This window comes from Marmota flaviventris, chromosome 16 (assembly GCF_047511675.1).
Source record: "Marmota flaviventris isolate mMarFla1 chromosome 16, mMarFla1.hap1, whole genome shotgun sequence".
Classification (NCBI taxonomy): domain Eukaryota; kingdom Metazoa; phylum Chordata; class Mammalia; order Rodentia; family Sciuridae; genus Marmota; species Marmota flaviventris.
This window is the reverse complement of record NC_092513.1, coordinates 78,305,349-78,436,944: the sequence shown is the minus strand read 5'-3', so window position 1 is coordinate 78,436,944 and position 131,596 is coordinate 78,305,349. Positions and strand designations below refer to the sequence as shown.

At 39.7% G+C, this 131,596-nt stretch overlaps 2 protein-coding genes and 1 pseudogene across 3 annotated transcripts; 1 reads left to right on the top strand and 2 right to left on the bottom strand.

Annotated features, from left to right (window-relative positions):
- Positions 1 to 22,485: 22,485 nt before the first annotated feature.
- Positions 22,486 to 25,251, bottom strand: LOC114079868 (diphosphoinositol polyphosphate phosphohydrolase 2 pseudogene; annotated as a pseudogene).
- Positions 25,252 to 53,274: 28,023 nt separating this feature from the next.
- Sptlc1 (serine palmitoyltransferase long chain base subunit 1) lies at positions 53,275 to 128,336 on the top strand. 2 transcript variants are annotated; one of them, XM_071602577.1, is made up of 15 exons: positions 53,275 to 53,359; positions 56,437 to 56,544; positions 57,439 to 57,533; positions 72,889 to 72,982; positions 73,929 to 74,001; positions 80,619 to 80,751; positions 87,187 to 87,316; positions 90,603 to 90,692; positions 95,659 to 95,766; positions 97,180 to 97,275; positions 97,564 to 97,660; positions 98,926 to 98,980; positions 121,560 to 121,677; positions 124,907 to 124,980; positions 126,999 to 128,336. In XM_071602577.1, exons 1-15 carry the CDS (start codon positions 53,303 to 53,305, stop codon positions 127,186 to 127,188), a joined length of 1,518 nt encoding a protein of 505 aa, XP_071458678.1. In that variant the 5' UTR covers positions 53,275 to 53,302; the 3' UTR covers positions 127,189 to 128,336. The 2 variants fall into 2 exon arrangements, with proteins under 2 accessions (XP_071458678.1, XP_071458677.1); XM_071602576.1 differs by having other exon boundaries at positions 126,967 to 127,155.
- On the bottom strand, positions 105,918 to 116,746 carry Spata31c2 (SPATA31 subfamily C member 2). The gene is made up of 5 exons (XM_071602830.1): positions 116,561 to 116,746; positions 114,287 to 114,352; positions 113,464 to 113,524; positions 109,660 to 113,151; positions 105,918 to 105,979 (listed from the first exon to the last, which is right to left on the bottom strand). The coding sequence occupies exons 1-5, from the start codon at positions 116,744 to 116,746 to the stop codon at positions 105,918 to 105,920; spliced, it is 3,867 nt and encodes a 1,288-aa protein (XP_071458931.1).
- Positions 128,337 to 131,596: the final 3,260 nt, after the last annotated feature.

Here is a 131,596-nt window from a genome sequence, read left to right as displayed (position 1 = left end):
ATATATATATAAAGGCAAATTTAATATCCCTAGAACAGCGAGTCTTTCAAATTAGGAATATGTTACTGTCTTTTAATTCAGAACTTTTTTAATGCCTCTTTTTTAAGATTTTATAATCTTTCTCCCAAAGGTCTTCTAGCGATCATTAGATTTATAAATACTAGATTTTTTAATGTTATTTTAAATGGTGTCTGTTATAAAAGGTTATTATTTAATGTTTCTTGTTGGCATATAGAAATGTATTGGATTTCTGTATATTGACTCAGTATCCAATCACTTTGTTAAATTCTTATTATGTCTAATAAGTTACTGAAAAGGCCCTTCGTCAACCCCCAAATTCATATGTTAAACCTTAAATTCTCAATGTGATGATATTTTGAGATGAGGCCTTTAGGAAGTAAGTAAGTCATGAGACAAGAGACTTCCTATTGGGATTTGTGCCCCTGGAGGAGAGACATGAGACCTTGCTTTCTCTTTCACATGCCAACAATGTGAGCAAGCAGTTGTGAAGGCCGCCATCTTCAAACCAGGAAGAGGGCCCTCACCAGAACCCAACCATGCTGGCACCTGCATCGTAGGATTTCAGCCTCCAGAACACCTATGGCAATTCATCACAGCAACCTAACAGGACAGACATCATCCCTATCATATTGGATTGAAAATCAGAGCAGGCTTTTTTATTTTGTTCATAAACATAAAAAGGAGAATGGTAGATTTCATTGTTTATCATTTAAATCAAATTAAGGCAATTCTTTTCTAACATGGAATGAGGATTTTTCTTTTTTTTTCTGTTGCAAAATGTTATTGAGTTGCATCTGACATTTTCAGACTTTTATTAAAAATATAATTTTTATTTTGGGGCTGGGATTGTGACTCAGAGGTACAGCACTTACCTAGCACATGGGGACACCGGGTTTGAGCCTCAGCACCACATAAAAATAAGTACATAGAATAAAGGTATTGTTTCCATCTACAACTAAAATTTTTTAAACATGATTTTTAATCTGTTAAGTTATGCTGATTCATTTTTTAGTGCCAAACTTTGTGTTATGGGATAAAACCAAACTGAGCATGCTCTATTATTGTATCATAACTTTTTTGTTTGCATGTATGGTTTTGAGAATTGAACCCAAGGCTTCACCGGTGCTAAGCAAGCACTCTATCACAAGCTACAACCCCAGCCTTTTTTTAAATTCTGTTTTTAAAAATTTTTTATTTTAAAACAGAGTCTCACTAACAAAATGCAAAAAACAAACAAACAAAAAAACCGTGTCTTAAACAATGGAAATCTTATATTCTCACGGTTTTGGAGGCAGAAAGTTCAAGTTCAGGGCGCCAGCGTGTTCGAGGTCTGGTGATGGCTGTCATTTTGGCTTTCAGATGGCTGCATCCTCATTACATCTTCACATGTAAAAAAGAGACCCCAGTTCTACCTCCCACAAAACACTAGAATCCGGTTCAGTCTATTTCTTGGCGTCATATAGGAATCATCTTTCCTCCAGTTCCCAGTAACCTGACCATTCTGGTGAGGCTCTGTGTGAGCCTCACAAAATGGTTCTTGGCATCCATATTTCTACCAGCGTTCTGTCCGCGGTGTGTGTTCTCTAAGAAACGTCAGGTGCGCTTTCTCTCCAGCTCTCCTTTTCTTTCTGAGCCCTCAACCGGAATCACCACTGAGGTCCATGAACTACCAATATTCCCAATAGGCATTTTGGCTTATCTAACCTGCACCTCAAAATTCTTCCAGACTCTCCCTGTTACTCACTTCCAAAGCCAGTTAGACACTTTTAGTTATTTGTTACAGTAGCACCCCACTTTTTAGTACCAAAATCTTAGTTTGGATTTTCCAAAGAAACAGAACCTATTGGAATGTGCGTGTGTGTGTGTGTGTGTGTGTGTGTGTGTGTGTGTGTGTGTGAAGAGATTCACTGCAAGGAATTGGCTCACACAGTTATGGAGGCTGAGAAGTTCCAACAGCTACAGTCAGCAAGCTGAAGACTCAGGAGAGATGGTTTCCGGACTGAAAGGCAACGGGCTCCAGACCAGGAAGAGCCATTGTTTCAAGTCCAAAGACAGGAAGAGACAGATGTGCCGGGTCGGGCAGAGAGGCAGGAATCCCTGCCATCCACAGAAGGGTCGACCTTCTGTACTATCCAGGACCCCCCCCCCTTTTTTTATTTTACCTATTCAAATGTTCACCTCATTCAGATACACCAGCATCCTGTGGCCCAGTCAAGTTAACACGTAAGATATTAACCATCACAGGGAGTGTCCCCTCATTTCCTGTTTTCTGGAACATTTTGTCTAAGACTGGACTCATTCCTTCTTGTATGTTTAAAGAAACTGCCTGGGTCTGGGATTAAATCTGTGGGAAGATACTTAACAACAGCCATGATTTCTCCAATGGTTATAGAAATATTCATGTTTTGGACATGGCTCTCATGAATTGAATTTGTTAGGCCCTGTTTTCTAATACCTTGTCCCCAAACTGTTTCACATATCTTGGTATGAGATATTGTCATATTTCAAAATAGCCTGAATTCAGTTTATACTTTGTTATTATCTTTAACTATCTGCCCCAGCTATGATGTTTCCTTTTATCATTCTTAATACTGGTTTTATGTGCCTTTACTTTCTATCCTTTTCTTTAAATGATCTTGCAGTATATTTTTATCATTTTATTTATTTTTTTAAAAGTCAAAAGTATTTTTAATTGCTTTTATTTTTCAAATACATGACAGCGGAAGGCATCACGATTCTTATTACACATACAGAACACAATTTTTCATATCTCTGTATATAAAGTATGTTCACACTAATTCATGTCTTCATACATCTATTAAAGTCAAAAGTATCAAATTCACTGTTTTATTCTACTTTGTCTTACTTTTTCTGCATCATCAATTGCAGCTTTTACGTTACTCCTTTCTGCCTTCCACACTTTGAGATTTAAATTGCTATTGTTTTAGCAACTTCTCAAGATATATGTCTAATTCATAACTTTTCAGGCTTTCTTATTTTCTCTTTTATGTAGATAAAGCTATATTTTTTCTAAATACTGATTTAGCTACATTCAATATGTAGTATTTTTGTTATTATTCAGTTCAGATGTTATCTAATTTCCATTAGAATTTCACCATGGGCTGACAGCTTACTTAAAACATGTATTCATTATGTAAATATAACATTTTTGATGGTTTACTTAAAATGTATTTCTTATTTTACATATAAGAACTTAACATATGGTATAAAATATTTGTTTCTACTTCAGCTCTCTAACCATAGTTAGAGAACATATTTTCCGTGAAACCAATCCCCTGACATTTGTGCAGACTTAGTTTGTGATCCAGCATCATTTTTAAGAATATTTTTGCAGTTTTAGAAAGAAAATGTATTCAGCCTGTGTTATATGTTCTGTCTATATTTTTCCTCTCGGTCAGTCTTCTTAATCATTCCATTCAAATAGTTTTTGTCACTTGCTGAGAAATGTGTCTTTAGATCTTCCTTTATCATTTATGAATTTGTCTAGTTTTGTTGTATTTCAGTCAATTCTCATATATTTTGTCATATTAGTTAGTTCATATATATTTAAAATTAGTATGAATTCTAAGTAAAAGTAACCTTTTATCACAACTGAGTGCATTTCCTTACCTCCAGTAATAATTTTTTGCTTTAAGTTTCATTTGATATTTACATGTCTATATCAGTCTTTGTCAGATAAGGTTTAGTCAATAGGAAAGCATTCTTTCTACTCGCTTATGGCTTACAGGTTTTCTTCACAAATAGAACATCTTACATTTTATTTGTATCTATTCTGATACAATCTTTCATTTTCTTCCCACTTCAGTATTTTTTTTCACTGTCAGTCAGTTTAGTTACTAGTTTATTGAGATTTATTTCTGTCATCACAGGCCCTACCCATACTTGAGGGAAGAGAATTGTGCTCCCTGTTACCTCTCTATTCTCATTTTACCTTTTTAGCTCTCCACTATTTTTAACCAAGTCTCTGTTTTAGGAGATCTCTATTAAAACAACTGGTCGAGTTCATTTTCCTGAATTATGAATCCAAAGACTCATCAACAACAGAATGGATGAAATGGTTATAAAATATCCATAGAATGGAATATTATACTGCAATACAGTCAAACACATTGTTGCTACACATCACAAAAAGCATGAAACTCACAAACTGAACTTTGATGATACAAAAGAACATATGCCATATATCTAAAATTAAATCATATGGTCCATACACAAGCTGTAAAAATATAATGAGAAGAGGGGAAGTCATTGCACAGATCATGCAGGCAGAGTTCCCTTCAGCACAGAGGGGTGGGCTGTCACCTGGAGAGGTCCAGTTCCAAGGTGGTCAGTCATATTTCCTGTGTTTACGTGACTTTTATGGACTTTTATGCACTTTTTAGTCTGTGTGGTTTGTCTCATGATGTCAATATTTTGTTCATTATTTAAATTCTAATACAGATGCTTTAGCATCATATAACCTTTCAGCCCTGATTTACACCCACACCTGATTCCTTCCTGTGTGTTTGTCAGGTCCCCATGCCTCTAACATGGAATGACATGGAAACAGTCATTTGCCAGAGGGAAACTGCTATTTTGAGAACAACAGAGTGATTCCAGAAGTGGCAGTAGAGCACACCCAGAAGGCTTAGCACATACTCACTTCTTTCTGAGCCACTGCATTGCAAGTCGTATTGAAAAGCGCCCGGGAAGACGGGCCTGAGTCCTGCTGCACCCCACCTGGAAGGCAACCACACATGTTTTTGAAGCTTGAAAATGGAAACTGAACCATGTCCATGACTTTTTCAGTCTTAATTCTAGTTTAAAGTTGTTCTCAGACTACATTTTTCAAAGATAAGCCCATTGGTGGCATATACATATTTAAACCCAAATGTTTCTATATATTGACATATATTATTTACATTAAAATCATTTGATTGCATGTCAAATAAAGCAATCACTTTACCAAGTTCATGGTAAACTGTACTGAAAATGCAGAAATAAATTACATCAGTTTTGATGATTTGTTTAACTCCTACATGTCGAATCACTGTTTTTTTCCAATTGTAGGAAAACTAAGTAAGACTTAAAACACTTTTGGAGACTCAAAGGGATTTCAGAAGTATGACATGTGGCTTTTTTCTTTTCTTTCCTCCTTTGTTTTGTTTAGTTTTCTCGTGCTGGGGATGCAACCCAGGGTCACACCTGCCTCACACCCTCAACCACGGAGCCTGTACACCTTTTCTATACTGGTTGTTCCACAATTCTAGTGTGACACACTTTTTTTTGTACCAGGGATTGAACCCAGAGGCACTAAACCACTGAGCCACAACCCCAGTCCTGTTTTGTATTTTATTTAGAGGCAGAGTCTCACTGAATTGCTTAGTGCCTCGCTAAGCTGCTGAGGCTGGCTTTAAACTTACAGTCCTCCTGCCTCAGCCTCCTGAGCTACTGGGATTACAACTATGACACTTCTTAACAGAGTTATTCATGATAAGAACACACAGTCATAAAACAAATATAGTTAATTCTACTTAAAACTTGTATAACATCAAAGTACTATTTACTTAGGCAGGAAAAAGATCAACTCTAAGTTTTGTTTTCCCTCAGAGGAATTTCTTTTAATGCCATACTTTATCATCTAGCAATACTACTAACTTTATATGCATGGTATTCAAATTGACCCTATGACTATAATTTGATTTAAATATTACAGAATTGAAAGGCACACATTTAAGTTCTCTAAGGCCACCCCCTCTTGACACCTTGAGCCATTGACAATGACAGGAGATGAATACTCAGATGTGAATCACTAACATAATCGTTTACTGAGTTAAATAAAGCAGGGTGTCACAGGACACTGCAGAAGTGTGCTAATGCACTGTGGTATTCAAAGAGAAAATCATGATAAGAAGAAAAAAACACTAGGTCTAAAAGTGAACTTCACAAAACACCGTGGTAATAGATAGTCTTTCTCTGTCAGGTTCCTTTTGAAACATGTCAAGCTGTCCATCAAGGTTTTGGACTCAGAGCGGCCCATTCACTGGTGATCCCCAGTAGGCAAAGCTCTAGCCAAGGCTATGTTGTTGGGGCACTCTCCCAGGGGGCCAGGGCTTCCTCAGTGCTACTCATGGACCCTGTCCTGCATTCAGCACTCTCTAGACTACTCTTAAATTAGAGCCTTGTTGGTTGTCATCTTTTCAGGGGCAACTAGAGTGCTTTTTGAGTGTTTCTTCTAACTTCCATGCAAGAGTCAACTCACAGATATTAAAGGGACAGACACTGCTATCCAGGGTTTCCTGAGTTCTCTAGGAGTCTCCCCCGTCCTCCACAATATGCACCAGCCAAGGGAGGGCCACCCCCTCTGATCTAGTCCAGTGTGTGCCATCAAAGCGTGGAATGCAAGTTGAGGGTCACACAAGTGTATAAGAAGTTCTACCAGCTAATTCATTATTAAGAAACAGCCCCAGTTTGAACACGAGCAAACCTCCCATATCTCTACGATGGTTTTGTCTTGTGCTGTGACATGTGGCAGCATTCCAAAACTGGGAAGTGATATGACTGGGATAAATTTGAAAACTTTATCAATGGCAAAAAAATATGTTTCTACAAAATATTTCATGGTATTAAATAAGGATAGTTCCACTCAAAGCAAAATATCTTGCTTTTACTATCATAAAAAGCTCTCCGGATTATTTAAAAGCAAACAAAATGTCTCCTTGAACATTTTATTAAATAAGGACACACACACACACACGAGCCAGCTAGTGAGGGCTATTCCCCCACCTGCCCAAAAGATGCCCATGGAAATGGAATGCCATAGCACCCTGTCTACACAACAACCCGTCCCACACACCCCGCCTTGAGATCTGAGTTCCTCACCCTTTTTCAGACGTTCGATTTCTAACCACAAGTCAGACTGGTATTTCTTCACTTTAGCTTTCCTTTTACTAAAAGAGGCAAAAAGAACAGAAGACATCATTAGGTGCCCAGTGCCTGTGAATAACCTATAATTGGATCCCACAAAACAGGAATGTAGGGCTTTTGTGGTTAGAATCCTCAGCTAAGTTGAATTTCATATCTAAAATGACATTCCAAATAAAGGAGATTGGATAGAATTACCTTGGGTTTTGTTTCACAGGGAACCAAAACCTTGGGCCAATAAGTGAATCTATGCGCCATATTCCATTTGACTCACAGATCTGCTCTGTGTGAACAGACGTGCCCTGAGCATAAGATGAATGGGCATGTTTTTATCTTGAAAGGCCACACAGATGCCATCTGGTAGCTATCCATACTGTACCAACCACATACTGAGAAATGTCTTTCCCACTTCACATTAAATAAAGTGTGTACAGTCTTATAATGGATCATCGGAACACGTAAGCTCTTGGTCTTGCGTAATTCAACATTCTGCAGTGAAGTTGACCCAAGTGTTACTGTCTAACACAGTTAAGTGAATAAGGCTTTAGACACAAAACCTGGCCCTTGGAGTCATATTTCTTTTTCTCTCACTACGTGACTTCAAGAGCACATCTATGTATAAAACTAATGTTATATTTGTATTTTTTACTCTGCTGTGAATTTTACATGTTTTCCCTTTTATCCTCCCATGTCACACCATCTCCCGTCTTCTGATATATCCATTAGCCATGTTTATTGACTACTGGCATAATTATTTTATTAGCACGCACACTGGTAGAATTTAACTGGCCCTACTGTTGTTGTAGGAAGAAAAGGAAATTCGCCACCATCCAGCAAATGGAGTGGGAAGAGGCACCTTTTTAAAAAGACATGCTTGAAGATGTGCAATGTGAATTATAAGCTGAAATTGAAAACATGTTACACCATTAGACTCTACAGAATTTAAAAGGCTCTGAAAAAGAGGTTACAGGATTTTCCTGACTTCATTCCATTTGCATTTCAAATTACATTTGTACACACACAAGAGGATTTGGGGTGCTTCTGACTCAGAGACCTTTTCAGGGAAGAAGGAAGAAACAGTAGAGGTTTGACTCTTGGTGCCTCTGTGTTTGTACTATTCATCATTATCAATACCATTCGGTGGAGATACCAGAATCACAGAAGTTAACACACTGCAAAAGAAGACACGTTAAAAGCATTGAATCAAACACTTTCAAATTATTATGACTGGTCATCTTGAAGATAACATCTGATTTTTCGGAACACCAAACGTCAGGTCATAGGAAGATTGAATGTGTAACCTTGAAGAGGGTGCTTTGTGCTTTGGGAACCACATTAGGCCCGGTTCTACTTACTGGGATGGTGACCCTCATCCCTCCCTAAGCTAGCTTTGTGGCTAGCTTACAAACTGTTGTCTGTTTGTTTGTTTCTGGTTTGTTGAAACAGAGACACACTCTGTTGTCCAGGCTCGTCTCAAACTTGTGTCCTCAAGAGATCCTCTCAACTAGCTGGAACTACGGTCATGCATTACCATGACCAGAAAATCATTGTTTTTTCAAGGTATCCCTTGGCCTTACCAGTGAAATGCCCCCTGAGGTCCCTCTGGGAACTCCTGTCTGCATGATCTCTCTAGGTCCAGAGCCGACTCCAACTGAAGTAAAGCCGATGAATCCAGTTTATCAAATGGTTCCATCTCCCCTAGCATTTTCTACAAGATCATGAAAATAGGTTTTCACTTCCAATTTTATATTAACATTAAAATCTAATTCATGCAAATATTAGGAGATACTCTAGACTATTATTGTTTTGAATAGTAAATAGAAAATTACTTGTTAAAATATATAATTTTTCATGAAGTTTGGAAATGATGTTAGAGACTCATACAAACAATCTCATTGTCGTACTTACCACCACCTTGATAGTTGTCCCTACCTCCCCCAAAGTAGGGCTGACTTCTTAGGGAAAGACGTTTAGTTGGCTGAGAGCCAGAGAAACTGGCATAATTCAGCAACTTCATTGTTAAGATCAGTTCTTCTCATTTCCATTCTGTCAGCCTTCCTGGGCATGACGGACACTCACCTTTCTTCTTGTAATCAAGCTGACATTTCTTAAAGACGCCACTTCTTTGGTTACTACTGAGGTCAAGCCCTGAGCATTTGTTTCATCTTCAGTGCTAGAATACAGAAAGTAAAAGAAATAAAATGCAAATATGGACAAAATCAGACACACCAAGGAAGGATAGAGAAAAGATGCACTATAGAAAATCTGAACATGAAACTACCTAAGGAGCCTTAAAAAATAAGTTACTGCCAATAGAAAGGAGTAAAAACCTAGAGATGTTTGTATTGGCAGAACACTCTTATAAACATCTAGATTGGATTGGCAAAACACTCTTGGAAACCATGAAGAAGCTGGCTAGATTTAAGACTCATTAGGTTGAAACAGACTACTTCCTAGATTCAGATCACAGAGTTGGGAGAAACTATCAGTGTTTTCAAGAGTTAAAAAAAAAGCGGGGGGGGTTTGTTTTTTGTTTTTTTACTTGAGTCAGAAATGTCACTATTCAAATCTTTTCATTCTTAGAGGTTACTTTAGATATCGATGTAAACATTGAAAACCTACACTATGCCCAGATAGAAATAGTTTAGTAATAAGCACTACACACAATGCACATCAGTTATTCATGGAGCCACATTAGGCCCCGTTCCTAGAAGGGTCATCTACTTACTGGGATGGTCACCTTCATCCCTCCCTAGTGAGACCAGAAGCTGGAAAGTAAGAATTCAGGGGTGACAACAAACTGAGCACACTTTTTTGACGTGTGAAGAAAAAGAAGCTTTAGTATATGGAGACCTTTCAGAAAGAATTTCTACAGGTTGCTCTCTAGAACAAAACAAAAGTTGAATTCGAGAAAGGAATGCCCATAGGGGACCCAAGAATAGTGGCAATATAACTCATAACTTATGTGTATAAGTCAAAACTACTCTTAATAAATAATAATAATCTTAAATTAAAATGCCAGATGATGCCAGCATATGGCAGGAGTGAAACTATCAGAGTTTATGATCAAACACAGGTAGAATGCAAGGACCCTACTCTACACTTCTCCACTGGCCATGTCATCTTTTTGAAGGTAGAAATACTTGCATAAAAGTAACTTTTCCTGGTCAAAATTGGTCATTCAGAACACACGCAAATTTTTAAGCATATTCGAAAAGACATGACTGTATAAAAATCAAGACTGCAATTTAAAATATTTTCATGCTAAAACAAAAACTTGCAGTATCTTCTGTCTGTCTCACAAGAGGAAATATGACAGATTCTCATGCAACTGAACTGAATATATTTAGAAAATGTGTTTCTTTGAACCTGATCTGCAGAGACTTTACTGGGTTCAGTTAGGATGGTTTTATGTTACATGTTATTATGGTGGAAGTTTTTGGAACTAAGGCTGTTTCTCAAATATATTTACATGTGATACATGACGTGCAGGGCTTTTAGGAAAACAAAACACCTTCTAGTGTGGGCTTTCCTCTACGTAAATAATGAGAGAAATAAATGGAGTCAAAAGGCTTTCAACATGACAAAAGATAAGATAAACACAAACCAAAATATGTGCAAGGAAGCAACATAGCAGGAAAAATATCACAGGCTATCAAGGTCACATGACCTAGTAACCAATCCAGGCACTACCTCCAAGGAGTGCTCTAGGCCCAGACATGTTAGAAAATGTGTGGAAACTGTGTTTATATATGTATTTGGGCACACACACAGAGGCACACACACAGACACACACACATGTTTTAAGCCTCAGTCAAAACCTTAGAATTGATAATTCAAAAAAGCATACTGAAGAATGTTTTGACATTATAAACTTAAGTTCCTAATTTGTTAATTTCATCATGTAGTTTCAACACTTGCTGCCCGTATTTCTAAACACCATTGTCTATTACAACTTTTAAAAGAGAATAGGAATGTATTTAATAAAGGATATATTCATTTGAAAACAGAAACTCTGAAACCCAGGTATAAGTCTGAGGTTGTTCATTATGTATCTGTAAATCATCCCTGGGCCATCAATGGTAAGCTGGTAGGGAAAGAACCGAGGGCACACACCTTCCTGATGTACTCTGCAGGGGCTGGTAATCAGTCGACCTGCAGAACACAGGTGGTCTCTCCTTGCTCATGGCAGCACAGCAGTCCAAGGCCTTGCCCTTCCAGGGAGACTAAAGGATCTTGGCAGAGGAAGGAGGCCGGACAGTCTAGTTCCTAGTTCTCAACAGTCCCAAAAAGCTGTGAGTGTCAGGCCAACTGCTACTCCCAGGCTGGAAGGTTCCTGCCCCAAGATTCCAGGGACAGATCTGTCCTGAGTGGCAGTTAAATGTGCAGAGTGCAGCCTGGATGGGTACCACCTTGGATGACCTGCCCTGGGGAAAAGAAGAGAGTCCTTCCCTGGGCCACAGGAGGGGATGGGTCCGGGAAGGGTATTTTGGTTTTAGCACTGTGATAATCGTTGCATGAGGCTTTGAGTTATGAACTTTCAGTGTGTGAGGGTGTGTTGGACATAATAGACTAGTGTGTATCTTAAGCAGGAAGTATTATACTCTTTTTCCTATTTTGTTTTGTTGAGATATTTCTCTTTTGTAAACTTTGATTTTAAACATATGACTTCAGACCTTCAGAAAAATACATAAATAGTACAAGAAGCTCTTATATTTTGCACTATTTACTTTCTCTCTCTCTCTCTCTCTCTCTCTCTCTCTCTCTCTCTCTCTCTCTCTCTCTCTCTCCATACATAATACATACATTTTTTTCTGAACGATGTTCATATGCAATACATACTTGTAATATGTGCTTTTTTCTGAATAATTGGAAAACAAGTTGCAGACACCATATCCTATCAGCCCTTAAATATTTGAGAACAAAGACCTCTCCACAGTAAAACCTGGAAAGCAGCTGATACAACACTGCTTACTAAACCATGGTCTGTATTTAAATGTTGGCAATTGTCCCAATGATGTCCTTTATAAGATCCTCCCCTCTTTGGTTCAGGATCTGACTAGGTATCACTTATTGCATTTAGGTAACTCATCTTTTAATCTGAAGATGTTCTTCCGTCTGCCTTTTATGACCTTGAACATTTGGAGAATATAAACAAAATATTTTCTGAGTTCGTTTCATCTTTCCACATGATTAGATTCACATGAAGCCCTTTGGGGGAAGAATGCCATAACCCAATGCTCTGTCCACAACCTAACCTGCTGCCCCGGGGCGTAGTATAGCAATCTGCCCTGCTGTTTAGTTAGAGAGATTCTGAGACTACTTAGACATCCTCTTTTTCACCCACTGCTCATGCTTACTTGAATTGTGTCACTGTTGACTGTTATGGTTTGTATATGAGGCGACCCTAAAAAGCTCATGTGAGAGACAATGCAGGAATGTTCAGAGGTGAAATGATTAGATTATGAGAGCTGCAATCTAATCAGTGGATTCAACCATCACTGGGGTGTGCCTTTGCTGTTGATATTTTGTCCCTCGTGACCCAATCTCTCAATCTCTCAATCTCTCTCCTTCTCTCTCTCTCTCTCTCTCCCCCCCCCCCACTTCCTGGCTGTCATGAGGTGAACAGCCTTCCTGAGTCCTGCCCTTCTGCCATGATGATCCAATTCATTCAGGCTCAGAGCAATGGTGTCAGTTGACCATAGACTGACCTCTGCAATCATGACAAGATCAATTTTCCTCCTCTAAATCGTTCTCATCAGGTATTTTAGTTACAGCAACAAAGAGCTAACAATGATACTTGGGAAATAGGTCTCTCATGCTGTCATTTCTTCTATATTTATTAATTTGCATACTCTAGAGGAAGTTTTTCTTTTCTTTCACTTGTTACTTATTCATTAATTTATATCAGTATGTGAATAGAGGCTCCTGCTCATTTTATTCCTGTGATTGGTGTTTAAGTATCTCCTTTGTTGGTTTGGGATGCTATAAGAAAATAGCAGAAACTGGGCAGCTTAAACAATAGAAACTTATTCCCCACAGTTCTAGAGTCTGTGAGTGCAAGATCAAAGGTGCTGGCCCAGGAGGTCTCCTTCTGAAGTCCCTTCTCTTGGCTTGGAGATGGCTGCCCATATTGCTCAGTGCACAGATGGCTTCTTTGATGTGTGGGATGGAGAGGGAATAAGAGTGAATAAGCATCCTGGTGTCTCATTCTGTAAAGAGGTTAATTCCATCACGAGGTTCTCACCTTGATGACCTCATGTAACCCTAATTCCCTCCCTAGACCCCACTTTCAATACTGTCACATTGGGTGACAGGGCTTCAAACTATGAATTGAGGGTGAACACAAGCTTTTAGTCCATAACCTCTCCTCTGGCACTTCAGGTCCACTCCTGTGTCCTTTTCAAAAGCTCCGGTATTATTCGAGCACTTAACTAGTTTCTGGCATGAGATGTACCAAGTTCATCTTGGCGTTCTGGCATGAGATGTATGAAATTCTTGTCTGTTGTCAGTCCCAGACCTGGAATCAGGCATGCTGCAAGTACCCCTTCCTGTTTCCTTTGTGGGGACTGATGCTTAGAAAACATGCATGGCCTATGTGCTTCTAATATGTGGTGCATTCCAGACCCTCTCAACATAGAAAAATAGTTGTACATACACACACACATACATACACATATACACACATATATACAGTGTATACAAATATATGCAACACACATATGTACACAGTATATATATATGTGTGTGCATGCACATATATACCACATACACAAACACACCATAATATACACATGCATATACACACATCCCCATGCACACACACCCCATATGCAAATACATACATACCACATACACATACAAAACACACAAACCTCTATAAAATTTGAAATCATGCTTCTCGGAATATTGTGTAAATTAACACATCTAGAGAGGATAAAGTGCCTAGAAATCCTTTCAAGCTTCTCTGGCCTGAGAAGAGAGAGGGAAGGAAGAGAGATTGTGTGGAAGGACCTTACACTGCAGTGTGGTTCCAAGGCTGCTGGGGAGGCCTGCCAGCGAGATCCCCAGGTCTCAGGAACAGACAAGCTTTAGCATCTCTGCTGAGCTCAGACACTAGCTGGAAGCAGCCTGTGGGAGCCATGACCCTGGCATAGACACAGTGGTCAAGGTCGGAATGTCACTGGAAAGTTGGAGATGAGAGGTGCATCCTCACGGCCACCACAGACAGTAAAACTGGAACATAAAACACAGTTGGAGTTCACACCTCCATTTACCTTACTAAGACTGCTTAAGGGGTGGGTTTTACTTTCAAAAGAAAAAATAACACTTTACAACACAAATTATACAAGTGAAAAAATAATCAAATGACACCTTTGAAAGGCTTAATGAAAATAATTGCCAACTTCTAAACCCAGGAAATAAAACACACACTGAAAATAAAGGTGGATAAAACTGAGATAATCAAGTCCTGAAGAGAAGAGATTAATCTCAGCTCAGAGTTTTGTAGGTTTCAGCCCCTGTCAGTTGACCTTGTTGCTTTGGGGCCTGTGGGTGAGGTAGCACACCATGCCAGGGAGCATGCGATGGGGCCAGACTGCTCATCTTGTGGCAACCAAGAGAGGAAAGAGAGCAGGCAAGAGACTGGGGAGCCGGGATACACACCTGCCACTCTAGGAACTTGGGAAGCTGTGGCAGGAAGATCACAAGTTCAAGGCCAGCCTCTACACCTTAGCAAGACACTCAGCAACTTAGTTAGACCCTTTCTTAAAATAAAAAGGATGGGTATGTAATTCAGTGGTAAAGTGCCTCTGGGTTCAATCCCCAATACCAAAGAGAGAGAGAGAGAGGAGAGAGAAAGAGAGAGAGGAAGGGGAAGGGAGAGGAAGGGACCCAGGGTCCCACTATTCCCTTCAAGGGCACCCAATGACCTGAAGACCTCCCATTAGGTCCCACCTCTTAAAGACTGCACCTCTCCCAAAAGCATCAAGCTGGGGATCGAGTCTTTAATACATGGGCCTTTGGGAGATATTTAAGAGCCAAACTATGGCACACAGACACACACTAAAAGAAGTACCACATGGGATTTTGGAGTCAGAAGGGAAATGATTATAGGTGGGGATATGGTACTATAGGATTTTCATATATGAATACATGACAAGGGAAACTCCACATCATGTACAACTACTAGAATGGGATCCTCAAGAGGCTGGGGTTAAAATCAGGGGTAGAGTGCTTGACTTGCCTTGCATGCACAAGACCCTGGGTTCAAACCCCAGCACCGCAAAGAAAAAAAAAAAGAGTGGGATCCTAATTAGAGTGAGTTATACTTCATGTATGTATCATATGTCAAAATACGCTCTACTGTCATGCATATGTAAAAAGAACAAATAAAAACAAAACAAAAACACTGACCATTTAAACAGCAGTAATGAGAACTTTAAAATATATGTGTAAATAAAATAAATGACAATACCACAAGTGGCAAAAAGCAGTTTATTGGAGTTAGTGTTTTTTCCCTGTCAATCAATTCTAAAGTTCATATACATTATAAACTTAAATGTGAAGTATAAAATGTAAGGGTTTGGGCTGTGGAAATGTAAACAGTGTCTCCTTGGTGAGCAAACTCTCGGGGAATAATCGGCGTTTTATTTTCACAGCTGGAATATTCTGCAGTTTCTCCCAGGAACCTAGTAAGATAACTAATACACACTCGGTGCCTGGAAAAGTTTCTGTGCAAAGGTGCAGGATGCCTAGCTGCTGTGGTAACGCCCTCCATGAGGAGGCTCTGTGCCAGAGTCTTAGCAGCTTCCGCCTTGACCTCAGACACTCAGCTCCTGGGAATAAAGGCACTCTCTTGTTAGACAACCACCACGTTTCACCAAGTTCCTGCTGCTCCTAAACCTGCCCACATAACAGTAACTTTAAACAATGAGCTTTCTTGAAAGCTACACAAAGCTCCTAATATTGCACATCACAACTTAGTATGTAACAGAGAAATCAGCTGCATAATGTTGCTGACTCAGTAACCTGCCTAATGGCACAAGGAACAATGATGTACTACGGTGCCAGTGACCTCACGTAACCTTTTGATATAAATAAAACCGGGCAGTTTAGACAAGGGGCCATTCTGCCTCTGTACCTTGCTTCTGTTTCCTTTTCTGACGATAAAACAACTAAAAGAAAACTTAAGAAATCATTATGATTGAGTTGATGTAGGTAGTTTCCTCAAAGAGGACATGAAAAGTGTCAACATATAATATTAATTATAATGATAGCATATAATGAGGGGAAGAAGTGATAAATTGAATTACTTTAGGAGATTCCATTCATTAAAAGACACCATTAAGAAGGGCCTCAAATGCAAATCAAAATTGCTGTAAGATATTATCTCACTCTGGTCAGAACGGCAGCTATTATGAAGACAAACAACAATAATTGTTGGCGAGGATGTGGGGAAAAGGCACACTCATACGTTGCTGGTGGGACTGCAAATTGGTGCAGCCAATATGGAAAGCAGTGTGGAGATTCCTTGGGAAACTGGGATTGCTAACCTCCAGCGAAGGGAAATGAGAGTTGGGAGATAACAATATAAGGGAGGCTTTTTTGGTCTTTTGTGCCATGAAAATTTATTATGTATTCTGCCTACTGAATTTTTAAAGGTGAATAATGGACGTTTCCAGTTCTGGTGAGGAGGGACATGCTTAGCTGTCTTTCCCATTGAATGCAGCTCAGATCCTTTGAATGAGGGCAACAGCCTTCTGAGCAGTGTGAAGAGCCCCTGGCATCAGGAAGAAGAAAGGAAGGAAGGAAGAAACAAGAGCTGAAGTAAGAACAATACCCCCTGGCCTAAATTCAAAGGCAGCTTGAAACCTGAAAGGTACAACAGTGGCTAGAATGAATTTCAGTCGAAATGTTCTCCTTTTTTATCCACCTTTCAGAGAGACAGAGAGAAAGAGAGCATGCACAGGAAAAAACTCTGAGAAGACAGAATCAAGAGCCAAGAGTCGGGACCATGAGCCAAGAACAGTTTTTCCTTGAACTTGAAACCTAATTATTGAGTCCCCAGCATTGGCCCAGTGGGTTTCAGAACCACTATGGATCAATGACACCTTTTCTGCCTTCCATGTTTCCCCTTTGTGAACCAAAATGTCTGCAGTTGTCATCCTGTATCTTAGATGACTACTGTATCTAAGGAGTGTTGGGAGCAGGTAACTAATGTCTTTATTTCCACAGGTCTCCACACATGGAGAAGAGGAAATATGCCCCAGGAGCTCTACTCAGTGAATTAAACCCAGGAGCCTCATCTAAGTCACCTAGAATTGATTTGGAGCATAGATTTTAGACTTTGAGATGATACTATAAAAGCTCTGGGGGAAATGTGTTTCTTACATGGGAAGGGTGTGAATCCTTGGGTGGAGAGGTGAACCTCTCAGACCCTGAGGTGACCTCCCCTGTGATTCCAATCTTCTGGTATTAACACCCTGGATTATCCCATTTCCTTGAGTGTGGGTGGGATTTGGGATTTGTATTAAGCCCATAGAATAAGTCAAACATGCTAGAATGTTCCACCTTTGACTACATTACATTGACTACAACTCTATTTGCTAACTGACTAGAACAATAGATTCTCCTTCAGCATTTGATGAAGTCAGTAGCCATTGCACAACAAATAAAAGCACATGACCCCTCACCTAGGATCTGAGGTCAGTCTCTAACCAAATCAGCAACAAGGAAGTGAATTCTGCCAACAACATGACAATGTGGAAGAAGCAGCTTCCCTGGCCTAGCCTCCAGGTGGGAACACAGCCTGACCCACACCATGATGCAGAAGCCCCACTGAAGTTGGGAGCGGACTCCTGACCTGCAAAAACCATGAGAGCATAAATATATGTTCTGTTTTAGGTCCCTTTTTGGTCACTAAGTTTCTGATGATTTGTTATGAAGCAGTAGAAAACTAAATACCAAGATTTAAATACACTAAACAGGGGGAGATATTGGAAAAGAAACAAGGGACAGGCCCTCAAAAAACTATTTAACAATAACAAAAGTTTACTATTCATGCTATTGAAGTCCTAAAGAAAGAAAAGCTTGGGGGTTGGGAAAAAAAGGTGTTTTAAGAAATAATGGCCATCCAGAATAGTCAAAGCAATCCTTAGCAATAAGAGTGAAGCAGGGTGCTGTAGGTTCCTAGTATAGTTTACCAGACCTTAAACTATACTAGGAACCTACAGTAACAAAAATGGCATGGTATTGGCACTAATATGAAGACATGTAGACCAATGGTAGAGAATAGAAGACACAGAGACAACCAACATCAATACAGTTCTCTCATACCAGACAAAGTTGCCAAAAACATGCATTGGAGAAAAGATAGCCTCTTCTGGTGCTGGGAGAACTGGAAGTCCATATGCAACAAAATGAAAATAAACTCCTATCTCTCACCATATGCAAAACTCAGCTCAAAGAGGATCAAGGACCTAGGAATTAGAGCAGAGACCCTGCGTCCAATAGAGGGAAAAATAGGCCCAAAGCTTCATCATGTTGTATTAGGCCTCAACTTCCTTAACAAAGCGCAAGAAATAAAATCAAGAATTAATAAATGGGATGGACTCAAACTAAAACGCTTCTCAGAAAAAGAAACAATCAGTGAGGTGAAGAGCGAGCCTACATTTTGGGAGCAAACTTTTGCCACATGTGTCAGGGTTTTTAGCCCCCTGTCTCTTCCTGACCGGCGGGAAAGCATGCCCCAACCAGGATAAGCCAAGAGAGGTAAAGGTCGACTGGCGGCCCACACCCAGCCCTTCCTCGCTGGAGGACAATCAGACGTGCCAGGGAGAGGAGTAGAAGCAGGATCTTGTTTATTGAGAAAGTACACACAACTTATATACTGCACAGGAGCCAATCAGGATAAAGGTCAGAGGGGTGGAGCGAGTTCACGTGTCCACCCATCCCATGGTCCGTAAGGGAAGGCATGAGCTGTCCACAAGGGCGGAAGAGTCCTGGACCTATCCTGGAGGTGGTCCGCCTTTTCCATCACCACCCACAGCACCGCTTCCTGGCTGATCACCAGGAGCCATCCCAGCCACATGTGTGGCCCCAAGACCAGGAAGCAGGCAGCCATGCCCTACACACATGCACATCAGAGGGAGCACTAATCTCCAGGATATATAAAGAACTCAAAAAACTTAACACCAAAAAAACAAACAACCCAATCAATAAGTGGGCTAAGGAGCTGAACAGACGTTTCTCAGAAGAAGATATACATTTGATCATCAAATATATGAAAAAAATGTTCAACATCTTTAGTAATTAGAGAAATGCAAATCAAAACTATTCTAAGATTTTATTTCATAACCAGTCAGATGGTAGTTATCAAGAATAGAGACAACAATAAATGTTGGGGAGGATGTGGGGTAAAAGACACGCTCACACAATGCTGGTGGGACTGCAAAGTGGTACAACCAATCTGGGAAAGCAGTGTGGAGATTCCTTATAAAACTTGGAATGGAACCACCATTTGACCCAGTTATCCCACTCCTCAGTCTATACCCAAAGGACTTAATATCAGCATACTATAGTAATGCAGACACATCAATGCTTATAGCAGCTCAGTTCATAATACTAAACTATGGAAGCAACCTAGATGCCCTTCAGTAGATGAATAGCTAAATAAACTGTGGTATATATACACAATAGAATATTACTCATCATTAAAAGAGAATAAAATCATGGCATTTTCAGATAAATGGATGGAGTTGGAAAATATCAAGCTAAGTGAAGTAAGCCAATCCAAAAAAACCAAAGGCCAAATCTTCTCTCTTATAAGTGGATGCTGATCCATAATGGGGGGGACATGGGAAAAATGGAGGAGCTGTGATGGGGAAAAGGGGAGGCAGGGATGGGGAGGGGGGTGTGGGGTCAGGAAAAATGGTGGAATGAGATGGACACCGTTACCTTAGGTATATGTAGGACTGCACATATGGTGTGACGCAACAGTGTATTCAACCAGAAAAATGAAAAGTTGTGCTGCAATTGTGTACAATGAATCAAAATGCATTCTGCCGTCACATATACCAAATTAAAATTAATTAATTATATAAAAAATAAAATGCATACGCATTATAAGAAAAAGAAAGAAGGAATGACAGAAAGCTTCCCAACTTCCCAACACTGGCAAAACTCATAAAATTTCAGATCAAAAGAAAATCTAATAGACCCCCCTCAAAAAAATGTTCAAATACATCACAATCTACTGAAAACAAAAGGGAAAGAAAATAGAAAAAATATGCATCCATGATCCAAATGATGACATACGTCTCAATGAAAATCAGAGAGATTAGAAGTCACTGGAATGTTTCATAAATGCCAGAAGAAATGGACCGTCAACATAGAAATCAGTGAGCAGTTAAAATATCCTTCAGAAAGGAAGTCAAAATTATCATATTCTTAGGTGAAAGAAAACTCAAATTCTGTCATCAGCATACCTGTCTTAAAAGAAATGCTGACAAAAACATTTCAGATGGAAGTGAAGTGACATGCAAAGAAAAGTGAGAATTTCAGGAATGAAGAAAGAGCAAAAGAAATAGTAACTGTCTAGGTGAGGATTATAGACATGTTCTCTCCTGAAGTTCCTTAAAATAATGTGACAGTTGAGATTTTTAAAAAATAGCTGGCCTACCTCAAAAAATATTACTCACGTGATTAAAACTCTGTGAATAAAGCTCAAGACACACGAGTAAAACAAGATCACTCAGAATAGCAGAAGTCGTTACATAACACCCACTAATAACATCCAGGTTATTGTCTATTTCTTTATAGTTTAAAATTGAAGTCAGGCATGAACAAGCCTAACACCAGATCACTTTTTCTTGCACTAGAATATAAGCTATTAAATAAAAACTCCAGGATTCTCTTTAGAAATAGCTGGGCAGGATCTAAATATATGTATGTGCAACACCTGGGATATCTACAACACAAGCACCCAACAAGAGCAGAGTTCACATTCCTTTCAAATAGACATAGGACATTCACCAGGAGGGATCATCTCCTCAGTCACAGAACAAGCCCCAACAAACTGAAGAGAATGAAATCACGCAGAGCACGCCCTGTGGTCTTCCCATCCTGCAGTGTTCCTGTTCATGAGCTACTTTCCTCCAGCCCTCCCTGTACCCAGCCCAGCCCCTACTTGTCTTCCTTTCTCGTACGTTTCCCTCAATTCTTTCTCTCCATCGCAGTCCTTTTTCCATTCTTCTGTTTCCTCCTGCCCATTTGCTCATTGATCAAAAATATTATTCAGACAGATATATTGCGTGTTGGTGAGGACGTAGAGAAATGAGAACCCTCATACGATGCTGGGGGGGAACACGATGCAGTGCTGTGGGGGAAATCCAGGTGGTTCCTCCAGGAGTTGAGCACAGAGCGACCTGTGACCCAGCACTTCCACCTAGTCCGAAAGAACTGAAATGGAATGTCTATGTGAGAAGGTTCACAACAGCATTCTTCGTGATAGCCCAGAAGTAGAAACAACCCAAATGTCCAAATGAGGAGGAGTCAAACAAAACTGAGTCATGCAAAGTGCTGATTTATGCTACAACATGCACAGGTTCCAAAACATTATGCTAAGGGAAAGATGCCAGTCACCAAAGGACCACATACTGCATAATTCCATTTACATGAAATGTCCAGAGTAAGAAAGTCAACGAGTGTCAGAGGAGGGAGGCTAAGAAACATGGTGATTCTTTTGGGAAGTTTCTCTAAAATCTATGGTGGTGATGGATGAACAACTCTGAATACACTGAAAGTGTACCCGTGAAAGGAGTGAACCATATGGTCTGTGAATTATATCTCAATAAAGTTGTTTAAAAAATATTTATGGAGCATCTCTCCTGTGTGAGCATTCTTCCAGACAATGAGACACAGCAGTGAACGAAATTAGCAAGTTGCTACGTTCCAGTGGGGCCTGGGTTGGGGGTAAACAATGAACAATATACATGAGCCACCACTACAGTGGCCCAAAATAGCAATGGTTTAAGCAAGAGAGAGGGTTACTCTCTCTCCAGGAAAGAAACACACTAATGGGCAACTGAGACCCAGCCTATTCTGTAGAGCCAACCTCCAGCATCTGTAGGGTTCTGATTCTAGGATCCCTTGAAGGTATCCAAATCCCAGGATGTTCAAGTGCCTTAAATAAAATGGTGTAGAATTTTCACATCACCTATGTAATCCTCTCATATACTTTATTATTTTTTTTGATTGTTTCCATTTTTATTTGATGTTTCCAAATATAAAAAAGTCAAGATTCTTACACCAATTATCTCAAATAAGACCATGCAGAGCAATTCAGTGTTTACAGCAGTCACTTCCCCCTCCGGTTTTTGCTGCTCTTTATACAATAGTGTGATAGACAGGAAATTGGATAGCATGTGCTTGCATGGAAAAATGTCATCTTTACTAAACAACATGCAGGGCAGATTCTACTTTGTCTACAAATCAAATTTACAGTGACTGCTTTTTCATGAGGAACAAGGAACCGAAAAATTAAGTGCCCAATTTTATTCAACTACCCCACAAATAAGCACAATTAACAGCCTCAACACCTTGCAAACTTTGGAGGGTTGAGATGGTAGACATTTTACTGGTTATCTTTAGTAGTGGATTCCACTATTTAACCTGGAAATGTTGGCTTTTCAAGTAAATTTCCTTGGGGCTTTCCTCTAATTTTGCTAGATCAGGTTCCACAAGAACAGTGAAGAAATTTTAAAAGTGAAACTGTAAGGTACTCTGTAGTATTATACACATTTTTGCTAGTTGCATAGGTGAATGACAGATGTTTTGCTAAATGGCACTGAAGAAAATCCTGACGGCACTACTTAGACCAAAATGTTTCTGACCAAAGAAAATTATACAACAATATTTATAGGCTAACTTTTAAGACATGGTTGACATTAATACTGTACATTTTTTACATGTCAAATACATAGTCCAAGAGTTTATAAAATAAGTTCATGCATTATTACCTCTAAGAATATCATGTACAAGATAAACCCCCCAAGTACTCTTGACAGCATTTCAGGTGGAAGCAGTCTTATATACAAAAACAATCCAGTTTGTCTGCTGTGTTAAGTGTATAATTTAAACAAATTTCAGAGATTACTGAGAAAAAAAATCTTAAGTCCATTGGTGATTGATACAAATCTGTGGGATTTAAAATGTTTCCTTTTTTAAAAACACTCAGAATACATAACCTCTGTACAAAGAAAAATATAAAAATTCTGATGATCACATTTGATTATACTACATAATTTAGGATAAAGTGTCACTGGTTAAGTTTTTCTACTTTACTCCTTCCGTTGACAGCATTAATTTGTGAACTATGTTTATATTTGGTTCAGCTGCCTTTAATGGCACAAGATCTCATTTTCAAAACGGCACCAATTTTCCTGAAATATAAGAGCTCTATTTTTAGCAGCAATTATATTTTTAAAGGTTAGCAGTTATATAGAGAGCAAATATTTTAACTATACCTTTTCTACTTTATACTCACCAGTTACAATATTTACAAAAGTGTTTTTTTTTTTCCTCTCCCCTTATTTCTGACCTTGTTGGGGGAAGTGCAGGAGTTTCAATCCAGGTACTTATTTGTTTTAGGTGGGATGCCTGATTTTTAAAGTGAGTATAAAGGGTAAGATGAAATAATTTTTAGTTCAGGTGTGTTTAGTGCCCCAAAAGTTATGACAAATAGTAATTACTGACAACCTAAAAAAGATGAGACATTTGAAGGTGCCTTAACAATCTTAAGCCCACAGCAGCTGAACAGCAAGGTGGCCTTTGTATTTCACTGTGGTGCAGCCATCACTGACTTGGCCCTGAAGGTGAGATTCTAATCCTGTGGTTTTTGGTAAATCTAAATTAAAACTGAAAATGTTTTAAGGGCAATTTACATTGAGGGAAATATGGTTCCAAGATATTCTATGTAAGAGATCAATGACAAAGGGAATTGGCAACTGAGCATGCTAAATAAATTCCGTGAATACTGTCTTCATGATAAGATGTATTTACTACATCATGCATTTTGCTAACAGTATTTCCGTAAAAATCACCAACTCACTATAGAGTAATATTTTGTGTTAAATTACTATTGAATTTTAGGGAAAATAGCCATTTCAGGTTGACAGCAACATAATAATACTAATTATGCAAATTTAGAGAAGAGTTGACAAATTTCCCAAATATCAAATTGAAGTCCTTTGCCCGAACAGTTAAGGACCATACAGAGACAGTCCAAATGTGCAATTTATGATTTTAAATTCTTATCCTATGAAACAAGTTCTGGAATGGATGGATTTCTTTAATACTACGAATATTTTCCATTAATTCCCACCACAGAAAGATTTGTTGACTATATTAATGCTGCAAATGAGAAAACAATTTAGGGGGAACATACCCACAAGTAATTTGATCTGATAAAAGACTGATGCCAAATGGACAGATGAAAACAAAAAAACCCTGAAAAAATGCTGTGGAAAAAAATGACAAAAATAACATGAGGGGGCACAGTTAAGGCATCTAAAAAAAATTCCACATGGCTTTGGCTTATTAAAAATATTTTACACTTTTTTTTAAAAAAAAAGAAGATTTGAAAGCATCTGAAAAACATGCAAATTGTTTGAAATCCCTGCATGGCAAATTCAGACAGTTTGCGAGCATCATTCAGATGTTTGCCAAGGAAAGCGAAGAAGCCTCTCCCCAAGAGATCACACATGGTCGGGGAGGCTCTCCCCAAATTCTCTATCTTACACTAGATGGCAACCTCACAAACAAGGCATACTATCTGGAGGGGAAGGTACTGTGGAATTTCCATTGCTTGGGGAGCAGCGCAGCTGTAGCTTTTGCAGATGCTCTGCATGTACAGGTGCATGACACTGGAGAGCTTTGATCGCATCTTGTACTTTGAACCACTCTCTCTTCTTCCCATGTTAACAGAATCTTCCCAGTCTGCTGATATTTCAGTGACTGTGAGAACATAAACATACGTCCTGCGCTTTCCGTCTTGGTGCTCAAATACACCCCGGAGGCTTCCTGGTTTTCCTTTGACTCCTGCCTCCTCCTAAGCTTCCCTCGGGGCAGCCCCCGGGCTCCTCCTCAGGCCCCATCCCTCCTCCTGGGACCGTGCACGGGTCTGGGTACCGACTGCTACTCAGCAACAGCACCTCGCCCTCCTGCTCGCTCGGGAGCACGGGCCGCCGCCCGCTGCCTGAAGCCCTCGCGGTCGTAGGTCCGCGTCTGCTGGGCCTTGAACTTCATCCTCGAGGCGGGCTCTTGCCGCCGCCCGGCCGGGGAGTGGGGCGAGGGCGAGTCGGTGGCTCGGCAGAAAGGCGGCGGCCGGGGAGCGGCAGCGAGGCCGCTTAGTCCCGGGGCCGACGGCCGCTCCGACGCGCTGCAGGACGCGAGCGCGGGTCACTGGAGCCCGGGTGCCGGGATGGAAGCGCCGCCTCGGCCCCGGCGCCCGCCTTTCTCCACGGAGCCCGCCGCCTCTCGGGCGCTCCTCCTGTCGCCGCCGCCAGGGGGAGGGCGAGGCTCGAGGCTCGAGGCCGGCGCCACGCGCAGACAGTGGCGAGGACTCGCGCGGACAGAGCAGCAGCGCTGCGGCCTCATAGGCTTTCAACAACCTGTGGATTGCTCATGATGTCTAACACGGTGCAAATGCTATGTAAACAGGTATTATACTGCATCGCTTAGGGGACAAGGACAAGAAGAAAGTCTGCACGTGTTCAGCAGGGACGCAACTCGTTAAAATATGTTGGTTCACAGTTGAATCCACGAGTATCCAGCCCACAGATATGGAAGGGAAACTCTATTTTTGTGGTACCAACTTAACTTCCACCCTCAGGTTGCCGTCCCGGCCACCAGGTAGCTACATCATCTGGGGAACATGAACACACTTTATTCGGGTTCTCCAATGAGTCCGTGACTCCAGTGGTTCCATTTTACAAATGAGAAAGTGAAGGACACAGTTCAGAGTCACTCAGAATTCCAGCTCCCAACTAGCTGCTCCATCCATGTGTCCTCCTTGTTCACCATATGTGTCCTGGTCCAGTTCAGCATGTGTAGATGAGTGTCACCTTTTATTCACAGTGGGCTGTAGGTTAAAGGTGCAGAAAGGTACATAGCAGAATGTCTGGAAGCTATGTCATAGCTGTGCTCAGAAGCGGCTTTGGTCCTCCATGTGTGCCAGATTTGCTGTGTTCCCAACAGAATTCTGATTACTGAGTAGGAAGCGCCAGGAATCTGTCTGTCCACTTAGACGATAATTGCACTGGCAGAATCTTTCTCATTAATTATCTTGGATATCTAGAGTTTACTGAAGGCTTGCAACATCTAGGGGAAGGCTTGAATGGTATGACAAATTATTGACTAATTTCATCTCCTAGCATAGTAGCAGCCACCCATCTCCCACCCCCAGCCTCTGGCAGGCAGCTGTGCACACGTTCCTGAAGAAACCTGCACACAGTTTAGGGTAACCAGCATGGGATAAAAAGACTATCCTAAAACTACTAAGGATGTAGTAGCCGCTCTGATTGCTGATGGCTACTTCTAATCACAAAGATGCAGACAAACAGGTGGGTGACATTTGTTGTTGTGCACCCCCCCCCCCAATTTTTTCAAGCCCCCTCACCTGTGACGGAATTTACTTCCTTGAGATTTAAAAGGCCAACACTTTTTTCCTTCCTGAATTTTTTCTCTTTCCTCTTATAGAAGCCAGGCATTTTAAAAAAGTAGAACACTCAAAATGTTATAGTTGAAGCTTCGTCCCAGGGTTTCATAAACTGACTTCCAGACCACTCACGAACAATCGAATCAAGCCTTTATGGAAGCACACGGGTGGCAGCTGACCAGAACATAAAGCTGTTCCCCTGATCAGCCCAGAGCAATTGCAAGGGCACTCCTTATAAGCCTGAAAACCGCAAAAGGGATGTTCAGGGGGTCTAGCCAATGCAAGCCAGCCAGGTTACAGAAGCAGGACAGTGCAGTCAAGCGGAGGGAAGCCTAACCAATCCCAGTTAGCCCAGTCACCCCAGTTACGGAAACAGAGCCCCGTTACCCTAGTTACAGAAACAATGCCCCATTAGGTAGTTCTGTGTTCTTAAAGGTTTCTATAGCAAAAGGAAAAGAACATCTTGCCCCAGTCATGACTCTTCTACTTGGCATGGTTGTTTTACAGGGTGAAGTCATAAAACCAAATGGAGTCACATTTGCTCCTACTATCACAAAAACAACTTCACATAAGGGGAAAAGTATAAAGTGATCACACAGGATCAGAGGAGGCATAGGCTCAGAAAAAGAACCCTAAAAAGACCTCAGCTTTACACCTCAGGTTGATCCTTAGCACGGAGACAGCTGATGACAATCACAGTAACAAAAATAAGGAAACAAAACAGAAAAAGCAAAGCCTCGGGGCAGAGGAGAACCTGAATTCCATAGATATCACATTATTAGAAACAAATGTTTTCAACATCACCACCAACAACAACGAAATCACATGACATACAAGGAACAGGAAAATATGGTTCGTTCAAAGGAAAACTCCCTGAGAAAGACCAGATAGAAGATCTTCTACACAAGACTTTAAAATAACTGTCATAGAGATGTTCAAAGGACTAAAGGAAGACATGGAGGAAATGAAGAAAATTATATATGAACAAACTAAAAACATCAATTAAAAAACTTAAGAGAAACTCTAGCTGTGCAAAGAACAATAACTGACCAAAAAATTCACTGGAGTAATTCAAGACAGATTTGAGCAGGTAGAAGGAAAATTGAAGACAGGACAATTAAAATTATTAGGTCAAAAGAACAGAAATAAAAAATATTGAAGAAAAGTGAACAGAGCCTATGGGACCTGTGGCACAGCATTAAGCAGATCTTCATACACAGTGTGAGTCCAGGAAAGAGCAAAAATAAAAATGGAGAGAGAATGTATTTGAAGAAATAACAAGAACTTCCCAAGTGTAATGAAAGATATGACTATACATATCCAAGAAGATCAGTAAACTCCAAGTAAGATAAATTCAGAGATATCTTATCTACCCCAAAACAAATTATAAATAATCTGTTGAAAATAAAAGAGAAAGAGAATCTTGAAAGCAGCAAAAGAGAAACAAATTGTTACATAACATGGATTCTCAGTAATTAGATTTCTCATCAGAAAATATACTCAAAATACTAATTTTACAAAAAAAAACTATCAATTAAGAGTCCTATATCCAGAAAAAAATGGTCTTTCAAAAATAAGAAAGCAATTAAGATATTTCCAGATAAACAAAAACTGAGGGAATTTATTACTATTTGATCTTCCCTGCAAGAATTACTTAGGGGAGGGATGGATTGTGGCTCAGTGGCAGAGCACTCACCTAGCACGCGCTAGGCCCTGGGTTCGATCCTCAGCACCACATAAAAATAAGTAAATCAAATAAAGGAATTGTGTCCAACTACAACTAAAAAAATAAATATTTTCTTAAAAAGAATTACTTAGGGGAGCTCTGTAGTATAAAATAAAGGATACTAGACAGTAGCTCAGACACATGAAAAAAAAATCTCAGTAAAGGTAAATACTTCATAATTATAGACACTAGTATTATTTTAGCAATAGTTATAACTCCATATTGTTCTCTATATGATTTAAAAGACTAACACTTTAATTTGACTAAAAGTATTATTGTAACATGGATTTATAACTTCACATTTTGTTTTCTACACGTTTTAAAACAATCATTAGTTCCTGTTTTTGGACCCAGAGTAAACATGTGATTTGGTGATATTGATAACTGAAAAGGACAGAGATGGAATTGTAAAGGTGTAGAGTATATGCTATTAAAATTAAATTAGTATAAATTCAAATTAATGGGTTATAAATTTATGGTGTTAAATGTCATCCTCAGGGTAACCACATGCATGAAAAAAAAGTCAAAGTGTAGAAGCATCTGAAGAGTCCTCAACATATAAACAGATACATAAAATGTAGTCTATCCATAATTCAGAGTCTAATTCAGGTCCTGACTGAGGATGACAGAGCCTCTGATCTTGGTCACCATTGCCAGGCCTGCCTTCACTAACCTCTGGAAATACTCTTAAATGGCCTTTCATGTCTCTATTCTTTTGTTTGAACCCCAGAGTTGCTCTTTGCAGAGAGTAGAGCCTTACATTCCCCATTTCAAGAATCAGGAAAACAAAAAGCTAAACATGACAAAATGTGCTGGAAAATGTGCAGTGCCCATCAGCACAACTGGTTGATGGTACCTTGAGTAACATCTTCAAGCCTTTAGCTAGAGCAAGCATTAAGGGAAACTGAGGCAAATCTTTATTAAGAAGAGGACAGATGGGGGGAGGCACAGATGGTCAAGCATCAAGCCGGAGCTGCAGAACAGCATGGCAGCCCTGTTTATGAGCGGGTATGATGTTCCAGCAAACATTTTACAAGGACATTCTTGCCAAGGTCCACAAAGATCCCAGGTAATCGGAAGCATCAGTTCTCATTGCTTCTAAGGGACAGAAGGTTAATTAACTCACCAGATTTGCTCAGCTAGAATCAGGATCTGAACCTACAGGAAACTCAGGAACGCTCATTTACTCTCTACACTCCACTGCCCTGAGTTGGCACACGGGGATAGGTCCATCCTTCTGCATCAGGACCACAATTTCATCCCAGGTAACGTGGCAAGGTAAACAGAGGTCTAGATCCCCGAAGTTCTAAAATCTCGTGTGAGCAGTGATGTAGACAAGAGGAGGTAAGGTAGCTGAGTGCCGTGGTGCATGCCTGTAATCCCAGTGGCTTGGGAGGCTGAGGCAGAAGGATCATGAGTTCAAACCCAGCCTCAGCATCCGTGAGGCACTAAAGCAACCCAGTGAAACCCTGTATCTAAATAAAACACACACACACACACACACACACACGGCTAGGGATGTGTTTCAATGGTTGAGTGCTCTTGAGTTCAATCCCCAGTACCCCCCACTCCTCCAAAAAGAAGAAGTAAGGGAAGAGGAAGAAATGTGTTGCCCAGAGGGTTCCCAACCCAGAATGAAAATGATTAGTACACGTGTCAAGTTGGGCCCCCAGAACAGAAGACTGTCCAGAGATGGACGTTGTCGTAGTCTGTTCAGGCTGCTTTACAAGACTACCATAGACTGGGAAGCTTATGAATAACAGACATTTATTTCTCACAATTTTGGAGACTGGGAAGTCCAAGATCAAGGTGCCGGCAGATCAATGACTAGTGAGAGCTCTCTTCCTCATTCATAAACTGCTGTCTTTTTGTTGTACCCCTACGTGGTGGAAGGGACTGTGGAGCTCTCTAGAGTATATTTTGTAAAGATACAAGTCTGTAGGTCTCCACCCTCCTGACCTCATCGTCTCCAAGAGCCCCACCTTCAAAGCCCGTGATGCTGGGGATTAGGATTCAGTTTATGGATTGAGGAGGGTCACGTTCTATGCATAGTATACATGAAGGATCACATTAGTATGTATGGTAGCCTTAATTAACACTTTCAGCTGTCCATGGGATGACAGAAAGGGCATGGTTTTTATTTTTTCTTAATCCTTTAATTTTAAAAATATTTTAAAATGCGTTTATAAGCAAACACAATATACATAAGTATCTACATCCATAAAACCATAAACCTCAGTTCACAGCATGGCATTTACACCTACCCTATAGTTTATTCTATGTCTTTTCCTAATATGTTTAATATCTATTTTTGGTTATACACGTATCCTCAAAAAGCATACTGTTATCTGTGTGAGTGTTTTATTTACATACATAGCATGTGCTTTAAGACCTTATTCTGATTCTTACCTTGTCATCTAGTGCTTTGCTTTAAAGTTATATCCATGTTGGCAAGTCACATGCTTGTGCATCCAGGTGCATGTGTGCACACACGAGTGTGTGTTGCTTTTAGCAACTCTGCTGTATTCTGTGGTATGTTTAATCTGGGATTCCTAAGAGGGAGCCCTGGGTGCAAGGACATATGAGGAGGTAGGTAGAGGTAGCTCATCTGGGAGATGACCCCTAGAAACGCTAGTAGTGCAAGGAGGAATGGGGCAGGGAGCAAAGGGAGCCGGAAGAGGGCGTGTGATCTAGTTAGTTCCTTCAGTGTCTCTTCTGGTGCCTCCAGCACCAGATAAAGCCCTGGCAGAGAACTGCAGGTGATGGCCCAGAAATGGTACGTACTGGGTGCTTAAGAAGTAAGGAGCACTAACTGCTTCTGCTATAGCATCTACCACGATTGCCAAGAATCCTCGTGTGTGTCCCCTCAGGACTCCAAGTGAGAGGTTTTCCAGGAACACGCCCAGGAGAAGAACTGCCCTTTAGGATCTGAGGGGAAGGCGTGTTGCAGGAAGACTGCTGTACTGCAGAGCAGCCCTATGAGGACTTCCCAGCACAGCGCCTGTTTCACTATCCCCACTACCACCAGAGCTGGACAGTGTCCATTTCTCACCCAGACGATCAGTGCAAGGTATTATCTCATGTTCATATCTAGTAACTATTCAGGTATTTACAGGAGAAAGAAAAAAAAAAACAGATCCTGCCTTCATACAATGCACACCAATAAAAATTGCAAACATATCATGAAAAGCAAAAATATAAAAATTATGAAAACATTTTAAGAAAACAGATTTTTTATTTTAATTAATTAATTTTAATTAGGTATATGTGACAGCAGAATGCATTTTGACTCATGGTACATAATTGCATAATTGCAGCACAACTTTTCATTTCTCTGGTTATACACAATGTAGCGTCACACCACATGTATCTAGGGTAATGGTGTCCATCTCATTCTACCATCTTTCCTAATCCCATGCCCTCTCCCCCACTCTCCCCCCCTGTTCCCCATCAAAGCACTTCCATTTTTCCCATGCTCCGCCATTATGGATCAGCATCCACTTATCAGAGAAAACATTCGGCCTTTGGTTTTGGGGGTTGGCTTTTTCGCTTAGCATGATATTCTCCAATTCCATCCATTTACCTGCAAATACCATAATTTTATTCTCTTTTAATGCTGAGTAATATTCCATTGTGTATATAAACCATAGTTTATTTATCCATTCATCTATTGAAGGGCATCTATGTTGGTTCCACAGGTTAGCTATTGTGAATTGAGCTGCTATAAACATTGATGTGTCTGCATTACTATAGTAGGCTGATTTTAAGTCCTTTGGGTATAGATCAGGGAGTGGAATAGCTAGGTCAAATGGTGGTTCATTCCAAGTTTTCTAAGGAATCTCCATACTGCTGTCCAGATTGGTTGTACCACTTTGCAGTCCCAACAGCAATGTATAAGTGTGCCTTTTCTCCCACATCCTCACCAACACTTATTGTTGTTTGTATTCTTGATAACTGCCATTATGAATAGAGTGAGATGAAATCTTAGGATAGTTTTGATTTGCATTTCTCTAATTACTAGAGACATTGGACATTTAGAAAACCTATTTTTTAATAATGTAACTTTGAAGAAAGATTTTTTTAAATGCATGGCACAAATCCTAAAAGCCAAAACCAAGGAAGACATGAAGATCTAACTACTTAAAAATTTTTATTTCTTGGGAAAAGACGCCAAAACGAAGTTTTTTTTAAAGTTATGCAGTGCAGGAGAAAATGTATGTGGCATATATAAAAAGAGATAAATATACAAGTTATGTAAAATTAAATAAGAAAAAGAATAATTCATTAGCAAAAGAGGCAAAAGCTTTTGACAATGTACCAAAGAAGTTTTATGGAAGGGCATTAAGTAGAAACATGCTCTATTTCATGAGCAATTGGGGGAAAGTTAGGAAATCCACTGGGATGTTTCATTCCTCCGGCATCAGGTGGACAAGGTGCTCAGCGTGTGGGATACAGGCTCATGCAAATCCATCTGGTCTTGGCAAAGGCACGTGGCTCTCCAGTTGCAGACCAAAGCCACATCCACTGAAGATCCAGATACAGCAAGTCTGATCTGGGTTCACATCTCTCCTTGAGAGGTTTGAAGAGTTTAAGATCAAAATCCCTTCACTAATCTACTTCTAGTCTTTTGGACACTTCTCCTGCCCACAGACCAGGACCTCAACTTCTTCAGGGCTGCAAGATGTTTGGAGTGGCATTAGGCAATGGTTCTCAAAAGTGAGGGTCAGAACACCCCCACACCATGGCCATCACTGCCACAGGTGCACTGAAGCCCAGACTGCTGCCCCCCTAACCCTGGCCTCACAGTTTCTGGTCAGTGTGAGATGAGGCTCGAGAATCAGGTGATGCTGACTTAGTGTCTTGTCGGGCCTGTGTGAATGAATGAATGAATGAATGAAGCACTATGTAAAGATAACATGTAAAAACATAAGGGAATGTATTCATGAATGTCAATGTCTTGAAAAAGATCCCAAAGTCCAAACACCAAATTTTAAGTGTAATTGAAGTGTCTGATGGAAAGAGGAGGAAGTGGGTATAGGTATATAGGTTTATAAAAAAGAAGAAGAAAGAGAAAAAGAAGGAGGAGGAGGAGGAGGAGAACTCTATTTTCTTCTATATCCTTAATTATTCCTTGAGTCTTTGGCAAAAATGATGCATACAATAAACACATACATTGCATTCAACAGAAACAGAACTCCATAAGGATGACGTGAACAACATTTAGATCTCACGGTTTTTGTGGTGATTACACTGCTGGTTTTTCTTATTATGGGGTGAGGAAATATGTGAGCATGTTAGGACATTTGTAATTGCCTGATTATTTCCTCAGGATTTTTAGAAGAGGGCTGGAGATATAGCTCAGTTAGTAGAGTGCTTGCCTCACATGCATAAGGCCATGAGTTCAATCCCCAGCACCACAAAAAAGAAAAAAGAGAAGCATTTCTAGAAGGTTTTAGGACTCATGTGTCTGTATGAATGATTTGGATTGGGGAAACCACTCACTCTCCATAGAAACTCAGTTCCAGGATTTAAATCCCTATTTAATCACAGAAATGAAAAGGGAACACAATATCAGGAGGTAAACTTGTAAACGCTGTTACGCAAACGTCTGTTAAGAAATCTAGCGCAGAGAATCCAGCAAAGGAGAAAAATATGCTGTTGAACTTGTCCTGCTCCTTGTGGATCCCAAATGTTTTCATTCCAGAAAACCTGCACTTAGTGCTAATCAAGATGTTTGAGAAGATACGTGACACTCCTACTTGCTTGGCTCCTTCACTTTTTCCCACCCAAACTTAACATCATCTGTATTGTGGACTGACATTACCATATACCTGAACATTAACATATTTGGAAAGGAGAAACAGTGGTGATTAACTACTTCCAATCTGTGAAGTCACTCTGAGAGTTTGAGATTCCAGACATGAAGTATGATAGCATTTCATGTTAAAAATCTAACTGAAGCCAGGTGTGATGGTACATACCTGTAATCCCAGCTACTCAGGAGTGAAGCAGGGGGAATTCCAAGTTTCAGGCCAGCCTGGGAAATTTAGAAAAAAAAAACATATCCCAAAATAAAATAACAAAAGGACTGGGGATGTTGTTCGGTGGTAGAGCATTTGCCCAGCATTCAAGTGAATCTGGGTTTAATCCCTAGCACCCCCTCCCCACCCCCGCCAGCACACATGCACACACACATGCACGCACACACAAAAAAAAAAAAAGAAAAAAAGAAAGAAAAAGAAAAGGAAAAAATGTATTGAGTAACTTCGGTCAGATTCTGGATGAGAAGGGACTTCTGGTCTCCATCTAGAAGGGACTGGACCATGTGTGTAAAATTCCATGTCATTTTGTACTGGGGAGAAGTGCAGAAGGGGGCTAATAAGGACTATGAGCTTACACCTCCATTGCGCTCCCCTGACTCACCCCTGGTCCCATGACCATCAACCTAGCAGTTCACTGTGGTCATCTCCTATGCTGCCCTCTGCGCTTTGCACATTTGATGCCCCCCACCTTGTCTTTCCAGGTAGATTCAACTCATTTCAACCAATCCTGAGTCTCAGCCCCGGAGACCAAGGCTGCTGGGACAGCCACAGAGGTGAGTTAGTGGCAGGGTATCTTAACGAACACCCTGACGATCCCCCTTCCTTCCTGTACTGATCAGAAAGTCAAGGTCAAAAAGGTACAATGACTCACCTGGGGGCACCGAGGAAATAAGCGCCATGCAAGAAACCTGGCCTGATAGATAAATTTCTTAAGTCATATGATCTGCCCAGATTGAGTCAGGAGGATATAGACAACCTAAACAGACCAATATCAATTGAGGAAATAGAAGAAACCATCAAAAGACTACCAACTAAGAAAAGCCCAGGACCGGATGGGTATACAGCAGAGTTTTACAAAACCTTTAAAGAGGAACTAATACCAATACTTTTCAAGCTACTTCGGGAAATAGAAAAAGAGGGAGAACTTCCAAATTCATTCTACGAGGCCAACATCACCCTGATACCTAAACCAGACAAAGACACTTCAAAGAAAGAAAACTACAGACCAATATCTCTAATGAACCTAGATGCAAAAATCCTCAATAAAATTCTGGCCACTCGGATACAAAAACATATCAAAAAAATTGTGCACCATGATCAAGTAGGATTCATCCCTGGGATGCAAGGCTGGTTCAATATACGGAAATCAATAAATGTTATTCACCACATCAATAGACTTAAAAATAAGAACCATATGATCATCTCGATAGATGCAGAAAAAGCATTCAACAAAGTACAGCATCCCTTTATGTTCAAAACTCTAGAAAAACTAGGGATAACAGGAACATACCTCAATATTGTAAAAGCAATCTATGCTAAGCCTCAGGCTAGCATCATTCTGAATGGAGAAAAATTGAAGGCATTCCCTCTAAAATCTGGAACAAGACAGGGATGCCCTCTCTCACCACTTCTGTTCAACATAGTTCTCGAAACACTGGCCAGAGCAATTAGACAGACGAAAGAAATTAAAGGCATCAAAATAGGAAAAGAAGAACTTAAATTATCACTATTTGCAGATGACATGATTCTATACCTAGCAGACCCAAAAGGGTCTACAAAGAAACTATTAGAGCTAATAAATGAATTCAGCAAAGTGGCAGGATATAAAATCAACACGCATAAATCAAAGGCATTCCTGTATATCAGCGACAAATCCTGTGAAATGGAAATGAGGACAACCACTCCATTCACAATATCTTCAAAAAAAATAAAATACTTGGGAATCAACCTAACAAAAGAGGTGAAAGACTTACACAATGAAAACTACAGAACCCTAAAGAGAGAAATAGAAGAAGATCTTAGAAGATGGAAAAATATACCCTGTTCATGGATAGGCAGAACTAACATCATCAAAATGGCGATATTACCAAAAGTTCTCTATAGGTTTAATGCAATGCCAATCAAAATCCCAACGGCATTTCTTGTAGAAATAGAGAAAGCAATCATGAAATTCATATGGAAAAATAAAAGACCCAGAATAGCAAAAACAATGCTAAGCAGGAAGTGTGAATCAGGCGGTATAGCGATACCAGACTTCAAACTATACTACAGAGCAATAGTAACAAAAACAGCATGGTACTGGTACCAAAACAGGCGGGTGGACCAATGGTACAGAATAGAGGACACAGAAACCAATCCACAAAACTACAACTATCTTATATTTGATAAAGGGTCTAAAAGCATGCAATGGAGGAAGGATAGCATCTTCAACAAATGGTTCTGGGAAAACTGGAAATCCATATGCAACAAAATGAAACTGAATCCCTTTCTCTCGCCATGCACAAAAGTTAATTCAAAATGGATCAAGGAGCTTGATATCGAATCAGAGACACGCCGTCTGATAGAAGAAAAAGTTGGCTACGATCTACATACTGTGGGGTCGGGCTCCAAATTCCTCAATAGGACACCCATAGCACAAAAGTTAATAACTAGAATCAACAAATGGGACTTACTCAAACTAAAAAGTTTTTTTCTCAGCAAAAGATACAATAAGAGAGGTAAATAGAGAGCCTACATCCTGGGAACAAATCTTTACTCCTCACACTTCAGATAGAGCCCTAATATCCAGAGTATACAAAGAACTCAAAAAATTAGACAATAAGAGAACAAACAACCCAATCAACAAATGGGCCAAGGACCTGAACAGACACTTCTCAGAGGAGGACATACAATCAATCAACAAGTACATGAAAAAATGCTCACCATCTCTAGCAGTCAGAGAAATGCAAATCAAAACCACCCTAAGATACCATCTCACTCCAGTAAGATTGGCAGCCATTATGAAGTCAAACAACAACAAGTGCTGGCGAGGATGTGGGGAAAAGGGTACACTTGTACATTGCTGGTGGGACTGCAAATTGGTGCAGCCAATTTGGAAAGCAGTATGGAGATTTCTTGGAAAGCTGGGAATGGAGCCACCATTTGACCCAGCTATTCCCCTTCTCGGTCTATTCCCTAAAGTCCTAAAAAGAGCATGCTACAGGGACACTGCTACATCGATGTTCATAGCAGCACAATTCACAATAGCTAGACTGTGGAACCAACCTAGATGCCCTTCAATGGATGAATGGATAAAAAAAATGTGGCATTTATACACAATGGAGTATTACTCTGCATTAAAAAATGACAAAATCATAGAATTTACAGGGAAATGGATGGCATTAGAGCAGATTATGCTAAGTGAAGCTAGCCAATCCCTAAAAAACAAATGCCAAATGTCTTCTTTGATATAAGGAGAGTAACTAAGAACAGAGTAGGGTCGAAGAGCATGAGAAGAAGATTAACATTAAACAGGGATGAGAGGTGGGAGGGAAAGGGAGAGAGAAGGGAAAATGCATGGAAATGGAAGGAGACCCTCAGAGTTATACAAAAGAACATACAAGAGGAAGTGAGGGGAAGGGGAAAAATAATACAAGGGGGACAAACGAATGTCAGTAGAGGGGGCAGAGAGAGAAGAGGGGAGGGGAGGGGAGGGGAGGGGGGATAGTAGAGGATAGGAAAGGCAGCAGAATACAACAGACACTAGTATGGCAATATGTAAATCAATGGATGTGTAACTGATGTGATTCTGCAATCTGTATATGGGGTAAAAATGGGAGCTCATAACCCACTTGAATCAAATTGTGAAATATGATATATCAAGAACTATGTAATGTTTTGAACAGCCAACAATAAAAAATTAAAAAAAAAAAAAAAAAAAGAAACCTGGCCTGTCCCCCAAGGGTTCAGCCATGGAACACGCTTGTTCACTGTGTCAAGGTGAACTGTGCCAAAGTGTGAAACTCCTTCCTTTAAACCTTGTCACTATTGTGGGAGGAAATCGAACTCATAAGCATGTCCCAGATGCCTTTTGTGTTATCACTGGTGGCTGCTGTTCAGGCTAATCACGAACGCTTGCTTCACCCCGGGTGACCCAGATAAAACCATCTGTAGCATGCCTGGTCCTGTCACAGTGGGGGATCTGGTTGGGTCATCAGGAGGGAGTCACTCCCTGAACCAGTTCTGGACTCGCCCTCTGCCGTCCTGGTAAGATCTCCCAGCCCTTCTGTCCCCAATCAGCCTGGAACTTTTCTAACCATGAAAGCAACTCTAAACTATGCTACCTGTTGCTGGGTACTTCCTATGTGTCAAACCTTTTTTATTTTCATGGTTACCCATTCCCTTTGTACAGAGGAGGAAAAAAAACGCAGAGGGATTTATTATTTTAATGTGCAGAGAACTTTAGAAAAAAAGGAGGGGATACTTTTTAAATTTTTTTTCAGTTGTTGATGGACCTTTATTTTATTCATTTATTTCTATGTGGTGCTGGGACTCAAACCCAGTGCCTCAAGCATGTGAGTCATTGGCTGCGCTACTGAGCCACAACACAACCCCTGCAGAGAGCTTTAAGGCTAAGACTTAGCAACAGATCCATCTGCTGGATCCATTTGCACTTCCCTGGCCATCTCTGTTCCGACCTTCTTCTTTCATTGAGTCCCCAGTAAGAGAACCTCACTAAGATTGCTTTGTCCTCCACACCCCCATCGCAGCTGGAACCCAAACTGGATTCAGAGCCCTGAAAGTATACAGGAGGATGCACACAGGGCACATACGATGCCATTTATATAAAGGACTTGATCATGCTCAATTCTCAATAACCACACAGTCTTGGAACTAACCCCCCCCCCCCATAACCAACCACAACTATGCACACACACAAACATATATACCAATGTGTGGTTATATGCAGGTGTGTGCAGATCCGTGAATATATGTGTAATGTATAAATTCCATTCTAATGTAATACCTGGTATGGAGGCCTCTATTGTGCATGAGTGTAAGTCATTCTGAAATGGAAATGCTTGGAGGCATTTGAAAAGCTACTTCCTGCCTATGAAACACAGGTCATTCTTCTCCACCAGTGGAGCAGGGAGAGGGGACAGGTGAGCATCTGAATTTGTGACCACTGATTCCAACACTAAGCACAAATCTGGGAGTGTCAGAAGTTCATCTTCAAGATAATATCTCCTTTTATCTGGCCCTGGGATCTGGTCATTTTAAAGTCAGTGTTCTGTCTGGTATGGCCACGAGTATGCTGAAAATGAAAGTGGACATGTCCTTCTGAAAACAACACATTTCCTTTTAAAATATCCTGTAAGCAGTTTCTCTGATACGTGACTTGTCAGACCTCATGGGACTCTTCACTATCTTTTCCTTCCCTAGGAAATTCACTGTGTTGGAAATCATATTTTGATTACATTTGCTTCCTCTGGAAAAAAAAAATAAAGCAGTGTCAAACTTCAGAAGTGGGTAAAGTTCTATTCTTTCCAGGAGTGGAGTGAAGTTCTCCAGGAACCAGGGTGGACCGGTGCTGGTTCCAGAGACATGGTGGCTGGGTCAGTCCCCTAACTCTAACCCTGCTGCGGTAGCCACCATGCTGAGCGAGAGCTGTTCATCAGGACGGACAGCAAAGCCTGCTCTTCAGAGAGTCATCCTGGAGTCATCAATCTGAGTCACTCCACGGTCACTCAGGGGCCCCTACCCATGTGGCTAAGTGGGCGTCCAAGGGAGGTTAGGCACTGAGACTATTTTCTATATTCTGAATATTTGTCTGATTTGGCCCTTTGGAGATATTCTTTTCCGATGTGCAATAGTAGTGTGAAAGAATGCTGATTTAAAAAACACTGATTTTTTTCATTAAAAACCAAAATAGTCATTGGAAAGATGCCCAGGACTCCTGGTGCTGGCTGCCTCTGTCCCAGGACCCCATAGATCACAGCTGCCCCAGCCCACGCCTTTCTTATCTGCAGAGGACCAGAGAAAACTCTTGTGTGTGACAGGGTTTGTAAAGATAGTTAGTGGGGACAGCATACTGGTTGTTGAGTCTAATTTATCCTTGCTTCTCTGTCCCCCACAGTAGTAACAGTGGGATCCCAGGAAGTATTTCCAAATCCTGCAATAAAAAGCACTATGCTACTGCAAAATAACACAATGTGAATAGAATCATTCTCTGGTACCTGTGGGCACATTGGATCCAGGACACCCCATGAATACCAAATATCTGCAAATGCTCAAGACCCTTATATAAAATGGTGTAATATTTGCTTATAATAAACATGCATTCTCCTGTATAGTTTAAATCATCTCTAGATTACTTATAATATGTGACACAGTGTAAATCCGAAGTAAATAGTTGTTATAGTTTGTTGTTGTATTATGTAGGGAACAATGACAAAAAAAATGTTTATACATTATTTTCTGAGCCATACTTGGCTCAATTCAAAAATGTGGAACCTAAGCGCACACAGGGCCAACCGTATACATGTATGAAACACAGAGACACTTTATAGTTTTCTTTTATAATATAGGTGCTTCTTTGTCACTAACTGGTTGGGTGCCTTCACATAAGTTGTTTTACCCCCTCTGCCTCAGGCCCTGGTTTGTTTCCTGACATATGATTGAACTTGACCTAGGTGGCTTCCCACTGTCCTTCCTGCCCTACAGTCTCAGGAGCTGTGCCTGCTTTGCATGGACTATGTTTGCTTGTCAGCTGAGGTGTCCCAGGGGCCAAACAGAAGAGCAGTTCAAATGTTGCAGGTGCCCATAACCACAGCTCAATTTCACGCAACCCTCATTTCACCCGTAGGTATTGATACCCATTGCATGGATGAGGAAACAGAGGTTTGCAGAAGTTACATAATTTCCCAGAAGTCCTGGAGCTAGTTCAGTGATGGATTCTGGGTTCAGGGCTTTTAGTGGCTGTGCATTGAGATCCTGCTGCAGTGCTAGACATGAAATAATAACTCAAGCAAGCACTTCAACAGGGGCCTGCCAATGTCTTCAGCACTCTACGTGCACTAACTTGCCCCGATCTTACTACAATCTTATCTCCGTTTGGCAATAGAAGAAACTGGGTACAGAAGGATTAAGCAACTTGCCCGGAGTCACAATGATAGTGTGGGTTCAGTAGTCATGTGCAGGAGCAAGATATAACTTACAGCAGCACTTCCATATCTTCCTAATAAAGTATGGAATGATTATTTCCCACATCTATTTGCAGAATAATGGCCCAGAAGTTTGCCCTTTACCAAAGAGATAGCTTCGAAGACCTCCCTAATGACTGTTTTAATTCCCCAAGAATCAAAATCACAGGGTCACTCACCCCTGAGCACTATCAGTTGGGTACATTAATAAAACACATTAGTTTCATAAGCAACCAACTTGGTCCAACTTTAATGGAGGAAGCTCTCCTAATTGTGTTCATTGGGACTTTTTTTCTTCCCTGTAAGTGACATAGTTATCCAAGAACTGAAAATGAACAAAATTCTGTGTCATTATAAACTACTGATTTGTACTATGCTAAAATGTTTATGTTTCATGGAGTCTAAAATGAACTCTCATTTAAGCAAAATATAATTTATTTTTTAAAATTTTTTCTTTAATTTCTTACCAACATGACAATAGTGGAATGCATTGCATTCATAATTATCCATTCACAGCACAATTTTTTGTAACTCTGTATATAAAGTATGTTCACACCAAATTATGCCATTATACATGAGCTGCCCCTTTTTTTGCATTACAATTCTTAATACACCTTTACACCACAATTTATAATATTTCTGTTTGTTTATAAGGTATGTTGACACCAAATTCACATCTTCATACATGTATTTTGTATAATGATGACCCTCTCTTTCCACCATCTTTGCTATTCCCCTTCCCCCCCCCTTTCCCTCCCATCCCCATTCCCTATCTAGAGGTAATCTTCTGAACAGATACTTCTCAGAAGAGGTTATACAATCAATCAACAAATATACGAAAAAATGCTTATCATCTCTAGCAATCAGAGAAATGCAAATCAAAACTACTCTAAAATATCATCTCACTCCAGTAAGAATGGCAGCCATTATGAAGTCAAACAACAACAAGTGTTGGTGAGGATGTGGGGCGGGGGGAAGGTACATTCATACACTGCTGGTGGGACTGCAAATTAGTGCAGCCAATTTGGAAAGCTGTATGAAGATTCCTTGGAAAGCTGGGAATGGAACCACCATTTGACCCAGCTATTCCTCTCTTCGGTCTATACCCAAAGGACCTAAAAACAGCATACTACAGGGACACAGCCACATCAATGTTTATAGCAGCACAATTCACAATAGCTAAACTGTGGAGCCAGCCTAGATGTTCTTCAGTGGATGAATAGATTTAAAAAATGTGGCATTTATACACAATGGAATATTACTCATCACTAAAAAAGAATAAGATCATGGCATTTTCAGGGAAATGGATGACATTAGAGCAGATTATGTTAGGTGAAGTTAGCCAATCCCCCCCAAAAAAATGCCGAATGTTTTCTCTGATATAAGGGGGGGTGACTCAAAGTGTGGTAGGGAGGGAGAGCATAGGAGAAAAAATGTAATTTATTGTTTGAGCAATTTAAGATAAACCTTTTAAACTTTTTAAAATTTAGGATGCAAAATAACTTTTAAAAATGACTTCTGTGTTCACACAACACCATTATAGAGAGAGATGGATGAAATTGAGGAAACGAAGCACAATTCATGTATTCTATAATTATTTGTTATCTACCAGATACTTGAGAATATAATGACAAAAATTTTGCCACAATTCCAATTTCTGGCCCATGGAGAAGGCTAAGGATAATCTCTACGATAGACATTGACATACTTAGGCTTCGTTATGAAACCAAAAAGTGCACAGTCCTAAAACCACCTGAAGCTCAGGAGGCATAGCTCCCTGGGAAAATGGCCTTTGATCTGAGATCTGAAGGTAGGAATTGCGGCTGGGAGAAGACAGCACCCAGCTGTGGAGAATAGCATATGATGGGAGGACAGGAAAGGCTCGTGGTGCCGGAGTCCAGAGCAAAGTGGTAACTAAGAACTGGGCCTTATCTAGTGGTACAGCAGGTCTGGTGGCACATTCAATTCCACCCTTCCTGCCTATTTTATTCAAGCAGTGTGCAGAGACTCCTGGGTCTCAGTGAAGGTTGGTCCAGTCCCCAGACCCAGAAAAGAAGTTAAGATGGGTTGGTTATATCTATTCCCCATTTTTAGTGACCAGTCAAGTTGTGGGCGTGTGACCCAGTTCTGACCAATAGAATGGAAATGGAGCCTGGTGGATATTTCCTGGGAAAAATTAGGTTGACAGACAGAACCTCAGAGCCTTGAAAAGAGAGATTCTTTTTGCTCTGTCTCTCTCTTCCTGGCTGTAATGTGATTACACGACACAGTGGCCATTTGGAATCAATGACAATTCTAATTACACAAAGCAAAATGGAGATAGATATATAAAGAGTCTAGGTTCCCAACATCACTGAGCCACTGAACAAGTTCCACAACTGCCTCTCTCAGGCTTCTTGGTATGTGAGATCATTAGGCTTTTGTGGCTTAGTCAATTTGAACTTTATGACAGAATACCACCGACTAGGTCATTTGTAAGCAGGAATTGATTGGCTCACAGTCCTGGAGACTGGGGAGTCCAATGTCAAGGCACTGGCATGTTTGATGACTCTGGTTCCAAGATGGTGCCTTGAACACTGTGTCCTCTAGAGGGGTGGGAGCACTTCATCTTTATAGGACAGAAGGCAGAACAGAAAAAAGCAAAAGGAGACTGTACTCGCCCATTTACAAGGCATTAATCTCACCCATGAGAGCAGAGACCTCACAGCCTGATGACTCCCACCTTTTAATACTAATACTATGGCAATTAAATTTCAACCTAAATTTTGGAGAGAACAAATATTGAGCCATAGCACCTTAAGTCATTGGTGGTCAAGTATCTTCTTACAGACCAATGCAACCCAAACTAACATGTGTGTGTGCACATACATATATATGCATTTTTGTTATCTATTATTGATAATTAATCATCCCCAAACTTAATGGTAGAAAACAACAATTTAATATTACCTCTCACAGTTCTGTAGGTTGACTAAGCTTAACTGGGTAATTCTCGCTTGAAGTCTTACATGTGGTTCCCGAAAGGCTGGGGCTGCACTGTCTGAAGGCATGACTGGGCTGGATTTCCAGGGTGGAGCACCGACATGGCTGGTGGTTGATGGTAGCTCTTGGTTGGGAGCTCAGCTGGGGTTACCAACCATTGTACCTACACATGGCCCTTTCGTGTGACTTATGAATCTCATAGTGTGGTAGCTGGTTAGAGGGAGTATCCCAAAAATGATCTTACAGGCTCAGACAGATACCCTAAGGTTTTTTATGATCTATCTTTGGAAGGTGGATGGCATCATTTTCATTATATTCTATTGGTCAAAAGCAAATACAGAGCCAACCCAAATTCAAGACATTAATGCCAGGAGGTATGATTCCATGGGAGGGTCACCACTGAAGAGTAGATGTCATACCATGGAAGGGTTTTAAGTGATAGATTCAGGGGGTTGCTGTGTTAAAAGGATTGGAGGAAAACAAAATGCAGGAGACTAGTGAGGTGATTTTGAAGGTCATTGGACTCCCCAGTCTACAGAACTGTGAGCCAATAAACTCTTGTTGGTGAGGGGCTCCCAACACCCCCCCAGTGACAAGTCTCAGTTCCAGAGTGGGGCTTATTATGGTAATTCCTTCCCTCCTTTATACTCATTCAGGAATGGGGCTGACTTGAGCCAATTTGGGCCCATGGGACTTGAGCAATGCTCTATAATCTCTGAGAAAGTTGGGTTTTGCTTTTAAAGAAAAAAACATTTGGAAACCTCAAAGCCAGTTTTTATGGTTACCTGAACATAAGCAGTGGGGACTATTGGTCTTAAAATGACCTTGGTATTGTCTTAAATGGAAGATAATCCTCTGATATATACAGAGCAGATGTCTCAAAAGAACCAGGGTCTTCATTGGCTTTGTTGAGCCACAGGATTGGGGCCATCCAAGAGTAAACTGAATCTCATTTTTTAAAATTTGACACGACTGATTGGAGCAGCAATGAGTACTGTGCACTTAGCAAGACATTAAAGGGGTTATTCAGAAGGACAAGGAGTGGGACAAAGGGAAAAATAAATGAATAGATGAACTACATGTTACTTTTAAACTTATGAATATGAATATCTCAACTTTATACCCCAAAGATTAAAACATGAATGATTAATGCATGAAGGACCCTTAAGGAACATCATCTGAGGAAAAGTTACAGGAAGAGATTCAAGGATGCGAATATAAAGTTACATGTTTAATATACCAGATTTATGGGAGATTTGGGAATTTTCAGCATTAATTTTCTTTGTATAACAAACTGACTTTGAATCCACCCAGAAATCCCTCTGCACCACACAATAAGAGTCTATTCCACTCTTCATACACATAAATCACTCTGAATAGCATTTGACACATTATTAAATATGTTAGTAAAAATATAACAAGATAATGAAGGACATGATTCTGGTTTAATTTTAATTCTTATCCAAGTAGTACACAGGGTGTAACTTAAGAACTCAAACATACAAGGTTTATAAAAACAACAACAGAAATCAGTCCTGGTCTACCTTTTCTTCATCCTAGATTCCCATTTCCAAGGTTCCACCCACTGTTTTTTTGTTATTGTTACTTTTTCTGAAAATTTTCTCAAATTTTTAAAGTGGCATTCTATTTGGCAATTTATGATGTTCTAGTTTTTTCTATTGTTCATTAACATGGCATTAGAGAAGAGAAAGGTATAGGTCTCTTATATTACTTCCCTTACCTGTTTCCCCTCCTCTCGGCTTCTCAATTTAGTTTTAACTCATTTTTTTTTTTTTGGTTATATCCATTCAGAATGTTTGTTGTAAATGACTTTAAAAACTGTTGTTTACTGTGGAGCCAAGTTGCGATGCCCTTCCCTCTCTGTAACAGTTTTCTCTTGAGCTCCTCACCTCCTTTTATTAATTTACTGATGTAGGACCCAGTTGTTCCACTCTTTCCGCCCTCTGGTGCCTTAATCCACTTTTCAGGTCACACTTTAATTGGCCACAACTGTCTTCCCTCCTCTCCTTTCTGTGAGAAAGCAAGCATGGGAGATCCATGTTTAAGAACTTCTTCTGGAACAAACAGTGCTGTTCACCAAATACTTCTGGCTCTGTTTTCCGAGCCAGGGTAACATGATCCTCCCATGACCCTTCCCGAGTAGACGTGGCGTGTCACTTTCATGACAGAGCACTTCATTTCCAGTGTGTCACCCTCCAGAGCATTTCTCTCTAACGTAATGACAGTTAATATTCAGGACAGTGACTATGTTGTAAACTCGGATTATGCAAAAGGAAACAAATTGCAGGATCCAACCTCCCCCACTTACAAAAGTACAAAGGATGTAGGATGAGCATGATATAAACCTTTGTTGTTATAAGCACAGAGATTTGGAGGTTTCTTGTTACTGCAGCATAACCTAACCTACCCGGCTTAACATATACTGTATGTTTTTACTTTTATGATTACTGGATAGTTTCCATAGTGACGGAATCCCCTCTGGAAATCATTTCCTTCACATGTTGGAAACCACTGGCTGCTGCTACTACTGCTGCTTCCTCTTCCTTGTCTTCATTTTTTCCCCCTTCCTCTCCTTCTTCTTCTTTTCTCCCTCTTCCTCCTCCTCCTTTCTTTACACCGTCTGGCTTCCAGAGGTGCTAATGAGAAATGTGATGCTACACACATAAGTATCCTTTTTACATGACCTGTCCTTCATCCTCCCTTTGGAAATCTCTAGAAGCTTTCTTTATTCTCATTATTCTCTGGCTTCATAATGGGATGACTGGTGGTAGAGTTCTTTATAATCACTGTGTAGGTCACTTGATGGAGCCTCTGAATCTAGACGCTCATGTCCTGCTTTGAGAATTTTCTCATATCATTTCTTAGGTCGCTTACTCCCAACCTTTCCCTGTGTGTTCTGTCTCTGGAACTTGCGTATTTAAATCTTGCAGGTCATAAACTGGAAGATTCTCTCATCTTTGTGTCTTTCATTCTTGAGTTAGTGGGTTTTGTTGCTGTGACAAAACACCTGAGAAAATCTACTTAAAAGGAGGAAGATTTATTTTGTCTCATAGTTTCAGAGGTTTCAGTCCATGGTCTGCAGGCTTCAGGACCATGGGCCTATGCTGATGCAAAGCATCATGGTAGAACAAAGCTACCTCATGATGGCCAAAAGAAGAAAAAGAGAGGGGAAGGAGCCAGGGACACAATAGTGTGTCCAGAGCACACACTCCCACACAACCCAGTTCCTCAATTAGACCCCACATCCCATAGTTCCCGCCACCTCCCAATAATGCCATCAAATATGAATGTATCAATGGATGTGAATTTAGAGCCCATGACCCAGTCATTTCCTAAAAGCACCACCTCTGAGCCTTGTTGTGTTGGGGGAAGCCTTCAACACATGATCCCTCAGGGTCATTCCAGATCTAAACCGTAACAGTCCCTCTCTTTAATGTCTTTGAATTTATAAGGCCTTTTTAAAACTTTATCTCATAAGGCTTCTAGGACATTCTTTCTTTTATTTCTGATAACATATTTAATTAAATAACACATTTAATTTTCATATTTCTGATACATTTTTAATTCCCAAGAGCTCTAGATGGTCCTTTATACAGCCCATGTCTCCACCCAGGGTACAATTATCTTCTTTTCCCCCCTGAAACTATAAGTTGTATGTATATATATATATTCTTCTGCTCTCAGGATAAAACTGGTTTGCCAAGTTCCCTTTTTAATGAGCTTTATATTTCAATATAAATTTGTCAATGTATATTAAATTTTATATTTACCAAAAACCATGAGAAAATAGCGAGGAGGGTGCCCATATGCCTTACCCCAGTTTCTCCTAGAATTAACATCTTACATTACTACACCATATTTCTTACAGTTGAGGAGCCAATACTTCCACATTTTTTTATTTTTTATTTTGATGTTGGTCTTTCATTCTAGATGCTTTCCTCAACTCTATGGTGACTCTTAGATGACTATTTGTACTTAAGAGCTAAGAAAATACAGATATATAAAGGAGTTGAATTGTAATACAATCTTTGTAGAGACTAAAGTAAATTGTCACACTAATTCGTAGATGACTCAATCTACATATTCAGTCTTTCTTAGCAGTCAAGAGTCCAAGATGAGAAAAAAAATTAAAATTTAGAATTTTAGAACTTCTTTTTACCCAAATATCTAACCAGAAAGTTATATCTAATGTGATCAACTAGAAATGATACCTGAGAAGTGTAATTAATAGACAAAGCAGAAGACAAGTTTAAAGCAAACGTAAAGAACATACCTAGAAAATAGTACTCTGAGGGAGAACTTCATAGCTCTTCTCTCCTGCACTTAGAGTCAGTCCTCTGTACACTACCAACCTTGTATCTCTGTTCCTAATCTCTTCTCTGAACTTCAGATGCAAACATCCAGCTGCCTTTGGGGTTTCTCCACTGGGGTGTCTGACACTCACTCCTAAACTTGCTCCTCATTTGGACTTCCCGTGATACTAGATTTTCATGCCAGCCACTCAGGGGTGCAACCCAAAGAAGTTCTTGATCTATTTGTTGTCTGACTACCCACTAGAATGTAAGTTTCCGGGAGGACAAGCACTTTGGGGGTAATTTTTGTATCTCCAGTGCCTGTATGAAGTAGGAGCTCTATAAATAATCATTGAATGAATGAATGTAGTGACATTAAATACTAACTCAATGGTCGGAGAGGGTGAATAGGCACCACTAGAAATAAATTAGTGAGCCAGAATATTGACATTAGGAATTCTGCCAAGATGAAATGCAGAAGGTTAAAAAAGGAAAAATTTGAAAAGAATTTATATAAAAGATAAATATAACATATATATATATATTCAGAAAATGGACTTTTTATTGTAATAAAATATATACATATACATATTATAAAATTCACCATTTCAACCTCTTTAAGTGTATAACCTGGTGGAATCAAGTATATTTTCATTTGCCTTTTTGACCATTTTTAGTACTTCAGGAAATGTCTGCTCAAGTCCTTGCTCACTTTTCAGCCGAATGGCTTGTTGTGGTGATGACTGTTACTTTATAGAATTTCTGTATACACAGTGGATGTCTATCTCCATGCACTCTCCATACACTCTGGATATTTATCTTCGTTCACTCCTCTATCCGATTTAAGGCTTTGCCAGTGATTTCTCTCAGAAATAGTTTTTAAAAGAGACAACAAAAATAATAAGGAAATATTCAGAGAAGCACTTGACAACACTGTTCTAGAGCTGAAGAAAGATACAGCCCTTCAGTTGGAAAGACCCTAACTAGTACTCAAGAAGAATAAACTTAAAATGTTTAACTTTGTTACACATAATGCCTATGTACATAAGGTATATTCATAGGTACATGTCATAATGCTTTATACGGTTATATGCACTTAACATTTTTCCATAAATACACTTCATAAACATATCATGAATATATTTATATAATATGTTTTTTCCATAAACACAGTGTCTCTGAAATTTATCCATGTTGATACATGTAAATAGTGGCTAAAATAAATTTGACGTATACTTTTTCATATTATTGTAAAGTTTCAAAGGAACACATCATTCCAACAAAAGGAAGTATAGAGCTATGAACATCAAATAAACTCGAATCCAAGATCAGCACGTGAAATAGTATGAGAGTGTTACTTAATTCTAACAGAAAAAGGAATCATCTGGGGGGATGTCTGAGATAAAATATACAGCATTTGAAGAAAAATAAATAGGGAAACTCAAACCTGATTAAGAACACCGTTCCTCCAAAGGCAGCCTGAAGTGATCCATGAAAATGGTTGGCTATCTACTTGATTCAGAAAAACTCCACTAAAGTATGCCCATCAGGAGTCCAGTGGGGCTGTCCACAAAGGGTTCTGAGCTTTTACTGTACATGTTGATCTTAAGGGGTTTTTAAAAAGTTAGAATGATTTTAATTGTACTTACTTAGATACAGTGAGGTGATGTGATAGATGTACACGATGTGTAATGCCCTGATACAAGGGGCTAGGTGTAGATTCTCTGGTCATTGAGAACACCCAGGTGGACAAAGCACCTGAGACATCCTGGTGATTACAGAATTCATGGTCAGATTAACCCATGCATAAGTTCCCCCACTACCTACAGATGGTCCTCACTGAAGAGGGTAAATCGCCCCTAAACCAGAACAGGAGGCTGCACAGAAGAAAAAGTTATCCACAAAAAACAAACAAACAAAAAAAAACACTGAAGGAACAAGATTCATGGCATGGAATGAATTCAGCACAAAACAAATGCACATGAAAGTTTTTAAAAGAAGAGCACATAACCCAAAATCATCAAGCATGTGAAGAAAACCAACACCAACAAGGAATCTATTGCTTCTGTGAACAGTTAATAAGTCAAATACTTATAAACACTGACCTTAGTATAGTTGGTACTCTGTATCTGTGCATTCAGCCAATCTCAGACCACAAATAACTGGAAAAAAAATTTGCAAAAAAAGTGTTTCCTGTTGCTCTTCTCTAAACAATACAGTATAACAACTATTTATATAGTGTGTTAATCAGTTTTCTGTCACTGTGACAAATATGACAACTAACAAAGAGGAAAGACTTGTTTCAGTCCATGGTCAGTTGGTCCCATTGCCATGGACCTGTGGTGAGGCAGAACATCGTGGTGGGCAGAATCTGGTAGAGAAGAGTTGTTCAGCTCATGGTGGCCAGGAAGCAAAAGAGGGGGGGGGGGTCAAGGACCAGGTATCCCCTTCGAGGACACACCCCCAGGAACCTACTTTCTCCAACTAGGTTCCCCTCCTGAAGTTTCCATCAGTTCATTAGCACCAGCAGCCGGGAGCCAAGCCTTCAACATGGGAAGTTTGGGGTATTCTAGATCCAAACTATAACACATAGCAGTTCCATCATGTTAGACATAAATATAACTAGAGCTAATTTAATGCATGGGGAGGATTGCATAGTTTAAATGCAAAGACCACACCATTTTATATAACAGATTTGAGCCTCTATGGGGGACCTGGAACTAATGTCCCTGTGACACCAAGGGACAATGCATGATTGTATCCTCAAAGGAACAGTGAAGTTGTTCAGATTTCCTACGTCCCACTTTTCTGCAATCAACTCTCATCAACTTGTGGCCCACCCCCACTGCACTGGTCAAGGTCACCAGCGATAGCTATGTTGGACAAGCCTTAGTCACCTTGGGCCTCTCGGCAGCATCCCCTCAGACAGACACTCTGACATTGGAAGCACTCTGGTTTTCCTCTGACCTTCCTGAGGTTCCAATTTTGTCCGTTTTGTCGGCCTTGCCCTGGGTCTTGGGCCTCTAGCTTCTTCTTTCCTTCCTTCCTTCCTTCCCTAGATGATGTCAGGAACCTGTTTACCCGGCTGGGTCCTCAACATCTCTCCCTGCAGTCTATGTGTGGCAAGTTAACATTCAACACTCAGCACCTGATGTGTCCCCCCAAACCTCCTCCTCCTGCTACCTTCCTCATCGGGTCACTGGCAAAACTGTTCTTCGAGTTCTCAGGACACAACCTTGACACCTCTGTCTTCTTCTTCATAAGGTTCAGAGAACTCATCAGAAAATCAGTGTAAGTGCTTCAGGACGCCACCAGTTCTCTTATCGTCCCCTCTGCCTGTGCCCTGATTCAGAACTCTCAGATTACTCAGATGGCATGAGTGCGGTGCTTCAGGGTCCGCTGGCCATGAAGACAGCCCTCACACTCTGGACACACAGGGCTGGTCCTTGCAAGTCTCATTTCTCCTCTTCCCTCCTCTCTTGGCTGGTTCTCAGGCACCCACCCACAGGAGACTGAAAGAGACAGAGGGTGACTGGGAGGCTCATACTCACCACTGCCTTAAGCAAGATCACCAGCAGCAGTTTACTTAATTCGGGGCTGCTCTCCCTCCAGACTGTCCACCATCTGCAAGGCAGTTCAGGAAAATCCCTCCTCTCTGTGTCCTTCAGGTGGAAGACCAGCAAAGGCCTCCTGCTGATGTCAGGTTGCCACATCATTCCTGTATCCCCTGTTGCTCCTGCCATGGCCTTTACAAAAATCTCTCTGCCACCAGTTCTCTGTAGTGCCCACCAATGGATGAGTGGATTAAAGAAAATGTAGTACATATGCAAATGGGAATATGATTCAGCCCTAAAGAAGAATAAAATCCTACCATTTGCCGCAACATGAGCGAACCTGGAAAACGTAGGCTAAGTGAAATAAGCCAGATGCATTAAGACAAGTACTGCATGATCTCATTGGTATGTGCAATTTATAATAACTGATCTCATGGATGTTGAAAGTAAATAATGGTTACCATAGGCTGGAATTGAGGGGAGAAGGGATTTGGGAGGGGTTGGATAATGGGTACAAAGTTAGAGTTAGGAGGAATAAGTTCTCTATACCATAGAGGTGTGATTACTTAACACCAACATATTGTATATTTCATAATAACTAGAAGAGAGGATTTTGAAACTTCTCACCACAAAGAAATGACAAATGATGGATGTGTTAATTTCCCTGATTTGTTCATTATATAACACTTATGGGAAAGAAAATGTCACATTGCACCATCCCCCAAAAAAGATCACTCTGAAATACCATGAGTAAAAATGCTGCAATTGCTACAGTGTAGAGTCCAGAACTGGCTCTCAGGATAAAAGAGACTGCATCATATATTTCAGAAAATCAATGAAAAGGTTATAGTCAATTCATTCATCAATATCTTTGGTGGATAAAATAGTTTATTCATATGATGATTACCCCGCCCCCACCCCTCCCTTTCGCTCCCGCAGGCCTCCTTCGGCTCAGTGCGCAAGCGCCAAGAGGTGCTGGGCGCGAAGACGTCACTAGGCCACGCCGCGCACTATTTGACGTACTGGTGACCCGCCTTCCGGAAGGAAGCTCAGCGGCCGACCATGGCGACCGCCGCCGAGCAGTGGGTCCTGGTGGAGATGGTACAGGCTCTCTACGAGGTGGGCTCCGAGGACCGGGAGGCCCACGCACCCCCGGCCCTGGGGAGGGTGACACGGCGCGTGTGGACTTGCGGTCGGAGGCCTCAGCTGGGCTGACCGGTGCCGGCCGACTCGGCGTTCCTGTGAGAGGACTCCTGGAGTCGCTGTCCCGGCGGCCGAGCGTGGGCTGTGGGCAGGGACCCGCCGCGCCCGGACGGGAGCTTTTGACTTGAGCCGCAGTGGGCCGAGGGAAACGGGGGCCCTGGGAAAGCAGAGTGGGACTAAGGGGAGAACGGAGTTGGCGCAGGCTCCGGGGAAGCGCGGTCGGAGGGGCCTGGGAGAGGAGGCGCCGGAGAAGGGGCAGCGGCCGCTCGGAAAAGCCTGGAGGACCGTGTAGCCCGTTTTCGTCGGGACGGGGAGGCTGGGTTGGAAAAGCAGCTGACGGTTCAGGACTGAGGCATATTAGGTCGTTGTCATCCCATTGTCTGTCTCGAAAGCTTATGTCTCTTAATAGACTTCAGGTAGACAATAAGTTCTTTTTTTATTTTTATTATTTTATTATTTTAATTTTTTTAAATTTTTCTATTGTTGGCTGTTCAGAACATTACATAGTTCTTGACATATCATATTTCACACTTTGATTCAAGTGGGTTATGAACTCCCATTTTACCCGTATACAGATTGCAGAATAAGTTCTTAAAGGGCTGGCGTTTGAGATGCGTGAGACCCTATGAAATACCAGAAGAGCAGCTTTTAGAGAATGTTCGTGTAACAGCTGAACTTTCTGCTGCGTCTCTCTCGGTCTGTTCAGGGCAGTAGTCACTAAGCACATGTAGCTGTAAACATTTCTTGAGGAGGAAAAGAAGTGGCATTTGTGAATTTTATTAATTCACTAGACTAATAGTTTCTCATTTAGAGTGATTTCTTTATGGGATGGAGTCTCTACCTGCTAAATTCTAGTCCTTGAGAAAACTAAAAGGATATTTAGATTTGTTACTGAATAAATTACGTTTAAGGGAGAATCAGCAACTTTTTAAAATTGTCTTGAAGAGACCAGTTCTTGTTGCCAGTTGCTTTGTCCTTTGTAATATTGGGGGAGGCTTGTATGGTATATCTAAAAAGAGAAAGAACTGTGCGTGTGTATAGAGAGTGTATGTAGTTTTAAAATTATTTGTGCATTGACTTCAAAGTTTATATGTGAATTTGCCAGCAGTTTCCCAGTCTCCAATTTCTGGTGTATTCATTTTTAAATTTGTAAATTTTAAATCATTGTCACTCAGTCTAATGCTTGAAAGTAATTTAGCTTACGTTTCTAAATGCCTTTTTTGAAATGATTTTTCCAATAACAACCTGTTGGAGTACAGAACTCCATAACAAACTGACTGAGGATGTAATTAATATCTGGAATCTTCCACAGGAAAGTCAGCCTGGACTGAAAACATACAGTTAAGCAGAAGAACAGAGAGAGATTGTGGCAACTGGTTTCCACATCACTCTATTAGCTTCTCTTGGAGTAGATAGATGGAGGTGATAGAAGGGTTATTAAACTGAAATATTTTGTTAGTCATTTCCTACCAGTAAAAATTTAAATTAACCTGAAGGATCTGATAGTTTATACTGCTGTAAATATTGGGATTCTGTGTCAGATTTTTAAAATTTCATTTTCATTCCTAAAGAGATTTGAAAAGCTGAAGCATTAGAGGTTTTTCATGGGAAGGAGAAATTGTCTACTGTTAGAAATTGGAAAAGGAAATTGATAAGACATTAAGAGAGCTTTGAAAGTAAGTTGTTGTTGATGATGATGTTTTTACCAGAATATCACATACGTTTTTTTCAGATGTAACAGCAATGTTAAAATTGACAAGTTTAATTCTTAACGGCACCAAGTAAACTTAATCATTTAAGTAATTTTTAATTTTTTCCCTCCAAAAACTGAGGGAGCTTTTCTTTTCCACCAACACACACACGTTTCCCAATAGATCTCTTTTTGAAAGATTTTCAATTGATGAGTAAACTTTGAAGATATTTCAGAACTCCTTTCTCCAACTGAAAACTAATCTGGACTATTATATACTGCATAGATTTCTCTGCAGATTCTTTTCTTTAGAACCTAAATGCAAATTTCATGCAGTATAATTTTAACCTACTTACCCCACTGTAAAAACTATCTGTCCTGAAAAATAGGAAGGATGTATCCCATGATCTTCCAGTTAAAAGAATTACTATTTTACCTCAAAGATTATTTTTATCATTTATCAAAGTAATCAACTCATTGTGGGGTATTACTTTTGTCTTTCTGACTCGGAGGCATATGAACTCTAGTGTTCAACTTCTACTTCCAAATTTATAAGTGGATGGAATTATTTGACACAAGTTTGATGTAGGACGATTAACCCTTTACAAACACTTAGAATTTAGGTTAAATCTTTAATGTAGAAAAAGAAACTAAATGATAGGAAGCCTATATACTCAATCCAAACTTTAATATTTTTCCCTCTTTAAATAACAAGTACGTAATTGTTGTGAGGCAGCTATTTGGTTTTTGATAACCACATTTACGGATACATTCATAGGACTGCTTAAAAAGTCCAGGTAAAATGGTTATAGAACTTGAGGTAGTGTCATCTCAGAAAACTCAGTTATATATCAAAATCTATTTTGATATCTGGATGTTTATAAAAAGGCTGAATTTTTAACACTAGTTATACTTTCTGTAACTCAAGCACTCTTCTCTTGCCAAGAACAAGCTGAAGCTTATCCACAAAGGTAATAGTGCTTAATGCTAAACTTTGCTTCTAAGCCCACATTTGGATTGTTTAAGGAACTGATAATGAAGAAACCAGTGTGGTCTTTCTACATTTTTACTAGCTTTAGACTAGAACGCTATAAACTCATTCATCAGCCATCTTCCTTTTATATATTTTTCTTGGCACTCAATTAAGACTGTAGAAGTCTATTTTATGAAAGTAAATTTTAAGAAGAAGTAGATTTAAAGTTCAGGAGAGGCAGTACATTCAGGAATGCTAAATGTTATGTGCAGGCTGTGGAAGTGTATATTTTATTTATTTATTTATTTCACTTTTATGTTTTTCTTCTAGGCCCCTGCTTATCATCTTATTTTGGAAGGAATTCTGATACTCTGGATAATCAGACTTCTTTTCTCTAAAACTTACAAATTACAAGAACGATCTGATCTTACAGTCAAGGTAAGAAATTAAACATGTTTTGTTTTGTGTATGATTGTAATTGCTACATCTCTCTCAAAAGGAATTGTGGTGCCTCAGCTCTACAGGATATGTTAAAATATCTTCTGAAATGTAAGGAAATTAAGACGAATGAAATGTCACCATAGGCAAAATATTGGGAAAGTTTGGGATAAAGTCAGTATTCAAAGTTATATTCCTGTATTTGCTGGGAGAAAGCAGTAGTCTGAAAAACTATATAATAGTTTATATAAAGATTATGAGTTCCTTGAGAAAAGCTAAACTATTTCTGAACCCTGGAAAAAGTTCTCCCTGAGGACTTTACAAAGGACATTTGGAGTTAGAATCCTACCTACCCCCATCTAAAATGGAATCTTGACGTGTTGTGTATGGTAAGGGAGGAAAAAAAAATCCTCATCATAGAAATGAAATTTTCTTAAATATCAGTCATCCATAGAACCTTTAGCTTGTGATAAGGAAGGAGTTAAGGACAAAGTACATAAAACTCAGAAATGATTCTGTTTTCATTCTAGCCACAATAGCTATGTAGGTTATCTCTAATAATGAATTCATTATGAATTTCCATTACAACCTATAGTTTGGTAGGGGAGGGTTTGTTTGTTTTTTGATATTGGTGATTGTACCCAGGGGTATTTAACCATTGAGCCACATCCCTAGCCCTTTTCACTGTTTTATTTGAGGCAGAATCTCACTAAGTTACTAAGGGCCTCACTAAGTTGCTAAGGCTGGTCTTGGACTTACAGTCCTTCTGCCTCAGCCTCCAGAGTCACTAGAATTACAGGTGTGCACCACTGTGCCTGGCTACACCCGTAGTTTAGAGATTGCTGAAGACTGTGTGAAATGACAGTGCTGAGTTGTAACCCTTTTCTCCTGTAGGAAAAGGAAGAATTGATCGAAGAATGGCAACCGGAACCTCTTGTTTCTCCTGTTTCAAAAGACCATCCTGCTCTCAACTATAACATTGTTTCAGGGTAAATTGGTTTTGCTATTTGAAGAACTTGAATTTGGTTTTCTCTGGTTATGTTTGCCAAAGTGCGTACTTTTTCAATAGATTCATCTCTAGGTACCCATAGTTTTCCTTTGTATCATGAGTAGCATCTTTTTCCTATTCCTTTTCTTTTTTTTTAATTATTTTTTGTTCTGATTTGTTATATATGACAGCAGAATCCGTTACAATTTATATTATACATATAGAGCACAAATTTTCATATCTCTGGTTGTATACAAACTATATTCACACCATTCATGTCTTCATACGTGTACTTAGGGTAATGATATCCATCTCATTCCACCATCTTTTCTACTCCCATGCCCCCCCCCCGCCCCCCCCCCGCTTTGCTCTATCTAGAATTTGTCTGCTCCTCCCATGCTCCCTTGCCTTCAACCCCATTATGAATCAGCATCTTTATATCAGAGAAAACATTCAGCATTTGGTTTTTGGGGATTGGCTAACCTCACTTAGCATTATATTCTGCAGTTCTATCCATTTACCTGCAAATGCTGTGATTTTATTTTCTATTAATGCTTAGTAGTATTCCATTGTATATATATACCACATTTTCTTTATCCATTCATCTACTGAAGGGCATCTAGGTTTCACAGTTTAGCTATTGTAAATTGTGCTGCTATAAACATTGATATGGCTATGTCCCTATAATATGCTGTTTTTAATATTCAGTGCCATTCTGACTGGAGTGAGATGAAATCTTAAGATAGTTTTGATTTTCTTAATGCATTAGCTAACACTTAATATTCAGAGCTGAAAGAGTGGTGACAATAGCCTTTGTGTCCTGTACCTCTATTCAAATGTGAGCATGACTTCTCATAACTAGTCATTCATGTCCATAATTAAAATTTTTTTTAATGAGGAAAACTGCAATCTACCATCCTACCTCACTCCAGATTTCTACTTTCTAGAAGGAATCACTTTCTATTTAGCTTTTTTCCCTTGTATTTACCTCTTTTTCCAAGGAACTTGCTTATGCTGTTATTTCATGTTTTGTTTTTTCTTTTATTCCCATGTTGTTATAGCCACTAATTGTGAGAGAGAGAGAATGGCTTTATAAAAACAGATTGCTCCCCAAGCCTGTAGGAGCTCTTTTCCAGCCTTTGTGTGGATGAGAAAAAGGCAGCCTTCCTCTAGCAGGTGCGATAGTCGGCTATGGGCTTTGGCTGTGGTGCGGTTCTCTGGGCGCCCTTAGCAGGACATCTGCTGCTCAGCTAACAGCAGCCACACTCCCCACCTCTCCCTGGCAGAGTTCAGTTATAAAGTGTCCTTCAATTTTTTAATGTTTACAATCTTATGACTACAGTAATATCATTCATTAATTAGGCCAGTGTTATGTGACTGCGTTTTCTTTTTGTACACTCTGTTTTCCCTGGTGTCAGTCATTTTTCTTGCTCATTTGTTTGGTTCTTTGTATTGTCTCTTCAGTTTCCTGTAGGTGTATAGATCTCTGTTCGGAATTTTCACACACATTAGTTATCTCTTGGGTTCATTTCTTTTTTTCTTCCCAGAGTACTCTTACTCTGCTCCAGTCCTGCTTGGTTGTTAAATGCAGCTGCTGCACACAGTGGCCCTGGAATCTCAGGTCACCATTCTCTCAGGACTTACTTTCTTTCTCCTGCATTGTCTATTTGCTCTGTCTTGGTTTTCTCTCTTATATTAGTAGAATATAAATAGATTCCTGGGAAAGATCTATGTAGTATGAACTTTATATATTTTTAAATTGCTTTTTATTTTGACTTTTCACATTGTACTGATTATTTTATCATTTTTTAGTGATTTGTTAAAACACCTCAATTTTTGTGATCCTTAGTATCCATTCTTTTTTAGTATGCAGAATATTATGTACATTGTTTGCAAAAACTACAAGAAAAAAATTGAAGGATTTTTTTGTTGTTGTTTATTGGTAAATTGTGTATTGCTTTTCAATTTTTTTCAGTAACTATATTCAGTACTGACTTGACACAAAAATAAATAAATATTTTATCTTGACTTTATTCCTTTAAATAACAGCTTTATTTTGAAATAACTATGTAACATAAAATTCTTTATATTGAAGTACATAATTAAGTGGTTTGGGAGGATAGTTGGTCTCTTTTGTTTGTTGGTTGTTTGTTTTGGTACTGGGAATTGAACCCAGGGGTACTCTACCATTGAGCTGTATCCTCAGCCCTTCTTTTTTTTTTTTTTTTTTTTTTGCTTTGAGACAGAATCTTTCTAAGTTGCCCATGCTGACCTCAAACTTGTGATCCACCTACCTCAGCCTCCTGGGAGTAGCAGGGATTACCTGGCTCAATTAGGTGGTTTTTGTTTGTTTTTTTAACTTCATTCTTATTTATCTATGTGTGGTGATGAGGATGGGATCCAGGGCCTTGCACATGCAAGGCGAGCGCTCTACTGCTGAGCCATAACTCCAGCCTCTGAATTAGGTGTTTTTAATATATTAAAAGTTGTATAACTTTTAATTATATAATTAATATATTAAGAGTTTTATAACTCTCACCACTTTCTAATTCCAGAACATTTTCATTACTTCCAAAAAAATATCCCAAACCTATTAGCAGTCATGCTCCATTCCTTCCTATTCCTCCCCATATACCCAATCCTGGCAATCATTAATCCACTTGTATTATTTACCTATTCTGGATATTTCATATAAAATAAATCATACAATATGTAACATTTGGTGTCTTGCTCATTTTACTTGTGTTTTCAAGGATCATCCTCTTGTAGCATATATTAGTACTTCATTCATTTTTATGACTAATTACTGTTCTTCATATGAATATATCACTTTATATATTCACCAGTATCGTGCTTTTAGTAGTGTGGCATTTTGACAATGTTAATTCCGCCTATCCAAGAACATGAGATATATCTTTCCATCTTTTAAGGTCTTCAGTTTCTTTAGTGATCTGTAGCTTTCGTTGTAGAGGTCTTTCACCTCTTTTGTTAGAATGATTCCCAAGTATTTTTTTTTTAATGAGGCTATTGTGAATAAGATTGTTTATTCCTAATTTCCCTTTCAGTTGATTCATCTCTGGTGTATAGGAACGCAACTGATTTATGGGTGTTAATTTTGTATCATGTTGTTTGCTGAATTTGTTTAGGAGTTGTCAAAGTTTTCTGGTGGAGTTTTTTGGGTCTTCTAAATATAGGATCTTCTTGTCGGCAAGTAAGGATAGTTTGAGCTCTTGTTTTCGTACTCATATCCCTTTTATTTCATTCTTTTACCTAATTGCTCTGACTAGAGATTTGAAGACTGTTGAATAGAAGTGGTGAAAGAGAACATCCTTGTCTTGTTTCTGTTTTAGAGGGAATGCTTTCCGTTTTCTCTATTTAGAATGATGTTGGCCTTGAGTTTGTCATATATAGTTCTTGCAGTGTTGAGGTATGATCCTTTCATTCCTTTTTTTTTTTCTAGTGTTTTAATCATGAATAGATGCTGTGTTTTCTTAAATACTTTTTCTGCATCTATTGAGATAATTATGTGACTCTTGTCTTTTGAGTCTGTTGATGTGATGAATTTTATTTATTGATTTCTGTATGTTGAACCAACCTTGCATCCAAGGGATGAACCCCACCTGATCATGGTGCATTATTGTTTTAGTATATTTTTGTATGTGAGTTGCAGCTTTTTATTAAGAATTTTTATTTCTGCATTTATCAGGAATATTGGTCTGAAGTTTTCTTTCCATGATGTGTCTTTGTCTGATTTTGGTATCGAGGGTGATACATCTTCATAGAATGAGTTTGGAAGGATTCCCTCTTTTTCAATTTCATGGAGTAATTTGTAGGATTGGTGTTAGTTCTTCTTTTAAAGGTCTGGTAGAACTTGGCTGAGAATCTGTTTGGTCCTGGTCCTTTCTTTGTTGGTGGGCTTTTGATGGTGTCTTCAGTTTCATTACTTGAAATTGATCTGTTTATATGTTCTATGTCCTCCTGATTTAATTTGGGTAGGACATATATCTCTAGGAGTTTATTGATGACTTCAAGATTTTCTATTTTATTGGAATGTAAATTTTCGAAGTAGTGTTGAATTGTTTGTATTTCAGTAGTGTCTGTCGTGATATTTCTTTTTCATCGCGAATTTTAGTAATTTGAGTTTTTTCTCTCTTTCTCTTCATTAGCTTGGCTAAGGGTTTATCAATTTTATTTATTTTTTTCAAAGAACGAACTTTTTGTTTCATTGATTATTTAAATTGTTTTTTGTTTATTTCTATTTCATTGATTTCTGCTCTGATTTTAATTATTTCCTGTCTTTGACTGCTTTTGGTGTTGATTTGTTCTTCTTCTAGGGCTTCGGGGTGTAATATTAGATTATCTATTTGATGACTTTCTGTTCTTTTAATAAATAAGCTCAATGCAATGAACTTTCCTCTTAGAACTAATTTTATAGTATCTTAGAGATTTCGATGTTATGTTGCTGTTCTTATTTACCTCTAAGAATTTTTTTATTTAATCCTTGATTTTAGTCTCCAGGTGTTGAAGTAGCTTCTCTTTTTTATTGTATTATTGATTTCTAATTTCTTTCTATTATGATCTGATAGAATGCAAGGTATTAAGAGTTTCTTTGTGGCCTAAGATATGGTCTGTTTTAGAGAAGGATATTTGTTGCTGTTGAGAAGAAAGTATATTCAGGCATTGATGGATGAAATATTCTGTGTCTTTTAAGTCTAAATGATTAATTGTATTTTTTAGTTCCTATCCTTCTTTAGTTTTTGTATGGAGATTCTATCTGGTGATGAGAGAAGCATGTTAAAATCACCCAGTATTATTCTGTTGTGGTCTGTTTGATTCTTGAAATTGAGAAGGGTTTGTTTGATGTATGTAGGTGCTCCACTGTTTGGGGCAAAAATATGTACAGTTGTTATGTCTTGATATATAATTCCTTAAACAGTATGAAATGACGTTCTTGGTCCATTCTGATTAACTTCTGTTTAAAGATCACTTTCCTGATAATTAGGATAAAAAGCCTTGCTTATTTACATGATGCATGTGTATGATGTTTATCTTAAATTTGTGGATGTCTTTGCCTATGAGCTGAGTCTCTTTGAGACAGCATGTGGTTAGGTCTTGTTTTTAATTCAGTCTGCCAGTCTATCTTTTGATTGATGCGTTTAGACCATTTACAGTCAACGTTATTATTAAGAAATGATTTTTACGCCTGTCATTTTTGTTTATTATCTGTTTTTTGTTTTAATTTTGTAGTTCCTCCCTTTGCTGGTTTTCACTTTTATTTTTCATTTCTTCTGCATGAACTGTTATATTGAATATATTTTGTGCAGGCTTCTAGTTGTGAATTCTTTTGTTTATCATGGAAGGTTTTTATTTCATCATCAATTTTGAAACAGTTTTGCTGGGTATAGTTTTCTTGGTTGACATTCATTTTCTTTTAGAGCTTGGTGTATATTATTCCAAAACTCCTAACTTTGAAGGTCCTGGTGGAGAAATCAACTAAGATCTGGATTGCTTTTCCTCCAAATTTGTCCTGTCATTTTTCTCAGGCACCCTTTACAATTCTATCCTTGTTCTATATGCTAGGTATTTTCATAATATGTGCATCGGTGAGGGTCTATTGTAATTTTGTGTATTTGTAGTTCTGTTAGTCCTGTAAGTATTTGATTTTCCATTTCATTCTTAAGGTTTGGGAAATTTTCTGATATTATTTCAGTGAAAAGATTGTGCATTCCTTTAGTTGGTATCTCTGAGCCTTCATCTATCCTGATAAATCTGAAATTTGGTCTTTTCATGCTTTTCCATATTTTTTGGAAGTTCTGTTCATAGTTTCTTAACATAATTTTCCAGTCAACTTTATTTTCAAGATTTTTTATTTTGTCTTAATTGCCTGAAATTCTTGTCTTCCAAGTGGTCTAGTTTGCTTGTGATGCTTTCCACTGAATTTTTAATTTGGTTTATTGATTCCTGTATTTCAAGAATTTCTGGTTGATTTTTTTCTTTAGAATTTCTATTTCCTTATTGAAATGATCTTTCACTTCTTATATCTTGCTAATTTCACTCCTTTCATTGTCCTTTACCTGGAGGACCAGTTTGATTGTGTACATTCTAAACTCCTCTCTGCCTTTTTTTTTTTTTTTTTTTTAACTCTGGTGTTGATAGATTCTATTATTGAAGTATCTTGGTTTGTTTGGAGTGATTTGTTCCCTTGCTTTTTCATGTAGTTTATGTGTCTACCCATCTAACAGTATGAGTCTGAGGCTGTAGAGTTTCTACCCTTTGGACTTATAGTGTACTTGAAGGTTTCCAGTATTTCACCATTTAGAGGGAGACAAATAATAACAACAACCAATGCAAACAATATACAGTATTAAACCAAATAATTCCTGCTAGACATCTACAATGCTAATTGTCACAATTAACAAAAGTGATGTGATCAGTTATTGCAGACAATAGTGATAATAAGTTTGCAAAAGGGTTTACAATTTTGAATGGTAGACAAGGAGAGAACAGAAGTTATGTAGGATGTGATGATTATGAGGGAAAAAGAAAAAAATATAAGTAAAAAACTAAAGAAGGAGTGAAAGAGAACAATAGAGATTTGCTGTTAGACAAAGAGAAGAAAGAGAATCGAGGGAAACAGGTGAAAAAAATATAAAGTAAAAATTTTTTAAAATTAAAAATAAAAATATTAAAAATAAAACTGAAATATACTAATGAAACATCTAAATACTGATCAATGAAAAATAACTGGCTTCCAAAATGCTAGAAGTGAGGGGTAAAAAATGAATATGTATAGGTCTCCATGAGCCATTCAGGTCACAATTAAACAGAAAAGAAAAAATTTTAAAAATCTTGATCAAAAGTTAAAGAATTGCTTCCTTTGGAGTTCATATATTTCTCACCTTCCCTTCTCAGCCGTGTTAGAGTCTGGAGTGTGATGCCTGCTTCACCCTCAGGGTGGGGTTGCTAGTATGTAAGAGGAAATCCCGTAGATAGAATCCTGGAGGGGGAGTTTAGGCTTAGGAAGTCTCTAGGTTCTTGTTGAGTGGTGATTGATATGAAGATTTTAAATCTGTGTACCACTAGGGCGCTGCAGTTGCTGGTCCACACTGGAAGACTAGACCCGGGGAATCTCCCCTGGGTTCTCCTGGTGCAGTGGAGAAGCTAATTCTTAGGTCCACTCCATCACCTGCAGACTCCACATTTCCTGGTGTCTTCTGTCCCCAAACTCAGTCTCTCACATCCCACCCGTACCCTTTCGAATTCCTGGCCAGGTGCTAGTTTCCACTATCAGTATTCTCCACTGTAAACCCCTCTCCACATTTGATTTTCTTCTGGTCAATTAGGCACACTCTGTGTTGTGCAGTGGGTTTACCAGGCTTGTATTTCGGGCTAAACTCAGGTTTGCCAGGAATCAGCTTTCCCAGCTGCTAAGCTCCGCAACTTCAAAATGGTTCCTTTCCTATCTTCCACAGGCTGCTGGGAGAGAGGTGGTTTCTTTACTGCACAATGATGTTGTTCAGCAGCCTTTTGGTTTAGTCAGACAGTGTATTTGATCTCTGATCTCTCCATACTCAGACACACCTCAGGCATCCTAGAAACGTGGCTTCCTTTATTCCCTTTTCTTTCCATGTTGCTTATGGAGGGACCATTCTGTCTGGTGCCTCCAGCTGTTGCAGCTGTGGTGGCACTGGGGATTTCTTCCTTATTTTATTATATCCAACCTCCTGGGTCCCCAGTCTACTTTGAGTGTCCAGAATTAAAGCCCAGTATAGTCTCCCTTTTTAAAATTCTTTGTCGCCCATCTTTCTGAGAAGTTGCCTATCTGTTTTCCTGGTTTCACACCATGGAGCAGCCAGGAAAGTGTCCTAGCAACTCTCTCTTCTGCCATCTTTTTTTTTAAAGAGAGAGAGAGAGAGAATTTCAATATTTATTTTTTTTTTTAGTTTTCGGCGGACACAACATCTTTGTATGTGGTGCTGAGGATCGAACCCGGGCCGCACGCATGCCAGGGGAGCGCGCTACTGCTTGAGCCACATCCCCAGCCCCTCTTCTGCCATCTTGAAAAGTGGATTAGCCTCATCATATCTTTTACCTATTTTTTTCTGCTAGATTCCCAGTCTTCTTTTAGGTAGCAGAAGTTATACATGCATTTTAGATTTTAATCATTAGTTTTTTGATGTAGTACTCTATTGCATTGATTCTAAGACGTTTTGGGTTTTTTCCCCTATTTTGAGATCTCTGAAGTAGGAATGAATCATCAGTTGCTGAGAGTCATTGATGAGTCATTGTTGGCTAGAGACATTGTGGTTGTCATTGCCTATGTACTGATGAACTTGGTCTTGGCCCTCCCTACTGTCAGTGCTACTATAAAGTCACATGCACTGCTGGTCAGTAAGGCAACATATGACTGGAGAAATAGCCTGACCACACTGAGCAGATGAAGAGAGGATGCTGTGACTAAAACATGGCTTGAATATCAGTTTGTCAGAGTACCTGTTGTCTTTGGACAGTGACAACTTACTTTATAGAAACATGTGATTTGATTGGGGGAAAGATAAAACTGTGAGATTGTTCCAGTAGGAAAATTTTAGCATCAAAACTTGAGAATGAAAGACAATAACAATAATAGGTAGTCCAGGGGTGGTTTAAAAATGCTAAAATACACCTGACAGCACAAGGAGAATATTGCGTGAATACCCAGCATACTGATGATTCAGCAGAAGAGAAAGACAACTGGATAAAGAGGTTTAGGTATATTTTGATGTATCTATTATATTTTCCTTTCCATAAGTATAAAAGCAGTATGACAAAGATCTGTGTCTAAGAATGACTAGTAAACCTTTTTGTTAAATATAAACTAAATAGGTCTACATGACAAAAATATATTCTTTCATTTTAATCGACACTGTTTTTCTTCCATAGTGATAGATAAATTATAATTGATGACCTCTTAGATTCAGTGTAATATAATAAATCACCTGTTACTTTGACTTTGGTATCATGAAAACAAATTCCTAAATTTTGACTTGGTCAAATGCATCCAGTGTGGCATTGTTTTGTTATTTGGAGGCTTATGTACTTAAGAAGTCAATTCCAAAGTCACAAGATATTTTTAAAAAGCTGACAGGATCTTTTTAAAAATATTTTTCACTTTCTTGTACTGGTAGTTTAACTTTGCCCATATAGAGAAATTTATGTGTAACCTAGTAATTTGTGGGGCACCTGCTCTCATTTTCAAGTATTTTTATGTGTGCAATTTCCTGCACTCCATGTTCTTATGTCTCTTTGCCTATCTGCACCAGTGCCAAATCTAGCACTACCAGGGTCTGAAATATTTACTGCTTCTTTGTGTAAAGTACTTTCTTCCCCTTTTCTTTTTGGGCATTACTGGTATTCTATCCAGGGCATTGTACATGCTAGACAAGTACTCTACCGCTGAGCTACAGTCTCAGCCGTTTTTAAATTTTATTTTGAGACAGAATTTCACTAAGGATCTTATGTTTTATTATAAGACAGCATCCTGCCTGGCCTCAAACTTGAAATCCTCCTGCCTCTGGTGGGATTACTGATATGTGCCACCTTCTTCCTTCTGAGTTTAGTTCACTTATCCTTCCATGTAATTTTGAAGTTTGTAGAGATAATAGTTTTGGCCTCATAGTACAGTATGGCCTTTATAAATATGATGAGCAATAAAAAAAATCAAGCATTCTTGTTTTGTTCCTGTTGTTGCAGAATATTTCTCCATTAATTTCCACTTAATATTTATAGATTTGGGGTATATATTATCTTCTCAGTTTGAGAACATACTTTTCTGATCTTAGTTTTCCAAGAATTTTAATTTATAAATAAATGTTGGATTTTATCAAATATCATTTCTGTCTCTATTAAGAGCATTCATAATTTTCTTTATTTCATTATATATCATGTATTTTTTTCAAATTGAATAATGCTTCCTGATATTTAACTTTCTTCTACATCTTTTAGATTCACACTGTTCTTTTTCTGATACAGTTGAACTCACAAAATACACATTTTTAACTTGTTCTAGTACTAATTCACAGTCAGTTTTCCAAAACCTTTAGAGTGGAGAATTCAGAATTATTTAGGTTTTGAAATATAATGAAGTACTTATTCCTTATTAGAGAACCACTTTTTTGTGAAGCCTGGGGCAGCATCCCATGTGAATATTCGCACTCAGTGGAATAAGTAAAAGCAATAAATAGTTCATCATCAGTTTAGGACAGGTTTTAGTGCCAAATGAATTTGTGGCAAACTTTAAAAACTCCTGTATCTGTGTTGAGGGCTATAAATTCCCTTCCAAATACTATTAACCTATACTTTTAATATGTGTTATTCAGATCTAAGTATTTTCTAATTTTCATTCTGATATTTTCCTTTAACCAAAGCATAAATGTTTTCCCTGAACTTTGTTCTTCTCAGTGATTTATAATTTATTGACTATGATCATAACATGTTGTGGATGGTATCCTTTCTGAATGAGACTAGTGCTCTTGTTGAGATTCACTTTTGTCTTTATTGAGAGTTTTTGCAAATGTTAAAGTTATATTGTATGTTACATATACAGATCTTTATCTTGCAGGTTTGAAAGTATGTTGCTAGGTGTCTTAGGGCTCAGTATTTTTTAGTGGTTTTGAATGTTCCTTTTGTCATCTTGTAGCAGCTTTCCTCATTTTTCTAATAATACTTTTTATCTTAAAGTCTGTCTGATAGCACTGTAGCTATACCAGCTTAGTTTTAACAAGTAATTAATAATTTAGTTAATAAATAATTAATAATTATTATTCTCTCTTCTGTTTTCAACTTTACTCTTGTTTATTTTGTACATAATTGGGTTTTAAAAGCCCAATCAGTATCTTCGTCTTTTTTTCAACAGTTTAGTTATAGATGGACACAATAACTTTATTTTGTTTATTTTTATGTGGTGCCAAGAATCAAACCCACTGCCTTACTTGTGCTAGGCAAGTGCTCTACCACTGAGATACAACCCCAGTCCAGTATCTTCATCTTTTAACTGAGGGGTTTGTACACATTTATTGTGATTACTAACTTATTTGTATAATAAATATTAATACTGCTGAAATATGAGATAATTCATAATTTTCCTAGTAAAATTTAAGGTATTTTTTGGCCACTTTGATATGTAAAATTAAATGGATATATAAGAAATAGCCAATCATACATATATTAAATTTCTTCGTACAAATAGTATTATTTGAAAATATTGTAATTCCCCTTACTTCATGCAGTAATCTTATTCTGATTCTTTACAGACACCTTGGATACCATATTTATCATTTTAATCACTTCAAAAATTAATTTTCAAGATGTCATTTTCACATCTTCATTAATACTTGAGATCCATAATTTCTTAAATCTGTGTATTTTGCAGTATTTTACCCAAGTCTCAAATATTTATTCACTGTCACTTCTATACTTGACCCCTGTGGTAAAGTTTTTTGTTGTCTTTTTGTTTTAAAGGTTTATTTACTTGGTTGTGTAGTACTTTCATTATGAAGTCTTATTCCAAGGAATATATAATTTGGGTGGGAATTTATGCTATATTTATGTCAAATTATTTTACCTCTGTCTAAGAGAGAGGCAGAGAGAAGGAAAGAGGGAGGTAGAAAGAAGAAATTTGTTTCTTTTGACTACCTAAAAGTAGAATTGATAGAGATCATTTCTGGCAGTAGTTAGAATTCAGTTCTGCTCCTTATAATAGGAAATTCAAACTTTCCTGGTTTGAATAAAATAGTTGTTAATTTCCCTTTGCCTACAAATGAAGGGAGGGGACAGCTCCACACATACTCAGGGACCCAGGTTCCCATTCTGCTATTGTACTCTTGAGGTGTTATGTGACTTCTATTGATAAGTCACCTAAGACAGGATGGTAAGCAAATACAATGCATTGACTCCCTCTGGCATATATAATTATAAGTCACCAATGAAATTTTTAAAAAATAAAAGTAGTTTTGGACTAGAAACAAGTTAGAGAACAGCTAATCTTGTTATTCTAGTTTAATTTAAAATCCTAAAAAAAAAAATCAAAAAACGGAAAAGAAAAGAAGTCCTTTCTGCTTTGTCAGGTTGGTTAAGGCAGCACTGGCCACACCTAGTTGCAGGAACAACTGGAAAATGCCTCTGCTGTTCCAGGTGGCAGGGTAGACACAAGAGAATACTTGTTAGATTGGCAGCTCTTGATCTCTGCTGCTCGTGTTGCCCAAATAGCTGATGTAATTGCAGGAGTGCCAGGTAATGTTGAGAGACTGAGGGCTCACCTGTGTGGCTCTCTGTTACTGCAGGGATAAAAACTGGAGCAAATGACTTGTAGATTCTGCTTTGAGCATCATCTTTCTTAAATACCATGCTTTTACTGGTTTCATTTCTTTTTCCCCCTTGCATTCTGTCTTCCTGATCTCATTTTCTCAACTTAGTTTTCTTCATTTCTTTCTTAACCCTCATGTTTAACATAATCATTTTCTGTCTAACTTTTAATCAGAATTTCTCATCTTACTGAGCAGGACTGGTTCTTTCTCCACTCTCTACCTCAGTTATTCCCCACTGTCACCCGCTTCAGTTCCCCCAGTTTACACCCTCCTGGATTATTATTTTTGTGAATTACCACTTCTTACCTTTACCTGTTACAGTTTCTTTGCTAATCTGTGAGTATTTATTGCTTTATCTATCCAACTTCTTTGGACTTAAAATGTTTTTTTCCTAAAATATATTCTCTGTTAGATCCTTCAGTAGGGGTTTGTAGAAGATAATCTCATCTCTTACTGAAAAATGTTTTCATTTTACCTTTTTGAGTGACAGAGAGAAATAAGTTCTAGATGGGTATTTTCCCTACAGCCCTTGGAAAATTTCACCATCACATTCTTGTCACTATTTTGGTGAGGCTAATGTCAGTCTAATTGGTGCCCATCTTTTGTTTTTCCTAGTGGCTTTTACAATTGTTCTCTTTATTGGTAGAATTCTGCAGTTTGACTATATGTGTCTTTCTGTAATTTATTCTTACCCTGTTAAGGTTTTTCCTTTTCAGTCTGATTCCAGTCCTAAATGAATTCTGAGAACTTTTTAGCTGTTATCTATTTGAATGTTATCTCTTCCCTTTTCCTTTTCTTCTCCATTGTTTTATTTGGAACATCTGCTAATGTTCTTCTTCTTTTTTTTTTTTTTTTTTAGTTGCCGGTGGACTTTGTTGATTTATTTATATGTAAAACAAACCCAGTTCCTCACGCATGTGAGGCAAGTGCTGTACCACTGAGCCACAACCCAGCCTTGTGCCTAATGTTCTTTTAACCTTTTCTTGGTATCCTTCATGTCCAGTATGTGCAGATTCCTGTTTTTTCATTTCTTTATATTTCTCAGCTCTTTCATTTTCCACAGTGTCTGGGTATTTAATCTGTATCTTAGATTTCTAATTTTATGGACACTTAATTTTTATTTCTGGAAGGTACATATGGTTGTTTTACACATCTATCTGCCTGTCCTTTTGTTCACAGTGCCTCAATCTTTCCTTGTGTTTATGCTTTTGATCCTTAACGCCTCCTTGTTCTGGCACCTCAAGTTCTCAGGTGCTCGTCCCTCTGTACTCTTTTGTCTGTTGACTCTTGCTCATGGGAGGGTTGTGATTGTGATTGGGAAGAGTTTTCTCTTCCTTCCTTTTAAGTCCTCTGAAACCTTGATTGTGAAGGTATCTTTGGTCTGACTTGCTTCTGCAAGGTACCGTGTAGGGTTTTAGCTCCAAGATTCCTGTATCTAGTACCTTGTATGACTTATTCCAGCTAGCCTGCATGGAGGACAGGTAGGAGACTTTAGTTTGCACTGGATGCTGATTTCCTTTCCTTTCGTTCTCCAAGCGCTAGACCAAAATACCAGCCCTACATCATGTCATGCTGCCCCCTGGCAGCTTAGGGGGCTATATAGTCTGGAGCTGTGGATGTACTTACTCTTGATATTTTATATTCTTTTTTGTGTTACAGTTTTTATGGAATGGCTTAAATTCACAGAGCCAACAACCTCTAGTAAGGGTTTGTCTACTCAGGTGTTTTTGTTTGTCTTTTTGTGATGGCCAGCACCTCCACAATCAGGAAAGAGTTGGGGACACTCAGAGAAGGCCCTGATAAGTAGGAAAGTAAATAACACTGGATTTGAAAGAAGCCCTCAAAGGCCCATGGAACAATGGAGATGTTTAGAGAGTATCTTTTGTGGAGCATGCACTTCTATAATCACAGTTACCCTAAGAGAGAGATTCTCCCCCTACTTTAAAGGTGATGACCCTGATCATAGAGTCCAGGTGACATCCTAAGCATCCAGTGCTGTCAGCAGTCATAATGCAGATGGTGTCTATCTACAGTCCATTTTATTTTCACTGAGTCTTCTTGCCTTTGTATGGGTCCGTTTGCTTTTGTGAATTTACTTCAGACTGACTTTTCCTTCTCTGGTTTTCCAGTATTTTGTGTTATTTTTCTCATGAAATTACCAATTCTATTTGAGACTATCCACAGGAGCCACATTTCTCAGTCTTTTCTAGCTTCAGTGCATTTTATAGAGTGACCCAGTTCACGGGCTAATACAGAAACAAAACTGAAATTAGAGTTTGCCGGTACGGTCCTTTCCCTCACCCTGTGCAATGGCTGTGTCTCCTTTGTTCCATTATATTCTTATTGTTTCCTTTAGTCAAAATAGGCTGGTTGTAATGAACATGTCTCACAGTCCGTGAATAAATGGTTCATGACCTGTAGTTTGACCCCATATTTTTTGAAGCATGGCTTATACTTCAGTGTATTCAGGAGAGGGCTTACCAGGGGGTCCTCAAGTACCCATTCTCCCATCTTAGCCATGCTCGGATCAGTTTCCTAATCTGGGGGGAGATGGTAGGATAAGGATGGGGAATCCCTATTATTTTTTTCATGATTTCTTATAGATGATGTTTATTTTTAAACATTAATCATAGCATACTCTGCCTATTCTTGCTTTTGATCTTGATCATTTTATGTTTCCTGCCTATTTGTATAATTCCAGATATTTCTGAGATACTTTATTTAGCTACTTCTTTCTTAAGCAAAGTTTAAAACAAAGATTTGCCATTTGTCCATCTTGGAATTCTAGCTCATTTTTCTTTTTTATTTAAGTAGTACATGGTAAGTTACTCAGAATAGAATTTATGGAAAGGTGTCTAGTTTTTACTTTCCTTTCACTCCTTTAAAAATAAAAGAGAAGATTGGTATGCAAGTAGGGCCGAATGGCTATGCTACTCTGTTGTGCCTACCACTAGGGTAATATGTGACATGAATGTGTATTGAAGCATATCACTTTTTGTCTCTTTTTCCTAGCCCTCCAAGCCACAACATTGTGGTGAATGGGAAAGAATGTGTGAACTTTGCATCCTTTAATTTTCTTGGATTGCTGGATAATCCTAGGGTTAAGGTGAGTAGCACATAATGCTGAAGTGTGCAGAGCTGTGGGTGCCTTAGAACATGCCATATCAGGCTCCTGTTCCCAGATGCCCCAAGACACATATAACATTACTGACTTAAGAAACAGAACATAAAGTAAAAGGTAAGTGTGGACTATCAGAAGGGATGTGTAAGCATTTTCCATTACGCTTTGTCTGACAGACCCATAACCTGGACAAAGGGAAGCAAGAATGTCTAATAGTGCCAGGTGCAGGGCACATGCCTGTATTCCCAGCGGCTTGGAGGCTGAGGCAGGAGGATCACAAGTTCAAAGTCAGCCTCAACAATAGTGAGGCTCTGAGCAACTCAAGTGAGACCCTGTCTCTAAATAAAATATAAAATAAGGTTTGGTATGTGGCTCAGTGGTTGAGTGCCCCTTTGTTCAATCAGCAGTACCAAAAAAAAAAAAAAAGAATGTCTCATAGAGCTTAGTGTGGGTGACAGCGAAGTACCAAGTAAACCAGACTTGAGTTAGTCAGAAAGGTGCTAGGGATTTATTCACGATATTGGGATTGTGAAGTAGCAAACATTTTTCAGGAAAGACTTAGGTCCACAATGTAAAAACTATAAAGGCATTTGGTTAACCAGGTTTTGAGAGTCAAGCTAATATAACTGTTGCATGTTTTAAGTCATACACCTGTCGTTTTCTTACATCCTATTAGAATTGTCTTAGTCCTGGGCTGGGGTTGTGGCTCAGTGGTAGAGCACTTGCCTAGCATGTATGAGGCCCTGGTTTCAATTCTCAGTGTTGCATATAAATAAAAAAAAAAATAAAAAGAATTATCTTAGTTCTAAGAAAGGAAGAGAAGTAGAGGAAGGATAAGGAACTATGTGGGTTAAAGAATAAAAAGCATGAAAATGTTGATTTTTATACTTTTAGATAAATTATTAAAATATAAATTTTTCCTAAAATATAGGCAGCAGCTTTAGCATCTCTTAAGAAGTATGGAGTGGGAACCTGTGGCCCTAGAGGATTTTATGGCACTTTTGGTAAGTTGTTGTGATACTCTTGTTTTTAACACTTCTACTTTTAAGATTGATTTCAGAGCTCATTGAAATATATGATCAGTTTGCGTGTTAAGCTGACATGCTCAAATCTTACCTAACTTTCATTTTGTGGTTTGGAAGCATTGTTGGGAAGTGCACTGATCTGGGATTGAAAGTAACCTGTGGGAAAGAGCTGTGGGTGCCTTAGAACATGCCATATCCGGCTGCTGTTCCCAGATGCCCCAAGACACAGCAGTGTGGAGAATACTGTTTGCATTGTGCGTGCCAGCTGTTAGGAGAAGACCCATTTGCAGGTGGTGCTGTTCTCATAGTTGTACAAGAACCCAGGTCTTCCCCATCTCATTGCTCTAGTGTCTGAGGATATTGGCCTGGTCTTTGTGGTGGACAAAAGTCACAGCATGGGGGAATAGAAGTGCAGGGTAGCTCTGAAGGAGAGGTGGCCTTGCACATCATTTCTACCCACTGTCCTCTGGTGACCACTAACTCCAGGCCATACCCAGCCACAAACGGGGCTGGGAAAGAGCCCGAACTGGAAAAGAGCCCTAGCTGGGCACCATGTTCCAGGAAGAAAGGCAACAACAGATTTGCTGGTGGAGTTAAAAGCTTTTTTCTTTCTGGAATGAAGGTTCTTTGACTTCTTTGTGGGATTATGATCCAGGGCAGGCTAACTAAATATTTGGGTAAGTGTATAACAAATGTCATGAGCTCCCTAACTCAGTCTTTAAGAAAGATCTTGGCATTTTGTGGCTGTTTTTATTAAGTGTATGTTGGTCTTTTCTTCTGAAAATGTCGTTAAATAACTGTTCAAATGACTGTATTACTGAAAATAGCATTCTGGTTTACCCAGTATCCAAGTGTGGGGTAAGTAGATCAAGGGAGACATCGTCTGTCTCCTACCCTTATTTGCATTTCTGGATCTTTCTGTTTATTTTGTTTTTAGTTTTAACAGTTAACTTGATTTTATGTAAGGGAACATCTTTCTTTATTCCTTGTTTGGTGGTTACATTATTTATTTCGGAAACAGAGTAATGTCCAAGAATCTTGCATCTTAATGGATCTTGAAAATCTTGCTTTTATCATCCCTCCCAACTACTCAGAAGAAGAAGAGAAATCCCAGAGAAGTTAAGCATCTTCCTCTCAGTCACACAGCTCATTAATTCAATCCTAAATATAGACCCAGTGTCCTGACTCCCAGTCTTAATGGCAACATCAAAGGACTGAGTTTAGATCAGAGCCTCCCACTTTCTTCTAGTCTTAAGACAAACACGGGTTGTTTGCTTGGTTTTTATTGGTAGGGAATTATTTCCTTAACAAAGTACTAGAAAACTAGAAAAAGCAATTTTTTATGAGGTTGTTGGTTGTCGTCTGATTAATGAGGCTTTCTTTCTGTGACTATTTGCTGGGATAAAGAAATTGCTTTCTTAAAAGCCTCTCTTTATAGTGGATTTTATTTGCATGTGTAGCCTTGACCTCTGCTTAGAAGATAATCTGGGAAGACAAATTTATTGCCAAATCAAATTGTGAAGGGAAAAAAAAGTTTAAAATCTTCAGAACCAGTTTCTCAAAGCTAGCAAATACATTGTTAAAATAGCCTAGTTAACTTTCCATTTGGATCACTTGCATAAGAGTATGCTGGGGGCTTTTAAACATTGAGTCCTTAGATTAATAGCTGTTAAATTAATTTTCTTGACCGGGTAATTCAGTACAGGATGTAAACATCAAAACAGAAGACAGATAGACAAGAGAAGCCTTTTAACCTCTGCCCTGTCCTCCCTATCACCATTCCATCCCCTGGAAAAAACAAGCTTCCATTACTAGTTTTTTAATTTTGCCAGAGATTTTGTTTTTCAGAATATGAAAACTTCTTTTATACATATGTGTTTCCCCCATTTTTGGAAAAATTGTTGTACACAGTATTTATTGTTCTCTTCCTTGGTATTGAAATTAATATATTTTTGCTTATTTGTTTTTTGTGGTGCTAGAAATGGAACTAAGGACCTTGCACAGGCTATACAAACACTCTACCACTGGAATCCAGTCCCCAAATTAATGGGTTTTAAATTTAAATTGGATTTGATCTTTCAGGTATCTGAATGAGCCACCCCAGGCAACTGTGAATACAGTTGCTTATTGAGTCCTCTGTAAGCTATTTTATTGGTCACTGATTCATCCTAATTCTAAAATTATAGTTGAAGGTTCGAACAGACTTTGGGATCTGGACCAAAGTTGCAAGTTAATTTGCAGTGGGACAGTTTTATAATGAGACAGGTGGTAGTAATCTGTCGTGTTTTCTGAGTGTGTTGTCCTTCAGACAACTTATTTCATTTCTTCTTAATAGTTGCACAGTTCTCTTGTTATCTTTTTTTCCTTTCTATATATAAAATGCCCATATTTGTACTTTTTTGTTTCCAGCATGACTTTTTCTGTTTTTCCTTATTCTGGAAGTAATCATTTAAATGTTTCTAGTTTTATTAAAGCACCTTAAATTTTTAACATTTAGCAATATCACAAACTATTTCTGGTCATCTCAATCTAAGTTTTAAATCTCTGAAATGCACTGTATAATTTAGTTATTCTAAATATTTAGGGCACATTTGCTCTTTGCACTGAGCACAGAAGCAGTTATGAGGACCCCTTTCCCTCTTGTAGTCTTATGTGTATCCCTAAAGAGATTAGTTCAAGGCTTAGGATCTCTTTTTCCCAGGGCCCCCAAAAGATAGCTTTTAACTTTGTCTTCTTTGTGTTCTTCTCTAGAGTTATCATATTCAGGCATCTGTTCTCCAAATCCATTCCCTCTTTTAGTTCTCTTTCTCTCTCTCTCTCTCTCTCTTTTTTTTATCCAATTTTTCAGATCGTGAACATAAATCATTTGTGGTACAATTAAATTTCCTTAATATTCCCTTTTTACTATTTTACATTAGCATATAAGCCAGCTGGTTAATACCAAAAAAAAGGAAATATAGCAATGATTGAGTTAAAATTTCATGTCATTTTTTTAGGTTAAATCTTCTCCTGCCTCCCAGGTGCATGGCAGGTAGAGCTAAACAAGTTCTCACAATGGTGACCAGAATGTCTCCTCACCGACTTCTGAGGAAGTTAAGGAGTCTTCTCTTCCTCCAAGACTATCTAGTCTCTGTGCACCCACGAGGCAGTCTTCTGATGAACACTTTTTTTCTTTGTTTTGCTTTTAATATACTTAAACCTATATTTATCTGTGATTTTTCTCCCTGGTACCCTGGGATCTGTTTTACATATGTAATTCCTGCATGGCTCTTTGGCTTCACCAAATGGAAAGACAGTTGTGTGGTAAGGGTTTCTTGGTGAGAGATGATGGCATTTAATTCTGTTTGGAGCCATTAGTAAACAGTTGTTCATTTGAGTGTTTTTTAAAAACATCTTCTTTCTTTGTGTTAGTCTACTGAACTTTCATTTCATATTTTAGTGGGAAGAACATTAGACATAAAATTCCTAGATGTGCCACTTTTCTCCTGCCAGTCCTGGGGTGTGGTTGGCTCAGGTGGGAATATCTCTTCTTGCATAGCTTTTAAAAGTTTGGTAGGATTCTCATGTGAAAACATTTTGAAAAACATTCTGCGCTAGAGTTTTGTTCTAATGAATATATAAGTCTTATTATTTTTTCCTTTTAGAAAAACTTGTGTATCTATGACTTTTTCAAAAGAGTAGTATAAATGCAAAAATATGAAGCTCTTAGAGAAAAACATAGTATGTGAAATGTTTCTAAAATGTGACAAAGTTGACTATTTTTTGGTCTTTCCTCCAGAAAACAGTGCAGAAGGCTATCACATGATCTCATTTTAAGTAAGAAGCTAAACAAGTAGTTCTTAGAAGAAGAGTCTGTAATTATTAGAAATTCAGATAATTAAGATAGCAAACTGTAACCGGGTTTTCCCTTTTAAAAGAAAACCTTTTCTTCTCCAGGTACCGGTTTAATTGAGCAAAGTCTTACATAGCATCCTGCTTGTTCCATTCCAGGCACTGTTCTTTATTGGCATTAACCCATGTGAATCTAACATCCCTTTGAGGAAGGGCTAGCTATTATCCCACATGGCTGAGGCACTGAGAGGCAAAGCGCAGTTTTGGTTTTCCCAGATGCACACCAGGTGACGGGGGACCCCAAGGCCTGTCTGTAATCTGAACTTCATGGTGGCCTTGGTTGCCAGGGCCTCTGATCTGGGAGCTAGACATGAAGATAAGCAAGTGTGAGAAAGTGGGCCCAGTGCTCTGAGTCTTGTAGAGACTCTCTGGAGCACCTTCTGCAGTGGCATCTGCTGCTGTGACTTTGAGAATGCAGTGCTTGAGTTTTGTTCCATCCAGAGCTGCAGTATCAATTGCTGAAATGCATTTGTTCACAGAAGACATGAACATCAGAAGTCAAAGAACAGCTCCCTGACGGTTTTCCTCCTTGCTGTCTCCCCTCCCTTGGGTTGAGAGTTTCTTCATTGCACAAAGTAGCATCAAGAGAAACTAGTTCTGCAGTCACCCTGTCACAGAACCTGCTCTGCAAGGCCAATATCTGCCAAACCCGGGATCTTTAGATAAAAGGAAAGCCCAGTCTTTCTGAAACTTGTGTACTTAGGTGTTGATGTATAGTTTGAAGGTTTTTCTTGCTACCTTACAGCACCTGTATATAAACAGTTATGAGTGCAGGTAATGATGGGGTAGTCCTAAAATGCCAGTTTTCATCCACTCACTCACTCACTCTGAAGCCCTGAAACAAAATGATGTTCAGCTTTACAGTCTCATCACTCATCAGTCAGGATCATTTAGAGCTAAGAAGTCTATAGAATGATGTAAAATCCCTTTTATAGTTAGCAAAAACAAGGTGTCTGTGTCCATAGCATGATTTTCTTTTTTGAAATTGGGATGTCAAATGAAAGCAGTTCACCATGTCCTGGGCAGTCCATCTGCTGACTACTTGGGGAGGTTTGTGGTAGATTCTCCCCATCAGAGGCAATATAATTGAAGGAGGCCTCTTCCTTGGGGCCTGCTTGGTGGCAAAGTGAGAAGTGGCTGGGAGATAACACTGGGATGTGAGGGATGACCTCCCTGAAACTAACCCTTACTCAGCTGCTTGAACTCTTCAGTCCTCAACTACTCTTCGCTCTGCAGCCAGGTTTTGCCTGAAACCTTTCGCTAATAACATCTCTCTTAGAAGGTGCTTGATCGGGTGCCTTGGACTTGGTGTAATGTTACAATATCCCCTACTTGGCTCAACTGGGATCTAGTCCACTAAACTTAATGTTATTGTAAAATCCCACGTTTGTTTAATGTTGACATAAGAAAAAGTATCCAGTCTGAAGATAACTCTATTGGTAATGGAAATTGAATATTTCATGTGTTTCTTTCATGACTCTAGATTCCATTTGTATAAGTTGAAATGAAATGAAGAGAAGCATGCTTTATGTTTAATCATGACTTGACTGGAATGTGACTTCATTTTTACAATTCTGTAACATCCTTTTAAGAAGTCTATTACTAGAGTGGGCCCTGCCAGCTATCTGCACTCTCTACCACTTGGAAACGTCCCTCACGTGGAAATGTCTTGGCCCCTGCTGTTGCCCCTAGTTCAGACTTCCCCTCAGTGAACATACCACAGCTTCCTCTTCCACCATCTCAAAAATCTGTCTCTGCGATCTCTTATCACCCCCTCCTTTCTCCCTCAGAGCTGGCAGGACCCAGCTTCTTCCTTCCTGTGTCAGAAGTGCTTCTTGCACAGAGCAAATGGGAAAACTGTGATCTAGTCCTCCAGATGTGGGTCCTGCTGCAGTTAAAAGAGCAAAAGGAATGTTTAAAAATTCATTTCTCTCCTTGATAATGTCTCATTGTAAAACTACTTTGAAGTTCTAAGGATCAAAGGCAGTTGGTAGACTGTTCACTCTAAGCATTGCTGTCCTTCATCCCAGGACATGAAGCCTCATGGCACAGCTGTAAGGAACCCTGATTTAAGAGGGAAATAAAAACAGGTCAGTTTAATAATTATAAATTATCTCATCATTACATCAACATTCTTCATAAGCTACTTCTGTGGAGGTATCCTGTTTCTTTTGTTATTATAAACTTGTATTTCCTGGTATACTCTTAAGAAATTCAGACAGAAGCCCAATCCTACAAAGAGGTGGCAGATGCCACAAAGAATACTAACACAGATTGTGAAAGACATCGTCACTGAATTGCTAATACATGTTACCATCTCCTGCAGAGTTTACAGGTCCTTTCTCTAAAATGCAAAAAGACGGAATATTAACGTGGCCTCAGTGTTTTTGCTCCAGGAAGTTAAAGTAGATAGTCAGTGGATCTGGAATTCCTACAGTAGAGTGAAATAAAAGCAAAATTGCCTCTGTCACACATTTATAGATAGGAAGGTAGTTGATGTTAATTTCGTGTTTTTCAGAAGTGCTTCTGGCCTAGAATTATTTTAATATATCTTTTATGGTTTATTATTTAAAAAATAGATTTTATCCATAAGGTGAAAGTGTTAATAATTAAGCTATTATGTTCCTTTCTTTATTTTTTAGTGTAAAGGAAGGATCAATCATTATAAGACAGTTTTAACTTACCCAACTTTTTTGTTGAAATAGATGTTCATTTGGATTTGGAAGAGCGCCTGGCAAAATTTATGAAGACTGAAGAAGCCATTATATATTCATATGGATTTTCCACCATAGCCAGTGCGATTCCTGCTTACTCTAAGAGAGGAGACATTGTATTTGTGTAAGTCAGCTTTACTTGTACTTCTAGTCAGAATTTGAAATATTGACCGTCTCAGAGAATTCTTCCATTGGAAGTTTTCTACATACTGTAATAGGAAGTTTCTTTTTATTTGTAAAGAAATATACAAAGGGTATGAGACATTTACTCAAGGATGCTTGAAGGTTTTAGTTGTCATCTGCTATTGAGATTTTATTTATTTACATTTAGATGAAGCATACCACCTGCCCTCCCTGTTCAGTTCTGTGGCCTTGTGGTACCCTCCTGAGTCTATGTCACGGTCTCACACTGCTCATTCTGCCTGGCAGTCACTTCTCATCACCCATCCATCCCAAACTCAGATCTCTGCTAATCTTGCTTTAGAGTTTATTTAAGGACATAGGAGCCATAAATTGAAAATGTCCTTACTGCCCACAGCAGATCCTGGGTGCATGATACTGCTGTCACTAGAAATGCAAAGGCTGGCAAGGAGAAGATGTGAACTACCTTTTCAGGCTTTTTTTTTTTTCCTTTTAACCATTTCCCCCCAGATATTTGAGCTGTAGCCTCCTCATTAGCCTTACACACTGGTTTCCTCTCCCCTCAAGTTCTTTGTACCTGCAGTCCCCATGCCTGCAATACTGTTCCCTCCTCTTGTCATCTATTTATTTCCTGCTCATTATATTCATAATATCTGCTCTGCTGGGAAGCTTTGCTCAACTTCTCAGAGCAGGTCAAAACCCCTGCCAGAAAGAATTTGATATCCTTATGAATCGATGCACTGACATTCCCACTGCCTGTCCTTCATTCCCCTCAAGCATGAAGAGACATTCTCTCTCCACTCTTCTTTTCTAGTTCTTATAACAGTTAATAATTTTATATCTTTGATTATTTTCTTCTGTTTCTTGCTGAAAGCCCATTGCTTAGGATCACATTTATCATTTAATAGTATTCATTAAATATAAGTTCAATAAATAAATGAACAAAAAAAAAGAGGGGTCTGAGTACTTGAATGCTGGAGCCTGGCCTGCCTGGACCCTGCACTGTCCTGTTACCTGCCACTCACCACTGGAGGTGCTGCTTGTGCAGTGGCAGAACCTTCCACTGCACCCGCTACAGAGATGAGGCTCCCTAGGGATTTTCAAGGCATATGTGACCCAATCCTCACCAGAACCCTTCAGTAACCTGGAGCACCGAGGAAGGCTTAGTTGGGCATTTCAATTAAAATTAAATACTATGAAGGACTCACCACTAACTAGAAAGCCATTGATTTAAACATTGTTTCTTTGTTTTCCATAAAAGCAGAGTTAGAGATAACTGCAATGTCATCTATTTACCACTTAATCAAGGACCCACTATTAATTCGTTTTTGAGTTTAAGTCCAGAAGAAGTGAACTTTTGTAGCTGCCTTTATCAGATTCAATAAATTCTGTTTTGAGTTTTAACTGGTGGGAAACCTAAGCTACATATCCTTCCATGCACTATACCTAGTGTCTTTTTTGCTTCCAGGGAATCATTAGACAGTTTATTTTCTTCTACATGATCTATTTTTGACTGATTCATAAAAATATAAATTGTCCATATTGATTGGGGGTAGTGTGATTGGGGGTAGTATGTGTAAACATTATGTACTGTGTAAAGCAATTTAAACTTCTATCCCCTCAAGCACTTATGGTTTCTTTATGGTAAAGACTTAACGTGCTTTCTTCTAGCTATTGTTTTGAAATATACTGTGCATAATTACTGTCTATAATCACACCAGAACTTCTTGCTCCTATCTAACTGTAACTTAGTATCCATTGACCAAACTTTCCCCTTCTCTCCCTCCTTGCTGTTCTTTCTGTCATCTTGTAGTTGCCATTCTACTCTGAATTTCCCATTCCCAATGTTTTTAGATTCCACATAAGAGTGAAATCATATAGTATTTGTCTTTCTCTGCCTGGTTCATTTGGCGTAGTTATCTTCATTTCCATCCAGATTGCCACAAATGACAGAATTTCGTATTTTTATGGCTGAATAGTACTTCATTTTCTATGTGGCACATTTCTTTTCTTTCTTTTTCTTTCCTTTTATAGTACTAAGGATCAAACCCATACTAGGCAAGTACTTTGCTACTGAACTGCACACAAGCCCTTTTTAATTTTTATTTTCAGATAGTTGCCCAGACTTATCTATACTTTCAATCTTCCTGCCTCAGCCTACCAAGAAGGTAGATTCACAAGCATGTGCCACCATACCCAACTGTACCACATTTTAAAAATCCATTTATTAGCTGATGGATATTTAGGTTGTTTCTATCTCTTAGCTATTGTAAATTATGCTGCAGTAGACATGGGAGTGCACGGTGTCTCTTCAACAGACTGATTTCATTTCCCTTGGTTAAATAACCAGGAGTGGGATTTGCTGGATCAGGTCTGTTTTTAGTTATTGGTGGGGGGTGGCGGTGGGGGGGGTGGGAATTGAACTCAGGGGCACTTGACCACAGCCACATCCCCAGCCCTATTTTGTATTTTAGTGAGAGACAGGGTCTTGCTGAGTTGCTTAGCACCTTGCGGTTGCTGAAGATGGATTTGAACTCAAGAACCTTCAGCCTCCTGAGCTGCTGGGATTACAGGCATGTACCGCCATGCCCAGCTGTTTTTAGGTTTTTGAGGAAACACATGTGTTTTCTCCCATTCTGTAGGTTGTCTCTTTACTTTTCTTGTTTTCCTTTGCTGTACAGAAGCTTCTAGTTTGATGTGATCCTGTTTGTCTATTGCGTATGTTTTCTGTGCTTTTGAGGCCTCATCTAAAAAATTGTTTAACCATTCAGATATCCTAAAGCATATTCCCTGTTTTGTTCTAATAGTTTCACAGTCTCTGGTCTTTAAATCCTTAATCCATTATAAGTTGGTTTTTGTAACTGGTGAGAGATGGAGTTTCACTTTATTCTTCTGCATGAGGATATCCACTTTTTCCTAGCACCATTCATTGAAAAGACTATCCTTTCTCTGATGTGTGTTTGTCCAAAATCATTTGACCCTAGAAACATGGGTTTACTTATAGCCTCTCCGTTGTGTTCCACTGGTCTAGTATATCTGCTTATACACCAGATACAATGCTATTTTAGTTACTGTAGGTTTGTAGTACATTTTGAAGTTAAATAGTATGGTTCTTCCTGCTTTGTTCTTTTGCTCAAGATGGCTTTGTCCATTTGGGGATTTTTGTGGTTCCATATAAATATGTTTTTTTCTTGTCTTTGAAGAATGTCTTTGTATTTTTTAGGGATTGCAATGAATCTATAGATGATTTTAGATTGCATATACATCTTAATAATATTGATTTTTTTTTCAGTCCTTGAAAATAGGATGTCTTTCTACTTTGTGGTATCCTCTTTAATTTCATTCACCACTGTTTTATAGTTTTCCTTGTAAAGATCTTTCACCTCTTTGGTTGTTTTGTCTGTGATTTTTGAGTCTTATCCTTTTTTTAGCTAAGGGTTTGTCTATCTTTTCAAAGAGCCACCTATGTGTTTAATTGATTGTGTGTGTGTGTGTGTGTTTTCTTCGCATGTGTGTTTTTCTAGTTTCTTGAGCCATAAGGACCTGCACAGTCTAAAGGACATACCAAGACTTCAGTGTGTCTTTTCATTTGCACAAGTCTATATCACCAATCAGCATGTCCTCTCTACCTGGTCCTTAGGCAAATCTGGAGTGCCATCTGTGAGCACTGGCCCAGCAGTAGCTGTACTACCCAAGATTGAGGAAGGGGTGGTAAAGACAGTTCTTCAGACACCAAGGCTGACACTTGAACTGGATCACACCAAAGTCTCACAGCTTCAGGGACATATACAATCTGGGAGCATGGGGAATGTGCCTCAGGCCTACTTCAATACTGGCAGTGATGCAGGCTAAAACTTTAGCCTATCCCACTGGCACATGGGTCTCCACCTGAGGCAGAGGTGTGTCTCAGTCACTCATCTTCGAGCTCTGGCCTGTGAATGAGGTCTTTGGTTTCTACCCAGCATTGAGTCTTAACATAGCAGGCCTGGCACTTCCACTTCAGAACATTTCTATGCCAGCTTTCATGCCCTACTCCTCAAGGGGCAGAGTCTTGCTCTAAGCCTGCCACCCCAGCTTGGAGGAGGGGTGGCAGAGGCAGTCTCTTTGCAGCCTGGCTAATGCAGGTCCATAGGTTCAGTTCAGAGGTTTTCCCTGGTGGTAAGGGTAATGGGACTCTTTCTGGTACCGGGTTTCATCATGGTGGGCCTGGTAACTGTGTTTCAAGTCTAAGGCCTAAACTTAATTCCCTGTCTCCCCCACGCAGGAAGTTTCTCTCTGCTTGGAGTTAGGGAAGGGGTGATTCTCTAGTAACTCCTTCCTTCCTGCTTTCTTCAGTGTCTTTTCATTTTGTTACACTAAAAGTAAGCCCTGTAGTCTCTCGCCTTACCTTGCTTCCATAGTTCTTGGTGATAATAGTTTAGTTTATGAATAACTGGTAAATTCAGAATCTGGGGAGACAATTGCTGGAAGATCTTACTCAGAGGATCTTGCCATGTTGCTCGGCCTCCAATTCTGCATAATTTTAAATATAATACTTTTGCCTGAAATTCAGTTGAATGTAGGGATGCTAAAGGTAAAAATGGTGTTTGATAAATTGGTCTTGACAAATCCATCAGGCACAGTGCTTCATTTCCTTTCATTCAGTGAATGGTGATGATGTTTCTCACACAGAAAATTTCAGCACAAAGGTTATTCACCAACTTAAGTCTATTCCTTCAGTCTGTTGTCTGTGTTCACTTATTTATTTCATATTCCGGTTTTTAGATTAACTAAAATATTGAGGTCATTGCAGGTTTATAAGCACTGAAAAGAAATCAGACTGAGATTTGTGCACTCTACCAAGTCTGTCTTCTCTGGCTGCTTTCAGATATTTTTCTTGATCATTTGTTTTCAGGAATTGGACTATGGTGTGTTTGGGCATCTATTTATTTGGGTTTACTGTTCCGGGCTTTGCTCAGCTTCTTTAGTCTATAGGTTTAAGCCATTTGTCCAATTTGGGAAGTTTTGAGACATTATTTCTTTGAGAACCTTTTTATTAGTCCCACCTTTTTTCCCTTTTCCCCCTACAACTCCAGTGACACAAATATTCCATCATTTATTATACTCCCACAGATCCCTGAATCTCTGCTCATTTCTTCCTAGCCTATTTTCTTTCTGTTGTGCACCGTGATTCATTTCTATTGGTACATCTTTCCATTCGCTGATTCTTTCCTATCCGTTCAATAAAGTCTTGTTTTGTTTTTCAGTACTAATATCTTCTCAGGATTCTTCTTTATGACTTCTCTTTCTCTACTGAGGCTTCCAATTTTTTCACCTTTTGCAGGCATGTTAATAATTGCTCATTGAAACATTTTTGTGTTGGATATTCTGAGATAATTGTCAGATGATCTTGTTTTCTCTTTCACCTCAGTATTAACATTTGTTTTCCTTCATTCTATATAAGTTCTTCTGATTCTTGGTATAAGTAATATTTAATTGGAATCTGAGCATGTCATATTATGCCTCTATAGTGTATACCTTCTTTAAACCAACTCTTTCAGTTGGCTTTCTCTGACACTATTCTAACAAGGGAAGGAGTGGGGGACTGCCTCCTTATTACTGCTGGTAGGGTGTCCCATCCCAGGTTCCTACTTGGCCTCCATTAACATCTGAGGTGGAAGTTTCTTCATTACTGCTGGGTGATGAAGACAGTACTGATTTTTCCCTAAATGACGTCTGGCACCACCCAAGCAAAAACCAGGAGGGTGCCCCAATACCGAGATGGAATTTTATGCGCCCCATATGGTCTCTGCCAACACCACAGTGGGGAGGACAGGGTCCTCTTGTTACCAGCTAACAATGAAAGTCCCAGCTCAATTCTTATCCTTTTCTGATGGCCCCCTGGGAGGGTTTGGGATACTTTGTTATAGCCCCTCAAGGGTCAAGTCGAGGTTCCCTTCTCAGTCTCTGCTGGTTTGAGTGAGGTTGGAGCTATAGTTTTTTCCTATAATGTTTGGTCATAGTTAAGTGGTTATTGTTCAGAATCCTTCTGTCCAGCTGGGCTACCACTGTTGCTTCTCATGAGAAAATATAGCAGAATAACAGTCACATCAGAGATGACACTGATGGTGAGTTGCACCAATATGTTGTGTATTTCTTAGAAAGAGCAAGCTTGTGAGTCATTTGATATGTGCATCCTGATCTCAGGTTAGAATTTGGCAAGTATGCGCTTCTTAGAATAGATTAAATGTGATAATTGTGTGACAAGGACTTGCAGAGTGAAGAGCAAACAGTGACATATGAATGCTCAAACATGTTTTATTTGCTGTGTTCCAGTTAACAGTTGGAGATTGGTTAACTCACAAAAGCAAGCATTCCTTTCCTGAGAATGTTGACAAGGCCCTTTAACCCCAATTTGGTGAACCTCTCTCCCTTGCAGAGATAGAGCTGCTTGCTTTGCTATTCAGAAAGGATTACAAGCATCACGTAGTGACATTAAGTTATTTAAGCATAATGATGTAGCTGACCTGGAGCGACTACTAAAAGAACAAGAGATCGAAGATCAAAAGGTATGATTCTTTTGAAGAAAATTATACAGTTCTTTTGTACTTTCTAACCAGCTAAATTATATATGAAATGGTAATTTGTCATTGAAAACTTGCCTGCGGATCACATTTGGATATTAAGTTAAATGTGTTCCTGCTTATTAAATATATTTCGTGTTGGAGAGCCAAGACTGATTGTAATTGCTTTGTCAATGCCATAATAATATACAGCAAATTAAGGGGGTTGAGGGACAGTTTGCACTTAGTGAATGGGGGAGATACACACTTTCAACTCTGTATAGTACCACCAAAACTCATTAGGGCATGTATCTAGTGGATTCAAAATAGGCTTATTATATCAGAATAAATCACGTACCAATTACATGGAGGAAAGAATGCCAGCAGATGTAAATTTATTTATGAACCAAGTAAGACCCTTTCTCCCCACCCCATCCTTACCCTGGAGCAGTAAGCAGCTGCTGCCTGTGGGAAAGGACTGCCCTGTAGTTGGACTGCCTACAACCTGCAGCCCTGTTTTCAGTCCTTTGTCCCAGGAACTTGAATAGCCCCTGGTGGTGGTGGTTTGTATTTGCCTCATTGGTTTCTAATTAGAGAATGGCACAGAGGAAGTATGTTCAAAGCATCACTATTAGGATTATAATTTATTTTTCCCATGATGACAAGAATGGAAAGAGTAGTTCTGGTCTGTGGCTCTGTAGCAGGACATAGTGATAGGTGGACTGTTCTGGGAGCCTGAATGTTGTGTCCTTTATCTCAACTATTTCAAGAGGACTTTGCAGATGTGACTTGACTCATTCATAACTAGAATAACAGATGAAAATGCACATCACATTCTTGAATTTTGTGTTAATTTCCATTTTCCCAAAGATTTGCTTTGTTTATTTAGGATTCTGTCATCTTTGTTTAGGATCAGTTTAGAAAAATCTGCAGGGAAGCTGGGCCCAATGTCGCACACCTATAATCCCAGACACTCAGGAGGCAGAGGCAGAAGAATCATAAGTTCAAGGCCAGCCTCAGTAGTTTAGTGAGATTCTGTCTCAAAAAATAGACTTTTTTTTTTAAAGGGCAGTGGGTGTAACTCAGTGGTAAAGTGTCTCTTGGTTCAGTCTCTAGTACTGTAAAACAAACAAAAACACTACAGAGAAATTTCTAAAATTTCTAAACTTGAAGCCATTTCATTGAATTTCTTTCTATAGATTGTAAAAAGATCTCTATTATTCTTATTTAGTAATAACATGCTGGCCACCAGATTGAAAAATACTGCCTTGGAAAGTATGACCAAGAATTCAGTGTATTGTAGATTATTTTGTTTAGCTAATATTGTACAGATTTGGAAGATGTCAGATTTTATAAGATTTCTAATCCATGGAAGTTTTTATGAATAATAAAAAATAAAATTTCATAGAAGGATTACTTACACATACTGTGCAAGTGAAAAATACCCTTACTGCAGTATGATTAAGGAAATAGCCTAAAGGATTTAGTTTTTCAAATTATGGCACATTTTTTTAAGCAGTGCCCACATAGGTGTACTGAAACAAAGGATGCTCCTATAACAGTGGAAAGAGTTTAAATTGGCACCTACCTCCTAGAAGGTAAGTGGGCAAATATATTCCACTTAGATATCCTCTTAGATTCCCCTTTGACCCATATGTGGGGTATCACATTTAGAAAATAATCAGAAATGGTGTTAAAGATAGGTGGGGTTTGTTTTGTTTTGTTTTGTTTTTTCCAATCAAAAAGCAAAATGAGGGAAACTACTTAAATCCAACATTAGAATAGTTAGATTATTTGTGTTATTCCCACAAAGTAGAATATCTCCATTAAAATCATATTTTAAGTAATACTAAATAATCTAGAAATGGTCATAACATATTTTTAAAATCAGTTTCTGAAATTATTGCAATATAATTCTAACTTTGAACAAAGAAGTAGACATAATACAAAGAAATAAAAATTATCATTAAGTGATGTAAATAGCTAATTTTTAAATTCTTTTTTTTTCTTTATATTTTTTCATTTCTTATGACTCTTACATGAATATTTTAAAATCCTAAGAAAATACTTGGGCTGGAGGTATGGCTCAGTAGAATAACACTTACCTATCATGTACAAGACCCTGTGTTTAATTCCTAGTCCAGCCCAAAAAAAAGGTAAAAAAGAACATTTTTTTAAGGCAGAATGCCTGCCACCATGGTGAAATAAAGGTGACCTCTTTTCATCAGTGACTCCTGGTAGATCCATTTTGCTATCTGAGAAGCATTCTGTTTTGAGTTGACTGAATGACAAGATTGAACAACCTTAGTGATGTATAATTTGCTGGACCTCAACTGCCTAAACTGCCCCCTTAAAGCATTGCTGATACTTGAGTTTCTAACTGTCCAAGAGAGCAAATGTCTAGAGGCAAGAAACCTTTTGAGTAGGAAGTGAGTTCTAACTCTTATCTGTGGCCACCAGTATTTTTTCATTCAAACACACCTGAAGCATCTACAGATTCTTACCATGTGAAGGATTCATAGTGACCTGCTGTGAGCAGGGTGTTGGGAGATATATATTATTTGAATAGGCTCTCCATCACCACCCAACCTTCAACATCATTGGACCAAGGTCATAATTGAGTTTACTTGACCCAGTGACAGGTAGTGGGAGAGTGAGGAAGGACAAGGGTTTTGCTATATTTTGGTATGTGAGGGAGATTAGAGTTTGTGGTTTTTGTTATAACTTTTGATTGTGGAAAAATTGCCATGCACACAAAAGGAAACAGTTGCATTGCTCTTGGGAGCTGCAGTTTCTCCCATTCCTTTTCCCAACATTGTTACCAGCATCCTGCCATTCTTGTACCATCTGTACCTCTGCTTGATGATGATGCTGTTCATCATCATCATCATCTTCATTATGGTTCTTTTTCTTTTAGGCAAAAATTAAAGACATGGAAATGCACAAATCCTAGCCATCTGATCTGATCAGTAGTCTTTACCCATGTAGCCCAGGAATCAGTGCTTCATCATGATATAAAACATTCTCAAGTCTCTCCAGTTTCCTTGGGTCCCATCCCAGTCACTCTGGAGTCAGAGGGTTTCCTTGTGCTTTTTAGCACAGTTCAAGTGCTGTAAGTATGTGTGAGGTCCCCTAGTCAGTGCTGTGAGTGGAAAACACGTCTGAGGGAAAAAAAAAAACAAACAAACAGGATCTCAAACATTGAGCTTTGAGGTGAACTTTGTAGGGAGTATGTAACAGATTTTTTTATTTGGAATTACTGAAATTTAAGATGCCTGGTTCTCTTTTTAAGAATCCTCGAAAGGCTCGTGTAACTCGACGTTTCATTGTAGTAGAAGGATTGTATATGAATACTGGAACTATTTGTCCTCTTCCAGAATTGGTAAGCAACGTGTTTATTCATTTTTTTGTATTTATTCATTTATTCATTATTTAGAATTATTTTAGTATTGGATAGTTTGGCAGATATGCCTTTTGCTTATGACCACATTCATTGTGTGACATGTACACTGCTTTGTACAGTAGGTATCTAGGATATTTTGATCATTCAAGGGAGGCAGATTACTTAAATACTAACATTGGGCTTTAAAACTTAATCAAAACTTAACTTTTTATAAAGCAACTTTATTGCTGGTTGCAGCGTTGCACACCTGTAATCCCAGCTATTCATGTGACTGAGGCAGGAGAATCACAAGTTCCAGGCCAGCCTAGGAAACTTAGGCCCAGTCCCAAAATAAAATTTTAAAAGGGCTGGGGATATAACCTAGTGGTATAGAGCACTTGTCTAGCATGCACAAGGCACCAGGTTCAATCCATAACACCACAGCAACAATTGTTTTAAAAAGTTCTTTTTTTAAACATGTTATTGAGGCACAATTGATGTGTGTGAAATGCACCAACTCTTAGTATACAGTTTGATAATTTTAATGATTTATATACCTCATCATCACCACCACCACAGCCAAGGTACAGAACATTTCCATCATTCCAGAAAGTTCTCTCATGCTTCTTTGTAGTCAGTATCTGTTTCTAGTCCCATGCAACCATTGGTATGCTTTTCATTTCTTTAAATTAGTTTGATCTTTATTGAATTTCTTGCAAATTAAATAATATGTATGTTGTAAAATTCAACTTTATAACCTTGAAAGCAATGTACTGTTTTTAGAAACCATGATCATTGAGATTTTCCATATCAAAGTAAAATTCACATAACATAAAACTGGCATTTTAAAGTATACAGGTCAGGCTAGGAATGCGGCTCAGTGGTAGAGCTCTTGCCCGACATGCATTAAGCCCTGGGTTTGACCCTCCCCCAACACCACCAAAAAAAAAAATTAAGTCTGCAGGTTAATGGCATTTAGTATACTCACCATGTTGTACAACCATCAACTCCATCAAATTTCAAAACAATCCATACCTATTAAGCAGTCTACATTCTTTTCTCTCTAACTCCTAGCAACCACCAATCTGCTTTCTGTCTCTATGGATTTACCTAGTCAGAATTCTTTCTATAAATGGCATTATACAACATGAGACCTTTTAAATATGGCTGACTTCATTCACTACTATGTTTTCAAAGTTCACATACATTTTACTGCTATGTGTCATATACTTGATTCCTTTTTAATGCCAATCTTTCATTGTGTGAATATATACCACATTGTATCTGTTCATCTTTTAATGACTGTGGGTTTTTTCCTATCTTTTGTCTATTATGAGTAGGGCTGCCATAAGCAGGATCTTAGGATAAACTGTTTGATTTCCTGAGGAACTGTCACACTGTTTTCCACAGTGACTGCACCATTTTATGTTCCCATCAGCAGTGTTCTGATTCTCTACATTTTTACCACCACTTATTTTCTAGGTTGATTTGTTTCTTTTCTTAGCCATTGTAGTATGAAGTAGTACCTCATGTGGTTTTGATTTGCATTTTCCAAAAGACTAATGTGTTGAGCCTGTTGTCAGGTACTTATGGGCCATTTTTGTTTATCTTCTTTGGAGAAATATCTGTTCAAATGCTTTGCCCATTTTTTGTTTGGGTTGTCTTTTTGTTATTAAATTATAAGAGCTCTTTTTTATGTTCTGGGTACTAGCCCTTATCATATATATTATTTACAAATATCTTCTCCCATTATATGAAGTTTTGCTTTACTTTTTGATATTGTCTTTTGATGCACAAAATTTTTAATTTTAATGTGGTACAAGTTAGCTGTTTTGTGTCATATCTAAAAATCTTTTGTCTAATCAAAAGCCATGTAGGTGTACTCCTTTTTTCCTTTGAAGAATTTATAGTTTTCACTCATTTTTAGGCCTGTGGTTTATTTTGAGTTAATTTTTTATATGCTATGCTGTAGTGATTCAACTTTATTCCTTTGCATATGGTTATCTAGTTATTTGCATTGTTCGTTGAAGACTAGTTGTTTCCCATGAAATGGTTTTGGCATTATTGTGAAAAATCAATTGATCAAAGATTCATAAGTTTATTTCTAGACTCTCAATTTTATTACATTCATCTATATGTCCATTCTTATACCAGTATTACACTGTCTCAACTTTTGTTGCTTTAAAATAAGTTTTGAAAGATTGTTTTAGCTATTTCGGGCCTCTTGAAAGTCCATTTGAATTTTAGGGTAAGTTTTTCCATTTCTGTAAAATGATGCCGTGGGATTTTGATAGGATTGCATGAATATGTAGATTACTTTGGAACATGTTGCCATCTTAAGGATATTAAGTCTTTGATCTGTGGGATATATTTCCATTTATTTATCTCTTTTATGATTTATTTGATTAATGTTTTGTAGTTTTCAGTGAGTAAGCCTTGCTCCTCTTTCATTATTTACCACTGAGTGTTTGATTCTTTTTGATTCTATTATAAATGTGATTTTTTTTTTTTTTTTGGATTATTTACTGCATGCTTGTGGAATTACAACTGATTGTACATATTAATGGAGTAACATGATATTTCTATACATGTATGCACTGTATAATGTTTTTGTTTTGTGGATCTAATTCAGTATGTAATATGTCATGTTTGGAGAGAGAGAGTTTTATTTCTTCCTTCAATTTGGATTCCCCTGCCCTTTTTTCCCCTTGCTGATTCTGGCTAGAATTTCCACCATGATATTGACTGGTAGTGTTGAAAGTGGACACCCTTGTTTTGTTCCTAATCTGGGAGGAGAAGCTTTCACTCTTTCACTATTGAGAATGATGTTAACTATTTTTCATAAGTACCTTTTATCAAGTTGAGGAAGTTCCTTCCTATTCCTAATATGTTGAGTGTGTTTATCATGAGAAGTTGTTAGATTTTGTCAAATGCATTTTCTGCATTAACTTGTCACGTGTTTTTTTTTTTTCCTTTATTCTGTTAATGTGGTGTTTTACTTGCATTTGAATTCAAAATAAAGGCTTTACATATTACTTATATATTATTATTATTACTATGTAAGTTTTCATTACTTCTTAGAATATAGCTCACTTCTGTGTTGTAGAGCACAAGAAATGTATTTTTCTTCTCCCTATTTCTTGAGAGTATCAAAGACCTGATAGGATAATGTGGAGGAGGTGATGGGCCAAAAGGTACTAAAACTGTATGTTACATGGGTACGATCAAAAGGTATTGCTGATGAACAAATATACAGTGAAACAAAAATATGAGAACAGACCAAATATGTGTAAGTATTGATCATGTAAAGATTACATGATGCAACTAATGTTTGATCCTGAGTTTCCTGTTAGTAAGTTTAGCTGATTTCTCTGTTTCTGTGCTAGCACTGTGATATTATTAAATGTTTTCTAAAATATGATTTTTAGAAACTATAAAATATCTCATTCATATTAAAGAATGGGAAAGAGCAGTGTTGAGAAGATATAATTCTCCCCAAATTAGTTTATTCATAGTTGATGGACATCCAGCCCCTTCAACTCCCCCTCCCGTGTTTAACATTGGTTAGCAAGAATAGCCAGTAAAATTTCAACAATGAAAAACAAATTATCAAAAACTTGTCATATGGGGCACCAAAACAGCTTATATATTTTATGTATTATTTCTGTAGCTTCAGCAGAAAAATGGTCTTAGTAATTAAACTTATAATTAGAAGTGTGATTCTGACCCAAGAACAGATACATAAGTCAGAGGAAGACTTTAGAACTATTGTTCCCGTCATGTACATAAAAATGTAGTAGCTGATTGCTATATTTAATTCAGTCATGAAACTGATTATATTCAAATTATATGGGTAAATTAATTGTACATTAGAGAAAAAATATCTGTAGACAAACATGCATATATCAGCTTCTAATGGATTATTAGATTGTGTTCTTTTAAACCAGTGAAATAATTAGAAAAGATACAGATTAATACCCACCTAAGCCTGAAAATAAAGAGAAAAACATTTTTGACTAATGAACCATATTAATGAAAACAAGATTCCAAATTAAAGCCACCAAGGGAAGAATATCTACATTTCCCCAGGAGTTTGTATGTACAGTCAGACCAGTGTATAACAGATGGATTACATGCCTGTACATATAACTGTTTTAACATTTACTTTTTAAAAATTTTGTATTGTGCTGTCTTTTTTATTGAGTTAAATTGGATCATTTTAGAGATCTAAAGTATACTCAATTCTCATTCACCATAGTTATGTTCTACCAAGTATTGCTACAAATGCAGACATGGGAATGCTAAGCTATGCTACTGAGGCAAATAAGGGTTAAGATTAGGTTTCTGTGAGCCTCTAGTCACAACATTTTTGTCACACTTAAAACACCTTGTTTTAAGTGTGTTTCTGTGTAAAGCCACCTTGTTTAATACATAATACATATTGTTTACTCATTCATCCTGAACCTATAGCCAGCAGCCCTTAAAATTCATGCCTGAAAGAAGCTTCTCTGACACAGGGTTTCTCAAGGTACTTCATAGTCTTCTTGCACTTCAACCCTACAACTGGGAGCCATTTTAAATATCAGAATCACCAAGAGAATCACCAAAACAAGAAAAGTGTGGCAATAAGTAACGTCCATGAAAAGGGTACTTGTTAACAGTATCTGAGCTGAAACAATGACTTATTCAACTTTAGCTAAGAACACGAGTGTCAGATAACTTGAATTCTTCACCACAACACTACACATGCCCATCTTCTGACACTGTATATGTAAAGAGAGTTGTTGGTTTGGAGATTCCAAGTAAATTTTAACAGGTGAATTTGCAAATATAGGATTCACAAATATTGAGTCAACTGTGCTTACATTTTCAGGTTTAATTTTTTTCATTGAAATATACTCTGTTTACTGCTAATCATTAGTATTTTAAAGTTGGATTTTTTTTTATTTTTTTATTTAACACCTAGGTTAAATTAAAATATAAATACAAAGCAAGAATCTTTTTGGAAGAAAGTCTTTCATTTGGAGTCCTTGGGGAGCATGGCCGAGGAGTCACTGAGCACTATGGAATCAGTGTAAGTTCTCCATTTGGGGGAAATTCCCCTCCTATAGGAAACATATGGCTCTATTGTGCTGGGTTTTCATAGATATAAGACAGTGCTTCTCATCCCTGTGGAGGGATGAAACTATGGTCTCTGTCTTCTCACTGAGCCCACAGTGGGTTTGGTCATTCTGGCCAGGGGAACCCATCTTCCCTCTGGAAGTGGGAGTGTGTGATCTTGACTTTTCATGTCTCTTTCTAGAATCAGTTAAAGTTTGCAATGCATTTACTAAAATCATTAAAAATTGCCTTAGAAGTCCTTTTAAAAGTTTATGATAGTAGTAAAAGGATCTGTCTGGATTTGTTGCAAACAGGTGATGAGGACAGGTAATATGGGGCCATAGACAAAACCGGGTTGTTCTTGAGTTGGTGATGATTATATCTGGGTGATGGGCTTTCTTCATTCTATTATATTTTTGTATATGCTTGAAACTTTTCATAAAAGGTTAACAATCTTTTTTTTTTAAGAGCAAGAGTATAGAAGTTTAGCAGGAATGTAGATCTTTGTTGCATCTGTGAATCACTTAAAAACACACCAGATGTGAACTAACTATCAAATTCATTATCACAGTCCTCAAGATGTAATTACTGAAGATGCCATGTACATACCTATAATCCCAGCTTCTCAGGGGACTGAGGCAAGAGTCTCGAGTTCAAGACCACCTTCAACAACCTAACAAAAGCCCTTAACTCAAGGACCAGGAATGCAACTCAGCAGTAGAGTGCCCCTGGGTTCAATTCCAAGTACCACATAAAATAAATTTTTTAAAAAGGAAGAATTTAATTGAACTCCTGCTATGTACCCAAAATGGAACTTGATGCTAGGGGATGGAGCAAAAGAAGAGAGCAAAAGTACAAGATCAGAAGATGTAGGAACTTAGAGGCCCGTAGGGTAGCTAGTTAGGTTTATCACTGCCCAGTTGGTGTGCTTTGGTCAGAAATTCTATTGCCATGATATTTGGAGTTTTGGAGTAATTTCTAAAAAAAAAAAAGTAGATTTAGTTTTTTCTGGGGTAAAGGCTAGTTAGCCCACTGTTTTAGCAGTGGAAAAAGCTTATTTTGTAAACTGTATTTTTAACATTAAACTGCTTCAGATTTCATCTTTTAATTTACTTTTCCGCTTTGAGTGTGAATGCATGATGAAATAGCAGAAAAGTGTAAAATGAGACACTTCAGAGAAGACCATAAAACTGTGATTCTTATAGCAATAGATTTAATAATTTTTTTTGTATCTTTTTTTACTCTTTTATTTTCATGTAGGTAGCTTGTTTGAGTCCATATATTTACAGACATAATTAACACTGAAGTTTTATCTCTAGAATTGATGTCCATCCATGTTGTCTCCCCCCAGGGAGGAATAACTATCACTTTCTCCTGATTTTCTCAGATTGATGATATTGATCTTATTAGTGCCAACATGGAGAATTCACTTGCTTCCATTGGAGGTTTCTGCTGTGGCAGGTCGTTTGTAATTGACCATCAGGTAAGCCTTTCTTAAAAACAAACAAAATCTGACACTGGTTGCTTCATTGTCACCTCAGAATGATACAGAATTTTACTCTCAATTTATCAGTTTTTAATTTTTTAAGACTCTCTCAGTATCTTTAGGAATTATCTCCATTTTAACAAGTCTTTGTATGGATTACTCGTGGCTGAATCTTACCCCTTCACCACATGTGGAGACACTGTTCAGTAGATAGTGTCAAGACCCAGGCCTTCCAAATATTTACCCCAAGAAGTATGTGTGATGCTTCTGACTGTTCCTTCCTAGCGACTCTCCGGCCAGGGGTACTGCTTTTCGGCTTCACTACCTCCTTTGTTGGCTGCTGCTGCCATTGAAGCCCTCAACATCATGGAAGAGAATCCAGGTACAATCTTTTAAACTCAGGTTGTTTTAACTATGTTACTGTCTTGCTTTTTGGAGGAATTAGCTAAAGGAAATTATTTACCAAAATAAAATTTAGGCTCCGAATCACATTTCAGGTTGAACATTGCTATTCTGAAAATCTGAAATCCAGAATTCAATATTTTTTGAGGATAGACACGCACATTTCAGGTTTTCAAATTAGGGAATCTCAATCAGTAAGTTTTATGTAAATATTACAAAATTCAAAAAACTCTTGAAATCTGAAATGTTCCAAGCATTTTGAATGAGGAGTTCTCATCCTGTATCTGGCAATTATAGGAAGAATGACAGTGAAGAAGTTGTCCCTGCCTCAAAGGCATGGACCAGAGCTTCTATCCTAGGCTTGGAGATGGAGACAAAGCATGGCTGGCTGCTGTAGCTGGAGAAGATGCCCAGAGGAGGGGGGTTGCATTAGTGCTGGCCTAGATGTTGTCATTCATGTAAATTTTCCAGTCACTGTTTGGTTTATAGTTTTTTAAGAAATTAACCAGAATGTGCTGCTCTTTGGTATTTCTGAATTTATAACTATTTTAGTTTTTTCTTAAAGCCTTTGAATCATCAGCTAGTACTGAGGCCAAGCCTGGTTTACCAATAGCTTACTTAGCAGAATAAAAGTCAACGGATAATTTAAAATGTGGTCTTTGGCTGTAATAGTACCACCTTACCAAAACTAAAACGAAGGGAGAAGCAGGCCTGATACCTGGCATGCCTGAATCTTCAGTGTTGACATTAATTCAGAGAATCAGAAGATATGAGTCAAATTTGTGCATACATTCAGAAGCTTACTTATGAGGTGGCCTGACTCCTCTGCTTCCTGGTCAGATACTTTTGTTTTCGGATTTTCCTTAAATTAAAAAAAATTTTATGACATTAAAATTTTTTTTAATGTTATAGTTGACTTTTTTTAACCAAATAATTTAGAATAAAGAAATAAGTAGTAGATTTGTACACTTTTATTTTTTGCCATGTTATCTGTAGAATCTTGGAATAACAAGAGTAGTTGTTTTACTCAGAAATCATCATTCCAGATTTTGGTGAAAGTGGAGTGTCCGAGTGAGAAGAGGCCAGGTAATAGTGCCAAAGACAAAGTTCAAGCTTTCAGAGGAGTGCTGATACTGGCTCAGTGATACTAATTAAAAAGACCTGCAGCATTTTAAATTGATGCACTTGAATTGGGTCTTTAAAAATATTTTTAGGTTATACTACCAAATTTTTTTTTCCATTTAGGTATTTTTGCAGTGCTGAAGAAAAAGTGCCAGCAAATTCATAAAGCTTTACAAGGGTAAGTGATATAATTTTCAACCAACATAATTATCTGTACCATACTTAAACAACAAATGAAAAGTTTAAAATTTGACCACATTGCAGCCGAGAAACCAAAAACAGCTCACTCAACTGTTTATTTAGGTATAAAACTGGGGCAACTTTTCTGCCATTGTTTTAAAGAATCGTGCCTTTGTTTTTATAAACAACATATTATAGCAATACAGAAGATAAAAGTAATAGTCCAGCATCTTCCCACAAGAAATCACCAAGGTAAACACTGTAGTATTGCTCTTAATCTGCACAGATAAAGAGTGTTAAGTGTTATGTCACTGGATGGCACCTAGTTCCTCCTGCCCATGTTACTTTTTAGTAAACTAAGTTTTATTTTAAATTAAGACATGAAAAAGAAATGAAATTGCAGTGAATGTTACATGTGTTTGTTTTCTTTTTATAAAAAGTAAAAATTGCAGAGGAGCAGTTCTTTAAGATTCCTCTTGAGAAAAAAAATAAGGTTGGTGTGACATCTTCACGCTGATTTCTGGTCTCATAGGAAATGATCTCACACTGCCTGAGGGTTTCCTTGTTGCCTTTTCAGTTGTGGAAGTCTTTCTCTGTTGCACCATATGGAAACCAGGGACTGCTGAAAGAAAAGGGGAGTAGGTAAAGGAGTAGATTGCAGCTGTTCCAGATAAAGTAGGGCAGAGACAATTAGAATTCTGGGTGTGTCTGTGATAGTAGCAGAAGTTAGTCTTGCATGATTCATGCTGGAGGGATATTACTTGTTGATTCCAGTTGCATTGGTTCCTGAAATATTAATATGCCAGCACACTGCAGGATGCTGGGAGCCCTGCACATTCATCAACCACAGCCTCAGATGTCCTTCACTGTGTTCCTTTCCAGAGTCCAGGCCTCCATCTACCCCAGCTCTGTCCCGCCTTTTATTCTCTCTGAAGTTCCTTTTTGTGGGCAACCTAACCACATTGCTGTCACTTAATCTTCCCCATTTTCCAGCCCCTGCTCTATTATATACAAGTCATTGCAGGCCCTTTATCTTTCTTAAGGACTGAGCACCACTGGTTGTCCACTCTGCCTTATCATCAGTCCCTCCCCTTTGCTGAGTTATTTCAGTAACATTCAAGTCCTCTCAACCCTCTTATCCTTAAACTCCCCGTACTTATGGCCCCACATTTCCCTCTAGCATATCTACCCCATTTCTCGGTTTCTCTTTGTAGCTAATCTTCTCAAGATTTGTGTGTGCTTTCTCTGCATTCTCATTTCTCACTTGTACTAGAAACCTACTGCTGAGACCTGGCTTTTACTCTTTACCAATCCTGTGGAGGTCCTGTCCCCACTGGTCGTTACTGTGATACAAAATCCACCAGGCTTGTCTTATGTCGCCATGGTTTTCACACAGGTGACCACTCTTTCCTTCTTGAGATTCTGCTACACCACATTTGTGGGTTTCCTTCTACAGCTTTGAATTGTATTATCTTTGTCTCCTTTAAAGGCTTTCTTCAAAACCCTGCTCTTTAGGACTTCGTTGCTGGCCCTCTTTTCTTTCATTGCCGTCTTAGGGTTTTTGCCTTCTTCCTTACCTGAAGTTTTTAATTGTTTCATGACCCCCATGTGTGGACAAATCACAGTTTTGTTTCTCTCTGCCACACTTTGGGACTCCAGGCCTTACATCTACTCACCTACTCAGTAGCAACACTTGGAGACTCTCCCAAGTACCTCATACTAAACACATGCTGAAGGAGAGGTAGAAGGGACGACAGATGAAGCAGAAGTCTGAGGCCAGTGTGACAAGAGGGGAGAAGTAGGGGAAGCCATGGAAGGTGAGGGCCAGGTGATGACCTTGTTGGCCATGGCTCAGGCACGACGGCACGGCATGATTTTGCATGAAAGAGTGGTATAGCACAACTAGATTTAAGTCATGACATAATTACTCTTGTGTAGTGTGAAATAATATATTGTTCTGTAATAAGAACAGAAGCAAGGAGACTAGTTAAGAGATTGATGCAGGCAGAAGGTGGTGTTGAGTTTCACCTCCATAGTAGCAGTTAAAAGTGTTTGAGTTCTGGATATATTTGAAGAGGAATCCACTCTTGTCTGCCAGAAGTTCAAATGCAGGGTGAGTGAGAAAGAAGATTCGAGGTTGATCTTAAGGTTTTTGGACTGAGCAACAAAATGGAGTAGCTGATAAGTGAATGCATAGAACTGGAAGAAATATTTGGTGGGGAAATTCAGTGTTGTATGTATTAAGCTTAGCATGCTCATCAGACATCCAGTAGAGAATGGCATTTGGATACACAAGTTTGAGAATAAGTCCTGAGCTTGAAGCCATTAGCATAGAGATACTATTTAAGACATTTCAGTGTGAAGAAGTCAAAAAAACAGCGAAGGAAATCAAGTGAGGAAAAGGCAGAGCAGAAGAGTCCAGGGTCCCAGAAGCCAACTGAAGAAGGTGGTTTTGTAGGTCAGCATGCAGCGTGCTGCTTCTGACAGTCCTGGCAGGTCACCAAACATTGATAAGTCTTTGATTTCATAATATGGAGTTTACTGTGACAGTGAGCACTTCAGTAGGGGTGGAATGCCTGGTAGCAGGAGGCTCCTCAGAAACTGGGAAGAAAGGGATTGAACATAAAGTAGATGACAATTTTTATCAGTTTTCTATAAAAAGCAACAGAAACTGGACAGTGGCCACAGGAAGAAACTGGAGTCGAGAGAAGATGAGTAAGGACAGCTTCAGAAACATCCAAATGACACATCCTTTCTTCTAATGATTTATAGGGCAGCCACCATCATATACATTTCCCATTTGTACATAGGTCTGCTTTTGATCCATCTCTTCCATTTATTGGTTTATTTGCTCAATTCTGTTTTTGTTACTATATTTGCTTTTATTACTATCTTAGTTTTGGAATACAGTTTTCTCCAAAATTATTACTAGCATTTTGATTGGAATTGTACTACTTTTTTCAAGTACTGTGGAGGGAATTGTCACCCATGAACATCATCTATTTATTTAAATCTTCCTTTGTGTTCTTTAATGGAATTTAAATATTTTCCTCCAGAAAGGCCCTTGTATCTTTATGAGACCTTTAAAGAAAATGTCTAGAGGGCTGGGGTTGTGGCTCAGTGGTGGAGTACTCAAATAGCATGTGTGAGGCCCTGGGTTCGATCCTCAGCACCACATAAAAATAAATAAATAAAATAAAGGTACTGTGTCCAACTATAACTAAAAAAAGTATTTAAAAAAAAAGAAAATGTCTAGACTATCTGTAGATTTTGTTGCTATTGTGAATGGGGTTGTGCTTTATATTTGCTACTTGGCTATTGCTAATATGTAAGAATATGATTTTTTAAATTGATATTATGTCCTGTAGTTTGTTTCATTGTGTTGTGATGATGTGCATAGAAGTCCTGTTATCTGCAATAATGGTTTTCTGTCTTTCTTTCCCAATTCTTATACATCTTCTTTTATTGGATTGGTCTGGTCTGTGATACTGTATTGAGCAGTGCAGTAAGAGCAGGCATCCTCCTCTTATTCCCTGTGTAGAAGCATTGTCATTCTTGCTCAACAAGAGCTTCATGGAGCCACAGAGAAGAAAAGGCTCCGTGGTTTGTTTCTTTAGAGTCGGGTAGCCCCCATCCTTAAAGGATATCTAGGCCTGGGACCTCTTGTTGTTTGGGATAGTCTGTGATTATCTCTCCTGTGTCTCTGTTATTTCCCCTTTTTATTTTATGTTTCCCTCTTGTCCATTTTCATTTTCAGAATGATCTTTCCACAATCTTCCCTATAGCAAGTTATTTTGGGGCTCTATATATTTTTATTGTAGTTTTTTTTTTTTTTTTCATTAATTTCTTTCGTTTTATCACTCTTGTTTCATTACATTGTCTTTTGTTTTCTTTTTAATTTCTCCACTTGACTCACTCTTGTCATCTCTGAGATAGAGTTGGGGAGAATTCAGCAGCCTGTGCTGGTTTGCCTTTGTGTCAGAAACTTATAGGTTCCTCATCCCTTGTGAAAGACAGTGATTGGCGTCTAGCTTTCTCCCTAGCTTGTGAGCATGGCAAGAGGCTGTAACTGCTTTGTTGATTGCCCTGAGCTCAAACCTAGCCCAGGGCATGGGATTTACCTATTTGGATAAAATGAAACATTTGCCAAACTTGTTTTTTAAAGCCTGTATATTAGGCTCTTAAAAAATTCTGGGTTTCGGGGTTTGAGCAACACTCTGTCCATTTGGGTTTCCCCATCCCCTTTTTATTGGCACATTATAATTATACATAACAGTGGGATTTTTTATAATATGTTCATGCATGCATACAATAAAACAGTATAATTAGATCAGTTTCATTCCCCAGTACCTCCCCTCCCTCCCCTATCCCCTTCTTCTATTCTACTGGCCTCCCTTCTGTTTTTTTTAATTTGTTCTAATTAGTTATACATAACAGTAGAATACATTTTGACACATCGAATACAAATGGAGCGCAGCTTTTCATTCCTCTGGCAGATGGTGCAGAGTCACTGCAGTAGTGTAATCATATAGGTAATAATGTCTATCTAATTCTACTGTCCTTCACAGCCACACAGTCCCACCCAGTGCCCTCACTCCCCTCTGCACAATCCAAAGTTCCTTCATTCTTCTCTCTCTCCCCCCCCCCCCCCACTGTGAATCAGCATCCACTTATCAGAGAAAACATTTGGCCTTTGGTTTTTTGGGATCAGCTTATTTTACTTAGCATGATGTTCTCTGGTTCCATGCATTTACCTATAAATGCTATAATTTCTTCTTTAAGACTGAGTAATATTTCATTGTGTATATATACCACATTTTCTTTATCCATTCATCTGTTGAAGGGCATCTGGGTTGGTTCCTAATTTAGCTATTGTGAATTGAGCTGCTATAAACATTGATGTGCCTGCATCACTGTTATGTGCTGATTTTTAAGTCCTTTAGGTATAAAATGAGGAGTGGGATAGCTGGGTCAATTCTGGGTTTTCTGAGGAATCTCCATACTGCTTTCCAGAGTGGTTGTACCAATTTGCAGTCCCACCAGCAATGTATGAGTGTGCCTTTTTCCCCCCACATCCTCACCAGCACTTGCCATTCTGACTAGAGTAAGATGAAATCTTTAAGTAGTTTTGATTTGCATTTCTCTAATTGCTAGAAATAATTAACATTTTTCCATATGTTTATCAGTTGTATTTCTTCTTCTGTGAAGTATCTATGCAGTTCCTTAGCCCATTTATTGAATGGGTTATTTGGGGTTTTTTGGTGTTAAGTTTTTTGAGTTCTTTATATATCCTAGAGATGAGTGCTCTATCAGAGGCGCATGTGGTAAAGTTTTTTTTTCCCATTCTAAGACTCTCTCTTCGTGTTACTGATTGTTTCCTGTGCTGAGAAGAAGCTTTTTAGTTTGAATCCATTGCGTTTATTGGTTCTTAATTTTACTTCTTACACTTTAGGAATCTTGTTAAAGAATCAAGTCCTAATCCAACATGATGACGATTTGGACCTATAGTTTCTTCTATTAGGCATAAGGTGTCTGTTCTAGGACCTATGTCTTTGATCCACTTTGAGTTGATTTTTGTGCAGGGTGAGAGAGAGAGGTTTAATTTCATTTTGCTACATATGGATTTCCAGTTTTCCCAGCACCATTTGTTGAAGAAGCTACCTTTTCTCCAATGTAGGTTTTTGGTGCCTTTGTCTAGTATTTATATGTGTTTGTCTCTGTCTTCTGTTTTGTCCCGTTGGTCTACATGTCTATTTTGGTGCCAAAACAATGCCAATTTCGTTACTATTGCTCTGTAATATAGGTTGGCTTCTGGTATTGTGATACCTCCTGCTTCACTCTTCTTGCTAAGGATTGCTTTGTTTATTCTGGGTCTCTTATTTTTCCAAATGAATTTCATGATTGCTTTTGTCTATTTGATTTTAGTTAAACTCACTTGATTTTTCTCTTCTAGTGACAGAGATAGGCCATGCTATTTCATTTCTTCTCCCACCAATCTCTGCCCTACGCACCAAAGAAGCTGAGCACATTTGGTCAAAGTACAAACTAGATTTGGGCTTCAGGTGCCTTGTATATGTTGAGCAAAGGCCAGGCTATTTGATTTATGTGAAATATTTTAAAAAGTAATTTTTAAAGTTCTCCTCTGAGAAAATATGATCAAGAAAATTGATACTTTCTGGTATACCTGTTAAAAATTCACATAGGAAGTAGATTGAAAGCACATTGCTTAATTTCTACATTAGTATAAGAACTAATCTTGAAGGTTTCCCCACACTTCAGATCCTTAGATTCTAAAATTCCATGAATCAGACCTGCAGCCTGTTTTAAAGAGAGGTTCTGGTATGATGTATTACATTTAAGGAAAGGAGACACAAGTTAGTAATGTTCAAGGGTAGATTGAAAGCCAGATGAAATTAGCTTCCAGCATCTCACATGATTCCTACCACCTGTTAGCTGTACTATATAGCTAACTACAATAAAATACATCACTACAATAAAATACCTGAGATTAATTAGAAAAGGAAGAGGTTTATTATGGCCCACAATTTTAGAATTCCAGCCAGTGATCAATAGCCCCATTCTTTGGGCCTTTGGAGAAGCGGTTTGCATGGCAGAACAAACCACTCACCTCATGAGCCAAGAAACAAGAGGAAGAGGAAGAGACTTGGATCCCCTCCAGTGGTGGGGAAGTCCTTCTCTCCAGGCCCCATCTCCTAAAGGTCCACATATCTCCCATCAGTGCTCCCCTGGGCCCCAGGCCATTAACTCGGTGCTCCCCCCTCTCTTTGCATTTATTATCCTGACAGTAGCACTGAACTTACTCTGAGGGTCATAGCAGAGCCATTAGCAAAAGAGGCTTTTATTTGTATTAAATGCTGAGCAGTCCCTTTTGTATAATATGCTGTGATTTTTATAATATATACTGTTAACCTTCTTTATCTGCAGTCCTCGTCTATGGATTCAGCTTTCAGGTCCGCACTTGGAATCTGCAGTTCTTCTGTTCAGAGGCAACGGCATTACAAAGGAACAGAAGTTCCTGAGGATTTTCCCAGGCAGAGACGCCATCTGGGAGGCACACTGACAGTGTCTCAGTGTCTCAGTGTCTCAGGGGTCTGGCCAGTGTCCTTGTGCTTCCAGTTGGCTAAGGAGTTTCACATGAAAGAAAAATGATGTGGGATTTTCTGTAGAAAATTTCTGTGAAAGGCCTCTGTTCAGTCCCTGTGGGGATTCTGAGGTGTGACATGTCTTTGTGGGTCTCTCAAAATCTGTGTAAAGTCTGTATGAGGTCTCTGTGAGGATACTCCATGAGGTCAATGTGTTTGTGTGAGATGTCTATGTACTGTCTCTGGGTGGTCTCTGTGATAAGTTCCGGTGGAGGACATCTTTGTGGATGTTTCCCCAAGGTCTGGAACTCTGTGGAAGGTCTCCGTGAGAGATCACTGCATGAGGACCATGTGGCAGTGAAAGGTTGTTGTGTGAATTCTCTGTGTTAGGTCTCTTGGTACAGATATCTGTCAGAGGTCCCTCTGGGGAGGTCTGTGTCAGGGGTTCTGTGAGATCTCTGTGTGAGGGCCCTGAACATGGTGCTATATCTGAGGGAGGTCCTTTGTTTCTGTGTCTGCTGTGTTGGAGGTTCTATGGTGGTCTCTGTGCCATCTTTAAGTTGGGTCTGTGAAGGGCTATGTGCCAGGGGGTCTTACTTGTGTCTGACTGAGGATTCTGTGACATGTCTGTGTGGGGGTCTCTGGGATGTCTCCTGGTTGTTGGAATTACTGCCCCTCATGGATGACAAAGCTGACAGAAGCAGAGGGCAATAGGACTTCTTCCCTCATGCCTCTGGCTGTCCATCAGTGTCGCTGTCTGTGGCATTATCCCCTCAGGATCCCTGAGGTCCACGTCCAGCTCCGCTGCCCAGAGAACCTACCTCTCTGGACTCTGAGAGGGCCCAGCAGGGCCAGATTCAAGGTCCTGACTCTGTTCTAGCTCATTCTGTGCCTGGGTCTGTTCTTGATGGTAGGCCCACCCTGGGGTCTGCTATGATCAAAAAAGGCACAGGACCTGGCTCAGAGTTGGCCTATAGTGTTGGGGACCACAAATCAAGTCAAGATGGTGCCTGGCAGTTTGCCAGGAGGAGTGGTTTGTGAGGCCACGCCACCGAGTCATTAAGATGATGGGGATTTCTTATTGGCTGACTGCTGTATCTAGATGATGTTAATTGAGACAAGCTGTGTGTAATCAGTAAGGTATATATACCCCTGCTGTTCCGCAGTAAGGCGGCTCCTGCTACCTTGGGTGCCCGCTACCTTGAGTTCCCACTCAGTTCCCGCTAAGTTTCTCAGCAATAAAGCAGTTCCCGCTTCAACCTTCAAGTTGCTTGTCACCTCCCGGTTATTTTGCCCAGCCGGACTGCGGCACTATAGGGCCTGTTTTTGCACTTGGGAGGGACTGCCTGGCTTTACATATGGAATATCTTTAGACATTAGAGGAGGTTCATGCCTGTGTCATCTGCCTTGGTGGCACTTTGTGGTATAGGCCTCTCCATCAGGGAACAAAAATGCCAGAGGGCGTTGGAGTGGTGCTGCTGCCTTCCCCAGGTGGGCCACAGCATCCAACACTCTGCAGACATGCCTTTTCCTCTCCCCTGTGGGGTCTACCTCTTTCCCGTGTAGACAGGCCCTGGGAAGAAGCTTGTATTGGAAGCAGAGTGCTACCCCCAGACCCAGCTTACCCCTACCTTTTAGACAGTCACTGCCCTAATATGACAAGTTTTGACCAAACCACCTCTTCTTCTTTAGTCTGGACAACAAGTCCTGGAAGCCTAGAGAATCTTGCGTCGTGACCCCAAGCTACCCCTTTGACCTTTTAGGTCCCCACCTTTCCACTGCAGAAGAAGTGCTAGGGCCATGTGTATGTCTAAAAGTCCCTAAACTGGGAGTCACAGCTAGAGTTCCCTACTCTTGACTACTCCAGTTGATAACTCATCCCTTCTGTAATTAGAGAGGCAGAGACATGAGGCCCTATTCAGTATGATGCCAGGAAACGAATCTTCTCTACCAAAAGGTTTGCTTCCTCTCTTGCCTGTGTCATTGTTCAAGAGGCTTCTCCAGGTTTGTGGTCTGTGTGGGGCCAGGATGAGTCCATAATGTCTCCTCCCTGAGGTCGGCACCATCCACCATGGCTGTGCCGTCCACCACATCTGTGGGAGGCCATCCTCGCACGTGATTTGAGTCACCTCCCTGGTTGGATGAGAGACGCTTGGGCACTCTTTTGTCCAGAGCTTTCCCCACCCTTCTCAGGGCTAGTCCGTGTGGAGGCGTGTCTGGCCACTACCCCAAAGACCCAGTCATCTCCCCTGACCTTGGGACACTGCCCCCCTTAATCTTCATTGGATGGGATTTTCCCCAGAATTTTTTGTTCCCCATTAAAAGTCCACTCCCAGGCATGTTCTCTCTCTCTCTCTCTCTCTCTCTCTCTCTCTCTCTCTCTCGCTAGCCTCTTCAGTAAACCTTGCTACCATAATAGGTGGCTGGAGGCTGGAGCTAGGAGGAGCCATCCTGGAGCCTGTTTAAAGGTAATTAGAGTCTGTCTCTTTAATTCAAAACTCCCTAGAGGTTTCTGACGTTTCGAACCTTCATTCATGAAGCCAGTGCTGGTTGCGGGCTAAACACATCATCTGTGGTATCCCCATGTTACTCTGCCTCTTTATTTGGCTCCATTTTAATTCACATCCCATTTTCTGTCCTCTGTGCCCCGCTGTCAGATGGTTAGTGCATGCATATTTGTGTCGGCTATAAGGCAGATTGAGAGGTGGCGAGCTGCAAGTGAAACAGCCCTGAGCAGCCAACTTACAGTTCCCACCCAGACACACACCAATCTACAATTTTTATTCTGGACACTGCTCTAGAAAGTGAGGAAGACAGGGCAAAAGCAGGTGACATGGCTACAGCATGAACCTTAAGCTAAAAGGAGCTGGCAAGGCCCATCTCCATGTTAGGCTCCATAAGGCAGGGATTCTCAGGACAGGTGTCCTCTGATCCCGCCAAGGTATCCACTAGGCAGGACTCTCCAGCCACCTCTGAACTCAGGGCCTGGATACTACCCCCTCCCCAACTTTATTGAACATGGGAACCTACTAGGTTCCATGGTAAACCTGTACCCCAATCTCTACAGCCACACAAATTTCAGAATAGAGAAAAGGCTCTGTTAGACTTTAGGGTGGGGTCATTGTGGGGTTGCCCCATCTTGACGAGTCCCAAAGGCATTCTGTTTTTTCTGTAATGATCAAGTCATGAATTCCTAGGGTATATGAGGGGATCTGACATAAGGGTGGGTACTCAATGCCACTGTCACCTTCCTGCATGTCCAGTCTCTTCTAGAATCCAGTCTAATAAAGAGCACACATGACCTCCCCTTCCCTGTGACCAAGCAAAACACAGACAAAAGGCTCTCTGGTTTAAGAAAACAGTGTTATTAAGCCATCATCACCTCATTAGAAATAAGCCATTATCAAACAAAGGCTGGGCTCACATGAGGACAGTTTCTCTCAGTGTGGTCTGAATTGTGGGAAAAACTTCTTCCCAGCAGGACAGGAGTGGGAAGCATGTTGATGCTGATGAGACAGCAAATGTCTCTGAAGAGCACAGTGCCTTGGACAGTGGACACTGTGGCCCGAGATACCTGCCACCCTGGACCTCTGCTGGCAGGGGCTGGGCAGAGGTGCAGACTTCTTAAGCAGCAAGGCCGGATTGTTGTCCGGGTTTCTGATCCACCTGTTCAGAGGATGGCTGACCCTGAGGCTGGCCTGGTGACCATGAGCCATAGCTCCCATCCCTCTTCTTTGTTCCAGGGAGGAGGAACAGCTAGAATAATGGGATTGTCTACCCATAGAGGCCTGCTGTTCCTCTTTAAGTGTGTTTTTCTTTGAGGCCGAATGTTCATCATGAAACATCATTTTCTGTTCTATGATCCATCCAAAAGTAATCATGAGTGCCTGGGCTTCTGACACTGCATTGTCTATAAGCACTTGGCTTGTGACTGACCCTTGGCTTTGGGTAGTCGTTGATGGGATCATGATTTGGAGTAGAGAGTTTGCCTGCTCTTTGGCTTTACTGGGGAAGATATTTTGCAGAAAGTTCTTTATTCTGTCTCCAAAGTTTCTCTTTGAAGGAGCCTGGGAGGACTTGTCCCCCACAGTGTCCCCTACCTCCTTAACTGGGACAGAGGGGCCCATTTCCGCAGCACAGGAGGGCCTCCCTTCTGAAAGCCTTTCTCCCTGTGTTCCTGACCTGGGCCTCACGCTGTCCGCCCTCTTGGCAGTTGGCCTAAACGTATTTCTCCTGCTCTTCCCTGGATCCTGGAGCTCAGGGATCTTGGGTCCCTGCAGGTCCTGGATGCTGTCTTCACTGAGTCCACACTGAGAAGTTGATGCACTCCTACTGGACATGCTTAGAGTGTTGGACTGTCTCTCCTGGGAAGCTAGGATGTCTGCAGCCAGGAGCACCTCAGGGGCACAGTCCTGATGAAACTTGTCAGTGGCAAAGTCTTGCAGGATGACACCTGTAGCCAGTTCTTGAGGCTGGTTCTTTGGCTCAGTCTGTGCTTTCAGGCATGAGTATTCTTGGCCCTGGGAAATAGAACTTATAGAAGGGGGGGGTCCTTCACTGGTCCCCTGAGATTCTAAACTCCCTAGGGAATTAATATGAACATTAGGGAAGTTTGAAGTCTTCCTGGTTTCCTTGGTGATTCCCCATTGAGAAGACTCCTCCTCATCATCCTCCAGCTCTCTGACTTCTTCAGTCTTTAAAAGTTGGGGTCCTACCTGAAGTGATGACATGCTGTGGCATGAGCCTTGTGAGCTCATACTTCCAGTCCCCAGGGATTCCTGTCTGCCCATTTCTAGGCTTGGACTTGGTTCCAGACTGTCTCTTGCAGATCCCAGGACAGTACCATTGTGCCAGGTTCTGCCCACGAGAATGTAAGTGTGGGGCTGAGAGGGCAGGCTGCTTTCATGTGCAGTTGAAGGAGCATCTGGGAGCCCACCGTTGTCACCAGATGGAATTCTGCTCAGGGACTCAAAAGAGGGGCCAGAGAGAGGACTCCTCTGGGTGGGAACTGGAGTTTGTGCTACCTCCTTCAGTCCTGGACCTTTCTGAGTGGGTTTTCCCCGGACCTTGGCATCATGGGCAATGGGGTTAGCCCTGGAGTCATAGGAGGCTGAAGAGGGAAGGGCAGGCTGTGGAGGTGGTGAAGCCTCAGAGTTCCTCACCTTCAAGATATTAATATGCTTGGGGACCCTGAGGGGTAGGCCCCACCTGTGCCTCACTCTTAGACTTGTAACATGTGCCTCCAGTTCCTGCCGAATGCTAGCATCAAGGAGGGAGAGCACCTGGGAGGTGTTCCTGAAGGCTTCCCCACCTTTTAAGGTTGGTCCACCCCAAGTTTCCTTCTGGGTGTTTGAACTTCCAGGTAGGACAGAGACATGGTATGTGCCAAGCCTGGAATGCCGAACACCCACGGGAATCGTGCCCTCCTGTATTATCCCTGGCCTCTCAGAACCAGCCCTCTGTACAGCAGGGCTCCTGTTGTCTGGAATCACTGAGTTCCATGAAGACTCACAACTGTCCTTTGCCTGACCTGCCTTTGGGATGTTATCCCAGGACTCCGTCAGATTCAGAAATGGGTCCATATTGGGTGGTAGTCCATACTGATGTAGCATGAACCTCTTCTGAAGGTGTTGATCCAGTTTCTCTTGAAGATCAAGGCTCGGGAAATCCCCTGGGGGCTTGTTGATGGGCTTGTGGTCACAGGAGGCCCTGTTCTCTGAAGTGAGATGGCTAAAGATGTTCTGAGACTTTTGGAACAAATGAGGTAAAGCTTCTCCAATTTCTAGTTGTTTCCTCAAGTGTTCATATTTAAGGTGTTGAAGGGAAGGGGAAAGTAACTGGGTCCCCTCTTGGCTTGTGGGGCATGGAAATCCACAGGCAGTATTCAGAGGAAGATGGCATGGCAGGCTTGGGAGAGATGATGGGAGATGGTCCTGATGGTGGATCTGAGCCAGCGGTGGGGACTGGGACCAGGACAAGGTTGGAGTCCCAGGCTGGAGTTGGACAAGTGGGTGGAGCAACTGGGAGGCAAAGAGTGGCCCAGGTGCCGCCTGTACCTGCCCTGGAATGTAATTAGGTACTTCATTGAATGCAATGGAGGAAAAGTCTGCTGAGGGCTCAGACATGCTGACAGTAGCCACCAGGGACTCGCTGTGCAGAATGGGGAAGCCCCAAAAGAACTGGCTCCATTTCTGCTGTAAATGGTCGCTCAGAATCTCAGTGTAAAAGAGCTGCTGAGGAACAGAAAGCTTCTCTGGCTTGCCTTTTGTGTTCCAGAAGGGTTGTGGGATGGTGGTGTCCTGTTCCCTGCCCAGTGACTTTATGGTCATTCCTAGATTATTCAGGGAGTTGTCTAATTCACCCTTTGTCTTCAGATTACAAATTTTCATTTCTGCTCTCTTGCTGATCAGTATCTCCAGCAGTTTCTGGACACCAGGGTTAATGAAAGATTTCCCCTCAGCCTCTACCTGCGAGAGTGGGCCGTTTGCCCAGAGTGAGTCCTCTGGTGGGTGGGGAGCATGATCTCTCTTGGATTCACTGTGAGGGGAGTGGGAGAAGCCACAGACTCTGGCAGCCATCTGCCACCAGGAGAGGGATGAGATGGGACAGGTGGAGAGAACATGGCCTGAGACTGCTGGGACAGGAGGTGGCTGTGGGACAGGTGATGGCAATGGCACATGAGATGGCAGTCGTACAAGAGAAGGCGATTGGCCAGGAGTTGGCAATGGACCAGGAGATGGCATTGGCAGAGATGGAGGGTGGGCCATGGGATCAGGAGGACGAGATGGGGGAGAGGAAAGTCCACGTGGCTGAGGTGAACGTCCTTCTAGAGGAATCACAGACTCTGGAGACTGAGAGGCACTCAGGGATGAGTGAGACTCAACAGTATCTGAGGAAGTCATTAGGTCTGCTGAGGGAGCAGAGGCCAGGAGCAGAGGACGCTTGCTCAAAGGAGTCAGGGAAGCCAAAGGGAGGAAGGCAGTGGCCAAGGCGTCCTCCTCGGGCAGTGTGCATGACTGGTGGGCTCCAGCTGACCCTGGTTTGCACATCTCATCTGGGTCATCTCCTTTTAAAAGGAGGTGAAAGCTGTTGTCATCATGGCACTTCCCTAGGTGGCTACAAGAGATAGGAGGCCCAGGCTGCAGCCAGGAGCAGATGAGGCCAGGAGGTAGGGCAAGTGGCCAGGGGTGCGCACCTGTAGCCCAGGGCCCCTCACTGCCCCACACCCTGAGTGTCCAAAGCCTTGCTCTCCCATACCCCAGAGCTTTAGGCAGATCTGCCCCACGGAGGCTGCCCCTCCCCCATGAGAGCTTTGTGTGGCTGGATCTTATCACAGGCAGCAGGTGGAAGGGCACAGGGACTAGTGGGAAGGCCTCACCTTTGTAGAAGTGAAAGCAGGTCTTCAGTCTCTTCCCCTTTCTTCCAGCAGTCACTATAACCTGAAAATGGAGGCTGGGTCATTGTGGAGAAGGGAATGTCCATGTGGGGCAGACTGGGAGAGTAGACTCTGGAGGGCCAGCGCCAGTGTTCAAGGCCACAAGACAGGTGACAGGGATAGCAAGGCACATGCAGGGGCAGCACTTTGTCATTTCTTTCCACCTCCACCAACCCCCATTATACTCCCTATGGGGAGAAAGAGTCAGTCTTAAGGGCATGAGACCTTGTTCACACTTTGACCAGGAAGTCCCAGTACCATATCCAGATGAAGTGTGTGTGTTGGGGGTGGACAAGTGGCAGTCATTGTAGATAATATATCTGTCCCATTGGGAAGATGTCCCAAAAGGAAAGGAAATCAAATGATCTTTCCTTCTCCTCCTCCCATGTCCCCTCTACAACTTGTTGCTAAGGTAACTGCCCTGGAATTGCTCCTCCCTGCAGGGAGCTGTAGGAGTTGTTGATTGATGCCTCCTGGGCTGCTGCCTTCCTGCCTGGATCACTCCACCATGGGGCCCACCTCTGGGTCATGTATGCAGAATGGGAGAGGAGAGGCAAGATAAGGGGAGAAGGAGGACATGAGGGCAGAGGAATTCTAAAATATAAAAGGGTCTGGGCACCCCCACTTATTTATATATGCAGGTCTGGGACCCCTCTTCTGCAGAGGAATATAAATAAAACTCGCTTTCTATGCTTGCCTTGGTGTTTCTCGGGTGTTCAGTCTTCACCCCTAGGAAAACAACTCAGCCTTTATGGATCCTCCTCACTGGCAGGATCTCAGACAGCAAGGCTCCAGTCGTGCCCACACCACCCCGGCCCACCACAGCTTCATTCTGGGCACAGAACCTGAGAAGTGTCATTGGTATGATTTCTTTCTCAGGACCCTTCCTCTCAGGTTTCTGCAAGTTATATCATCTTGGACATGGCTCTGGTCTCTTGGGGATAGTAGATAGAAAGTCACCTCTGGGGTGGAAGGGCAGGGCCTTACCTTTCAGAATGCCACTCTTCTTCCTCTGTTCCTTTTTTACCTTCAGATGCTGACCAACAGGAAAAAAAAAAAAAAAAGAGGCTGGTGTCCAGTTCTCCCTCTGCTGTACTAGACCAGCTACAGACATTCCATGTTTCTGAACAACATCACTTTCTACAGCTAGTGGAGACCCTTTTATTCAGAGAACATTTGTTTTTTTTTTTTGGGGGGGGGGGGAGAAAAATTTTATTTTTTAATTTCATGTTTCAAATTCATATCGTACAATAAGTACTACATAAATTTTGCCTTTAGTATATTCAATATTTGACTTGAGCAATAGTTCATCTAAATTCATTTAGTGTAATATAACTTAGCCTGTTTTAACATCAAAGATGCAAAATTAGAAAGTAGGGCATTATCAGGACTTTTTAATTGGCCCATGTACTTTTCTAACTTGCTATTAGGCTGTCATATTTAGCATTTTCCCTTAAGATTGGTAAAAACATGCCTAAAGGGGTGTTATGCAAGAGATTACATCTTAAAAAAGTGGTCCCCTGGGTTGTACTTACTATGACAAAAAAACCACTCACTGGCACCAAATACAATTTAGATTTGTATCATTGGTTACAAGAACTGGTGAAAGCCAAAATGAATCTTTGGGTTTATAGACTGGAGGGTAGAGGAATCCTGTACTGCATTTTACATCTCCTAAAAGTAGGAAATCTTTTAGCAGCTTAGACTTTTTTAGTTATAATACAAAACTTAATTATATTAGGATTTACTTTGTAATATAGTTTACAACCAAATCAATTATGACACATACACTGGCACTTTAGCATGAGGGCAAACTTTAAAAACAATTCTGTACCTTTAAAATTAGGCCATAGTATAAAAAAACAGTCCATGGTCTTTCTACATTCAGCAAATTCATACTAAAATATTCTATTTTTGTAGGCCAAGAAGACTTTACATATGCTACAAGTTTATTACATGTATTTACATGGCTCTTCTCCCCTAGGTACTTTGAACTTTCACATTATACAACTCCCCACTTTAAGCTTTGCAGGGATATGAGGCCAGATCACTGTCAGAATAGCTTTGCAGTTCTGTAATACAAAAAAAAAAAAAAGTATTTTTTGAAAGCTATCAAGTGCTCAATACTTTTTCTGTAAAAAATGGTTTGGGTGCATTTATTGGCAGATACCTATCCATTGCAATTTAAGAAACAGGGCACCTTATACTGCATACTGTGCCTCATTCTAATAAACCCTAAGTGCCCTTTACACATTGATCACTGCAATTTAGTAAAATGCAACTATTAAAAATTCACATTCTTTCTTGGCAGTGCATTATGTTGTTGGCCTGTTACTAGTTTGGCTTTCTGGGACATTAAACTTTCAAATGTCCACCTAGTTTTCAATCCTTGTCTCAGCTAGATGCTTAATCTGATTCACTACCAGAGAACATTTTTAAAGTAGCAGAACTTCATTTGTTTCCTTTGGAAAACAAAAGGGGATTTTCTATATGAACTACCCCATGCATGTCCTTAGTCACTGATCCTTGGCTCAGGAACAGACTCATTTCCACAGGCTCTTCTCAGCTGTTTAGCAGGGTTGTGCTCCCTGAGGCCAGAGGGGACTCCAGCAGGTGATGGAGGCCCTCAGGGCTCAGCACAGCCCTCACACCTCAGCCCAATACAGAGGAAAGGCCTGCTCCAGAGATACACACCAGAAGAAGATGACTGAATGAGCAGTGCTCAAGGCCTGTCCTCCTCCAGAGGTTCCCAGCTCCCTCAGGATCCAGACCTCAGCCACTGAGTCACTGTGTGTGCTTCACTCTGGGACCTGCAGCTCCCCCCATGGATGGTCTGAGAGCTTCAGATTGGAGAAGCCCTAGTGCACACTCTCTCCCTGCCCTGCCCTTCCTGTCTCAGAGTGGTGCTCTGTTCTGTCCTAATGTTGTTTTTTTTTTTTTTTTTTTTTTTTAACTGTCTCTATTTCTTTTGGAAAAATGGAAAGAAGAGGAGACAAAAGAGAATCTGTTTTTTGTTGGGTATGGCCTGAGGGTTTCTTACCTTCGTGAGTTTTCCCTTTTTCCTTGGTGGTGGGAAGGATGGATTACCCTGGAGGCAGGGCAATAAGAGGAGAAAGAGCCCCAGTCCACACACAAAGGCAAGGATCATATCCATTGTCGAGGTGGTGAAGCTGGGGTTCAGCCATGTGTCACTAACGCTGTTCAGAGGAAAGAGAAATTTCTCCATCTTCTGAATCGCACTGTTCTGTTTGGACAAATGAGTCCTGAGAGTTCACTTCAGCAATGAGGAGTCCTACCCTGACCTTTGTCATACAGGGCTGTGCCCTCTCATCACAAAGGGATCCTGACAGCAGGGGAGGGGCAAGAAGACCACACCCCTGCCCACCCTCCAGCCCAGCATGTTCCCTACTCTTCTAGGCTGTCTAGATCCTTCCTTCTAGTTCCACCTGCTCACCCTACCACAGGAGACCTTAGTCCATGTCCTGTTGTTTCTGCCTACCATGTAGACATGACCTGCTTTTTTGTATATCTGTTTAGCTCCATTGATATGACACTTTTGGAAAACTGGATCATTCCTGTAATTGTTATTTCACAGGGATTGTTACTCTCAGGTTCCCCCTCTCTGCAGTTCCAGCTTCCCACATTGTAGTTCCTTGCCTTGCATCAACTCAGACACAGAACTGACATGTCTTCTGTATGTATTTTTGTGAATTTTGAATAAAATTTCTTCATCATTTTTTTCTAGTTAATTTTATTATCTTCAGTTAGAGGGTCTTGAACAACAACAAATAACTAAATTAAAATATACCATTATTAAGAATTCAGAAGAACAGTATAGAAAGTTTTTTAAAAATTCAGAGAATTTTTTGGGTATTTCTAGTATGTTTGATTCCAAAATCAATGAATGTTCAATGGCAGAAGATATTTTTGAGAATTTCTATACAAACACAGACATGGACACACAGAGGCACACACACACACACACACACAGAGATGCAACCCCAAGTATTCATGTGTGATATGCATACCAAATATGCATCCTGTGATGTGCATAGCAATGGATTTTTTTTTTTACAAAGAGGAAACATTGAATCCAGAGGTCTGTGTTTTATAACAAATTTGCTAAGTTTCCAGCCCTTATTTTACAAGGAGTGTTTCTTCCCCCTTCTCCCTCCTTTCTCCCTGAGTCTCGCCTCCCACATGTGTCAGTAGCCGTGGTGATGGGGACTTCCAGATCAGGCAGCCCCACTTGCTGGAAGGATCTCTGCTCCATGCTGCTGTGTCCCCTCTGCTCCTTTACTGTACACAGGTTGGCTGTACTGATGTGGGTCTGTTTCTGGGTCATATTTGCTAAGACTTCATTGTTATGTTTTCTTATCTTCTTTTAGGACTTAGTCTGTAGATTTCTTCTAATCTTTGTCTGATTTTGTTATTACATTAGAGCTGGTTTGATACAGTGAGTTAGAAGGTAGCTCCTTTGCTTTAATCTTCTGGAAGAGATCTTAGAGAATTGATATAATTTCTCTCTTAAATGTTTGTTAGGATTCACCAGGAACCTATCTTGAACTGGTGGCTTGGCCTTATTGGTTCTGTATCTTTGATAAGTTACAGTTCTGTTCAGATTGATCATTTCTTTTTGTGTTAAATCTAGCATATTTGTCTTGCAAGAAATCAAAAAGTACATTTCCTGTAGTTTCTTGAGTTTAAGAACATGGAGTTGTTTGTGGTGTTCCTTTACTGTCTTTCTAATGTCCATGGGATCTGTATGGATACCACCCTTGTAACTTCCAATCTTCCTCATTTTTATCTTCTATTTTCTTTGATATATTGTCTAAAGGCTCATTGATTATCATGATTTTAATTGACAAATAATCACACACACACACACACACACATATATAGGGCCTAATGGGCCTAATGTAATGTTAGGATACACTATGTCAGGTCAACTACTATATCCTACCCATTGCTTCCCAGACTTATTTCTTTATGTGAGAAAATTTAAACTACATTTTAGCAACTTTGAAATATTAACTATAGTCCCTATGTTAATCAGCTTTTTGTCCCTGTGAATGAAATACTTGGCAAGAATAACTTAGAGCAAGAAAAGTTTACTTTGGGTTCTGCCATCTCCATCCCTGGGTGCAGGGTGAGGTAGAACATCATGGTGGAAGGGCATGGCAGAGGAAACTGCTCAGCCCATGGCAGACAAGAAGCAGAGAGAACCAGGTGTGGTGGTGTGTGCCTGTAATCCCAGGGGCTCCAGAGGCTGAGTCAGGAGGGCAGGAGGATTGCAAGTTCAAAGCCAGCCTCAGCAACTTAGCAGGGACCTAAGCAACTTAGTGAGACCCTGTGTCAAAATAAAAACATAAAAGGGCTGAGGATGTAGCTCAGTGGTTAGGTGCCCCAGATTTAATCTCTGGTCTAAATGAATAAATACATAAATAAGCACAGAAAGATAGGGGGGCGCAAAGAGAGAAGCCTGGGGCCCTACATACTGTTTCTTAATGTTACATTGTGCACTCAAAAGGCACCTTCTGTGACCTAGTTTCTCCAGCCACACCCATCTGTCTGCAGTTAGCACTCAGTGGTCCATTCAGATTAATTCATCTAAAGGAGTAGTCCACCTATAAGTTTGCAGATCTCATAATCCAATATATTCACCTCTGAAATTTGTGCATTACCTAATACCTGTGCTTTTGGGGGGACATTCCTAGATCTAAACCAGGATAATCACCATTCTTTACTGGACTTTAGAAAATGACTTCCTCACCCTTTGATTTTCTGCTGTTTGAGTATAAAATGTGAATGTTTTTTTGTTTGTTTAGTTTTGCTTTGTATTTCCCCTGCTTGGTGAGGGAAGGTATTCCTGGCCGTATGATTATATCTCAGTCTTTTAGTGAGTGTGGGCTCTTGAAAGGAGCTGCATCGGTTTCCTCATTTTCCCCCCTCTCATGGGACAAGATATGTCTGGAGGCAGCTGTGGTTGGATGTTTTCCTCTCTCATATGGAAGAGCAGTGGGCGCTGGTGTTGAGTGTGTCTCTTCTTCCAGGTGTGGGGCTAGAGCAGGCTTGAGTATGGTAGTTCCTTTATCTTGGGTCATTTAGGGTCTGAGGAAATCTCAGTAGGCTTTTCTTTTGTAAAATAGTTTCTCCTAAGGTTGAAACTTCTCAAGAAGGACAGAATGCTCTGGTGCCCTGTGAGATCCTGGTTGAGATCCTGGAGGTAAAACTCAACTGGTGGTAAAACTCACCCTGAGTGACTGGGTCAGCTTTTTCACAGTGAGTTCAATTCTTGTTCAGGTTTTCCTAGTCCAGTATTGCTTCCCAAAGAAGATTCTGCTCGTGGGTTTCCACTCTAAGAACTTATGAGCCTCTGAATGTGCCTTTCTGTTTCACTAATTTTGGGGGATAGGGGTTGGTCCTGGGTTCCAGTTTCTTTGATGAATCTAAGACTTGTTGATTTTTCAGTTTGTTTACCTTTTTATATGTTATGAGGACAGGGTGGATTTTTGTTGTTATTGTTGTTGTTTTATTTTTGTACTGGGGCACTCAAACACTGAGCCATATCTCAGCCTTATTTTTGTATTTTATTTAGAGACAGGGTCTCACAGAGTTGCTTAGTCCCTCACCATTGCTGAGGCTGGCTTTGAACTCACAATCCTCCTGTCTCAACCTCCAGAGCCGCTGGCAATACAGGCATGCACCACCAAGCCCAGCCAGAGTGGTGATTTCTAAGGTTGTTAAATGATGAACAAGAAAGAGGTTCCCCCTAACCTGATTTGTGCATTGTTTATTCCATTTTCCAATGTGACCCTGATCCTCTTAGGTGTATCTGGCCCATATGAGGGGGTTGTAGTAGACTGCTATGCTGATGATCCCCAGTGAACCACATCTCTCAGTAAATACTCAAACCTTTTGTGGTTTCTTGTTGCAGTGACTTCAGGCTTGGCCATATGACTTGCTTTGGTGAATGGTCTTTGAGTTACTGTAGGAGAGGCTAGGAAAGAGCTTAAACATGAGGCGTGTCTCTTAAAACTGCTGTTGTCTGTGGAAGCTCATTCTGACCCCATGGAGAATAGATGGTTCTCGGGTCAAGCTACCCTTGAAAGTCATAATCATTTTAAAATATAGAATTTTAATCCCAAAAAAGTTGTCTCTGCTGTTAATACCAAGAAAGAAGAAAATCTTAATCCAAGTAAATTTTTTAAACAAATCATGCACATAAGAAGGAAGTTTTTAGGGCTGGGGATATGGCTCAAGCGGTAACGCGCTCACCTGACATACACGGGGCACCGGGTTCAATCCTCAGCACCACATAAAATAAAATAAAGATGTTGTGTCCACCGAAAACTGAAAAATAAATTTTAAAAAATTCTCTCTCTTCTCTCTCTTTTTAAAAGAAGGAAATTTTTAATCTTACTGCAGTCAAAATATGTTTAATGTCAGGAGTCATCCCTATAGTTTATAATAGAGAAGATACATGCCTCTATTATAAATAAGCAAGGAAGCATCACATTATAAGTTGTCATAAGTAAGAAGTAGTCAAACAGGGTAAATAGAAAATGGTAGAATGGACCTTCCCTGACGTGGGTGCTGAGGAAACAGACCCCCCAGAGACAACACGGGAGTGGGCCCAGGCATGCGCAGTGCTGTAGTGGGAGCAGAGAGCAGAGCAGAGCAGGTAAGGTGATGATGGACCACGCCCAGGGAACCTGGGAGGAGGTTTCTGTCAGGAAGGGAGCACATGAGCCTCCCACCGGGAGGCTAGAAACAGGACAGACAGGAGGCCACTGCGTCCTCCTGGGGCCAGGGAGCCTTTCTCACAGTCCCGCACTCACAGAACTGCTTTGTGAGCATTTTCCTATCCTGGGAAGCACTGCCCAAAGCGCAGGTTCACACCACACAGTGCTTCCATCAGAATCATAAATTCTGTTCTGTTCATTCGGCCTTGACAGTGGACTTTTAAAATTATTTATGTATGAGAAAGCTTTGAGCCTAGAAGGGATTAATGGGGGTATGTGTGTTTCCTTCTTCAGCATTTCTGGATTAAAAGTGGTGGGGGAGTCCTTCTCTCCAGCATTTCACCTACAACTGGAAGAGAGCACTGGGTCTCGAGAGAAAGATGTGAAACTACTTCAGGAAATCGTAAATCAGGTCAGTTTTCACTTACTCAAGTGAACCTCCCCACCTCTTCCACCCTCACTTCTAGCAGTTTTTTATGTCATTTTTCAGAAAGATCTCCTTGCCCCAAGAAACAGGGTATAGCAGAAGCTGCTGGTCACCACACTCAGCATGTGGATAGTCCCCAGCTGACTCTGCTGGGTCATAGTGTGCCTCTAGGGACAGGCCACAGGCCCTCACTCCCATTGGGTCAGTTCAGCTCCCACTGAAGTTGGGCATTCAGGCCACATTTTATTTAAATACACTCAACTTATCCCCTGAATAATTAGCTTTGCAGGAAGCTCTCACAGGCTGGCAGACATTCTGGTTGGGAGGCATTATATGCAATTCCCAAACATTCTGGGACAGCTACGGACACGGGGCAAACACCCCACCCCCAACACACACACACACACACACCTCTGCACCTCACCTTTCTGGTAGCTGGAAGACAGCCCATCATTGTCATCCTGAAATCATAATTCTTCCCTAATCAGAAAGGAAGAAGGAAGTCCTCTGTAATATTTCTAATTTGGGAGATGCATTTAAATTTATTTCCTGAAAATCATTTTTCTTCTGATTACGACTTAGACATTGAGAGTAAGCAACCACTTAGGAAAGCTGCAGTACTGCCTCCTGAGCCCTCCTCCTCACTGTCCTCTGAGCTGTCCTCCTCCTCTGTAAGACCCATCCCTTGGTCCTGCAGCACTGTGAGCATGTGCCCCTGGGCAACACTGGCTATCAGTTTTACCTTTAAGAATGAAAATGGGCTTCACTCCACTTCTTGGCCCTGTTGACAGTTCTTTTCAGAGGCTCCTGCCCTAAGATGGTACCACCAGGCATCTTGTGTTGCTAATGATGGTTGCCTTCTGACCTCTGTGTTTTCCAGGCCAGCCCCCCATACCAGTCCTCTGTCCATGTGGCGTCTCAGGCAGGTGTTTTTTAGTCACAGTGACTGGTCAGTATGCAGCCCAGGTGTGAAGGCCACCTCTGGCTGCACAGAGTATCTCAGCTGCCTCCGTCCTGTAATGTTTGAACTGTGTCCATGGAGGACTGCATGCAGTATATAGCCTTTTAGGATCAGTTGACAAAACCCAGAATCTGAGACTCCTAATTAAGGAAACGTGTCAGAGTGTGAAGGATTGGGCTGGAGTGACTAATGGTTGAGGAAATGTCACCTGTGTTCCCTCAGGCACTGTTAAATATGTACAGATGCAAAAGTGAGTTTGTGATTAGAGTTCTTAGACAAAAGCAAGACCAAAACAAATTTATGAATTCACTACAAACGACATGGTAAGCCTGGACAGTTAAAATGTATTACATTACCTTCATGTGTCAGGTGAGTCGGGGTTTTCAGCAGAGCCACCCTCAGTGGTGTCTGAGGCTGATGGCGATGGAGCAGCCCCTTGTAAGCTGCATGTGACTGTGCTGAATCCTGTGGGAGGACTCTTTTTTCTCCTTCATTCAGTCTCCTCTTGAACTAGCTCAGGACAGTGGTCTACACACATTTGCGTGGGCGGGGATGCTGGCAGTTAGATGCCAGTGTATCTGCTTCATACTAAATCCTCTCTGTTCTTTTTGTTTGTTTGTTTGTTTGTTTGTTTTATTTTTTAGGTTTTTTGTTGTTGTTGTTGTTTGTTTTTTTTCAGGTGGACACAATATCTTTTATTTTATTTCTATGTGGTGCTGAGAATCAAACCCAGTGCCTCACGCATGCTTGGCAAGCGCGCTACCACTGAGCCACATCTCCAGCCCCTCTGTTCTTTTTTTCATTAGATAGCAATAGTTAAACTGCTTTCTTCCCGAGAGGGACCAGGCACTCATGTACCTGAAATGACCAAACTATGCTTCCATAGACCATCCTCATAACAAAACGAGAAGGTGAAATTCTCTGGAAGCTCACAGACCCCAGACGTCTCTCTGTGGACTCCTGTTGGATGCTGGGTCTCTCAGGACACCATCTTGGGAGCAGAGTGAGGAGAGAGCATCCTGGGACAGGGAACAAAGTACTATCTGGAAACTTCATTTATACTAAGAAAACAGAAAGTGCTTATAGCTTCTTCACATAATCACAATCCCCATCTGAAAAATCCTCACAATCTTTGTCCCACCCCCCTTTTCTTTTCATATTTGAAGAGAGAAAAGAACTGTGATACAGTGACTCTCATTACAATTTGTAGAACCGAGAAGAACTCTTGCCGAGTTTATGTTGAGTGGCTCACCAGGACTCTGTTCACACACTGAGCTGTGCTTTATAGTGCCTTTTCCCCTGCCAGGACCAGAGTCAGCAGATGTTTCCAAGGGGCCTCATGCTTCCAAGTATACTTCCTGGCTCTGGAATCAGTGAGAGGCTGATTTTCCCACCCAGTCCTTGAGGCTCACAACATGATCCCTTTGGACTGATACAGCCAGGCATTGTTCTCTCCTTTATGTCACCCTCTTGCTCTGTTGATTTTATTTTTATGTGATTTTATATATATTTATATTTGTTTACACATGTAATTCACATAGTTCAGTGGTTTTTAATATATTCACAAGGTTCTACAACCATTCCTATCTTTAATCCTGAAATGTTTTCATCACCTATAATCTTGTTTCCAGTTTTTTATGTTTGCTTTATTTTAGTAGAGATTGTTTTAATTTAAAAGAAAAAAATGTTGACAGGTGACTAATACACACGAAAGATGTACAAGAAACTCAACACCAGACTTTCTGGTGGCACCTTGCCCAAATGGAACACATACAAATTATCGTTACTGCTCACAGATGAATTGAAGCAATTTCTCTCTGATTTGGCCTGCTAATGTTGTTCTTAAGTCCAGCTCTGGGTTGGCCCAGAAGGCTTTGCTCATACTACTTCCCTGTGTTTTAGCTCTGCTTTATCTGAAATGTCAGGCACCGTGGCTGAATAAATTCAAACCAAGTAAAAATAAAGTAAAATGCAGTCTCTTTGTGGCGCAGCCATTTCTCTGGATACTTAGGAGTCACATGGGCTCGTGGCGACTGTCCCAGACACTGCAGCATGAACATACCCATTATTGCAGAAAATTCTGTGGAGTGAGTGCTGCTCAAGATTATATTGTGGTATTTTAGTTTTGTCTGTTAGCAGTTATAACTGGAAGAGTAAATTAAAACTACTGTAGAGGTTTTCAGTGTACCTTCCTGTTTTAATTACCAGTGTCTGAAGTCCAGGCTGCTAATGTATTCCTTTTTCTTCCTTCAGTGCATGAACAGAAGTATTGCATTAACTCAGGCCCGCTACTTGGAGAAAGAAGAGAAGTGCCTCCCTCCTCCAAGGTTGGTTGATATTAAAATATGACCTCACTTTTTTTTCCTATTTAAACTCCACATGAAATATATGTTTTGAAAATTTTTGGAAGAGTATCACAGGATATGGAAGAATATCTGTCTATAAATACAATATGACACCAGTTTTTTCCTTAAACTAGAAGTTTTTGAATTTTAACTGAAAAGCACCTCAGGACTGAGTATCCTCTCAGTTAATTCAAATAAATGCCTGGGATCCCAGAAATGAACTGAGGCAAACAGGTTGTGATCAGCTGCCATCTACCACGTTCCAAGGGCAGCAATTTCTGTAGCAGCAGTTTCTGCCATGAGGAGCATCCTATAGGGAAGGGATATGTCTCAGCTACAGTTGTCCTGCTGCCCGTGCTGGCCAGAGTGCTGAGTGCTTCATCAGCAAACACTGAAGCAAAGGCGGAAGCATACAAACAGTTGAAGGAAGGTGAGAAAAGAGACTGACTACTATAGTCAGAGGAGGTGGACACCCAAACCATAGCCCTCTTCAGGAGGTCACAGAAGAAAGCAGGTGACCATTCTAAGCCAGGAGAACTGAGCACAGACTGTCCCCAGCTTCTAGTGGTTTGGCTGAACATTTGCAACTTCACACAGCATGAAGGTGTATCCACAGTTCTGTTTCACTTTCAGTATGATATTCAGTAAATTGTGTGAGATATTCTATACCTTTTTTAAAAAATAGGCTTGGTGTGGGTTGAATTTTCCAACTGTTGGCTAACATAAGTATTCAAAGCATATTTAAAGTGGCTAAGCTCAGTGAGGAGGTTCAGTAGGTTCGGTATATTGCTGTGTTGTCGGAGTACAATGGGTTTATCAGGATGTGATCCCATCAGAGTCAAGGAGCATTTGTGTGAGTTCCTCAAGCAGCTGCTGGGCATTGTGTCCTTGCTGCAGATAAGGAGGCATGATTACTCCAGGTTCAGTGTGGCTTGGAAACCTTTCAAGTATATCTTCAGGCCCCGAGGATAGCTGCAGAAGGGCCAGAGGTGTACAGGAGAAAACCTGAGGAGTTGGAATGTTCTGTACATGCGAAGCCACGCTGGGACTTGTGGAGATCATTTAGGCAGCAACTGAAAAGAAGTGCCATTAAGCTCTGATCTTGTTAATGTTGTGCGTATCCAAGTATGGAGTCTACTTGCTCATTAGTGAGAACACCAACACGGGGGACTAGAGTCATGCTTGTTTTGTGCCCTTGATGCTCCATACACAAACAGCACAGCTCAATAAGTAACTACACAGTGGATGAAGCAAGTGTTTTCAAAGGAAAGTGGAGGGTACAAAGGTGGTCTGCTAGTCTTGTCCCATGAAGTTCATATTTCCAGTGTTTTGTTGTTGTTTGTTTGTTTGTTTGTTTGTTTTTTGTATGGTTCTGGGGAATGGACCCAAGGCCTTGCACATGCTAGGCAAGCAAGCATTCTACCACTCAGCTATAAGCCCTGAGGTCATATTTCTTTAATTTCCTGAGAACTTGAAAATTTCTGCCTTGCCTGCAAGTATTATAAAGTGTCCACACTGTTTTGAATTATAAATACAAACAAACGATGCTAAAATTGATGTGAGAAGTGTTGAATTCCTGCTGTGTGCCTGAGTTGTCGTCGTCCTGCCACCAGCATGGAGTAGCAGATCATGGAGAGGACAGTTTTTCAGCCTCCATAGCAGGCCTCACAGCACGATCACTCTGCCCAGGAACACACCATGGTATAGGCTGGGAGGTAAAGCTTTTGCCAGTGGCCAGATAGTAAATTCGTTAGGCTTGCAGGCCATAGAGTGCCCTCACAGTCTCACCTCTGCTGTAGTAGTAGGGAAGCATCCAGAGACAATATGTGAATTATAAGCAAGTGAAGTTCCAGCAAAACTTGGTGGACCAAAAAGGTAGCAGCTAGATTTGGCTCTCTGGCCTCAGGTGGCTGGCCCACGGTGTAGACTTTGACTCAGTGATTTCTAATATCCTTTATTATTTCTCAGCATCAGGGTGGTGGTTACAGTCGAACAAACAGAGGAGGAACTGGAGAGAGCTGCATCCACCATCAAGGAGGTAGCCCAGACTGTCCTGCTCTAGGTGGAGTCCAGCACCCAGTGGCTCGCAGACAAAACAGACCTCTTGGTGGCCAGGGGGGACCTAAAGAGAACTCGAGGATATCTGACAGGAGTGCTTCCAAACAACTTGGATATGGACCAAATGTGTGACCTTGAGAAGAATGAATGCTTGTGATTTTTAAAGAGAAAACACATCTAAAGCCCAGGAACTGGTTTTCTAAGAGAAAGACTAATGATGATATGTAACTAGTATTTAAATTGTGCTATTTAGTGCTGTTTAAATGTTTTATTATACTAATATTTTATATTCTTCACTGTTGTTGTTGTCGTCGTCATATTTCTCGTCTCCCTTCTGTCCTATTGATTCTGTAAGCACTCCTAATAATATTTCATTGAAAAATGACTTGGCAACTTAATTAAAGCTGAGAGGAATACTTCATATGTGAACTTACTACTGAAGAGTTAATTCAACCATATCTTTTCTAGTCTTCATGTAAAGCTAAATGGTGGCTGATATACAAAGGAACACTTTTGGGATTATCATAAATTTCACTATAATATATTTGAATCCTAGAGTTTTATATATACTAGATATTGATGTTATACCATTTCTAATTTGAGTATCCCTAACCAGAGAATAATTATTTTGCTTCATAAGTGAGCAATAATTTAAATAAAACACTATTTTATTTTAATATAATTTACCTTTTAGTTTATTATGTGTTGATTCTAATCTTTAGGAAGAAGGTTGTTTTGTTGATCCCCAAATTCAGTTCATATTCTTGATATTTTAAACTATCTCAAGTGTTTTTTATGATACAGTGGGTTTGCCTAGGGACATAAAATGACAGGCTTTTTCTAAGGTAAGAAAAGTGAAAACTTTTTCTTTTCATCTGATGAATTTCAGATCTCTAAGAAAAATGTGAAAGCAGTAAAAATGAAATGGTAAGCTATACTTCAGCTGCTTTCTCTTTAGCAAATGAAGTTAAATGGTATAGAGGTTTCTGATATGTGCTACGGGATTAGCACATAGGCATTACACCATTATTCCTTCTTTTATTAAAAAATAAAGGAATAAAATTGTAAAAGATGATGTCATTTTTATAAGCTATGTTCATGTTAACAGATAATCTTCAACATCTTTTTAAAATGACACATATTTTTTAATGTTCAGTTTCTGTTTTGCTTGAGGTATTTCGTACATATGTGCCTTGTAATTGCTGCTGCTTTAAAGGAAACAGTACTGTCCAGGGGATGAATCTTGTTTTTTTAATGAAATAAATGCACATTCCTCCTAATCAGTCTATTTGCATATATAATGTATTCAAAAGAATAGTCTCAGTTTTACCTTTTTGCAAATTTAAAGCAGTGTTCTTTTTGCCTGTGGTTTTTTGTTTTGTTTCAGAAAATAATAATTTCTTATTCCCTTTCTTTAATACCCAACCAAAGAGTATACAGTATCTCAAATTTCCTAGTTTCTTGCAGACTTAAAGCATTGGCAACTAAGGACCACAAAAAATACCAGTGACATTATGACACTTTCTAAATCAAAATAGCATCTAGGTGTTTCATATTATTTACTAAATATGCATGGTGAAAGTTTCTGGGAAAGATGGTGGGACAGTGCACATTAATCAGCTTCAGTCTTTCAAGTGCACTACCCTGCAGAGCCACAGAGTGCTAACAGAGAACCAAAGGTAGGGTTTTCATAGTGAACTGTAGAGTGACCACAGTTCATTAATATTACCACAACAAATGTATAACTGATTGAGACAGTAAAATTTGTATCAAACTGAGGCAAAATGAGAATTCTGTATCAAACTGAAGCAAGTTACAAATTTCTTTGTAAAAGAGTGAGGTGACTCCAGAGTTCTCTGTCAGTGATCCTGCATTTCATAAGGCAGAGACTTGCCAGGTGCCTTGGCGCACACTGGTAATCCCAGCAGCTCGGCAGGGCTGAGGCAGGAGGATCGTGAGTTCAAAGCCATCCTCAGCAACTTAGTGAGGCCCTAAGAAACTCAGTGAGACTCTGTCTCTAAATAAAATACAAAATAGGGCTGGATATGGCTCAGGGGTCAAGTGCCCCTAAATTCAATCCCTGGTTAAAAAAAAAACAGGCTTGGTTGAACAGCACGGAAACCATTGGGAACCTGTTTCTACCCAATATAGTTGCCCACTAGGGAGGAGGAAACAGCACAACTGCTCCCTTCTCATCAGCTACGACTAGATTCTGACTCAGGAGAAGTAGGGCTTTGAGGAAATTTGGGACAAAAAATAGATAGCAATATTTCATCAAGTTCAGAACTCAACTAATGTACCATGTGTGTTTATTTTATGTTCCACTAAAAAGAAACCACTTTATGTAACATGCCACCAGTTGTGAGATATATTCAAAAATCAGATACTATCGATATAGCTCAGTAGTAGAGCACTTGCCTAATGCAAGGCCCTGTGTTCCATCAATCTTGATGCCACCAAAAACAAAAAAGCCATCTCCATTGTCACCAGGTATTAGATTTAGCAGACAGTTTCAAAACAACTATTATAGATAAGTTAAACAACTACAGGAAACCATATTAATAAATTTGAAGAAAAGCAATAAAAGTAACAATCTCAGCAAAAAAGAGATGAGTCAAATGGAAAATCAGGGGTTAAAAAGTAAAATAACTACTAAGAAAAACAAAATGGTAAGACATCAGGAAACTTGAAGATAGGTCATTAGTAAATAATCCATCTAAAGAAGAATGCATGGAGTTGGAAGAAACATGAATAGAGCATCTGAGACCTGTCAACCAGTTCCAGGCATGGGAAGGGCAGACAAGAAGAAATGACAGAGAAAGGGATAGACAATATTTTTGAAGAAATAATAACCAAAATCTTCCCAATTTTGAGTTTTTCTTTGTCTTTTGTCACTGGGGATTGAACCCAGGGGTGCTTACTCTGAGCAACATCCCCAGCCCTTTTTCTCATTTTGAGACAGGAGGTTGCTGAGGTTGGCCTCAAACTTGCAATCCTGTCTCAGCCTCCTGAGTCAGGTGTAAAATATACACCTGTAATCCCAGTGACTCAGGAGCCTGCAACAGAGGATTGCAAGTTTGAGTCTTTTAAATCAACCTATTCTTAAAAACTCAGCCAACAAACTAGAATAAATGCAAAAAAAAAAAAAAAGACTTATACCTAGACACATCATAGTCAAAATGTTGAAAGTTAAAGATGGAAAATCTTGAACCAGCAAGAGGAAAATGACTCATCACATATAAATGAACAACATAAGAAATTAATAGGGCAGTCATAACAGTAGACTGTCATAAAAATTACGTGACTGTAACTTCTCTTAAAATATCTTCACTCTATTGTGATGCTGATGTGCAGTGATAAATACTTCCATGATGAGATGAAGTCAGGTGAAGGTAGAGTTGCTACTACGTAAGAGCTGCCTGAATACAAGCACTGTGAAACTTGGTTACTGAGACGGCAACTAAGGGCAGCTAGAACACAATGCTGATAGATTAGACAAGGGGATGATTTACATCCCAGAGGGACAGCAGGATGGTGTGAGATTTCATCACACTATTCAGAACACACAATTTAAAACTTACAAATTGTTCCAACATTTTTTTGGAATTTTCCACTTAATGTCTTTCTAACTGTTGTGAGTTAGTGAGTTAATGCAGTTGTGAGTGTATGATGAAAGAAATACACGTGTTGCTTTAAAACTGACACACTGTGAGTTTGGGAGGTGATTTCATCATTATGCAAACATCATAAAGTGTACTACACAGTCCAAGATGGCTGTGATGTCACTAGGTGACATCATCTTGTGGGCCCACTGTCATATGAGTGGTCTGTTGTTGACCAAAATGTCATGCCTCAAGTGACTACATTCATAACATGTCAGTTTTCATTAACTGGTTAACCCATTCCACAGCCCTGAAAGGAAGCCATGTTCAGTTTTATAGTCTCGTCATTCAATCAGGATCATTTTAGAACTGAAAAGTCTATGGAATGATTTAAAAACCCATTTGGAGTTTGCAAAAGTAATTTCTGTCCCTATCGTGTTTGTAAGGGGGAACTACTACCCTGAAGGAATTTCTTCAGCCTGGAAGGAATTGACATCATCTGTAGGAAGAACAGAAATGGTAAATATGGAAGTAAATTTTTTTTCTGTAGTGCTGGGAATTGAAGCCAAGGACTTGTGCATGTTAGATAAGTACTTTGCCACTGAACCCGAGTAAACTTATTTTTAAAACTATATGTTTTGCATTTTGCATTTTTACTCTTTTAAAAGATATAAGAGTGTACAGAGCATAAATTATAGCTATTGGGGAGGGGTCGTAACATACATGGCAATAGCACAAAACTTAAATATCATAAACTTGTTTACTCTATATTATGAGAACTAAGTTACTCTAATATATATTACTATAAATTAAAATGTAAACTGTAATCCCTAGAGCAAACAGTAACTCAAAAAGGAATAACAAAAAATTTAACAAAGGAAATTGGTGAGAAAAATGTTAGCTTTTATTGGTGAATCTTTTGATAATATATATATATA

What these genes read in the sequence shown, in the direction of transcription:
- Sptlc1 (XM_071602577.1), top strand. Translation starts at nt 53,303, where the DNA reads ATGGCGACCGCCGCCGAGCAGTGGGTCCTGGTGGAGATGGTACAGGCT. An exon ending in TGGTACAGGCTCTCTACGAG is followed by an intron (nt 53,360 to 56,436) that starts GTGGGCTCCGAG and finishes TTTTTCTTCTAG; the next exon opens with GCCCCTGCTTATCATCTTAT. An exon ending in AGAGGAGACATTGTATTTGT is followed by an intron (nt 80,752 to 87,186) that starts GTAAGTCAGCTT and finishes TCTCCCTTGCAG; the next exon opens with AGATAGAGCTGCTTGCTTTG.
- Spata31c2 (XM_071602830.1), bottom strand. Translation starts at nt 116,746, where the DNA reads ATGGAGAAATTTCTCTTTCCTCTGAACAGCGTTAGTGACACATGGCTG. An exon ending in AAAAGGGAAAACTCACGAAG is followed by an intron (nt 114,353 to 116,560) that starts GTAAGAAACCCT and finishes TTCTGTGCCCAG; the next exon opens with AATGAAGCTGTGGTGGGCCG. An exon ending in GCAGAGGTCCAGGGTGGCAG is followed by an intron (nt 105,980 to 109,659) that starts GTATCTCGGGCC and finishes GCCTCTGAACAG; the next exon opens with AAGAACTGCAGATTCCAAGT.